General features: G+C 45.1%; 7 protein-coding genes and 1 long non-coding RNA gene across 12 annotated transcripts; 6 read left to right on the top strand and 2 right to left on the bottom strand.

The window, feature by feature from the left end:
* The first annotated feature begins 25,496 nt into the window (after positions 1–25,496).
* Positions 25,497–32,832, top strand: fam240a (family with sequence similarity 240 member A). Its single transcript, XM_019346529.1, has 3 exons — positions 25,497–25,555; positions 27,413–27,534; positions 32,607–32,832. Exons 2-3 carry the CDS (start codon positions 27,413–27,415, stop codon positions 32,716–32,718), a joined length of 234 nt encoding a protein of 77 aa, XP_019202074.1. The 5' UTR covers positions 25,497–25,555; the 3' UTR covers positions 32,719–32,832.
* Positions 32,833–37,407: 4,575 nt separating this feature from the next.
* nudt18 (nudix (nucleoside diphosphate linked moiety X)-type motif 18) lies at positions 37,408–45,441 on the bottom strand. Its single transcript, XM_005460077.3, has 7 exons — positions 45,305–45,441; positions 45,043–45,215; positions 44,847–44,957; positions 39,656–39,758; positions 39,373–39,496; positions 38,313–38,437; positions 37,408–38,016 (listed from the first exon to the last, which is right to left on the bottom strand). The coding sequence occupies exons 2-7, from the start codon at positions 45,211–45,213 to the stop codon at positions 37,634–37,636; spliced, it is 1,017 nt and encodes a 338-aa protein (XP_005460134.1). The 5' UTR covers positions 45,214–45,215; positions 45,305–45,441; the 3' UTR covers positions 37,408–37,633.
* Positions 45,442–45,529: 88 nt separating this feature from the next.
* Positions 45,530–48,987, top strand: sdhaf1 (succinate dehydrogenase complex assembly factor 1). 2 transcript variants are annotated; one of them, XM_013264283.3, is made up of 3 exons: positions 45,530–45,670; positions 45,785–45,943; positions 47,383–48,987. In XM_013264283.3, the coding sequence occupies exon 3, from the start codon at positions 47,553–47,555 to the stop codon at positions 47,799–47,801; it is 249 nt and encodes an 82-aa protein (XP_013119737.1). In that variant the 5' UTR covers positions 45,530–45,670; positions 45,785–45,943; positions 47,383–47,552; the 3' UTR covers positions 47,802–48,987. The 2 variants fall into 2 exon arrangements, with proteins under 2 accessions (XP_013119737.1, XP_019202743.1); XM_019347198.2 differs by having other exon boundaries at positions 45,592–45,713.
* Positions 48,988–49,304: 317 nt separating this feature from the next.
* On the top strand, positions 49,305–52,073 carry LOC100698890 (uncharacterized). Its single transcript, XM_003455485.5, has 3 exons — positions 49,305–49,566; positions 51,520–51,651; positions 51,738–52,073. Exons 1-3 carry the CDS (start codon positions 49,510–49,512, stop codon positions 51,876–51,878), a joined length of 330 nt encoding a protein of 109 aa, XP_003455533.1. The 5' UTR covers positions 49,305–49,509; the 3' UTR covers positions 51,879–52,073.
* A 3,478-nt stretch (positions 52,074–55,551) lies between these two features.
* ercc6l (excision repair cross-complementation group 6-like) lies at positions 55,552–83,061 on the top strand. 2 transcript variants are annotated; one of them, XM_003455498.5, is made up of 3 exons: positions 55,552–55,782; positions 56,659–56,703; positions 79,017–83,061. In XM_003455498.5, the coding sequence occupies exons 1-3, from the start codon at positions 55,727–55,729 to the stop codon at positions 82,726–82,728; spliced, it is 3,813 nt and encodes a 1,270-aa protein (XP_003455546.1). In that variant the 5' UTR covers positions 55,552–55,726; the 3' UTR covers positions 82,729–83,061. The 2 variants fall into 2 exon arrangements, with proteins under 2 accessions (XP_003455546.1, XP_005460135.1); XM_005460078.4 differs by lacking the exon at positions 55,552–55,782 and adding an exon at positions 55,815–56,069.
* Positions 83,062–85,913: 2,852 nt separating this feature from the next.
* On the top strand, positions 85,914–113,350 carry adam9a (ADAM metallopeptidase domain 9a). 3 transcript variants are annotated; one of them, XM_005460084.4, is made up of 24 exons: positions 85,914–86,355; positions 98,684–98,784; positions 100,824–100,882; positions 101,365–101,443; positions 102,668–102,744; positions 103,536–103,734; positions 103,941–104,006; positions 104,081–104,152; positions 104,512–104,681; positions 104,783–104,864; positions 105,102–105,235; positions 105,312–105,483; positions 105,973–106,065; positions 106,215–106,319; positions 106,408–106,498; positions 106,580–106,685; positions 107,023–107,206; positions 107,310–107,390; positions 107,473–107,578; positions 107,660–107,807; positions 107,959–108,061; positions 109,067–109,096; positions 109,349–109,407; positions 110,565–113,350. In XM_005460084.4, the coding sequence occupies exons 1-24, from the start codon at positions 86,271–86,273 to the stop codon at positions 110,632–110,634; spliced, it is 2,472 nt and encodes an 823-aa protein (XP_005460141.1). In that variant the 5' UTR covers positions 85,914–86,270; the 3' UTR covers positions 110,635–113,350. The 3 variants fall into 3 exon arrangements, with proteins under 3 accessions (XP_005460141.1, XP_005460142.1, XP_019202099.1); XM_005460085.4 differs by lacking the exon at positions 109,067–109,096; XM_019346554.2 differs by lacking the exons at positions 85,914–86,355; positions 98,684–98,784 and adding an exon at positions 99,831–99,884.
* Positions 113,351–113,772: 422 nt separating this feature from the next.
* ogdha (oxoglutarate dehydrogenase a) lies at positions 113,773–140,311 on the top strand. The gene is given in 25 exon segments (XM_005460079.4): positions 113,773–113,929; positions 116,880–117,257; positions 121,675–121,866; positions 122,771–122,873; positions 125,210–125,254; positions 132,211–132,326; positions 132,445–132,599; positions 133,004–133,150; positions 133,503–133,593; positions 133,676–133,855; positions 134,077–134,205; positions 134,284–134,386; positions 134,389–134,462; positions 134,890–135,042; positions 135,119–135,221; positions 135,369–135,497; positions 135,575–135,725; positions 135,950–136,077; positions 136,157–136,335; positions 136,495–136,566; positions 136,647–136,772; positions 136,950–137,022; positions 137,195–137,358; positions 137,549–137,703; positions 137,795–140,311. Coding segments are annotated over 24 exon segments (3,129 nt in total). The 5' UTR covers positions 113,773–113,929; positions 116,880–117,017; the 3' UTR covers positions 137,916–140,311.
* On the bottom strand, positions 133,014–133,593 carry LOC112841782 (uncharacterized). The gene is made up of 2 exons (XR_003213137.1): positions 133,452–133,593; positions 133,014–133,262 (listed from the first exon to the last, which is right to left on the bottom strand). It is a non-coding gene; the product is annotated as an uncharacterized LOC112841782 (long non-coding RNA).
* Positions 140,312–142,082: the final 1,771 nt, after the last annotated feature.

The following is a 142,082-nucleotide window of genomic DNA, read 5'->3' as shown; positions in this document are numbered from 1 at the left end:
CATTGTTATCAATACATTTTTCAAAAAATGCCTCTCTGTGCAAAATGCGTTTAAAAACATAAACAGCTGTGGGATACTGTTTGTCCGTGATTTGGAGAGCCCAGCGCTGCTCCCGACGCAGGGAAACTAATTTTGCAGGGGAGACCTACCTCGGCACTTGTGCAGGTGAAGCCAAAGGGAAGATATGCTTCACCATATTTTCTAGTCTTTGGCTTGGAAGGAAGTTGGTTTGGATTTTTATTTATTATTTTATTATTTATTTTAAGCACTTTGGCGACAGTGGGAAGGAAAAACTAAATTTTAACCGGAAGAAACCTCCATCAGAACCAGGCTCAGGGAGGGGCGGGGCCATCTGCCACGGCCAGTTGTTGTGGCAGATATTTAAGATTGAAGCATTAATTAATGGCAGGACTTCTTTGAGCAGTTTTGTAAGAATGGGGTCTAAAAGACACGTTGATGGTTTGGAGGAAGTAATTATTGAAGTTAACTCAGAAAGATCAATTGGAGAAAAAGAGTCTAACTTAACATCAATGGTACTAAAAGTAGCTGTAGATAATATTACATCTGTGGGATGATTATTGGTAATTTTTTCTCTAATGATAAAAATTTTATTTGTGAAGAAGTTCATGAAGTCATTACTAGTTAACGTTAAAGGGATGGTTGGCTCAATAGTGCTCTGACTTTTTGTCAGCCTGGCTACAGTGCTGAAGAGAAACCTGGGGTTGTTCTTATTTTCTTCAATCAATGACGAATAGTAAGATGTTCTGGCTTTGCGGAGGGCTTTCTTATAAAGCAGCAAACTATTTCTCCAGGCTAAATGATGATCCTCTAAATTTGTGACACGCCATTTCCTCTCCAGCTTACGAGTTATCTGCTTTAGGCTACGTGTTTGAGAATTATACCACGGAGTCAGGTACTTCTGATTTGAGGCCTTAGTTTTCACAGGAGCTACAGTATCCAGAGTCGTACGTAGAGAGGAGGTAAAATTATTAACAAGATAATCGACCTCTGTTGGAGTAGCGTTCAGGTAGCTGCTCTGCTCTATGTTGGTACAGGGCATTGAAGATGATAACAGTGGGTGGATTATATTCTTAAACTTAGTTACAGCACTTTCAGAAAGACATCTACTTTGATAAAGTCTACTCTCCACTGCTGTGTAATCAATTATTGTAAATGTAAATGTTATCAGGAAATGATCAGACAGCAGAGGGTTTTCAGGAAACACTGTTAAATGTCCAGTTTCTATGCCATATGTTAAAACAAGATCTAGAGTGTGATTAAAGTGGTGGGTGGGTTCTTTTACATTTTGAGAGAAGCCAATTGAGTCTAATAACAGATTAAATGCGATGTTGAGGCTGTCATTTTTAGCATCTACATGGATGTTAAAATCATTGCTCTGCTCTAATTCATTCTGATTCTGATATTAAACTGATGTAAAACCTGCTTGAATAGAACATCCAGCCAGTATTCATGTGCAGGCTCTATTTCATAGATTAACAATGATGAGAATATTTTACAGCAAAAATTATGAAATTAAATTATATTGTCTTACTCACTTTGAAGAGTCACCTGAGGCTGTGTTGTGTGAAGAAAAGGATCATCTGGGACTTGCTGTTCAGCAGGTCACAGGTTTATATTCAGGTGGATGAGGAGGAGGAGGAAATAACACGCTCCCTGTTTTCCTACTGACTGCTTCAGCATCAGGTGTTGCAAACTCGCAAGGGGTTGTACATGACTGAAAGTGAATCTATGATTCCATGCGTCAGTCCATCTCTAAAGTAAGAACCCCTCCGATGACCTTCATCTGTAAGCATCATCATGCCATCAGCTGACTTCAGACCCCACAGCTAGTGTGACTCCTTCCCCTTTTTGAGACTGAGTTTGTTTCTGTTCTTTCAGTCTGAGAACAGTCAGACTTGCTGATCTTGATTTTGGCTGTGTGCACAGCTCAGAGTGTTGATGATGATTCATGGGTGACAGATGATGGACGGTGTGCGTGACACTGGAGATGTAAAGAACTGATAGTTGCGCAGTAACATTACATTCACATTTGGTAGCCAGACCCACAGCTATGCGTGGAGGACTTTAATGTACTTTTTTCATGTCATTTTTCTAGCACTTTATTATTACCATATCCATAAAAATGCTTGAGTAGAGTATGTCATATCAGGAAAATGCATTTTGTGTAGACAAAGTCTAAGTTGTCATTATGGCGATCATTGTATATTTATCCAATCAACGTGTTTTTGTAAACTTGACCGAGCATACTTAACTGCTCACCTGAACCAAGTCATGTTAGTGCCTGAACCTCAGCGAGTTTCATATTTCTATTAAAAAAATCACAACCCTAATGTATTATTGTAAGGTCTACCTTAAAAATAAAGCGGAGCGGCGACTGTTGTTGTGATTTGGTGCTGTAGAAATAAAAGTGAATTGAACTGAACATCATGCAAATGATGTGTGAAAATCTGTGATGTGTATGACTTGAACTGGAGTGACCTACTGCAACATCACCCCTCCACACTCCTAGTGCAGACTTCTTCACCTTTTTAAAGTGAAAAGCAGCCTGGTTGTATGAGGGTGCACTGATGGAACGCTGTATGCAGGGACATGATGACGTTATAAAATTTGACCGGATAACGCAGGAAAAGTCACTAACACTGTAGTTGAAGTCTTGAACACACTAAACACGGACTAAGAATGCTTCAAGAAACCTGCTGGTTGATGAATAAAGTGTCTTCATAAGGTTTCATTTGTTGTTTGCAAACAACTGTTGTTAGCAGGAGTCTCTGGTCTTTGACAAAGAACAAAGACAAGCATAGAGTTATTTATAGACAATGACGTGTAGTGCATAACATGCATAGCTTGTACTGACATTATATGAAAACGTGATGCTATGGAGCCTGGCTTTGAGTCGTAAGAATAGAATAACAAAATACAGAGAAGTCCAAATCTACAGTGGTGTGAAAAAGAGTTTGTCTTCGTAGACATGATGGTGGCTGTGTTTGTTTTCATAGCTGCTGCAGCTTGTTGCAGCCGACACTGCAAGTTTTCATTGTTATCCATCGTGTTTGCAATATCATTTTTACTCTGTTTTGCTTTTACTTTGTTTCTGCTGCTTTCATTTATGATCAGGTTGTTAAACATTAAATACTTGATAAACAGCTACCATGACACAGAAAACTCTGTGTCTACCCGGCTGGCTCAGTGCGGCTACATGTGTTTTGTTTTGAGTTTTGCTCCTGCTCTCACTCTCCCAGACGCTGCAGGCGACGGTGTGGATGTTGCAGGTGGTGGCTGAACGGACTCACCAGAGCTGTGAGCTGACACAACGAGGATGTGCTGGCTGGGTCCTCCTGAACCCCCAGCAGAAACAGAAGACAGGCCCCTCGGACCCTCCAGCAGAGGCGGACGGCTGAAACAGTTCTCCTGAACTGCCAGCGGAGACAGACAGCGGCGTGGGAGTGGCGAAGTGTCATGGTACAGTGGCCCGTGGAAATGGGATGGACTCAAGTGCAGTTTCAAAACCGGAGGCTTGAGGTGCGGTGTAACAAAAGAGTCTTTATTCACAACGCTTGGAAGCTAACAGAAAACTGAGACTATTATTAAGGAATGTAAACTAGACGTCTGAGGCCAGAGAAACTATGACCATAACAAAACTATGACTAGATTGCAGTGACGACTGGGTGCAGGGACTGGGCAGGGGAAACTGTGGCTGGCCAGGGCACTGAAACAGAGGAGAGACCAGTCAGGGGAATCCAACAGAGAGCTGCGAGTTAATCCGAGAGTAATTACACTGAGCTGCCTTACGTGCTTGCAGGTGGAGGTTGCTTGGAGGGGGAAGGCAGGAGACAAAGGTCCAGGTGGGTACTGCGTGCAATGTGCTCTCTTTTAATAATTTACTATTTTAGAGGGAGAAAACCTCAGTCACTCGGACCAGTGTTTGTTATTCCATAACTGTATTTTAAATGTGACAAGTCTACCAGTCCCCTATGTAATTCATAAATATTGTTTTGGTTCTGACTATTTTCCTCTATAAAATTTAATTGACTTCTACAGTGGCCTGCTATGGTTAATGGTAACATGAGTAATATCAAACATTTTCTTAAAACAAACATCAGCAACCCAAAATTAGCAGCCAAAGGGTTCAGTCTGCAGCTCCACACTCTCATGTGAACCTACAGTCTCCCCCTCCGTTCTCTCTTCTCCTCCTGCTCCTGCCAAAAGCAAAACAAGGCAAAGCAAAGCATCCACCCTTCTCTTGCTGGCGTGGTGAATTGTTTGTCAACATTTACTCATCCTAACCTTGGTCCAGTCTTTGTCTCAGTGTCAAGTCAGTCAGCACTTTAGTCCCCATCGTCAGTCCATCGTCAGTCCAGTCACACATTCATTCACCTGCATTCACATGAGATATTGCTGATAATAGAGTCCTGCACGCAACCTATTCCAGTCTCCATCACCAGCAAGATCACGTCATCATTTTTAAAAGAAAAAACAATTGTTTATGATTTTGGACTGGATTGACTCGCTGCAATCCTTTTAGACAGGGACTCACACTCTGATCGGTCCCCACAGGTAGCCTTCTCCTCAGCCCGTTGTAATCTGGAAAAGCTCACCTTATATTTGCTCTCACCAAAGTGTTTTACAGCGCTGTTAATTCAATCTTTCAGGCCTGCTTAGAACAAAAATGAGAAAAAGAGAACTGATTATTAAATCATCAGAGCACAAAACATCATCACCATAATGGTGACACCTGACAGGTTTTCTCTAAGTGCACTGTTACCAAAATAATGGCCCCAGTCCTGGACATGTCCATGTATAAAAAAAACTCCCTCTGTTGAAAACAGAAAGCCTAAGTGGCAGAATTAACCTCTCACTAAAACAAAAAACCCCCAAATTTGCCAGATTAATCACAGAAAGTTTTGTTTACTAATCTAACAATATGTTGTGGGAATTAGAACTTCGGGGCCATAAAAGTTTTGCCCTACTCTTGGCTTAACTAATACTTACATGGTCTGAAATCAGACTTAAAATCACTCCCTCTGTTCATTTTCCCCACATCATATGTCAGTGGTTGCCCTCAGGTGCTCCAGCGTCCTGGAGAGCCTGGGGCCCACTGACATAGTTCCACCTGCTAAATACACAGAAAGTTTTGTTAGCAGCCGCACAGTTCGCACAACACTAATATTCTCCATTAAGCACTTCCTAAACACTTTATGACAATACATCATCACTAAATTATACATTTCTTCTCCAAGTCAGCACTACTGCACTTAGTCACAGACTTTAATTATCCTGTGGCTGCTATCGTATATTTTACCAAGCAGTTCTTCTCACACAGTCACAGACATGTTTCTCTCAGTGCAAACTTCACTCATACACTCAAACAGGAAACTCGAGGGGTTTTTATGTCTCCACTCTAACCGACTCTGCTACATCCGGTTCACTTGAGAGATCAACTCATCTGTTCCTAATCTAACAACACTCAACTAATTTGCATCTCAGTTAATAACTCATTAAGTTGACAGGACAAAAGAAATACATATTTAACATATTACCACAAAAAAGTATTTCCTTCACACAGTAATCACTTGTGTTGCTCAATCAGCAAAAGACCTCTTCCAATTTACTATTTTAAAACTACTTTGAGCGTTTGATCACTGGTTGGTCAGCCCAGTCTCTTTTCCTTTTCACAAAAGTCACCCTGTTGCCCTGAAACTTCCTGAGTTATTCCTCTGCAATGGATAACCTTCAGCATTTAAGTCTGTTAAATCTACACTATTTAACATTTATGTGATATATCAACATTCATGAGTGTAAGCTGGTCTTCATTGCATGTTTGGGTTTGTATTCAGATTAATGCATGCATCTTTGCGCTGAGCTGTGGATTCAAACTGTCTCACTCCTGATTCTCTCCAAAAGCAATTTCACGTTTCTACTTGTGTACGTATGTTTTCTACTCATTTATATAATTATTAGTTTATTTATTTCTTCATTTATTTTATTTACTTATTAATAAGTAAATAAAAATAAAATAACAGTTTTTCAACACACGTCACATACCTGAAGCTGCTCACCCTCTCCACTTATTTATTTTCTGTTGCGATGCTCTGGACATCAGCTTTCATCTCTCACCCCTCCTCTCTCCTCTTCTCACAGTTGCCTGTGTGCGCTCCCGAATCTCCAGCAAACACAGGCCCACATCACCTGTTTCTTCTCTGTTCATTCTCTCTTCCTCTTTTCAGTCTCTTTTTGCCGCTTAACTCCCAGCATGGCAAATATGAACCTCAGACAGTCCCATCGAACGCTTTCACACAATGACGTCACTGGTACACTTCCCAGCTTGTGATTATGAGCACGTTTCCATCAACGATGGTATTCGTACATGCTGCTGGACCCTTCAGAGTTTTAGGTCAGTCCTGCTGTCTGTTGCCTGCTGTTAATTCTTCAAGTGTCTGTCTTCAGGAAGAGACTGACCGTCCTCACAGCTTCTTCTCAGGATAAGGACAGGATGAGAGGTGAAGCTGTGAAATTTCAGCCAAAGCCTGGCCTGTTTGTCGTTCCAATTATGTTAAACTATGATTTTGTTCTGGCCGCTGTATTCATGTTGGAGGTTGAGCCAAGTCCATGGGCGCCTGTATTAACACACTAAGACATTTATTTAATATCATTTGCTTTCATTTCTCTAATTCTTCTATCCAGATTTTAAGACGTCTTTCTCTCTCTCACGTTGCACACACAGACAGCGGTTTTCACACACAGTCCTCACTTCACTCCATTTCATCAATTTCTACAACCTGATCGAACTCTTTTTTTTATGTTCACATATACTGTACCCTCTGTAACTCTACTCATTTTTTATATAAAAAGAATGCACCCTCAGCGCGCACACAAACTGAACAGCTCCACACAAATATATACTAAGCTCTTTGCATTTGCAAGCATTAACCAAACGAAATCCTTCACATCAAAGTCCTCAGCGTGATTAGCAGAATTCCTTTGGCACAAATCATCAGCACAATTAACAGTTTTTCAGCACACGTCACACTTCACTCAGCTCCTTTAGCAGATCTTCTCACACACTCCCGGGGCGTAGCATGCCGACGTTTTGTCACGTCCTGCGGCGTTCGTGAGGAACGCGGAAGGTGACCTTCTGCGTTCTGATGGTACGCCCCGGGTTATGGCTCAATTCCAGTAGTATGACGGTTCCGTGGTAATATACGTTCCAGCCATGTATTCCAGCCCTAAACCTAACCTTATCCCTAACCCTAACCATAACCCTATTCCTAACCTTAACCAGCACAGAAATGGCATGAAATAGTGTTTTCTAAAGCGATTTGAAGAAAATAAACGAACATGTGTAGATTGAGTCCCAACGGTTCTCATGTTTTCTCATTTTTCCGATGTCGTCCTGTAGGAACGTGTTGGGTACCCGAAAGCGTAAAATGTTGACGATTTGTCACATAGCGTAAAATATTACGCTCAGGGAGTGAGAACGTGTTCCACACACACACCATTCTCTGTCACACTTTCAAAACAATATGCACTTCTGACCATGCATCCAAAGGACAAATTTACACTTAAGTATATATTCACACATTTATACGTATAACAAAAGACACCAAATGCCAAGACACATTATTCAACCATTTCTCGGTTATCTCAAAAATCCTCACATGCCATTACACTCTGTTACATCATCATTCACTGGTACCAGTCGTCCCTACACAATTTCGACAAATTTAAAAGCCTATAAGCCCAGGTCCCACCTTGCTGATCAGTTAACCCGTTTCTGTCCCGGACAGGGGCCAGATTTCTAAGTCCTATATTATTATTAGTCCTTTATTTATCCAGGTAAAAAATCTCATTTTCAAGAGAGACCTGGCATCATGGCAACAAAAGTCAAAATACACATACTAATATTAATTTAAAAGCGTTCCCCGCAGCTTGACCGGAAGCTTTACTTTACTGGCGTCTCTCGCCTAAAGCTTTACCAGCCACTCTACGTTGAGGTGGTCACGCCCGAAGCCCAGCCTCTTCAACCAAACAGTGCACCAAAGTGGTCCCTGACCACTGGCCATTGACCAAGGTCCCAAGTCTTGGCAGTGACCAATTGGGATAATCCTGACGCCGCAGGGTCTCGCCACGCGTCCGTAGCAAGGAGGAGGTTCTCACCTCTGAACTTGTGTGCACACCTAGCGACCGCCCTCCCCGTCCTAAATAAATTTAAATAAATTTAAAAACACCACTGGGGACTCTAACCACCAGTTTACTGATGTCCAGGCCTAGCCTTCTGACCAAAATGGGAACTCAAATCCCTTAAACAAGTGCCTAATTACCTACTCTAATCTCTTTTCTCATGGCTGACACAACACAGTTAACATTGCACAATGTGTTGTGCAGGGCGCATCTCCTTTCTAGAAGTAATAAAGTGTTAAATGGTCTACTGAGCAGTGTTTTGTCTTCCATCGGATGCCTCTGAGGAATCAAAAGAACTCGGTGAAGTGTTGATATTTACAATACAAAAGTACATCAAATTTGACTTGTGTGGAATATTTTACCATTTAATAAACTAACATTTGAACAGGAAAATATAGAACAGGAATCTCAGTTTACCTTCAACCCCACAGATCCACAGCACACCCGATAACCAGACCACGAGCAGAGGCCCAGCTACCACGAGGATATTTTAAACAGTTTGTATGGGTCATATTTACCACCACCAAAATCGTTTTTTCACAGTGTGGATGTTCAGGTCTCCACTTATGTGAGTCAACATGTTACTTATACACAGGTGGGAGGCAGAGCCATCCAGGTGAGGGTTCTGATGAGGTAAGCATGAACAGGTAGTTCAACCTGAGTGATCCAGTGATGCAGGATGGTTGCATGAAGAGGGCTGGATTAAGGGCGTGAACCAGCAGCTCGGGGTTTCCAGAGTAGATCAGTGTCCAAGTAGGTGAGACTGCCAGGATGGAGAATGAGGAATCCGAGGAAGAACTAGAGGACAAGGAAACACAAGGTAAGTATTAACAGGAACACGAGTCACAAAGCATAGAAGTTGTTGAGTCTAGATGTTCTGAAACTTTGTCTCGAGGGCAGAAGTGTCAACAGTCCGTGTTGGGGGTGTGTGGGGTCTTTGAGGATGGAGGCAGCTCTCCTCTGGACTCTGCGATGGTAGATGCTCTGCAGAGAGGGCAGCGGAGTCCTGATGATCTTCTCTGCAGTTGTTATCACTCTCTGCAGGCGTTTGCGGTCCATCACAGTAGTGCTGCCGTACCATGCAGTGATGCAGCTGGTCAGGGTGCTCTCCACAGTGCAGCCGTAGAAGCTGCTGAGGATCTTGGCTGACATACCAAATTTCCTCAGCCTCCTCAGGAAATACAGCCGCTGCTGAGCCTTCTTGACCAGCCATGTGGTGTTCAGTGTCCAGGTGAGGTCCTCAGAGATGTAGACGCCCAGGTACCTAAAGCTGCTCACCCTCTCCACTTCAAGGCCCCGGATAAACAGCGGTCGGTGAGGCCTCCTCTTCTTCCTCGTGTCCACTATCATCTCCTTTGTCTTGTCAGTGTTGAGGGTGAGGCTGTTGTCCTCACACCATGACACCAGACCGGCCTCCTCTCTCCTGTAAGCCGCCTCGTCTCCTCCAGTGATGCGACCGATCACTGCAGTGTCGTCAGCGAACTGTAAAATGATGTTATCTTTGTTGGAGGCGACACAGTCGTGGGTGTACAGGGTGTAGAGGATGGGACTGAGGACACAACTTTGTTGCCGATCCTGACGGACTGGGGCCTGCCAGTCAAAAAGTCCTGTAGCCGGTCACAGAGGGTGGGCTGCAGGCCGAGTGTTGCCAGCTTGTGAGTGAGTTTGTGGGGATGACAGTATTGAAAGCAGACCTGTAATCGACAAAAAGTACCCTGATGTATGAGTCTTTGTTTTCCAGGTGGGAGAGGGAATAGTGAAGGGCAGCAGCGATGGTGTCTGACGTGGACCTATTGGACCAGTAGGATTACTGCAGGGGGTCCAGAGTGTCTGTGATGTAAGATAAGATAAGATAAGATAACCTTTATTAGTCCCACACATCCCACATGTTGCCCACATGTTGCTCTGGATGTAGGCCAGCACCACTCTCTCAAAGCACTTCGCAATGATTGGAGTGAGTGCAACTGGTCTATAGTTGTTCAGGCAGGTCGCTGGGCTTTTCTTGGGGAGAGGGATGATGGTTGTGGTCTTGAAGCATGTGGGGACAGTGATCTGGCTGAGGGAGAGGTTGAAGATGGAGGTAAGAACCTCCGCCAGCTCATTGGCACATGCTTTAAGAGCCCATCCCGGGATGTTGTGTGGTCCTGCTGCATATGATGATGAGGTGGAGTCTGAGGCACGGTGGAGAAACACAGCCTCTCACCAGGACCATGACAAGTTCCTCCTCTGTCGCTGGTTCTGGTTCCTGCTCCTCCAGCCTGGAGCTCATCTGGTCTGAAAAGTCCTCGTGCTCCGTGCTGTCGTGTTGGTACGAGACGGCTGCCGGGACAGGAAGGTACCAAAACTGTGTTAACACAAAAACACACGCCGGAGAAAATCAGATTTTTACAGATGAAGCGAAACCTCGATGAGACAGAATAACATGTGGGGACTGTTTGTGATCAAACTGTGAACTCTTCCATGCAAACCTTTTCAATGTATTTTTATTTATACAAATCACAACAAGTCCCCTCGAGCTGTTTTATATTGTAGCATAAGGACCCACCCTGCAATAACACAGAGAAAACCAAACAATCACATGGCCCCCTGTGGGCGACAGTGGGAAGGAAAACTCCTGTTTAACAGGACCTCCAGCAGAGCCAGGTGCTCCCCAACTACCGCGATCAGTTGTTGTGAGGGGAGGAGCCTGAGATGAATGATAACTAATGATTGAATGCAGAGAGCTGTACAAACACACCTGCTCACTGATAAAAGATTGTTTCCTGTTCATGCTCCGTACGTTTAACGAAAGCTCTTCATGTAAAATCTATGCACAGACTTTGAATGTTTGGAAAGACTTTTTCTCTGTGCTGGAGTCACGTATGCTTTCCACAGTACTTACTTAGACTTAGATCCTCCCATGCATTATGTGGCATATCGGGCGGCAAACGAACGCCACCAGGCTCGAACTTGTGCCTGGGCTTCAGCTTCTTCCGACGATATATTTGATGTCTTTAGGTCTTGATTGAATGATCTTCGCCAGGTGTTGCGGGGACGTCCTCGTGGTCTTTTAACGCCCAGGGGTTGCCAGCGCATCGCTGTTTTTGGAAACTGTGCGTCATCCATGCGGAGGATATGGCCGGTGTGGAATTACAGGGATTATTTTACATAACCATCATCTTATCATTGCATTAATTATCATTTCATCAAAGCGTTTATTGAAGCTGCTGGCATTATGTTATAATTTATATTATAGGGGTTATCATAATCAAATATTAACATGTTTATTACAGGTGCAGTTATAACTACTTTAAAATGATTGAGTTAAATATATATGTATCATAACTCATATGCTGAGTATATTGTTACAGTAAAATAGTAGCTGAGCAAAGGCCTGAATGTATTCAGCTTCTTGTGGTATTTGAGTTTGCCTAGTTACAGGTGACGGAAGGATGTCCAGTCCAGGGTGACCTCAAAGGCCTTAGATCATCACCATATTCGGAAGAGTATGCCACAAGGAGGAACCTCTATGTTGCATTTAATTCTTAAAATACATGAATGTTCTGTACATGCAAATTATGTGCTTGTAAACGCAAGAAGGGGCGTTACAATACCCTGATGTTATAAAAGCAATCTAGAGTGTATTTTGGGTAGAGATGTACAACTGTTTTGCAGTTTACACCTCTCCACGCTGCGTGCATTAAAATCAATTGTTTGAACGACCTCCTCTGGACTATCATTGTTTTACTCTCATCCTCAATTTCGAACCCATAACATTTGGTGCATTGGCCGAGGTTGAGGGAGAAAAGTTGGAGAATGAGACTGAGAGGGTCCAAGGTGCTCAAACAGGCAGACACGAGTCAGTGGTCGAAGTGAGTGGACATAAGCCGGTTTATTCAAAGGTAAGGCACTACCTGTTGAATTATTTCCAAACAGTGCTGAATTGGTTCTGACAAAATTGAAAGTCTACTCACTGAAAATTACTGGTAAAGGTCTGTTTTGATTTTGGTGAAAATCTCATGAGAATTGAAGTTGAAGTAATGATAATGTAAGGTTAAGTGACAGTACTGATTAAAGGAAATGCAGTTGGACTGCTAAGGAAAGAGAATTTAAAGTAGTTGGACTACTGAATTTAGGATTAGGTAATTTGGAAACTGTGTATGGTAATACAGTCATAATTGAATATAAAGCTGGGCTTGGACATCAATAAAGTCGGTATGGTGGTTTCATAGGATGTCTTTAAAAACATAATTAAATTTATGTAGAACGGAACTGTGGGATGTTCTAGGAAGTGCATTTCTCGGAGGTGACGCTCCCAATTTCCTGGGGACGCTCAGGATTTTCCGTTGGACGGGATAGTCCGATTGGCGATCGTGGAGAACTTGGGAACCTCCAAAATAGCTAGTGGTTGGACCACTTTACCGTTTGGAACGGTTTGTGCACTTTTTTGGGTAGTAAAGGTTGGACCTTGGGCGTTGGACGCTTTTAAATTGACTTAGGAACTTTAGCAATTAGACCAGACACAGGTTGGACCTGATACTGGGTCATTGATTATCAAAAACTTGGAGTTTGTCCCTTGGAGGGTTAATTCAAATTTTGTCTAAATTATGTAGGTTGTGCAATTTAAGGCCTTGTAAATATTATTTAATTTATCAGACGTCTCTGTGTTATAATTTCTATGTTTGTAATATAGGCTCTGTCTGCCACGAGCACTGCAGCAGGCTGGTTATTTTGAGAGTGTGTCTGTGTCTATGTAAATGAGATGCCTGTGACTTATTTAGAGTGACATTTCCTGTTTACTAATGAGTGGCTAATGACTGACTGCAGAGCCTGGGTTAAGGACGACTTGTATTGGTGTTTTAAGGGAAGAATTGCTTTTATTTCTACTTTGTTGGCATTACGGTTGTTAATTACGATGACTACTTTATGATACATGTAGAATTGGAGTATGGGTTTTGCTTTACACGTCCTTGAACGACGTAATACTGGTTGAAAGTAATAGGACTTGTGTTTTATTGACTCTTTGTAATCACACCGTGTTTTCTGACTAACATTTTATAACAGTTTGTGTAAATACACATGTTGGATTCAGGGTATTGTGTAGTTGAATATACATGGACAGGGGATGTTTATGACGTAACCTGTCGATGTCACGCTGTGGTTTCAGATACTCATTACGGCTTTTTAGTAACTTCAGTAATAAGGCGATCAGAAGAAGCAATATTAGATTTTGCATGTAGTAGTATTGTTATATTTCGGGCCCTGGAATTATACTGTAGGTAGGATAGAAATCTAAATCCCACTGACGCTGATTGAAAACACATAAGTATATGCACTTAGTACACCCACTCAAGAAATGATTGTGTGACTGATGCTACAAAACTGACCTAAAGAATGGTGATGTGTGTGGAGAAGTGTTGGTTGTCCTGATGTGTGAAAGACCGCTATTTAAATGTGTGTGAGTGAAATGAAGGCATATGGTTTTTAGATAAAGATTTAGTAGAATTACTGATTATTTGTAGGCTGTGAAATTAAAAGGAAGTCTCTGCAGAAGCTGTAGAAACAGGAAACCGTGTGTGTGTCTGGGACAGGAAATGCAGGCCCATAAAAGGGAAGCTCACGGTGACAAGTGTGCACCCAGAGTAGGGAGAGAGATTTAACTCTGGGCAGATGAAGCAAAAGGGAGGTTTTAAGATAAAAATGAATATGGTACTAATTATATGCTTAGTGTGCCAATACAGGTGGACTCTCTCAACATTGGAACCTTGAGTTCAGCAGCAGAAAAGTAGATTAAAAGAATTGGGAGAAAATAAGCCAGTCTTTGGCTCAAAATTGTGCAGCTTGAGCTCTCACTTTGTCCTTGACCCCGAGAAGAAACGCAAAGGACAGTCAATTTCCTGATGAAGACCGATAGAACATCGTGGACGTGAAGAAGTAACGGAAGCTAAAAGACAGTGCAGGCGAAAGCAGTAACACTGACAACGACTGATGAGTCCAGCAGCATGGAAGAAAGCACGTGATGCAACATGCATGCTGGTGAAGAACAGCGTGATATGTCTGCTTGAAGGCACTGACTGTCATATTTGCCAAGCTTGGAGCAATCTTGGAAGAAAAGACTGAAAAGATGAATGGAGAAGAAAACACAGCAAATGAAAATAAGACTGAAGGAAGAGGAAATACTGAAAGATCAAAACAGAGAAGAAACACACTGTGTTTGCTGGGGCTCTGAAGCCCAAACAGGACACTGTGAATGAAAAGGACCAGTGAGAGATGAAGCTGGACGAGTTTGACTGCGAGAAGATAGGAGATGATTGGATTGAAATTGAACCCTGAACTCGTGATAGTTTAGGGATGTCCACCACATCACAACAAAGAGGTAAACAATACAAAAGGTAAAGATAATCAAAATAACTGACAATTATATTAATGAATAGAAAACACACATATACAAATTGTTACATGTGAGATTATTTTTGAAACGAATCAGAAGTGAGATAGTTTGAATCTAAAGCTCAGTGAAAAATGCATGAAGTAAAACTGATTATAATTTAAGAGGAAATGAAGAAACAGCTTACACGTAGAGTACATTAACATGAATATATAGAAATGCAACAAAGAACTCAATGAATTAATTCAATGAAGAAGCAGCTTACATTCAATTAACATAAAACGCAAGGAAGAACACGCTTACATGCATGGCATAATTGGTATTTCTGACCAGAGATAGAGAAATGGGTCATTTAAGCATTTGTGATAATAATGAAAATGTCTTAGTTTTGTTATTTTTAGGGGCAAGCAGACCTGGACCAATTCTCCAGAAGCAGCAGTCGGAAGAAATTACAGGTTAACATGAATGGATATGTTAAGGCAAGTTTCTGGTTGAATTGTTCACAGCATGATGTGTCCAGGAACCTGAAAGCAAGCCCTAACTGCTGGCGGAAGACCAGGAGGGCTGTTATTTAAGGTGGGAAATTAAAGTTTGGGTTAGTAATTCGGGGAAGGAGAAAACTGACTCTTTAACTGGAGAATGGGAAAGTGTCTGTGAGACTGTGAAGCCATATATGCAAAAATAACACACACAAACATACGCAATGAAGATCAGCTTGCTACTTGTATGAGTGATAGAATGGTGTGAATGTTTAATAAAGTGATTAAAGTAGTTTAAAAGGGTGACTTAGGAGTGCTCTTGCACTGATTGATCAAAACAAGTGATTAGTATAGAAAGAAAATGAAAATAATCGAATAATGTGATAAAGTTTAAACATGTATTTATTTTGCCAAGTTAAGTTGTTGAGATGTGACTCAGTATGCAAATTAGTTCGGGAGCTCATGTGAGTGCGGACAGAGGAGCTTGCTGTGTGTGTGATTGAGGCCTTAAAGGAGAAGTTGACTGTTCAGAGGTGCAAATTTGATTAAGAGGTTTATAAATTAGTGTTGACACATTGTTATAACGTGTTTATATCTTAGGCTGAATCTGAGTATGGTAAAGTGCTTAAAGGGGGATATTGTTGTGTACGAAACGGTGCAGCTTTTGGCGAGGTTTTCAGTGTGTTGAACGGGTGAAATTTCAGATTGTTGAAGATTTTTGAGGTTGTTGTTTTATTTTTAATAGAGGGAGTTTTGATAAACATGGACATGTCTAAAAGGGCCCATAGTTTCTATAACAGTGCACTTAGAAAAAACCTGTCAGGTGATTTTGTTTTGTACTTTGATGAGCTAACAATCAGCTCTCTTTTTTCTCATTTTTGCTCTAAGCAGGCCTGGAAGAGAGTGAACTGACGGCGCGGACAAATTACCAAGTAAGGATTGCAGCGAGTCAATCCAGTAAAAAGTATAGAGAACTATTTTCCTAAAAAGGAAAACGAGATAAAACAAATGATTGAGCTCATTTTGCTGATGTGGAGCATATGATGACGTGCGCAGAAGGCTGCAGTATCAGCAAAAATATCATGTGTGAATGCATGTGAGTGAATGCGAGTGATCGGACCAAGAGGGGAAATAAATAAAAGGTTGACAAACAGGAGGAGTGGAAGACTTAATTCTGGGGAAATTGAGTATGAAATGTGAAGTTCTGGTTAACACACAGGTTTTTGTTTCTAGGACGTTCCAAGGATGCAGGCTGTGGATGGAGCCAAGAAAAGATTTGACATGATGATTAATTTGATTTCATTCCTTAAAAACAGGTTTGAAGGTCCGGAGCATGTAGACCTAATATGATATGACTAACCTTTTCTTTTAATGCCATAACCTGAGTGAAGGATTTTGAGTTTGTAACACATGAGATGTGTTACAAAAAGGGGGGAGTTACAGGATTTAAGGTTTAATTTGAAATGGGTTTTAGGATTACTTGATGATGTTTGGGTTTTTTGATAATTTAGGTATGGTAAAACTGAGGCAGAAAGTGTTATTTTCAGGTTATTTTTGATTTCTAGAATAAGAGGTTATAATTTAGGCGTGCACATACAGATATGTCAAAGGAAAATTGTATATATGTGATTAGCTACATGAAATGTGCTCTTTTAGGGTTACTAAGCAAATGTCTACGTGACTTTTACCTAATAACTTATGTGATGATAAAGTTGTTTACCGACTAGCAGCTTGCTCTCTTCTAGAACATACAGACTTAGGAAAGGGGAACCTCAGCTCTGAGTTCTGAGAATAACTCTGGTATCTTTGTAAATTGATAGGAAACGTCGAGACAGCCACATAGGGCAAATGTGGTAGAGCTTGTAATTAAATGTGGGCTTGAAAAGAGGAAGCAAATTTGGTACAGGACGTGCTTGAGATGATCAGATGAAAGAAGGGGAAGGTCAGGAATAGTTTAGATTAAGATTGAAAAATTAGATTGGGTGAAAGGGGGGTGTAGCAAGTAGATTCAGGGCAGCTCACAGCCCGGCGTAAACGCAAGGTGCTGTCACTCAGCTTAACTTATTTGTTTGATTTATTTGATGACAAAATAATAAGGAAACATTGAAAATATACAACACGTTGAGGAGACAGATAGGGTTGGCCAATCGAAAGGTTTTGTTTGTTTAGCATGATCTTTTTGTTATATTTTAGTGTTTAACATGGAAAATGCCTCTCTGGAGCTTCTCTCCTGATGCTACCCCACCAAAAGACGCTTATCCATAGAGACTATGTCAGCTCCCAAACAGACAACAACAAACCAAGACTAGCAATAAACAATCTAAACATAAATAATAACAAATAAAGAACAATACAGAATCCAAATGTGAACTGAAGAGTAAAATAGTGAAATGTGGATTATTAAATATTAGGTCTCTCTGTTAAAAAAAAAAAAAAAAAAAATCTCTGTTAGCTGACGCCAAGCGGTCGCAGCAGATGGCTGCCCGTACCTGAGCCTGGTTCTGTCGGAGGTTTATTCCTGTTAAAAGGGAGTTTTTCCTTCCCACTGTTGCCAAAGTGCTTGCTCAATAAGGGGTCACAAGATTGTTGGGTTTTTCTCTGTATTTATGAAGCGCCTTGAGGCAATTTTTGTTGTGATGTGGCGCTATCAGATACACATTAAAACATTTATTTTATTCCTGTTTTATGTACTTTAATAATGAAGGCTGGCTTGTAGAGCAAGGCCACCTTTTACTCACAAACAAGTGCTCAGCCAGACTGAAAAACAGGAAGTTTTAGTGCACAAGGCATATTAATAGATATAGACACAAAAAGGGGAACTCTCCATATAAACAACGTTCAAAACTGTGTGACGTGTAAAGTACCGAAATAACACCATATAAGTCACAGCTGATGATTCTAATGTCAGAGAGCTCTTGCAACTGGCGTCTGAGCTGTGCAGAGGTCTCTCACCCCCGGAAGATGATTCAATAAAAAGCTCCAAATCTGACATTTACACATGAAGGAATCAATATGGCAGATTTAATGGGATTAGGAGAACCTCATGATTGTACTAAGAAAGCAGAACTTGAAGGGAAAGTCAGGGAAGATTTAAAAGCAGAACCTGTTGGGATTTAGAGATTCTTTTATTGCTATCATATAATCTGCCTTATGATGACTCCATTAATAACATGTTGTACAGTATTATTTTAATAGTATTGAATATGTTTGTCATGACAGTGACATCTCTATTTACAGGTTGAGTTCATTTTATACACAATGCGTAACTGTGCTTGTTTAGAGTTGATGTTCCGTCCAAAAGGGTTTTAAGCTTCACTGGTGAGAGTGTCCAGGTGATACATGTTGAGGGAAGATGAGAACATAGCAGGTGAATTGCATGCACGCTTACAAACACACATGATTTAAATATAGGCCAGGCCAAAGGCCTGGACTTGATGCAGCTTTCAACTTTACAGCTCCTAATTTGCAGGAATGGCGTGGAGTGTAATGAATGAATGCAAAACATGCTTACAGACACAAACATGACAGGGGTTTATTTTACAGGGTAAAGGTGGACCACAGGTTGCTTTGTTTCTGCTTAGCAACTACTGAGGTAGAAGGTGTTAAAGATAAATATGCAATAAGTAAACAGGAAATGTGTGAGGGTGAACCGGGTGAAACAAAATGTTGTAGATAATGGAAACTTGTCTAATGGGCATTAACAGTAACTTTTGCATGTTATGTATATGCTTGAAGCCAAAAGAGGCGTAAATCCAGATAGAAAACTTTGAAGTGTGCTTTTTACCTGAGATTTAGGCTGACATGGGGATGGTGTGCATTTTACTTGGGTTGTGTTTAATAAGACTAAAAGCGTTGCTCACACACATAAAGAGTATTGAGATTAAATAAAGTTAATATAATGGATAGAGCCCAGAACAGGATAATACATAAGTAAAATCAAATGTAATGTTTGATTTCACTTTTATTGGGAAACAATCAGGCTAGAAATGTGAGTAACCTATGTTTAAACTGTGAAAACACTCTCCACATACATTAAAACTCTGCAACTCTGAGTGGGCCATGCAATCAAGCAACTGTTACATATCTGTACTAAACTAGCCAACATAGACTCACCACCACATGATGTTGCCCTGCAGCGGGGGCAGAAAATCATTTGCAAACCAGGGATCTTACGTTGATTATCATATCCTTACTTATGTACACACACACACACACAGAAGGGAAAAATTTCAAAACAAAACAAAAAACAACTTCGCTTAACCTGTCAAGCACAGGAGCAAAATAAAAATCTCTTTGGGCTCTGTTAAAATTTCTTTAGTAAAAGTGTAAAAGGTCAAACCTAAGAGGTTGGGCAAACAGGAAAGTCCCTCCAGTATCAGGAGTTAATAGACAGGAAACATTTTTCACTTTAACGCCTTTTTTCTGAAAAACCACTGACTCATAGATGCAGATAGACATACAAGTGCACATACATCCAGATGTGCATTTAGACATTAAAAGTGTAGAGACATGTACACACAGATTGGCAAACCGGTACAGAGTCTAACTGAAGAGCTTAATAAAGCAGACGTGGCAGTAGGGTTTATCATTTTGCCTGATATGATATTGTGAACCAACTTTGAATAATGACAGGAACCTTAGATGAACACAGTAAGTTAGTAAGGTGTAGCAGAGAGAGGGTCAGAGCGAAGGTAGTGGACCTGGGAATAGTGTAGTGACGTCTTTGGAAGACGTCAAGAGAGGGAATTGTGGAATTACAGGGATTATTTTACATAACCATCATCTTATCATTGCATTAATTATCATTTCATCAAAGCGTTTATTGAAGCTGCTGGCATTATGTTATAATTTATATTATAGGGGTTATCATAATCAAATATTAACATGTTTATTACAGGTGCAGTTATAACTACTTTAAAATGATTGAGTTAAATATATATGTATCATAACTCATATGCTGAGTATATTGTTACAGTAAAATAGTAGCTGAGCAAAGGCCTGAATGTATTCAGCTTCTTGTGGTATTTGAGTTTGCTTAGTTACAGGTGACGGAAGGATGTCCAGTCCAGGGTGACCTCAAAAGCCTTAGGTCATCACCATATTCGGAAGAGTATGCCACAAGGAGGAACCTCTATGTTGCATTTAATTCTTAAAATACATGAATGTTCTGTATATGCAAATTATGTGCTTGTAAACGCAAGAAGGGGCGTTACAATACCCTGATGTTATAAAAGCAATCTAGAGTGTATTTTGGGTAGAGATGTACAACTGTTTTGCAGTTTACACCTCTCCACGCTGCGTGCATTAAAATCAATTGTTTGAACGACCTCCTCTGGACTATCATTGTTTTACTCTCATCCTCAATTTCGAACCCATAACACCGGCCAGTCGGAGTCTTTTGCGTGCAACGATGTTGTGAAGTTTGACTGTGCCACTCCTTCGCAGTACCTCCTCGTTGGTGATGTGGTCGGTGTAGCGGATCCTCAGAATCCGGCAAAGACATCGCTGCTGAAAGACGTCGAGCTTGGTGTTGATGCAGGCCGACACCTTCCAAGTCTCGCTGGCATAGATGGCGGTTGGGATCACGATTGAATTAAGCAAGCGGAGTTTGATCTTGAGGGAGATGGTCGGGGAGGACCAGATCTTGTTCATCCTCCGAAATACTGCAGGCGCCTTTCCAATGTGGCATTTAACATCCACCTCCGCATCGCCGTCATGGGAAATCACGCTACCGAGGTAGGTGAATTTCCACAGTAACAAGAGGAAAAACAACACTCCACCTTCATCACATATCCAAAGGAACCGAGTTTTACATTTAAACCGCTGTGATTTCGAAAGACGAAAGCTGCTGAGGTTTGTTGTTAGTGCTGTTCAGGGTGTTTGTGTAGGATCTAAACATCCAGCACGGCCTGCTGCTGAGCCAAAGCCAGCTGCTTATTCTCATCTACTGTACATAATAATGCTTATTCATCCTTTATGTGTCCCATCTTCTCACTGTGCACTTGTAAATATGCTGTACGTGTTGTTGTGTCTGTTGTATGTGTTCACATACTTGACCAGTGAAGCTGATTCTGACTGTCAGGGTTTACTGTATTTACTCACAAAGAGGAAAAAACACATCGTTACTGACTACGGTGGGACGTGGAAAGAAGAGCAGGACAGCAGCTGGTAAACTCCGCCCCCCTGTGGACGGGCCAGGTGCAGTTTGCAAAGGGTTAAAAGAAAAAAAGAGTTACCTGTGCCTGGATCTGTGCTGTGACTCAGTCTGCAGGTGATCACGTGTCTGTAACATAAACCCAACGGCCTGCTGCTGTGAATCTGTCTCACCTGTGTGCCAGTCAGGAGTGATTTGTACATTCAGGTGTGTAAACACGATGAAAATGACCTGGTGAACATCAAACCGAGCGAGGGGGAGAAAGGCTGGACTGAGAGGCTCAGAAACTGCTGACCTGAGCTTTCACGCTGGTCTCTGAGTTAGCAGAGAAGCTCTGAAACAGAGAAAATACCTTGTTGAGGTCAGAGGTGAATAGACAGAGTGCTCTAAGCTGATAGGAAGGAGACCAACGCAGAAGAGCTTCTGTGAACCTTGAAGCACACAGAGAGACCACACCAGTGTCACTGCTGTCAGTAAGAAACTGAGACCATGGATCACACAGACTCTCAAACCTGGACAGCAGCAGCTGGAGACACGTCTGGTCTGACGAGTTTAAAGCGTGGATCCATCCTGCCTGTGTCGGAGCGCAGGCTGCTGCTGTGATGGTGCAGGGAGATATTCAGAGTGTGCTCCTGCTGACCACGCCCATCCTTTATGACCTCAGTGAACTCAGCAGGACACCTAAGCTCAGGACGATGAGTTCACTGCAATCAGGCAGCCTCACAGCTCTCAGTCTGGTAGTGATGATGTCATGATGATGTCATGTCAGTGTGGATCAAAATCTTTGATTCCAGCATCGTGTTGAATCTGAGCCTTGAAGAATTAAAGTAGGTCTGAGAGTCACAGGCGTACCTAACAAAGCTTAACTCTGAATACTTTTAAACGATTCAGATTTTAGAGCACACAAACATTTTGCTTGTTCAGTAAAAGTCACTCTAAACAGAACAGATCAAATCTTTATATACGTTTATTTTTTTCATTCAGTGTAGTTCCAGCTGGCGTCCACAGCAGGCTGATCACAGCTGCTCAGGTTTATGGATAGATCCTTTGAGAGACCACACTTAAGTCTGTTTTCCTCACAGGAGGGCTGGAGCCTATCCCACCTGTGAGGCGGGGTACACCTGGACAGGTCCTCACAGCGCTGATGCAGCCATCCACACCCATACTTATAGCCAGCGTACAACCAGTTAGCCTGACCCACATGTTTGGACTGATGGAGGAGGCTGGAGCACTCAGAGAGAACTCCAGATTCAAACCCGGAACCGTGCTGCTGTGAGGCAACAGAGCCACCCACTGCACCTCCGTGCCACTCTTACTAAAATCACTGAAATATAAATAGAAGCAGCTGATGAGGTTTAACGGAGCACGTCTTAGTGTTTTCATCCTCCCAGGAGAACTTCAGTGGAAACATTTCCTTCAATTATTCTGATTATTTGACTTCAGATCAGCTGCTGCAGGGACGGTCGGGCACAGCTGAGGGCGAGAGTGTCACAGTTGACGATGGCCAACCGTGGGGGAAGTGAGGAAGGAGGACCCAGGCGCGGAGCTCAGAATATCAGCAGTGCGTTTATTTACTGTGAATGGAAAAAACAACAATAAATCCCCGTGCTCTCCCCTGACTCCCGTGTCGTGTCTTCCTTCCCAATAAGTCCGTGTCTTGTGCTCTCTGCTCCCGTGTGTCTGCACTCCCTGTGCTCGCTGCTCTCTGGCTTTCCACGCTCTTCCTGCAGGAAACAATAGAAGCAGCAGTCAGGACACTCAACTGTTGCAGGCATGCACTCAAAGACTAAACCTAAACTGGAAGACTAACGTGGAGTCTCACGCAATGACCCCGCGCCGGTGGAGGCTTCACCACATCATTAAGTAGCTCCCTCCGCTGTGACACTGATCTGCTGCAGGTGTGGGGCATCCTCCTTGGGTGTGGCCAGTCATCCACAGGCCTGACGGTGCCTGTAACCCGGCCTCCTGGCCACAGCCACAACCACACACACACACACACACACACACACACACATACATAGACACATGGAACAAAACCCCAGACAGCGGAACAGAGCACCCACCAAATAATAACAATAATAATAATAATAATAATAATAATAATAACAATAATAATAATAATAATAGCGATAATAGTCCACACTTCTCATGGACCCCGAGTCCCCAGAGCTGGGTCCGTGACAGTGAGATGCCGGCATGTGGGAATGATAAACCACTGTTTATATCCCTGCAACGTCTGTCAGACGGTCAGTCGGTCGGTCAGTATGAGTGAGCATGAATGTGGGTAACTGTGCTCACCTCCACCCGGAAGTGGGTGTAGCTGCCCAGGGCTGGTGCTGGCACACCTGTTCCTCACCTGCAGATCTTTGCCCAGCTGAGGATAGCTGCAGACCACAGGGAGAAGGCTGGTCCACCGACGGCCTGCTCAGATGTTAGCTATTGGCTTACACTGAACCCAAATGAAACCTCACAGCGCTGTTTCACACTGTGAAGCATCAGCCAGGCATTCAGTGCGCATTAGGCACTGAAAGCTTCACTACAGCAAGCCTGCACGCTGTACCCCCGTGGGTGCATGTGTTGGGAAGTTCATGGCATCATTGTAAAAGCAGATCACTTTCTGCTTGTACACACACAGCATTCCTTCAGGGGATATATATGTCTGCCACACACACACACACACACACACACACACACACACACACACAGTTGTAAATTGTGCATGACATCATTATAAACACAGATCACTTCCAGGCTCAGTTTTCTTGCACTGAGTGAGTTACTGTTTCAGCACACACTCTGTCATGTTTCCATCCACCCAGAGGACGTTACATCCACTCACATCCATCCGCTGCACCCAGAAAAGTGTAACTACATCTGCTCCCTCATTAACTCCTGCCCCACCCTAAACCTGAGCTCGGCTGCAGTCAGCTCACAGTAAATGTCCTGAAATGGATGAAAACCTCAGTGTGGTTCAGTGCGGACAGGTGATGACAGGTCTGCAGGCCGTGTGCTGTCTCCAGCTTGTTTTGTGGTTTGGGTGAAGTTTAACAAGCTTTGCCTCCTTCCAGGATTTACTTTGGACTCGACTCTTTCACCTGTCACTCCAACTCAATGTCACATCACAATGTGTTATTGCTGGGCAACAGAGCAAAATGAGTCAATTTTACAATAAAGGCTCTAAAACTGGGCCATTCCCATTCTGTTGGCCAGAGTCATGTGACTCTCAGGCTTTCTGAGCAAAGTCAATCTGAGGTGATGGAGCGAGGTACATACAGGTCCTCCACACTTGAGTTCCTTCATTTTGTTTACAGCACTTTTATTCTTACTTTTTCAGTCTCTGATAGTGCTGAAACCTGCAGTTCCTCCAGCATCCAGCAGGGGCAGCAGTGAGTCAGTCCTCACAGACGTTTACAGCCTGTGTTTGTGCTGTTGGAGCCTTTGGGAGCATTTTTAATGACATCACATGACCAATAATGCGGCTGCTGTGAGGTCACTGTACTGACAGGCAGAGCTTCAGCTTCACTGAGTGAAACTGGGATTTTATTTGGGTGTTACTAACAGCGTGGGGCGTGAGAGGCTACATGGATGACCAGCTGTTCATTGTAAAAGCACCACGTTTTTACCATGGACCCATTTAGCTACGCTAACCCTGGGCTGCTGATTGGTGTTAATACCAACATAAGTGGGCTCTCATGCATGTTGACATTGCTGCAAACACACTGAAAATGTAAAGGTGTAGCTAGAGATAATTAAGCCTGCCCAGTCCAGGAATTAACTCATCAAACAGTTAGACATTACAAACGAGCAGCGTGTAATCATCATAACGAATACTTTGTTTATTCTACTGCTGAACTATATCACACAGGTTCAGTCCATCACAGTATTCCCCCATTTGCCCTTCAGCCTTCAAACAAATGATTTTGGAAAAACCCAAATGTGATGCAAGGACCCAGGAATGCATTATGTCAGTGTAAGGCCTCACAATGATACGAATACAGACACGTGTGTGCGTGTGTGTGTGTTTAACACCCCGCAGCAGCATCGCATCACGCCCCGAGAGGGCTGAAATGTCAAACATGTGTTAACACCCAACTGTCTCACACACACACACACACACACACACACAGATAAACACCAATACACACACACACACACACACACACTGATGTTTTGTCAGCATCGTAAAGGATTTACAAAAATCAAATTAGATGGTGTGTGTGTGTGTGTGTGTGTGTGTGTGTGTGTGTGTGTGTTGGGGGGGGGGGGGGTTGTTATTACATAAAGGGTGTGACGGACGGCTCGTGTGTGGGGGGGAGAGACAGTGTTTGTCTGAAGCACCGTGAGCTCCGATCGAAGGTTTGTTCCCTTTGCTTCAGTTCTTCTCAGCTTTAAACTTTCAGTAAAAATGCTTCATAAGTTTATAAAACTTTTGAATTTTTAAGGTTTGAATTTGTAACCTTCAGTCCAGGAAAGAGTTTGTCTTTAGTTTTTAGTCCTGTTTAGCTTCTGTTTGTGGTAAGGGAGGAAATACAGTTTTAAAAGTTTCAGCGTCTCGATAGATTAAAACTTGTTTGCTGCTCGATTAGAGGAAACAGGCAGCAACTTCACAGTACTGAGAATTTATAGAACCAAAACTTATTGATATTTCTGATTTTTGGTCTATAATTTAATATAATTGATGATGAAATGGTTGTTTTAGTTTAAATAAAGTGCAGCTTGCTGTTTCTACAACACAACAAATTAATAAATTTCCCACGCGTGGGACTAGTAAAGGTTACCTTATCTTATCTAACAATAATAACAAATGTGGTTGTTTGCTTTACCAGATTTTAACATAATGTGATTTTAAAAAAATAGTTTGTCTGGTTTTGACGTCGTTTTATTTATCTAAAAAATTCGAAACTACTCCATTAGAGCAGCCAGAAAAGGATGCATGATGTTAGCATACTCAAGGCTGCAGATCCTCTGCTTTATGCTGACTAATGTGCACATTTAGTGGCACCTGTTCAGGTGTACACCACCTCTTGCCCTATGACAGCTGGGACAGGATGGATGTGATACTGCTCAGCTACAGGCTTCATTAACAGATGGATGTTATGCCCACCTTACATACACACTGTGGGTGAAACCCAGATTCAATTCAATTCAATTCAATTTTATTTATATAGCGCCAAATCACAACAAAAGTCGCCTCAAGGCGCTTTATATTGTACAGTAGATCGCACAATAACACATACAGAGAAAACCCAACAATCATATGACCCCCTATGAGCAAGCACTTTGGCGACAGTGGGAAGGAAAAACTCCCTTTTAACAGGAAGAAACCTCCGGCAGAACCAGGCTCAAGGAGGGGCGGGGCCATCTGCTGTGATTGGTTGGGGTGAAAGAAGGAAGACAGGATAAAGACATGCTGTGGAAGAGAGACAGAGATTAATAACAGATATGATTCAATGCAGAGAGGTCTATTAACACATAGTGAGTGAGAAAGGTGACTGGAAAGGAAAAACTCAATGCATCATGGGAATCCCCGGCAGCCTACGTCTATTGCAGCATAACTAAGGGAGGATTCAGGGTCACCGGGTCCAGCCCTAACTATATGCTTTAGCAAAAAGGAAAGTTTGAAGCCTAATCTTGAAAGTAGAGATAGTGTCTGTCTCCTGAATCCAAACTGGAAGCTGGTTCCACAAAAGAGGGGCCTGAAAACTGAAGGCTCTGCCTCCCATTCTACTTTTAAATACTCTAGGGACAACAAGTAGGCCTGCAGTGTGAGAGCGAAGTGCTCTAATAGGGTGATATGGTACTACAAGGTCATTAAGATAAGATGGGGCCTGATTATTTAAGACCTTGTATGTGAGGAGCAGATTGAAACACGGTGAGATTAAAAGCTCCACCCTGATTGAGGAGAAGCAGGAGCTCACTCTTCAGAGACGTGCTCCACACTGTGGGTTTGAAGGACTCACACTGCAGCAGAATAATGAACCCAAACACACCAAAGAAGACTGCAGAGTGCTGACATCATGGACCGAGTGGAAGAAGGGGTTAAAGGTCAATGTGGGTCACTCGAGTGATGCTGCCATCGGACACAGACAGATTCTGATGTTCACTCATGAACATTTTACTCAGACTGATGTCATCTATGTGCAGCGATGTGTTTCTGTGGAGGTCAGAGGTCAGACTGTTGACAGCGTGTGTGCTCCTGTGGTGCTGTTACAGATGAACCTGGCTCTGGTCCATGACAGAGAGCTCATTAAGACGTTCTGGGAGAGGAGGATCGAGACTCAGACTCAACAAGCCGAGACCGAGGAGCAGAGGATGAGCCAGAGCGCCCTCAAAAAGTGAGTGACGTCCTTCGGCCCAGCGGTCACCGCATAACAAACTTCATGATGTGAGGCTCTGGTTAACTGTGTCTTACCCAAGTTTAGTCATCTTCTTGTTAGTTCAGTTTACTTTTAGTTTTGTACGTGTTGCATTTGAAGGTCACACCTGCCTCCATCTTTGCGTACAGCTTCTTTTCTGTCACGAGGCTGGCAGAAAGGTTTAACATATCCAGACTTTCTTTGTGTTAGTTGGCTAAACGCAGTCAGCGATAACGGATATCACTCAGTGATGGTTGCCAGCGTTCCCTCTAAAGTACATCTGAGCGTGCTAAACCGAGAGACCAACTGTCTCCGGGCTGTCCTGGGTCTGCCCAGGTCTCCTCCTGATCAGTCAGTTATTTAATCAAGACGACAAAGGAGGCAAAGTGAGGTGAGACAGTGAGGGGCAGTTTGTTTTTCCTCGCCAAAGACACAACTGCAGGTCAGATTTAAGCTGAGCAGCTGATGGAAATAACTCCAGACCGAAGGGAAATGAATCCATAAATAATTCATTAATTATTTATGGTGATGTTTATGCACTGAATGCACAGTCATGTCACAGTATGATGGACAGGCTTTCATCAGCTTGAGTTTGAGTTGATGGATGAAACGTTGTGAGGGACCAGCGAGCGCTCGCTGTACGTGTTTTACTGCAGAGAAAAGCTGAGACTCAGCTGCTTGTTCGCTTCCACCTGAGCACACGGTGTGGCGTCCTCACGGGTTTTCAGTTACTGTTATTTTGGTGGAAAGGTTTTTGGACTCTTCTGTTTCACAGGATGTGGCGTCCAGTCCTTCATTTGTAATGTCACTGAACTTCAGTCTAACTGGTTTCGTGTTCACAGACTTCTGGAAGCCTTTCAGGATGGTTCGTTCCACTCTCAGCTTTAAATTCTTGCATTTTATTTGTCTCTGTGTGATTCGCTGATTATTCTGTGGTCTGGTTACCTGTCAGCACTCAGTCTGTCCTTTGTTCTCTGGTGTAACTGGGTTTTATGGACAGCTGGAGCTCCCTCTGCTCTGCTGTCCTCAGACACACCCTGCTCAGTGACTCTTGGTAAACGTGCTGTTTGTAATTCACACGCTGCGTCTCTCTACAGCTTTTCACTCGTGGAGGCTTAAATTACAAACGCTTTCTTTCATCTGTCGAAGTCTTTGAGCCAGACGTCCGTTACCAAACTGAGCATGAATGCGGTTTCATTCGGTGAAGCCATGTGACCTTGTGGCAAATAGACGCATCTAAAAACAGATCCTCTCATTACAAACGGCCTCGTCTCTCAGCGAGCTGCAGGACATACCGACACAAACACACGAGCCTCTAACACCATCTGGCTGCTAAAGGTGTCAGAGACGATGAGCACTAATGAGCGGAAACATGACCTCGCCTCACCGGGCTCTGAAGGAAGCAAAGGAAACAGGACGATGGCGGGCTGGAGTCTCCAAACCAACCGAGAGAGAGAGACAAGCTGTCTCCAGGCTGTCCTGGGTCTCCTCCTGATCAGTCAGTTGTTTAATCAAGACAAAAAAGTGAGGTGAGACGGTGAGGGGCCCGAAACCAAAATCCTCCATCAAACAAGAATCAGCACACAGCTGTGACACAAACTGGGAGCAGGTTCAAAACAGGAAGCGACTAACACAACACACCTGGTGGAAGGAGGTAAGAGTGAGTACGGTGACTCAGACTCAGCGAGCAGGTAAGAACAGGTCAGTGCTGACACTGATGGAGGAGCCTCCTGCCCCGGTCCTGCTGCCCTTTTGATTTACCTTATATCCTCTTATTAAACTTGACCTCCTGATGTTACATCAGCTATTAGCCCTATCCGCCTTAACCCCTCTCACTCATCTTCCTCCCCCCTTGACCTCAGTTCATCTCACCTAATCCCTCTGCTATCCATTACCCTGTACCCTAATCCCCCACCTATCACTACCATGTATCTCCTAATCCTTCGGCTATCTATTACCATGCACCCCCCGCCTCCACAGCTATCTGGCTCCCCGCTGCCTCTAACCCCGACTCTAGTCCCCGCTAATTGTGTACGTTATGTGTGACCCGAGCAGGGGCTGGAAAAATGTGCTGCGGAGCGCCGAGGTGATAATCTGGGAGCGATGAGTGATGGAGGCCGGCCGCGAGCACAGACACAGCAGCTGAATTTAGAAGATATCCTGATATTAATAATCATCTAACGGATGCTTCGGTCTGTGCGTCTGTGTCGCTGAAGCCAAAACTAATTTTATTTCATGAAAGGACGTCGACGTGAAGCTCAGCACGCTCAGTTTCTGCTTTTCTCAATGAGCTGCAGCGAGTCCATCAGTGAGGATCTGTGGAGGCTTTTCTCTGCTTATGTGTCCACAGTGTGAGGCCAGAGTGTCCTGATATAAGTGTTAGCTCCACAGCTCTTCACTTGGACACCATGGAGCATAAAAAATACATATGAATGCATGATTACAAGAGTTAAACTTATCTATAATTAAATCAAGTTATAGTATTCCTCCACACTCGTTTAATGGATTCATTTATTTTTAAAACATCTGCATTTAAAAAAACATTCATTCATGAAAACTGAAAGAAAACACAGTGATGGAGATGAGCTGGGCCTAACACAGCGAACGGTCAACCATGAACCAGTGACATCATCACACCTCCTCCATGGCTTCAGGAGCTCAGATATAAGGCGGCTCCTCCACCCCTCGCCTGCAGCTCAAACACCAAACAAGTAAAACTAAATTCAGAGTTCAGGTAGAAGCTGAGGAGTCGAAGCGTTAGCAGCAGGAGAGGTTGTAGCGGAGTAACAGTAAAACACACAGAAGTCATCGCAGGCGTGGACGTGCTGGACTAACACAGGAGAGCAGAGCGAGACACGCCCCCGTTCATGGAAGGGTTTTTTCAGTGCCGAAGAACTTTTATCCAAACCTTCACGCTCCGATGGAGGCACCTGAGGGTGGAGTGTTTGCCCAAGGACACTTCAACATGCAGCTCGAGGATCCAGGGACTGAACCACAAACCCTGTGGTTAGTAGACCCACTGCAGTCGGAGCAGAAGCTGCAGAAATGGGAGGAGTTACAGACACTGTGGTAGTGTTTATGTCTAAGTCTAAGCAGAGGGTGTAGCGGAGTCTGAATGGCCACAGTCATAGCAGCAGATGTAGAAGAAGCAGCTCATCAACAGCACAGGAAGTGGCTGCAGTCATATTAATTATATTTAGCAGAGGAGGAGGAAAATGCTGAACGTGACTCTCCAGCTTCTCTAAATCATTTCGTTTCGTTCCTGATCAGCTGACAGGTTAGCTTCAGCCTGCAGGTCCTCGCTGCAGATCCCAGACCTTAGCCTGGCTGATTATAATTTAGCTGCACCTCTGGACCGCCTCCTGCACCGCTGCGTCACGCTGCGTCACGCTGCGTCACGCTGCGTTACGCTGGTGATTCAGGACCCACAACTTTGAGGTTCGTGGTGATCTCAGAGAGAAGCACATGCAAACAGGCGGTGCAGAATAAGAGGTGCACCAGGAGACGACCTGAAGAGGACATCTGCCAATCATAGTGAGACACTCAGTGATGTCATTGTGGTGCAGTACTGAGCCTGGAGCAATGACCCCACATGTTTTTGGTGAAAATGTGTGAAACTGGTTCTGGCACTTCTGTGGATAAGACACATCATAGCAGCAGCGCTCAGCACGCTGAAAGGAGAAATGCTGACCTAAACCAGTGAGCCGGGCTGGACTTGAATCACTCTGATGCTGCTTCAGGAAAACTTTTGTGTCAGACGAAGGTCTTAAAGTGTCGGTCCTGGTGCAGAGGAGCGAGACGCCTACCTGTCCGCCTCGACTGAGGTCAGGAAGATTATCAGGACAAATGGAATAATCCAAAAAACTTGACAGGAAGGCGACAAAGAGCCGGTGAGGACAGCTGATGTCGAGGGTTGGGTTACACTCAAACATGTGACGCCTCACAGACGAACGTCTGTTATTTCTTTGCCTTTCTATCCTGGAGTCACTTCCTGTCATGTTTGTGCTTCTGTAGTTATGAAGCCTTTCAGTGACATAACGTACACCCTGACCCCTCAAACAGCCCTCTGTCCTCAGGTCTGTCCCAAAGGAAGGACCAGAAAAAAGTCTGGACTGACAGGCTGGCAGCTCGTGATGATTTGACCTCCACCATCTTTAAGGAGAAACGCCTTCTTCCTACAGACAGCAGCCAATAACATCCCATCAGTGACATCAGCAGCCAATAACATCCGGTCAGAGAGTTGAATCGGACGCGGTGCAGCTCAGTTTCTTTGGCACAGAGCAGTGTTCTGCTAGTTTCTGTCAAGAAAAATGAAAACTGCAGCACAGAGAATGAAAACAGACGCTGAAGCAACAAAACCTGAGCAGAAATACTGTTTGAACTTATTTAGATGAAACCTTCAGAGGTGATTCAGGTGAAATCATATCTGTGAACACTGACACCTTGATTGCAGAGTAACTAGCCAACACTGCTGTGAGTGAAATCACTGTACTGAGACTGAAGGTGAAGCAGTGATTTGGCTGTGACGTGCTGCGAAACAGAAGAAGAAGAAAGCAGCACGAGGTGTTCTTTCTTCATCGTGCCTCACAGAGACAGACGAGCACGCTCGCGGGTGTTGGTGAAACAAAAGTGCTGATACGAAAGCGATAACGCCGCAGCTGTCACCAGGACACCAGATCTGCTGCAGACTCAGAGCTCATTAAGCTCTGACCCCAGCACTGCTGCACGCCACCGACCATCGAGGCTCCAGGCATCGCTTTTACAACGATCAGATCCTCTTAAAATACTGTTAATGAATGCTTTGCTGTTAAATATGATGACGCTCACCCTCACACGGCAGCTTTAAGGCCTGAACCATAAGAGCAAAAACTGAAAGTTGAAGCAGGTGGTCTATAAAAGGTCACAAACCTGCGTGACCTTTGTAGGTCTGCAGAACCACTGCTGAGCACGTGTGGTGTGTGTAACAGCAAGATGGGGGTGGAGTTTGACTACATGGTATCATGTGATGCGCTGGCATGATGTAATGTAACCGTCCTTCCTGTGTGTTTCAGGCTGAGGGGGGAGTGGCTGGTCCGTCTGGAGAACCGAACCAAACACCTGAAGAACCTCAATGACAACTACATGAGGAAGATGAAGATGGAGCCGTCAGCTGACCAGACCTGAGCCCCCCATAACTCGCCGTAGAGCTGCTGAGCCAACAACCGTGTCTCCTCCTGCTGCTGTGTGAGAGAAATAAAGTGACTGCTGGAAAATAAACACGTCTGTGATTCACTCAGAGTCAGAGTTTGAACGTTCTGTTTTATTTCCTGCATGTAAAGCATCTCAAACACATCAGTGCATCAGACTTTCTCCCACAGCCAGCAGTGTGAGAGTGTTTCAGCGTCAGGCTGTGCTGATTCTGCAGCAGGTGTTATGCTGGGCTTACACTGTGCGATTTTTGGCCCATTTTGAGCTGATTTTTCAGTCGTGCATCGTGTAGTATACGTGGGGTAACGAGAAGCGATTAACACCTCACGACAACCGTGAAAATAGTTGGATCTACACTGCTGCTCAATCCCAGCTGCCTGATCAGTGTTTTTCATTAGCAATTTAGCAAAGTTGATGGTGGTGATGTGAGTCTGTGTGAGTGAAAGACAGAGAGGGAGAGCGAGCGACAGAATTTCTGTTATAACCTTCATTTTTATGGACGCACAGTGTGAACACTCAGGTCACATCAGAGCATCGGGCCGTATAGTGTCAGACCCTGCATCGTGACCTATGAACTTCTAACCCCTGCAAGTCAATCGTACAGTTTGAGCAGGAGCTGAATCGCGCGACTGAAAAAATCGCACAGTGTCTGCCCAGCTTAAAGGTGGGAACATGAAGGAGTTTCCGACGCCGGCCACATGCAGCGTGGGAACCAATAAATAATCTATAAGTGACCATTAGTGACAAAACCATCGGTCACCTTCAACACTAGCAAACAGCAGAGCGGGGTCAGTTTTTGGAACGTAACTGAAATAAAAACAACTATTAAATATTTTAAATTCACTCTTAGGTCATTTCAAGTTTTCTCACAGCAGCTTCACAAATACAAAGTTTTCAGTTGTTTTTCTGCAGAAGCATAAAAAAGTTAATTTTACGAATTATTCTCCGCAGAATTTAAGACGTTGGCCACCAGGGGGCGATGTTTCTGTTTAACATATGTTTAGGAAGTCATAGTGACTTTTTCCCCACCACTGTTGTTTTTCTTTATTTTGGAAACTTTAAACTTATTTATAAACACATATATTTAAAATAATAACCTTTAAATTTCTGCTTTTTTCTCTTTCCAGCAGTGCAAAATGCGGGGGGGCTTTAAGGGGGCCCCAGCTGTACCACACAGCTTTAGTTACTAAATACGTTGCACATGTAGATAATGATACAAACATACTCATGAATGACATTATTATAGAATAATCCAACCCAGCTGTAAACTGACGATCAGCTTTTCCACAGGTCAGTGAGCGATGGTGGACACCAGTCGCCCCAAAGATTTCTTACTTTTTTTGACAATATTTGCTGTTCCAGCTCGCCTCTCCCCTACTCTGAGACGCAGCGGAGCGGAGGTGTAAGTGCCTGGCTTAAAACAGGACATGTTAGCTGCATTTAACCTTCAGTTACTCTTTATATAGTTAGGTAGGAGTCAGGCCATGTTTCTTTTAGCTGAAAAACATTACACCAGGTAACCTCCAGTGTTGGAAACGTGTTTCTCCACGATGTTTGCTGCCCTACAATCCGTCCTACTCTGCAGTAACATCAGCGACATTTGACCGTCCTGTTGCTCCCATTGAAATGTATACAGCCTATTTAATAGGGCTGCACGATTAATCGTTAGAAAATCGCGATCTCGATTCATACATATGTGCGATCTCATTTCCAAATGACAACGATTTTTAAAAAAAAAGAAAGAAAAAAAAGACGACGACGATTGTACCGCATTTTGATCCGGGATGTAATCTGCATGAAAACAAGCGCTCACCCTTCCTGCTCAACAAATGACAAGGGCGGAGCCTTATACCACGTGATACAGAAGCTGTGCCTTTGATGGCAGGGAAAAACAACGGAGAACACGTCAGGGATGACGAGAAAGTGACAGGAGAAAATCCGTCCCGGTCAACCACCCAAACATCAATAACGGGAACCTTATACAGCGCTTCCCCATAGCCGTCGAACTCCCGCAGGCACAAAGAAATTACGGAGGCTATCACTTATCACCTGACCAAAGATATGGCTCCCATCAACACTGTGCAAAACGAGGGATTTAGGAAAATGATCAACACCCTAGACAAACGCTACACAGTGCCGTCACGCAACTATTTTTCAAACGTTGCACTACCTGCTCTATACACACAGTGTCGAGCAACGGTGGAGACGGAATTACAAGCAGTACAACATTTTGCAGCAACGACAAAATGTGAGACATTTATTGTTTTTATGTTTATTTATTGTTTTTATGTTCAGTCTCAACTGTTACGAAGTTGATGTGCAGTTAATAAGTGCAATAAATATTTATATTGGAAAAGAAAATCGTGAGAGAATCGTGATCTCAATTCTAAGCAAAAAAATCGTGATTCTCATTTTATGCAAAATCGTGCAGCCCTACTATTTAAAATCTAAAACTTAAAATTGTCCGTAGCCTGCTGTTGTTACCACTGTCCTGTTTGAAATGGATACTAACTAGCTAACTGACTGAATGCCCATTAACCTTATAACTCCTGTTGTGTGTGTGTGTGTGTGTGTGTGTGTGTGTGTGTGTGTGTACAGAGAGACAGCCAGGTTCATAATGGATATAAGTTTGTTTGTTTTTTAATTTATATCTTTTATTAGATGTTCATGTGGTTTGGTTATTTGCCTTTTGGTTGAAAGTACACTGAGAGAGGACTTTTTGTTAGTGATCTTAATAGTATTTTTTCATATTAATGTAATTTTTCATCTAATTGAATCCAATCTATTTGTGTATGATTGTCAGTCCAAAGAGGGAGAGAGGGAAGAGGGAACATGAAGAGAAAGGTCAGGAAGAACCAGGTAAGGAAACAGACAGGGAACAGTGACAGGCACAACAGAAACTTATAAATCGTATTTCTGTTTATACTTCAATGCAACCAACACCCCTACCTCTTAAACTGTATTTATTATAACATTATTCAGTATAGTTCCAACAGCACCCCCCTCCCCCCCTCCTCAATGTGCAATATCACTGATCACACTGCACCTCTCAATGCACCTGCTAGTTAGATGGCATGTGTGTGTATGTATATAGATGTAAGCATGTATGTGGAAATATGTGTGTGTGTGTGTATGTACGGATGCATATATGTATATATACATATATGTTTGTATGTGCATGTATGTTTGCAGGTGTATGTATAACTTATACATATCTTTCTTGTGTAAATGTAAATTTGTCTGTTATTGTGTAAATACATACGCTATTGTGTACTCCACACACACGGAGAGATGCCAAACTGCCTTTCACTGTTCTTGTAACAGTGACAATAAAAAGCTATTCTGTTCTATTCTAAACTATTAAACTGACAAAGAGAAAAAACCTGATTTTACTCACACAGTCAGGAAGTTGTGTCCTCCCTATATTAAAGCTGCTATACAGAAGCTGCAAAACAAACTGGGTTGAAACATTTTTGACCCTCTTTAACAACATTCCAACATTATCATTGATTGGGGAGATTAAAATTAATGATATATTTTTATGTGGTTCAGCCACAACTCTACTAAAACCTCAGTAATAGGTAGGCCAACTTTTGGACTGTCCAGTTGTCTGTATGACTGCTGCAGTACGTGCACCACATTTGCACACTGAATCAGAAAGTGCCAAACAGCCCTGGTGGAGTGAGGAGCTGTAGAGAGAAGCAGATGCTCTGTTTATATTCTAAAAGTGTTTTAAGATTTATTTAAGAAATGTTTTCCAAAAGCACACATACACTTATCAGTGTTTCTCAAACTTTTTACAGTGTGTACCACTATGAAAGCATGAAACTCATAAATCTTACAACACAAAATTAGTTTTATTAAATTAGTAAAATTAGCATCTGCAGTAAGTATTTTTTCATACATTGTATACATTCTATCACAGGCAAAGTTGCCTCCATTTTTATAGTTTTTTATTAATATTTTGTAATAATTTATTCTTTTAAGGGAGTGTTTTTTTTTAAATGTATCTGTATTATATTATACATACACATTAAAAGTGAATCTCTGTCCAAAAAATGCACTCGGTTTATTTTTACTCACTATGAGCATCATTCATTATTCTCCTCCAGTAATTAAGGTTAGGATATGTATTTTTTATCCCAATCCATTCTTCTTTTGCAGCATTTAAATAACCTTTATCAGATTTGATGGTTTTTACAGACTTTTCAAAAAAAGTGTTTTGCTTTTCTTTCTCAAATGTGGGATTAAATTGTGTTAAAATGTACAAAACAGTGATGTCATGTTTTGTGACGAGGACCCAGGCACAGAGAGACTTGTTGAATTTAAGAATCTTATGATTTAATAAAGAAATTTGCAGACTTGCACAGAGATGGTAAAATTATGATGACTGATAACGGAGATGAAGACAACAGACGATGAGGACAGGGAGGAACAGGGGTTTAAATGCACCAAGGAGACAGTCAGAGGGAACTCTGGACAACTGGAGACATTTAAGGATGCAGGGACTGACAGAGACGGGGAAGAAGTCTCATCATGACGAGTAAAGTTTATCTTGCCTGGATGGGCAGCTCTCTGGGTGCTCAGCACCCCCAAAGCTCTGATCCTAGAATCGCCCCTGGTGGACACGTCCTTAATCAACTGAAGACAGAACTTCACAACAAATCAGTAACTCGTAATCTACATGATAGAGGACCAGTAAGGTTCTGAGGTCCCTCCCCCCAGTCTGGGGGCGGTCGGAGTGATTCCCTGACAGTCATTAGCTTTCATTTTATTGCTGCAGTTACTGGCATAGATTGCCTTTCAGAATAAAACCTAAAACTTCTCGTTCTTTTCAAAATGAAAGTACAGTTGGTGTCGTCCCCGTACGCCCGGAGCCCCTCGCCGGCGGTCAGTACAGGCTGTGGATCGGTACCAAAGCGGCGTTTCTGGTTTTCTCCAGCAGTTTCTCCCTCAGCGTTTGTTTCTGGACTTCATGCCAGACGTAGCAAGGGTGCTCCACACGCGGAGGCTGCCCCGTCGGTGTCCACTCCACCTTGCGCCCGTCCTCATCGCGCTGGACGTGGTCAGGCGTCAGCGCCACCAGCGTGTTGAAGCACACGCCGTCCGTCTTGCCGTGCTGTCGGCCGTTGTGCTGCAGGCTGAGCACGCCCAGCGTGTTGACATCGTGGTCGTAGTAAGCCGACTGCATGGCTTCCTGCACCACCATGTTGGCCGCCCAGGTCACCGCGTGGGTCCTCACCGCCGCCGCTGTTGGGAGGTGGGGCACCGGGGCTGCCAGCAAAACAATCATATAAATTTCACGTCTGTAATATTCTGGATATTTATCATTGAGGTATTTGTATATATTAGGGCTGTTTCTTATATTTGTAACTTTGTAATATATTGCATTATTTAATTTAGTTCAGTCTGTTACTGAGCCGAGTAAATGATACACGGCTCAGGGTCCTACTTAATTAAAGGTTATTTATGAAGATGTCAAACTTAAAACACTTTAACTCAGCTGTGAAAAAAGCCAAACTGTAGAGTGTGTGCAGGTTTCTCTCAGTGCTAACGAGTGAGTTTGGCACCTCTGATGAGCAGAACCCAGATGTGCTCCTCAGCACCGACGAAGACCAACACCAGTCTCTGCACCACGTGACGGCAGCTCAGGTCTAAGGGTAGCGTGACAGGATGGCCGGGACTCAGACGGTACCTGAAGGCAGCACGGCAGGAAAGTCAGGAGTCGCCACATCAGCATTGTACAGATCAAAAACAGGCTGAACAACTCGGATAAAGGAAGTTTTTAAACACACTGAGGTTAATTATGGAGTTCCACAGGGAACCAATGAGTTAAACTGCAGGAATGTCTTAAAGACATAAAGACCTGGATGGTCGCTAACTTTCTGCTTCTTAATTCAGATCAAACTGAGGTTATTGTACTCGGCCCTGAAAATCTTAGAAATATGGTATCTAAGCAGATTCTTACTGTGGATGGCATTACCTCGGCCTCCAGTAACACTGTGAGAAACCTTGGAGTCATTTTTGACCAGGACATGTCCTTCAATGCACATATTAAACAAATATGTAAGACTGCTTTCTTCCATTTGTGCAACATCTCTAAAATTAGAAATATCCTGTCTCAGAGTGACGCTGAAAAACTAGTTCATGCATTTATTACTTCCAGGCTGGACTACTGTAATTCTTTATTATCAGGATGTCCTAAAAACTCCCTGAAAAGCCTTCAGCTGATCCAAAATGCTGCAGCAAGAGTCCTGACAGGGACTAGAAAGAGAGAGCAGATTTCTCCTGTTTTGGCTTCCCTTCATTGGCTTCCTGTTAAATCCAGAATTCAAAATCCTGCTCCTCACATACAAGGTCTTAAATAATCAGGCCCCATCTTATCTTAATGACCTTGTAGTACCATATCACCCTATTAGAGCACTTCGCTCTCACACTGCAGGCCTACTTGTTGTTCCTAGAGTATTTAAAAGTAGAATGGGAGGCAGAGCCTTCAGTTTTCAGGCCCCTCTTCTGTGGAACCAGCTTCCAGTTTGGATTCAGGAGACTATGGTATTATGGTACTCCATAAATAAAACTGATGTGAATTTAACCACTGACTCTGTGGTGTGTTTCGCTGAGTTTACATACTTCAGTCCGGATTCGATGAGGCGGAGGATGTCCCGCCCTCTGAGTTGGAGCTCTGACTGTCTGTCCCACCACGAGGCCTGAAGAGACTCCTGATCTGCTGCTGACAGACTCTTTAAACTTCCCCCTGACAGAAGAGGAGAGACACGCTCCTTAAACTCTGCTGCTCTTCATGTGATACACACATTCCCCAGCTTCCTCAAACCAGACAAAGCTAACGATGCGTTCAGGGGCTCGGAGTAAAAAAGGTTACCCTTCAACACTAATAAAGTGTGTGACCTCTTACCTGTGACCTTGGCCAGGAAGATGAAACGGATCCACTGAGGTCCCTGCTCCTGGATGAGCAGCAAGGTGACTGGCTCGCTTTCAAACCCCGCCTCCTCCTTCACCTGCAGACAAAGACAACCGCAGCTGATGGAAGACAAAGCCAGGCTTTCTCTACATGAGCTGGTTCAACAAAACCTGAAACCCAGGTCAAAGACATCCCAATCGCTCAACGCTTCTTCTAAAAACCAACCGAGCAGCTCGCTCTTCAGTCAGAGCAGCAGCAATAAGCAAGACTGCTGCTGTTTGTAGCAGGGTGGTGATCACAGAGAGGATGGAGATCATTTCACAGCATTACGTCCTCCTGAGCCGAGTCTGGGACTGAAAGCACGAAGTTCTGTGCAGGCCGGCTCGGACTCCTGCTCCTGTGATCCAACACGGATAACAGGAAAAGCGTGACACTGAATTTATCCCTGAAGCAAACATCTCACAAAGCTGCTGCTCAACACAGGGCAGCTTTAAATACTGCAGCAGAAATCAGAGGCAACCTGGAAACTCATCATTGTGCAGTCCCTTCTAATGATGGCCTTAAAAAACTACAAATTTTATTTAAGTTCCATAAAGCTTCATGTCATCTCCCAAATATCATCTTTAATGAAAGAAAACACTGAAACGGACTTCCGCTTTGAACGTCACCGTGATGGCGGCGCTGTGAGCGAGCTCCTGAGGGAACCTACAAAACTGAAAATCTAACCCCACTAAGACGACGCACATTTGTCCCTCGAGGTGAATAAAGAAGGGGGTGAGCGAAATACACCAAACCAATACTCTGAGGTGGCAATAAAGTGGTAGTTTAACGGTGGGAAAATAATGCTAGCTTCCAGGCTAATACTTTTCACCTCTCACTGCAAACCTGCTGCCGCACACTGTGATCCAACCCCAGCAAGCAACGGCTGAAATATGGCTGACTTGGACACTGTGTTACAGGAAATAAAAGACTTTCGCCAAGAAAACAGTGCAAAACTGGGGAGATGAAGGAAGAAATCCTAAAGGTGAGCGCCAGACTGGACGAGGCTGAGGGGAGGATCGAGAGCACCGAGGTTGCCATGATTGAAAAAATAAAGCTACAGGTGAAGGTGGAGGACAAACTGACAGACCTACAGAGCCTTTATGCTGTACCCGCGACAGCAGAGCGGGCTCTACAACAATGAGTGAGTTTGTTGAGAAGTTGCCGCGGGAAGGCCTGGGCTGTCCCAAGATAAACTTGACGTACGCATCGAACGGGCGCACCACCCCCAGGCGACGCTCCCCTGCGATCTATTATTGTGAAATTCCTCAGCTTCAAAACAAAGGAACTGCTGCTTCGTAAGGCATGGCAGAACAGAGGATTTACCTCCAACCACGTGAGTTTGGACCATGACTAACCCCCCGATTCTAAAAAAACCAAGAGAATACGCCAACGCGTGCAAGACTCTGAAAGAGCAGCAGATCCCCTCCAGCTTAGCTAAGGTGAAATATACCGATAAACAAAGATTTACAACACAGCGGTGGAAGCCATTAAGGACATGTCCAGTAGAGGCTACGCTGTGAAGATCGTTAAATCATCAGAAACAGCTTGTTTACAGAACCATCAGTGGATCAGGCAGAGACAGTAAGAACGGCAGGAGGGGACCAGAGAGTAGCACTGTTCACCGACGACCTACTACATCCTGTCCCACACAGGCACTCCCCAAAATCATGGAAATGCTCTCAGAGTTTCTCAGGATACAAGGTTAATGTAAACAAAACGCAGGTACTAACTCTAAACTACGATCCACCAATCGAAATTAAGAATCGCTGGAAATGGAAATTAGGTACGTAGGGGTGGTAATACATCGTGATGTCACCAAAATGTTTGATGCCAACTATGGTCCTGTGAATGAATCCATAAAATCTGATATAATGGAATACCATCCCTAATTGGACCTACACTCTAGGATTGAATCCATTAGATTAAACATGCTGCATTTGTTTCAGTCGTTACAGATTCCCACACCACAAAAAGGCCATTGATATGTCTCTGTTGTTTAGATTACACTGTGGGATGGAAAGATCTGGAAGGAACAAATGTTAAAGTAATACCAGCTACAGCTTTAATATCAGACACAAAGCTACAGAACAAAACAAACCTGCCAGATGAACCCATCCTACAAGTAATGATATCTGCTTGGAGTGAAGCAATAAGAATTTGTGGTTTGAAAATGCCTCTAAAGTCTTTAGATGGAGCATATATGACTCAGACTTTACCCTGAATCAGTGCGATAAGAGCTTCAGGAACTGGATTCCAAAAGGCCTAACTAATTATTATCATCTGTCCACAAGGGGGCGTTTCAAAGCTTTGAAACCTTAAGGAGAAAATATGATTTAAGCTCAGACGATTTCTTCAGATATCTACAGGTCAGAAATTATTTTAATCAAGACCTGAAAGTGAATATAAACAATCTACGATTTGTAGTAACATTTGTATCATTAACTAATTCTGGAGCACACAATAAAATCATTTCCAGATTATACAACAGCATCCTGTGTAAAAACAAAAGCACTGTTTGTTAAAGTGAAGTGGGGGAAAAAAGCTAACCTGACCATTTCAGAGGAGTGCTGGGACCACATATGCATACAGTGGACTACCACTGTTGTTTGGCGTGAATTTTGCTGGAAAAGCATCATGAGATTCTTCATCCCCCTGCTCAGAAAAGGTATCTGGGAACTGGTGACACTTGTTGGAGATGTGGAGGAGATGGTGCTAACCATTTCCATAATTCCTGGGACTGCCGGATGTGAGTAAACAGGCCCTCACGAGGAGATGGTTCAAGCCTGACTGAAGACTGGATATATTCTGTAGAAGACATCTATACCATGGAAAAACTGTCTTTCTCTCTCAAAGTGCAGACGGATACCTTCTACAGAATATGTTTGAGCCTGTGAGGTGGGATTTTCTATCAAGCCTGCCACTTTTATGCTCGTGCACTGATTGAAATACCCATGCTAATAACGCGAAGCTAACTTGGCTACCCCACTACCCCCAACCCAAGTTCTTACGGGGGGGGTTTTCAACTATAAGTTTACAAATCTGAAAGCAAAAGCAATGTAGAGAGTCATACTACTGTTATGTTCAATGTACTTTCTTACAGTTTTTTCTGAATGCTTAAACCCTAACTGTGATTCTTATAGCACAATTTCTAAAACTATTAATACTTATGGCAAAACCACTCACTGAGTTTGCAAAACTAAAAGCACAAACACTGCTTTGCACTCAGTTTGCCATTTTGTAACACACACTTTGCAAACCTGTAGCTACAATCCACTGCACAGCACTCTTTTTGCAGAACTGTAAACACACAACTCACGGCTTTACACTCAATTTCCAAATGATCAACACACTCCTAGCAAAACTTTACACATTTATAGCCATTATTTACACTATTTTGCCAACTGTCTGGCACACTGTCACATGTGAAAACTTTTTTAGATCATTAGATCACTTTGCAATCAGCCTAAGCACTTTAAATAAGCTACAGGTAAGCTCTGTGTGTGTGGAGTACAATGGAGGGAGCAGGAAGAGTGAGAATTAGAGGAGGCCAACGGGTTCAGCCTAACTCGAGCCGCTACACTGTAGCAAGCATCATAAGGACATTTTGAAATGAGAGTCGGTTAGTACAGTCACTTTGCACTAAGATCTGTAGCACTGCCATGCTAATGAGAAACACAACAATACCATAGATGTAAAAATACTGAAATTGTTACTTTACAGAATTGCTAGACGACCAGATGCTGGGAGCAGAGGAAGCATGTTCACTGCAGACCAAGAAACCCATATAGTCAATATGGTGATTGGAAATAATCCTATACTTGGAAATAAACACTTGTGTTTGTTTTGATGTGTGTGAATAAACAGCAGTACTTGAAGTTTGGATCCCTCTATGCTTACGGATCTATGACAAAAGTATGAGCTCAATCTGACATAGCCTACCTTGTGCACAGAGAAAGCAAAAGCCAGATGTGTTTTCATTCATACCATCAGTGTGTAGTTGGTGCATTGTGTGCTTATTAATATGATGGCTTGTGTTAACTGTTGGATACGAAAATACCATTTTTACAAAGGTGTGGAGAGTTAAGCAAAGGTTATTCGCTTTTACAAGGAAACTACAATGTTTTGCTGATTGGGTGAAGAGTTTTCTTATTTGTGTGTAGAGTTTTGCAAAAATAGCCAATAGTTACAAAAAATGTGCTTAAGCCATCAGAAAAAACTGTAATAAAAGAGTTTTTTTTTAAAAAAGAAAAAACTGAAACACCAAAACCTGCAGTTCCTCTAACGTCCACCTGGGGCTCCACCAGCGAGTTATTCCCATAGACTCCAATGTTAAAAAGGTTCAAAACAAGCAAAGCCTCTGATTATGATTTTTCAGACATTTTATTGATATACAAAAAACAAACATGTTCACACAGGTGACATAACACTGATGTTAAAGCCAGATCACTCCTCCTCCTCGCCCCCTGATCTCTGTAAAGCAGTGTTGTTCTGTCAGGGCAAGCAAGGAAGGCGGTGCTTACCCAATGAAAAAACAAACTGTTATTTCAGTATTTTGACTTTTTCAACCTTAAGTGACCGTATTTGGCATATCTTGGTTAGAAAGTTGGCAAGCTGCATTCACAGAGCTTATGCAAACATCACACAAACACATATCTGCTAATCAGTGCTCAGTAATATCTGAACTGTAGCTCCGCCTCCTTGGATGCTCTGTTTTAACAGTGACCTCACAGCAGGCATATTATTGGTCACATGATGTCATTAAAAAGCTCCAAAAGGGTCCAACAGCACAAACAGGGTCCAGGGGTCCAGTTCAGGGACTCCCATTAGTTAAGGTGAAGCCTAGCAGACAGCTAGCTGCTACAGCCACCTGTACCACCATCTACCTGTCAGTCAAAGAGGCCACGCCTCTAATAATGCAAACTTTAAGCCTGAATACAATTTGAACAGGTGAGTAATAGAAACGCTCTTCCGTGTACAGCTGTTATGAAGGAGTATATGATCCACAGAGACCAAACTGTTTGTGTATCAGGCTGTAAACAGGTTTGTTTTAACATGGGAGTCTATGGGGCCTGACTCGCTGCTCCCCCTGCTGGACGCTGGAGGAGCTGCAGCTTCTTACTCTTACAGGCTCCTCCTCACTCACCTCCCTCTTCATCGCCTCCTCCAGGCTCTCCCCCACCTCCACCCTCCCAGCAGGAAGATACCACTGTTTGTAACAGTCCGGTTTGGCCTCCTGGACCATCAGCACCTCCTCCTGAAGGAGTGTTAATTAATTAAATAAGCAATCATTTAAGGGTATTGATGAGACGGAGTGGCTACCTGTGGTGACCTCTGTTCACCTTCTCATTGAAGATGACAGCACAGACGATGTAGGTGACGTTCTTCCTCAGGGTGGCGGGTTTGCTCTGCTCCAGGCCCACATCACACACAGTGACCTCTGACCCCTGCCCACTTAAAAGCCTCTCCACCTGCTCCTCCACCTGCTGCTGTTCCTCAGCTGTCATCTCCATGTCTGTAAGAGGAAGAACAGAGAGCGTCTTCATCAGCTAAAAAAAACACCGCAGAGCTCGAGGCTGTGATTGCAAGCGCGCGGAGGCTCACCTGTGATCCAGGTGTGGTGTTTCTGGTGTCTACCAGGTGTGACAGACGCTGGGAGAGCTTCCTCTCTTACTGTCGGATCTGAATCCTGAAAACTGTAGTTCACTAAAAGTACTTCGTTACTTTCTCCGCAGGTACCGGCGTCATAAATCGCCGAAGCCTTCCCCCCGGAAACAGATGCCGGTGATAAAAGCACGAGCCCCCCTCCTTCAGCTCGCCTGTCTTGACATTTGACTCCAGAAGGTGACACCGGAAGTGCTACTAATCTTCCTGTTCCGCGCCGCCGCAGTAAGAGCTTTTAACCCACTCGAACAGCCCCCCCCCCACGGGCGCTTTGGACGGTCCAGATTCAGATAAACACATCAGAAGGTAACTGAGCTCTAACCAATCAGGAGCAGCGTTCTTAAAACGGGTATGAGCTTTAATTTGTCTGTGTGCGTGCTTTATTGTGAAAATCTGACCCGGAAATCACGTGTTTTGTAGTTTGTCCTGGTCGTTGCGGCTGAGGCCGGTGTTATAACGCAGTAAGGTCACAGAGGAGCTGCTCACAGAGAGCCGGGAGACGTACCTGTGACGGTGGAATAGGACAAACAGGTGAAGCAGCGGAGCCGGTCCGAACCGGTCTGAGCGGAACTCCGTCAGGTAAACAGGAAGTTGAACTGATCGCTCTCACTGATCAATCCTCTGAGGTCCAGCAGCCGCTGGTGTTGTGCCAAAGACTGATTTCCAATGTTTCCGTGTATTTTTTATGTGTAATATCTTTACGTATGTTGGTAAATAGACTTCGGTGAACAGCGTTTACAAAGGGGTTTTATATAGAATTAAAATATTATCTGTTTTTCAAGTATCTTTACAACTCTGTGTTATTGTACTTACATTATAACCAATCCGCTCCTTTATCCCCACTTAAAATATTTTTACAGAACTATTGTAATATTTGCTGCCATCTCTGCTGTCCTGTTGGCCAACTTACTCTTACAAAAGACATTTTTAATGTTAATGAGATTCTTTTTAACTGCATAAATAAAGGTTATATAAAAGTCACTGGCAAAAACTGACTGCAGCTTCTACCTTGGTACACAAATGTTGTTTGTGGCTCCAGATGACTTTATGTCATCCATGAGGGATGCATTTGACATATGTTTCACATATTATAGCCCAACAAGTTACTTATAGCAGTTTAAATACGAGCAATCAGTTTTTGGCAAATACCGGCTGTGGGTTACTTTCATAAGCCATAGCTACTGGTAATACTGCGTGTAGTACTATAATATAAGTAATGCTAATACTACTGTATGTGTTACTGTAAAAACTGTTACTCAGGAGGGTCAAAGGATGGGCATCCAATCAGAATCCAAAGATCACTTATTCATGTTATTTTAGCTGAAATGTGTTTTAGCGAGAGACAGACACACCTAAACTCTGTTGTTGTTATAACGTGTGCCAGGTGAGTTCAATTATCACAGAAACCAATCAGGGATGAGAAAATCAGGAGAGGCAGTCAGGTAAAAAAAAAAAAGTACGGAGGAAGAGTCTTTACTGAAATAAAAACGTGCTTTTACGTGCAGGTCGACACCTGTGTGAACAGTCTGGGCTCACGTGCACGTTCATGCTTGTGCAGGAATATGAAACACACATAAGTACAGCTGTGTTTGTGTTGTTAGATCTGTGCCTTTGTTAAAGATCAGAAACAGCGAGAGCCAAAAACGTGTTCCTTCATCAGAACTCCAGTGAATGCATTCTGAATAAAAACAAGCAGGTAAAAGGAGAAGATTTGTTATATTCAGTCTGGCTCAGGGGAAACTGTGCTGCTGTTGACCGAAGTCCGAGGAGGAGAGGAGGAAGGCATGTTAGGAGGCTGAGAGAGAGAACATGAGATAAAGAAGGATTATTTTGAACTTTGATTGATGCAAAGCTGTTCTTGCAGGATTCAAATGTGGAGCTGCAGGTGAGCAGATGCCTTCTGTCGTGTCTTCAAGGTGTCAGTTTCTCCTGTGGGAGAATAAAACTAGCGACCGTGACGTGATGAATCTGCCTGAATGCTGTTTTGTTGTTCGGTTCTCTTTGTGTTCTTCCTGCAGGCAAACATCTTCTTTAAGACCCTGAATGAGAAGAAACGGGTGAAGCTGAGCCTCGTGGTGTGTTCAGAGTGGACGTGTGAGGGAGTGCAGCCGGAGACACGCCGGTGTTGGAGCGTCATGTGTGCGTAGCTGCCCTCTGATTGGACTCTTGTCTCTGCTGACTCGGTCTGATGTTGCGGCACAGTAAGCTGCAGAAGCAGGTCCTCGCTCTGTACCGGCAGTTCCTGCGAGCCGGGCGGGACAAACCGGGCTTCGTCCCCCGAATCCGCGACGAGTTCAGAGAGAACTCCCGCATCAAGAAGACGGACGTGATGCACATCGAGTATCTGTACCGACGGGGCCAGCGGCAGCTGGAGCAGCTGAGGGACGTCAACACCAAACAGCTGGGCTCCTTCTCCAAACCCAAAGAGTGCGGCTGAAACCGTGTGACCTCTGAATCGCACTGCCGTACCTCTGAAAGACGCCGGCGCCATCAAACTGCTGCCATCGTGCTCAGGAGACGGGCTATGAAGGCCGCAGCAGCGATAGAAGCTGCAGTGAAACAAATGTTGACAGTAATGAATTTTATCTGATGTCTGTAACAATAAAACGTGTCTGTGATGAAGACGAACTCATATTCTTCATATTCATGTTTAAGAAACTCAAAACCATCAGAGTTAATCTGTTAATGTGTTGATGACGGTCAGGCTTCATGTCTCCCTCTGAAATATCATTCATATTGTTCTTCATGCGTCTGCACTGCATTCTGGGTAGATGAAGAGTCATGTGACTATTTTTTTTTTTCAGGAATTAAAAAGAAAATTAAAAAGTTTGTTTCCAGGGGAACTGAAACGAGGGAAATCAGGTGTTTTAGTTTTTACACAGAAAATTGTTTAAAGGAGCTTAAATGGAGTCAGAGCAGGAGTGGGTTTAAAAAATCAGTCGATTTTAGTTTGAAGAAAGTGATTTCGATGCATTAAATCCTGAATCGATTTTTAAATGTAAATGTATTTTGCTAGAAACGCTAAAATCTCAGGTTAAATCTCACAAAACTATTTCAACAACCAGCAAACAGCCAAAACGGTAAACGAGAGCCGAAACATGTAAACAGAGAGCGTGGATCATTCACCTGACGTCACGGACGCGCCGTCAGGGCTGAAGAACGAAAGCTCAGTGATTCTGATGCTGCAGGTTTTGTCTCTCCAACCAAAATTCACTGAACCTGCAGAAAAAGAAGCTCCGAACTACGCTTCACACTTGATAAACATGCTCATTAACTCCCTCTGACTTTGGCTGTTTTACTTCCTGCACAGCTCTCTCTCTCTCAGTGCACTCAGAGTCAGTTTTACCATCAAATCTCTGTTTTCTGCATTATTCTCTGCTTATTACGCACCAGCCTGCTGCTGTGCTCAGTGCTGTCCGCCTCTGACAGTAAAGCCTCATTTCTGCTGTTCAAATTGAAGAAATGTAAACTTTTACAAAATGATTGCTCAGCTGTGTCTGTAATCAAACCTCTGTGACTTTGCATCAGGTCATGTTCACATGTTCATTCACGGTTTTCTTCTGTTTTGGATCTACTGCAGAATATTTTAAGGTTATCTGCTATAAAAAGTCAGGCCAGGAAAATCTGCTTCGTGATTTTCTGTTTTATCCTCAGTTACTGTGACACAAAGGCCTCTGCTGTGATGCTCACACCTCTGATGGAGTCTCACAGTGTCAGCTTTGGTTTATACATAGATATAAAAATATGGAGATGAACTGATAAATAATCAGAATTAGAATATTTCTGACTGTCTGAGTCAAAACTGAACTGAATAGATTATAGAAATGGAAATCGATACCCGGCGCTCAGTCGGAGCTCTGCAGCAAACACGCGGAGACAGCACGCGAACGGAAGCAGCGTTTAGTTTGACACATGTGTCGCTGTGGAGCCGCCGAGCTGCTTCTAAAGCGACGAAGAAGAAGTGATGTAAACAGGAAGTTGGGCACGTACGTCCACAAAAACTGTCGTGTCGAATATGTGGATAAATATGAAATTCAGCAAAAGCTGTTGAATACAGAGGAACTGCCGAAGTTTGCTTTAGTTTAATCTCGGGACGTTTTTCTTAGTTTGGGGATTTTTCGCTGTTTTTGGGCCGTTTTCCGGTCATGTCCGGGTCAGTGAACCCCACAGGAGAGATGAGCAACGCGCAGTTATTCCAGCAGGTAAATCAATTTATTCTGTTGTAAAATAAATGAAATGTAAACTTTTATCACAGCGTGTGTCACGGTGAATTAGGCGTGGCTGAAACGGTCCAATCAAAACGAACAAAAAGACTTTTAATAAGAACAAAGACAATTTGATTATTCAGGAATCTTTATAGGTTTCTGTGAAGGTTCTCAGTCATCCAGCTCATCGTAGTCTCAGGAGCCTGGAAAGAAAAGCGTCTGGACTTAATCAGAGAAGCTTCTTCAGTTCCAAGAACAATTGGTCCCACATTTGAAACCCCGTGGGAGGGTCCCTAACAGGGTCATGGACCTTGTAATCTTTACAGGTGCAGGCTCACAGGAACATCAAACTATCAACAGAGTCAAATTAAAATCTAACTCAGCTGAAAGGAAATACACAAATACTCCTGAAGACACAGGTACACCTGAGTACACCTGCAGCCCTGCAGGTGTATTCAGGTGTTATCCTGTCCCACTTCCTTTACCGCGGTCAAGTGAGCCGTCATTTGTGACCCGCGGTCAAGCCATCCGCTTCTTATGTATTATTGTTGTGTAAAAACACAACAATAATACAAAGAAAAGCCCAACAATTTAATTACCCCATATAAGCTAACATTTAGTGAGAGTGGGAAGGAAAAACTCCATTTGAAGAGGTAGAAACATCTGGCAGAAACAGGCTCAAGGAGAGACAGCCATCGACTGTGACTGACTGAGGTTGGTGGAAATGAGACAGGACAACATATACACTGTGCAAGAGAGCAAGAGATACATACTAACTAATGATTAAATGCAGAGAGGTGTATAAACACAGATCGAGCAAAGAAGGAAAAAATTCATACATCACGGGAAGCCCGCAAGAGCCGAGGCTTATTGCAGCACAAATAAGGGAAGATTCAGGGTCACCTGATCCACTCTGACTGTATTATTTGTCAAGACTGAAGGTTTTAATGCTAATAACAAGAGCAGAGACGGGTGTTTGTCTTCTGAATTAATATTGTGAGCTGCATCCACAGAAGAGAGGCCTGAGAGATGAAGACTCTGATTCCCGTTCAACCTTAAAATTCTATAGGAACCACAAGTACACCTGATATTCCAAAATTAAAATCTGGATTTCAAAGCAAGTCAGTGAAGACAAGCAAATATGGCTGAAATATGCTGTCATGACTCTCTCAGCAACACTTTTGATCCATTAATATTAAACAATAATTGATGCAGCGGATTGAGATGAAACCTGGCCCAGAGGTACAGTAGGTGTCCCAGAGGAAGAATGTGTTGAAAGCTTGGCATCAACTATTAAGGAAGATTTTTAATGAATTTTTGAATATGCAACCCGACTGTCCCGCTTTGGGATGTCCCAAAGCATTGTATGCATGCGTGTGCATGTCTGAGTCCGCGCGCGTGCACGTGTCACTGCTTGCGCGTGTACTTGTGCGCAGGTCTATGCTTTCGATCAGGAAATAAGGAGAAAAGGCGCTGCCGTAAATGCCGGTGTAGAAGCGCAAGAAAATTAATGCGACGGAAAAGAGGCGGCTGGCTTGACTGCGGCTCACAAATGACGGCTCACTTGACCGCGGTACTTCCTTTCACACAGGCAGCAGGTACACGCTTTAGGTCTGTCAGTCTGTCTGTCAGCAGCTCTTTTATACCCGGAGTTAAACCTGAAGTCACCTCCCGATCCACAGTCCAGGCCTCAGCCTCTGTACACCAGCGTGTTTTTCATCCAATTCATTTTTAAGTTCAGTCCCTGCTCCTGATTGGCTGCTGAGGCTCACCTGCACAGAGGGATTCTGTGTCTTTCTCCATCAGCTCTGTCTTTGGTCTAGTTTTAAGAGTTTACGGGAGAATCTGTTCATCTTTTTCACTTTTTCGTGTTCATAAAAACACCTGTGGCATGTCAGCTGGGTTTACAGGCAAAAACTCTGTGATTGGTTCTCATCGTGTTTCCTGCAGGTGGCGCTGCTGCGATGGTTGAACTCTCAGACTGAGGAGGACCGGAGGATCTTGGCGGCAGTGACGGGCGTCCAGGTCGGCAGAGAGCTGCTGAATCGGATCACCGGCCAGGACAAAGTTGATGCCTACAAGGTACAGCGGGGGGCGCCGATCACATCCGCCACTCTGCTCGCGTCTCATTTCCTCACGATGAATGTCGTCCTGTTTTGTGTCCTCAGCGAGACTGTGTCCTGAGCATTGCACAGTTCCTGCGGCAGAACCCGCGAGCCTCGCAGGCGCAGATCAACGCCGAGGTGGAGAAGAACGTCCTGCTGTTCGCCGCTCGAGTCAAAGCTCTGGAGACAGCGCCGATTCTCTGAGTTATTCTGTGAACGCTCCACATTTCCCTCGAGTGTGCTCGCTTCATACTTCAAACCTTTGTTAGTTTGTGTTCTGCTTGTGTTGTCTGCTGAGGCCATGCTGAGTTCAACGAAAGCTACAGGATTTGTTTCCACATGAAGAAAAATCTGTTTCCGCCTGTGACTCTTCACAATAAAAGCTCCAGCTAATTCCAAGCCTTCTGTGTTCCGACTTGTTTACAGAACAATAAGTTCTGCACTTATTCAGATCTTCAGATTTTTATTTCTGGCGCACAAAGTTCTGATTGAGATTTTTGTACATGAGTTTCAAATGTCTAGAAATCTGGAAATGTTACATTCTGCATTCAAAGTTTAGTCATCAACTGTCTTTTACTGCTGAGGTTCATTATTTATGAGTCCTTCTGCAGAATGGGCTGATTTTAAAATCCTGATTGGAGTCAAACGTCCTGGGCTGCTTCCAGACAACAGACTGTATATTTATTAGTCCTTTATTTATCCAGGTAAAAATCTCATTGAGATTAAAAATCTCATTTCCAAGAGAGACCTGGCATCATGGCAACAAAAGTCACATACCACATAGGTATATAACATTCAAAACAAATACAATATCCCATACCAACATGTGTAAAATATACAATAACAGATCAAATTAAGAGTACATTAAAAACAATCACACTGAGTAAAAGAGCTGTTCTCTCGTTCCTTTAAGACAGACTTAAACTCTCCTGAGGTAACCAATTCTGATCATTTCAGTTCCTTCTGCAGATTATTCCAGGAAGCAGGGGCAGCGTATTTAAAAGCCTTTTTCCCCAATTCTGTTCTGACTTTTGGGACAATCAATTGTATGATATTGTGCGAACGAAGGCTGTATTGGTTGTGATTTTTACACATATAAACACATAAATAAGATGGAACCAGCCCAAGGAGAGATTTATAGATAACGAGCAACCAATGGGAGAGTCTGCGAATATGCAAAGATGGACATTTAGCAGCAGCATACAAAGAACAATGTTGTACACGATTTCCATAGCCAGTAATAAAACGTAAAGCACAATGGTACACAGTATCCAACCTCTTTAGGTAGTGGGCAGGTGCATTCATAAAAAGCAGGTCACCATAATCCAATAAAGGTAAAAAAAAAGTTGCATGAATCAAGTGTTTTCTCACTTGGAGGGAGAAACAGGATTGGTTTCTAAAAAAGTAACCTAGTTTTAGTTTGAACTTCGACACAAGCCTTTGAATGTGAGTCTTAAATAACAAATTCTGATCTATAATGATCCCTAGATACTTGTAAGATGTGACCATTTCAATTTCAGTTCCTTGAATTGTTTTAATCTTAGGAGACGTAGCTAAAACAATTCAAGGAACTGAAATTGAAATGGTGGAAGTCACCCACTTTGAATGAACACATAGGGAACACACCTGAGACTTGTTCTTGGTGCTCAAAATATTCAGGGTGCCACATATGCACTCTTGGTGTGCAGTGCACACACTCTTCATATGATCCTCTTTTCAGACTAACATTTACAAAATAAACTCTGTATTTCATTCATTAAGACCTGAAAGTGTTGACTGAGGTCACAGAGGGAGCCGAATGCTGCTTTCCTTATGGGAGTCTTTAAGCCAGGGGTGTCCAAACTTTTTTCGCTGAGGGCCACATACATAAAAATATAGGAGGGGCTGGGCCACTTACTAGAAATTAGGTATATAACCTTAACTTTACTGTATTAAAAATCATTTAAAAGTGGTCAAATGTGTTATATTGTTGAATATAATTAAAGACAAAACTGCCTTCATCACAGTTTTCCATAAATGGATCTTTATTGATTTATTCAGAAAAAGCTTTGGTAGCTCATTCTCAGAACAGCAGCAGATTTCTTCTTGGACAGAAGATTTACAGCACAGAGAAAAAACAAAAAAGGGGAAAATGGGACGGGTACATTTCAAGTTTGTTATTTAAGTTATTAGGCTTAGCAACACACCTGTTAACGTTCGTTTGAAACGGTTATCAACATTAACAGACTGAACTGGACTTAATAACAGGAGTGCATATAATTTTAGTCAATTATTCTGGTGAGTATCAGCTGCGCTGGGTATGTAAATCGGGCCATCCAGCTGCGGTGCTGATCGTGGCAAAAATCCGGACAAATGTCACTTGACCAAGGAGCAAATCTGCATCAGATGAGATCAGCTGACTTGCGTGTGCGTGCGCTGTGCACAGCGGTGTTTACTCTGTGTGTTAACAAGAAAAACGCATATAAGAAAGCGGTGCGCAAAAGCAGGGTAGTGACAGAATTGATGCGCATTATTGATATTTGAAGCATGTGTACCTGCACATTAACACACGGGTACTGTGGAAGATATTTTTACTCACCTAAAGTGCTCGTGCTCTCGTCCACTCCTCGCAAAGAAATTAGCAGCTGTGCGGCGTCTGTGGCATCAGTGCTCTCATCACATGCGATGGAGTAAAAATCAAAAGCACAGCTTTATCACACAGTTGCAGTTTAATGTTGGCTGACGAGTCTGACGTTGTTGAAGTCCTGCACTTTTTCCGGGCGCATTATTTCGGTGACTTTAACGAGGCAGTGTTTTATGAGGTCTCCATCTGAAAAAGGCTTGCCGTGTCTTGCGATGAGTTGGGCGACCTCATAGCTGCTATTGGAGCCCTTTCCTGGACAATTTGAGCACGAAAAAAAAATACTGTTGCTGACCCTGCAGGAGAGCTAGCATTTGCTTTAATTTCTGCTCTCGCTCAGCACCAGTGTAGGATGCATAGGCCTGATGTTTGGTTTCATAATGACGTCGTAAATTATACTCTTTCATAACTGCCACAGTTTCAGCGCAGATCAAACAGATACACTTCCCCATGAATTCTTTGAAGAAATATTCACTCTCCCACCTTGTCTGAAATTTTCTGCATTCACTTTTTATCTTTCGCTTCTTTGGTTCTGCCATGTTTAGTAACTTGAGAGTAAATTTCTTCTGTGATTGTCCTTTTTGGTGGAGCAACTGCCTTGATCAACAGCAGCTCCCCCTGGTGTTAAAACTAAGAAGTGCAATACACTCAAGCAAAAGTTGGAGTGCGGGCCATATTCTATTCAATTTATAAAATTACTTGCGGGCCAATTAAAACTGGACCGCGGGCCGCAATTGGCCCGCGGGCCGGACTTTGGACATGCCTGCTTTAAGCAATAAGATGAGTCGCCCCCTGCTGGCCATTAGAAAGTATCCAGGTTTAAGCTTCACTTTCATCTTTAACAGTTATGAGAGTCTAAGACATTTTTATTTTTAGCTGTTTTACATCAAAAACTCAAAAAGCTCAAAATAAACAAAACATGCTTTTAAGTCCCGAGAACATAACATCAGAGAGGAGAGAAACAGTCGGCTTTACCCTGTCCAGCCAGGAAGCATCAACCATGTCACCTGCACATGTGTGTGTGGAAGGAATTTTTTTTTTCAGTAATTGAGGGTAGACAATGGATGAAATACGGCGTTTTCCAAAGCTCGAATTTCGGTGATATTCCCTGGAAAACCTCAAACTGAACTGCTGCGAATGTAAACGTTTTCCTTCTCGCGCGTGTTGCTCGGCCGCTCATTGGCTGAACGTTTACTGGGGTCCCGCCTTATAGCACTCACCACCGCTTCTCCGATTGGATAACGTAGTCGTGACGTCCCCAAAGCGTCATCTCTGATTCGCTGTGACAAACCGGTGGGGGATGATCCTCGAGTTTAAACATAGAAACAGGTGGCGGCTCCTCGGAGAGTTCGGAGTTTAGTTTGAGGACAAATAATCGTTAAAGTCGTAGCTTCGAGCAGTTTGTAGGCGGAGGTACAGCTGTAACGGCGGGATGGACGGGGCATACGGTACCGGAGAGGTTTCGCAGATTTCGGAGAAGCTGGAGAAGTAAGTAAAGCTCGAATCGTTAGCGAGCGGCTAACAGGCTGTGCCGTCTGAGGTCCTGTTCAGGGTCCGAAACACCAAACATGCCACCGGGATAAAACTCACGGTACTGGGACCGTGGAGCGCGTGTCGGGGGCTCTTTTGATTGGTGGTGGAGAAACGGATGGAGGACAAATTAAAGGCAAATCCGAAAGGACAGTGAGCCGCTCGGTGTTTACGTTACTGGCCTCAGATATTTGGGTGGAAACCATCTGAGACTGTTACACTTGAACCTGTAGTCCACCCGTCAGGTGAGTCTACCTGTGAGCACCTTCTCTGCTGAGCTTTCAACGTAATCAGCCATAAACCTGAGAAGGTTTTCACACAGACGCTTTAGAAAAGCTCAACCATGAGAACGAGAGCGGCTATGAGTCAGATCTGATCTGGGGTTTTTAAAGGAGACGTGGGGGGAGGCCGCTCTGTTCACAGCTGCAGGTAAAAGCCCGCAGGTGTGAACATGCAACTGAAACCAGAATCAGAACCCTTTATTAATCCCTAAGGAAATGATGTGGGTCACAGTTGCTCCAAGACAGTAACAGATTAAACTATTTAAGCAGATTTATGGATGTGTTTTTTATTCCTGGAGCGAAGGCTTCAGGTGTTCTTCAGGTGAGGGTGAATATCTGGTCCTGTGGCTCTCTGAGTGGACTCTCAGGCTAAATATGTGGGTGTGTGAACTCTGAATTGCTGCATGCTTTCGGTCTGACACTTGGTACCTGTAATGGGAGGTGGTGTTACAGTCAAGCAAAAATCTCCAGATCAGTGAAACTGAATGAGAAGCTTCATTGTTTGTGGTGCTTATTTATCGGTTTGTTTGATTTTCACTCCGACTCTCTGCAGGTCTTTGTCCATCGACACAGAAGAAAGAATGGAAACTTACCACAGGTACAACACACACACGCGCACACACACACACACACACACACACTACTAATCTAATGCAATGACTCGTCACGTCATTTGTGGCTGTAGGTGAAGGCAGGATTTTCTTTGTCCTGAATCTGGGATCAGTAACTGTTCAGATGAGTCGCTGCTCTGCAAAACCCTGAAGTAGACCAAAGCCACGTTCTTTCACTATTAATGTGTGACGATCAGATTATGGCTGCCACGATTAGTCCACTATCAAAATCATCGACTAATTTAATAGTCGATGATTCGTTTGAAGTTTTGTAAGATCCTGAAAGACGCAGGAATAAGTAGTAGGATTTAAGAGTGTAATAACGGACTGAAACAGAAGATGCCAGCTGCCGTTAAACACCAAAGAAGAAGAAGCAGTCTCCGATATCGTAGCTGTGTCCACATTCAGGGGCTGCATCCTCCTGAGGCCGCATTTGTAGGCCGATTACGTTACAGCGGTGTGACAAAGGCTGTCCCAATTCGTAGACTCTGGGGTCGTGTCCAAATTCATGGGCTGCATCCTCCTGAGGACCAGGAGCGGATCTAGAAGGGTGGCATGGGATGGCAAGTGCCACCCTAAAATGATCCCTTGCCACCCCAAGTGCCACCCCAGTTTTGCATATGACAGTGTTGTTTATTAAAATAAGATAGCATTAACAGTTTGAGCGTAGTTACAGTCAACAGTGAATATAAATGCTAAAACTGAATATATTGCAGAGTGCCCCCCCCTGCACCATTAACAAATGGTTCAGCCCATATCAGGACCGGCTTTTTTCTTGTTTTCAGTAGCAAGCGATGCTTATGATTGTGCCAGAGCACATTTTGAACAACACCATGGGAATTTCAGATTTTACACAGGTGGTTGGATGTTACACTCTGGAAATGGAAGGAAGGTGAGTGTTATTAACCCTCTGTGGTCCACGGACACGCTGCACCTCCAAATCACATGACTGATGTAAGCTGACACAGCAACAAGCTGCAGCCACACTGAGTCTCTATTTCAGCCCACGTTGAAAGTTCGGACTTCAAAGTTTTTACATTTTAATTACAGGCCAGTAAATCCAGAGTTATGATAATATATATAAGCCACGCTTTTTACTAAATACTGTCGTCACGTTTTTGTGTGTGTGTGTTTTAAGCGTTTTCTAAGGACAGCGAGAAAACAGTAAAGAAAGGGGGGGAAAAAAGCCACCTCTTTCCTATCGGTGGAAAAATGCACCATGTCAACCAATTTATTAAAAAGTCAACATGTGGGATTTTGTTGTTTAGGAAGGGGGGGGGGGGGAGAGAGAGCTTAGTGTGTTGTGTTGTCTTGTGTAGTTGTTCTGTTGTGTAGTCGTTTTGTTTTGTGTGTCAGTGAGGGCACTAATGATGTCACTAAGGCACATTTGCAACGTAAACACTGTCACTAAGTAGAAAACCAGCGGAGTGATACACCTGCTGTTGTCAGGCCTGCAGGTTTGTCCCTGTGCTGCTCTCCTCTGTCTTTTGGTGGACAAACTTTTTTTTTTTTTTACTGGCACACATCATTTGTGGGGCATCTTATTGCGACACCTGATTGTTCTCTCATTTTAGTTTTAGTAGGGCTGCACGATTAATCGTTAGAAAATCGCGATCTCGATTCATACATATGTGCGATCTCATTTCCAAATGACAACGATTTAAAAAAAAAAAAAAAAAAAAAAAGACGACGACGATTGTACCGCATTTTGATCCGGGACGTAATCTGCATGAAAACAAGCGCTCACCCTTCCTGCTCAACAAATGACAAGGGCGGAGCCTTATACCACGTGATACAGAAGCTGTGCCGTGATGCTCAAATTGGCAGGAAAAAACAACGGAGAACACGTCAGGGATGACGAGAAAGTGACAGGAGAAAATCCGTCCCGGTCAACCACCCAAACATCAATAACGGGAACCTTATACAGCGCTTCCCCATAGCCGTCGAACTCCCGCAGGCACAAAGAAATTACGGAGGCTATCACTTATCACCTGACCAAAGATATGGCTCCCATCAACACTGTGCAAAACGAGGGATTTAGGAAAATGATCAACACCCTAGACAAACGCTACACAGTGCCGTCACGCAACTATTTTTCAAACGTTGCACTACCTGCTCTATACACGCAGTGTCGAGCAACGGTGGAGACGGAATTACAAGCAGTACAACATTTTGCAGCAACGACAAAATGTGAGACAATTATTGTTTTTATGTTTATTTATTGTTTTTATGTTCAGTCTCAACTGTTACGAAGTTGATGTGCAGTTAATAAGTGCAATAAATATTTATATTGGAAAAGAAAATCGTGAGAGAATCGTGATCTCAATTCTAAGCAAAAAAATCATGATTCTCATTTTATGCAAAATCGTGCAGCCCTTAGTTTTAGTAATATTTTTAAATGGTTGTGCAAAATGAAAAAACGGCAGGTGTATTGGCTGCATTTTTAGATAAATAGTTGTATATGTTTACAAAATGTACAATTTATATTTGCATTTCAAGTTATATAAATTTACTCAACATGTCTGTGGGGTTTTTTACAGTAAAGAAATACTACTAGGATTTTAAGTTCTTTGTGTGATTTCAGATCAGTAATACTAATGCAGTATGTCAGTGAAAAAACAACTAAATTCAGTTGAGCTGAAACGATACCAAACAAGGCAAAGGGGGAAAAATAAAATGAAACAATTTGAGGGTGAAATACAAACGTAAACTCAAAAGGAGTCAAAAATGTCCGGTTGTATTTCAGACCTCAGAGGGTTAATCCAACAAATCATGAAAAATTAGGTTAAAGTTTTTGTTCATGACAGTGCAGATTTCTGACATTTTGTGTAATTTAAGCTGTAACAATGTGATTGTTTTCACAGTGTGAAACTTAAGTTAGACTTGTGTTTGTAAATGAACCGCCCCATGTTGTGTAGCTTTCTGGATTTTATACTTATTGGGCTCCATATTTATTTATTATACAGCCTATACAGTACATAAGATCAAAACTCACATGTTTTTAACTAAAGTGTGTAATTATGTGGGCTACAGACAATAATTAAGTTATAGACTATATTTATATGAAAAACGTGTATACTTACTGCATTTGAATTATTTTAACCATATGTAACCACCTGCATATGTGTTTGAAAAAAAAGCCTTGATTTTGCCACCCCATTTGATTTCTTTGCCACCCTCTTGCCACCCTAAGAAAATTTCTCTAGATCCGCCCCTGCTGAGGACCCGGCCTTCACGGTCTACGTGGGCCGGGTCCTCAGAAGGTCAGGTAGGCCGGAATTAAACAGCTGTGAAATTGGACGGTCTAGCCTTCTGATTAACGTCACCGCTGTCTCGGTGGAGTTTAATAAACTCAGCCGCCTGCTCCTTGCTATCTAAATTATAACAGGACGCTGGCGTAAATTCTCGACCGTCTCACACTTTTGTTTAATTGGTTTTCTGTTTGACGTTTATTCAGCTGTGTGAAAATCCCGGAGGAACCCACCCGGGGGATTAATAAAGTTTTATTTTATTTAATCTAATCTAATCACTTTAATCTCAGCCAAACCGATTTACTGACGAACAAATAAAACACTGAAAAAAGCCAAACAATATCATTTCTAGGTTGTCTAAGTGACTTATATATTACGTTTAACCTGAGTAGCGAAAGTCCGTGGTGATCTGAAAATGATGTGCCGGGAGTTGTGCCGTTCTCGGCGGCTTCAGTGACCCTCGAGCTCTCCGTTTGCTATCAAGCTGGTGGGTAACAGACGTCTCCGAAAACGTCGAAGCACTTTTGCAAATATGCGATGTCTTGATAAACCGAGCAGATATTTGAAGTTTACACAGCTACATTCTCGCCTGAAAATATGTTAAAAGTTTATTTTGTGACCCAGAAAGATTAATAAAAGTAATTTTAAAACTTAGTAGCAGCCGCCATTGTTGGAAACTGGAGTTTGGCTGGGCCGCGCTATGAATTCTGGGATATGGTGGGCCACGAAAGACACACATGGCCCATCCTTCAAATTCAGGGAAAAGGAGGACGCATTTGTCGGCTGCATTCGGAGGAGTCTATGAATTTGGACAGCCTTCGGCGCGTCGCTGTGACGTAATCGGTCTACAAATGCGGCCTCAGGAGGATGCAGCCCATGAATTTGGACACGGCCTGGCTGTGTCCCAATTCAGGGTATGCACGCTTGAAGTACGCACACTACGCGTGTGCGTACACTACAGCTGTGTCCCAAAACGTCGGCTGCATCCTTCGGAGGACCCGGCCTTCGGTCTACGTGGGCCGGGTCCTTCGAAGACCGAGAAGGCCGGAAGTGCGAGGCTGTGAAATGGGACGGTCTAGCCTTCAGATTTGTGTCACCGCTGTGTCGGTGGAGTTTAATAAACTCGGCCGTCTGCTCCTTGCTATCTAAAATATAACAGGACACTGGCGTAAATTCTCGACCGTCTCACACTTCTGTTTAATCAGTTTTCTTTTTGACGTTTATTCAGCTGTGTGAAAACCACCCGGGGGATTAATAAAGTTTTATTTAATCTAATAACTTTGATCTCAATTCAATTCAATTCAATTCCTTTATTGTCCCACAAGGGGAAATTAGTTCAGCAGCAGGATAAAAATAATCAGAACAATACTTTAAAATAATAATGATAGAAAGTCCAAGGTCAGTTATTTGCCATTAAGGAGACAAGATGCAGTCGAGATAAAAGAGACCTGAAGTCTTTTAGTCTTCCTCACAGGTACTCTAAAACGGCGGCCGGAGGGCAACAACTCAAACTCACTGTGAAGTGGATGGTTTAAACAGTTAATAATGGAATGAGCCTTCCTAAGCACATTTCTATTGTAGATGGCCAAAAGTCCATCTTGCCAGCGCCCTGAAATTTTGCTAGCAGTTTTTACCAGAAGTCCCATCCGATTCTTATTCTTCACCGTCAGATTACCAAACCAGGCAGCGATACAAAATGACATCACAGATTCGATAAAACTTCTATAAAACAAAGACAACATCTCAGATGAGACATTAAAAGATCTCATTTTCCTTAAAAAGAACAGTCTTTGTTGAACTTTTTTAGTAGTGGCATCAGCATGAGATTCAAAACACAGTTTATGGTCAAGTACCACACCTAGATATTTATAGCTCTCAACTATCCCAATATCAGCAGTTTTAATGATAGTAGGTGATGAGCTATAAGAGGACTTCCTAAAATCAATAATCATGTCTTTAGTTTTCGACACATTAAGTGAAAGGAAGGACTCATCACACCAATTCACAAAATCATCAACAACCTGTCCATGGCCTGACTCATCCCCCACTAGAAGACTGACGATTACTGTGTCGTCAGCAAACTTCTGGATATGTCTGTTCGTGAGATTACTGCGACACTCATTTGTGTACAGAATGAACAGAAGGGGAGAGAGGCAACAACCCTGGGGTGATCCAGTAGAGGAGGAGAGCACATCAGAAAATACATGATTCACCCTCACGCATTGTGACCTATTGGTCAGAAAGTCTGTCACCCAGCCAACCAGACTAGTGTCAAGCTTAAAATGATTGCAAAGCCTGTCAGCAAGTAAGAGGGGTTGAATTGTATTAAATGCAGATGAAAAGTCAGCAAATAATAATCTTGCATGGGTGTGGGGGGCATCAAGATGCTTATACAAGAGATGCAGGAGTGTGACAACAGCATCCTCCACACCTCTCCCTGCTCTATAGGCAAACTGGAAGGGGTCAAGATGGTGTTCGACATGCATTAAAATCTCCTTCTTAATTATCTTCTCAAATGACTTCATCACTAAAGAAGTCAGAGCCACAGGCCTAAAATCATTCAGTGCCTTAGGAGAACTGCCCTTAGCAACTGGAACAATAATAGCATGTTTCCAAATCTTAGGTACTGTCTGTAGCTCTAAAGAAAGTGAGAAGATATGGTGAAAAATCCCACTCAGCTGATCAGCACAAGTTCTCAGTACCTGTCCACAGATGTTGTCAGGTCCAGGACTCTTGCTTTTAGTGTGTCTAAAAAGATTAGCTACCCCCCTCTCATCAATACAAATTGATGGGGGAGTGATAGTCTTTTCCCTCAGTGTGCTGGTCTGCCTAGAACAGTCATAGTTCTCAAAACGAAGGTAAAAACTGTTAAGACTGTCTGCCAGATGTTTGTCAGAGGTAAACCCCTCTAAGGTAATATTGCTTTTCCCTTTCGTCTGTAGCCCTGCCATTGTTTTCATGCCAAGCTCTTTTGAGGTTGTTACTGCTGAGTTCTGCCTCAATCTTGTTTCTGTACCTCATCTTGGCAATCTTTATTGCAGCCCTCACCTCCTTCCTCAATATTTTCACAGTGGGAATGTCTCCCTCGTTAAAGGCAATTTTCCTTTTAAGAATCAGGTCCTTAATATCTTTAGAGAGCCAAGGCTTGTTATTTGGGAAAGTCTTAAATTCTCTGACTGGAATCACAGAGTCTTTGCAAAAAGAGATGTAGCTACACACTACATCGGTAAGTTCATCCAAATCAGAAGTGCTCTCTTGAAACAAGGACCAGTCAGTGCAATCAAAACACCCCTGAAGAGCAGCACAACTGTCTTTTGTCCAGACATTAGTCCGCTTCACACAGGCCTTCTCCCTCCTAATCACAGATCTGTAAGCAGGGAGGAGATGAATAACATTGTGATCCGAAGAACCTAGCGCCGGTCCAGCTACAGACTTATATGCCCCCTTAATTGGTCCATAACACAAATCCAGCGTTTTGTTATGCCTTGTAGGACAAGTGACATATTGAAAGAAATTGTTCAGTGATTTCTTAAGATTACAATTGTTAAAATCACCAAGAATAAAATTAGGAGCATCCGGAGAAAGAGTCTGCAGATTGTGTACCACTTTAAAAATGGCGTCAGCAGCAGCTTTGACATCAGCTTTAGGATGAATGTAAACAACAGTTACAAAAATTTGAGGGAACTCCCTCGGTAAGTAAAAAGGCCTGACAGATACTGACAAGAGCTCAATGTCAGGAAGACACAACCGCTCCCGCACAGTAAAGTTATTACACCAACCCTGGTTGATATACAAACATACCCCTCCTCCGTGAGATTTGCGTGTTACTCCACAATTCCGATCCAATCTCACATGGGTCCCAAAGCCGCTGATTCGCAGTGAAGTGTCACTGTCCATATCGGTCAGCCACGTCTCGGTAAGCGCCATCAGACAAGCCTCCCTGTATTCCCTTAGATGAAGCACATTTCCTTGTAATTCATCCGTTTTGTTCCTAAGAGATTGGACATTGGCCAGAATCATAGAAGGCAGAGGAACACGATTCTTCCTCCGAAGTTTTCTTACACGCTGACGCACGCCGCCTTTCTTTCCACGTTTTCTCAAGCGGCGGGGCTTTCCAAAATTAGTCTTTGACCGGGCAAATGAATCCTCACCAAGAATCACATCTGTCCGAGCATTAGAAGAGTCGTACATAGACAAACAGGACCACCGTAATCCAAGTAGTTCCTCGCGTGTATAAGTGATTGTCAGTGAGAGTGAATGACTCCAGGTGAATATCGCCAATAACAGCCAAACCGATTTACTCACGAACAAATAAAACACCGAAATAAGGCAAACAATTACATTTTTAAGTTATCCGAGTGACTTATATATCATGTTTAACCTGAATAGCGAAAGAGCGGGGGTCTGAAAACAATGAAGCCGGGAGTCCGCTGCTCTCGCCGGCTCGAGCGACCATTGAATCCCCCGGTTTGCTATCGAGCGGGTGGGTAACAGACGTCTCCGAAAACGTCAGCGCACTTTTGCAAATATGTGATGTCTTGATAAACTGAGCAGATATTTGAAGTTTACACAGCCACTTTCTCGCCTGAAAATATGTTAAAAGTTTATTTTGTGACCCAGAAAGATTAATAAGACTAATTTTAAAACTTAGTAGCGACCGCCATTGTTGGCAGCTGAAATTTGGCTGGGCTGCGCTATGAATTCTGGGATATGGTGGGCCACGAAGGACACACCCGACCCATCCTTCAAATTCGGGGAAATGAAGGACGCATTTGTCGGCCACATTTGAAGGAGTCGACGAATTGGGACAGCCTTCGTCGCCGGGCTGTGACGTAATCGGCCTTCAAATGCGGCCTCCGGAGGATGCAGCCGACGTTTTGGGACACAGCTTACGTACGGTGCGTACTACAAGTACGGGAAGTGCGGAAGTGAGAGGCTTGTGAAATGGGACGGTCTAGCCTTCGTCGCGCTGTTCAGGTTGCCTAGCAACCATGATACTAACCGCGAGAAACGTTTCATACAGCTTTGTGTGACAGAAATGAAGGAGAAAAAATGTTTTGTTGTTCATTCATTTTTGTCATGACATCACTTTGATTAGTTGAGACCACAGGACTGTAAAACATGATAGTTGGGCTTCATTTCTGTACTGAACAGTCATTTCAAGATTAGCTAGTAAATAATAATTAGCTAATGTTGTTCATGAGACTAAAGTCATCTCACTGTGGTAATGTTAATATAATATGGACAATATTATAGTATTGTCAGATTTTATATATATATATCTATATATCTCTCTCTCTCTCTCTCTCTCTCTCTATATATATATATATATATATATATATATATATATATATATATATATATATATATATATTATATATATATATATATATATATATATATATATATATATATATATACACACACACACACACACACACACACACACACACACACACACACACACACACACACACACACACACAAAAGATGGTCCAGTGGACACATGTGTGACTCCTGTGATTAAAGCATCTTTCTTTCAGCTTAACGAGTGAACCGTCAGCTCGTTCAAACACACGTTAAAGTCCGTTTGGCTCGACACCACCGAACAGAGGCAGCAATATAACATAGCTAACATTAACAGTGCAGTGAATCCTGCTTGTGCCGTCATATTCAGGACTGCAAACCGAGCAGCATCACTGACTTTTGTGGATATATGACTGACTTTAATTATCCATAAAATCATCACATTCTCTGTAAGATTAAGGTTGACTATATATATATTTAGAAGTAGAGGCTTTAAAACCAAGTTACCGCTGAAAGTACAAACATCACTAATGTCACATAACTTTGCCGACATGTGGCCAACAGTAATGTTTTAATGTTCTTAAACATTCGCACATAAATAAGTGACATAATATTCAGTACTTACTTCTGACAGTTCACTCTTCGGCCGCTCCCTTCTGCCGTATTTTGCGGCAAAATTATCCACACCCACCGCCGCGCTATGGATTGTGGGATATATGGGGCCACGAAGCGTGCACCGGACCACGCTTGATATTTGGGGAAATCGACGGCGCATTTGGAGTATGCATTTGAAGTACACTTTGAATTGGGACAGCAGTCGTCGCGTGGCGGTGACGTAATTGCACTTGAAGTGCGTACTTCAAGTGTGCAGACCCTGAATTGGGACACAGCCTCTGTCGCTACCCGATCCGTACCGGAAACCCGATCGGTACCCCGCATGCGCACATCTTACGTCACTTCCTCTCCGTGCCAGCATTGCGACATTCTTTGCACATGCGCAGTAAGGATCGGGGAGTCCTGATCCATCACTATCTTTTTATTTTTTTTGTTTTTGTCTACATTATATTAAATATTTCATTATCGGAAACATTTTAAGAGAAACTTATTTTTCTTAACATCTTAACAGATACTCTGACCCGTAACTATCGTAAAACGCTTCGACCGGAAGTAGACACCTTTCGCGCATGCGGGGTACCGAGCGGGTTTCCGGTACGGATCAGGTAGTGACAGACTCCTCCGAATCCAGCCGACAAATGCGTCCTCCTTTTCCCCAGATTTGAAGGATGGGTCGGGTGTATCCTTCGTGGCCCACCATATCCCAGAATTCATAGCGCGGCCCAGCCAATTCCAGTTTCCAACAATGGCGGCCGCTACTAAGTTTTAATATTACTCTTATTAATCTTTCTGGGTCACAAAATAAACTTTTAACATATTTTCAGGTGAGAATGTAGCTGTGTAAACTTCAAATATCTGCTTGGTTTATCAAGACATCACATATTTGCAAAAGTGCTCCGACGTTTTCTTCACGAGTCACTGACATTAAAAGCCTGTTTGTCACAAGCAGGGCTGAGAGGACGTCAGGGTTTGAGTGACAGTGGGATCGTAAATATCCTGGAATCTGTCTTCCGAACGTTTACTGAAGCATTTTAAGCTGCATTAATTCATCCGATAAATATTTGATTCTGTGCTAATATCACAATTTAGACATTAGTTAAGAAACATATTTTACTTTATTTAAATTATTATTACAGCGTGTGGCTGATCTGAGATCAGAGTTTTTTCTTTTTAAGACTGTTCTGTTTCTTCGGGCTTGTAGACGAAGCTGCTGTACTGCCACACCTATCTGAGCTCTCATTATGCAGTTACACGAGTTCATGTGTCGCATCTTTGTTTGTTGTGGCTCTGTGCTCCAACATCACTGAAATATCTTTATCTAAAAATCTGACATGAGAAACCTTTTAAAGACTGTAACTGTGCTTTGCTGTAGCTCCACTCGAGTCTTTCTGCTCAGATTTCAGAGGAGCTGCAGTTTCTGGTTTAGTGCTGTCTCTTGTAGTTGCGGCCTTTGACCAGCAGGTGTCAGGCTTCCTGTTGATCACGATGAACCCAGCACTCTCAGCACTCTAACTGTTGGGAGTCGCGGGCACTGACTGTAAGTGCAGTCAGGACTGAGCAGAGGTTCCTGGCAGTCGGTGTCTATGAGCTGCAGTGATATCAGTGTTGGCGGGCAGAGGGTGGTTAAAGGTGATTTCCACAAACTCACTTTCTAATCTCAGGACGTAGGTGACCCTGTGGCACCGTGGGCGGGTGCAAACACGATGAAATGCTTATTTTTGGGGAAAAGCCTTTTAAAGGTTTTTATGTAGCAAACACGGGAAGCTTCCAATGTCAGTGACCGTTAACCATAACCAGCCTGGGTTACTGGGACGGCTGCTCAAAGGAGCAGTTTGTCCCACTGGTGTCGTGTGATCTCAACTAGGCCCGAGCAGTTAGTCAGATTTTAATGTTAGATGATGATTTTCTTTACATTAATGTTGATTAACATGAAATTATTCTTGTACTACTTTTGCATCTTAGAACTGTTTTTGTCGTTGTACAGTTGCTTGCACAATGAAATTATGTAGCAAGACCACAAAGGTGTGAAAGTAAAGAAACCAAAATACAAGAAAGAAGAAAAACAACACGAGAACATTGTGTGCACTATAGACACGATGTTTGGGTTACAGGAAGCATTGTGGGCATCTTTACAAAGCATCGTAATAAAATATAATAAATAATAAGCGTGGAAGGACTGTGGTCGCTAATGGATGGAAATTGCACATCTGCCGAAATATTTCACAGGAAGAACAGAATATTGCAACATAATAATTGACAAGAAGCAGCAACAGAATGATTGTAAACTGTTAGTTTGCATTAATGGTTCTGACAGCCTACAGGAAGAAGCTGTTCTTCAGTCTGTTGGTTTTGCACCTGATGGATCTGAACCTTTTTCCAGAGGGCAGGATGTTGAAGAGGTGGAGGTTAGGATGGAGGCGGTCTTTTATGATTGCTCTGGCTCTGGAGAGACATCTCGAGCTGGCAATGGAGTCCAGGGAGGAGAGTGGACAGCTGATCACCTTCTCTGCAGTTCTGATGAGCCTTCTCTTCTTGTCAGCTGTTGTGCAACCAGCGTACCACACAGGGATGGCGTGCACCAGAACACTCTCGATTGTGGCTCGATAGAAGGACACTAGGAGGTCAGTCTGCAGCCTGTTCCATCTCAGAACCCTCAGGAAATGGAGGCGCTGCTGGGCTTTCTTCACCAGATGTGTTTGTGGAACCAAGATAGGTCCTCAGATATGTGGGTGCCAAGGAACTTAGAGGAGGACACCCTCTCCACATAGTCACCTTTTATAGATAGGGGAGGGGGATCAGTTCTTGTTTTGCGGAGGTCCATGACCACTTCCTTGGTTTTCCTGGTGTTTAGGGTGAGGTTATTGTAGTTACACCATTCTGACAGTCGCTGGACCTCATCTCTGTAGGTGGTGTCATCATCCTTGGTGATGAGCCCCAGCAGAGTGGTGTCGTCTGCAAATTTCTTGCTGACAGTTTAACCAAAAGGCATTTCCAGTGGAAACTGGCCGACATATCCTCAGCATAACCATGTATAATATCCACAAAACTTAAAAAGAGGTTATACACACACAATACGGTAATATTATGTTGAAGCACAGTGTGATGGACCGAGTTGAAAAACAGGAGGAGTCTCAGGAATTATTTGAAAAATAGGGTTGCCATTTATTTAACCCCAAAATATATTTACAAAAGCAATAAACGTTGAGCTCATAAAAGAGGTCAAAGAAACAAAACTGAACTCAGGCAAAGACTGCAAACTTAACAAACCAAATGACTGCTCAAACAAACATAATTGACCTAAACCCAAATATTTAATTAAATACAAATACTTTGTTTTTAAATGAAAGAAAACACATATTCTCCCCTTCAGTAGGAAGTGGTGGTGTGGTCCAATTAGCCCTCTTTGTATTTAATGGTTTCAAACCCTGGCTACCATCTTTTGTCCAGCAACTCCCAGGGATGATAGCAGGTAAGAAATAAAAAGATAAAGGTTAGTCAAAAATGAAAATAATGAAGTGGTGGGAATACATAAGTAAACTAAATGTGCGCGCTTACAAATAGAACAAATGTATCCAAACCAATCAATAAAGTTATTGGAAACTAAAGAGTGTTACTATGTTCAAATGAAAAATGAAAATACAAAAGTTACCGACTTTAGAGTGTGGCCACGGGTTTGGCCATCACACACCCCCCCACTTCTGGATCTTCCATCAGGCAGCGAGAGAGGTAATCAGCAGTGGTGTTGTCTTTACCAGGGATGTAGTGAACCTTAAACCGGTATGGCTGCATAGCCAGATACCACCTGGTGATTCTCCCATTGGTGTCTTTCATTCTTTCCAGCCACTGCAGGGCTTTGTGGTCCGTTTGAAGGATGAATTCTCTTCCCAACAAATAATATTTGAAAGAGTCAAGTGCCCATTTAATGGCCAAGGCTTCCTTCTCAACCGTTGCATAGCGGCTCTCCCTTGGTAGCAGCTTACGGCTGATGTAGGCGACAGGATGTCGATCCTCTGGTGGTCCCTGCAGAAGCACTGCTCCCAGACCCCTTTCAGAAGCATCAGTCTGCAACGTAAAGTCTTTTGTAAAATCTGGTGAGTGCAGAACGGGGTCCTTACTCAGGGACTGGCGAATGTCTTTGAAAGCTGCAATGGCTTCAGCTGTCCACCGAATCTTATTGGGACATCTTGAGCCAGTGCTGTCCGTCAGTGGGGCTGCTCTCGCTGAGAAGTTGGGAATGAATCTGTTATAGAACGCAGCCATGCCAAGGAAGGATCGCAGCTGTTTCCTGGTTTGTGGAAGAGGACATGATGCAATTGCATTAATTTTGTCAACCTGTGGTTTAATTGTCCCACCTCCAACAGTAAACCCGAGATACTGGACTTCAGTCCTAGCAAGAGCACACTTTGCTGGATTAATGGTAAGGCCTGCGGAACGCAGCCGATCCAACACGACCCTTAGGTGATCCACATGCTCTTCCCAAGTTCCACTGAAAACAACAACATCATCAAGGTACGCACAGGTGAATGCTGAGAGACCACAGAGTACCTTATCCATTAGTCTTTGAAATGTTGCTGGGGCCCCATGCAGACCAAATGGCAGGACTGTGAACTCGAACAATCCCCACGGAGTACGGAATGCTGTCAACTCTTGAGACTGTTTAGTGAGAGGTACTTGCCAGTATCCCTTGGAGAGATCAATGGTCGTCAGATATTTTGCCTTCCCCAAACGCTCAATGAGGTCGTCAATGCGTGGCATTGGGTAAGAGTCAAATTTTGATATGGAATTGAGGTACCTGAAGTCGATGCAAAATCGTATTGTGCTATCCTTTTTCGGAGCCAACACAACAGGGTTGCACCACTCACTTGCTGAAGGTTGGATGATTCCAAGAGACAGCATGAGGTCCACCTCCTCCTTTAACTCCACCAGGAAGCGTTCTGGTATCCTGTAACTCATACGCTTCACAGCTGCATCAGGTTTTAAAACAATGTCATGCTCCACCAGACTGGTGCGACCTGGGTACTTTTGAAATGTGTCTGAATTAATCAGAGGTGTTACCTGAGACTGTTGCTCACTGGTGAGATGGTTCAGGTCCAGGACAGAGGCTGTTACTGAAGGCAAGTAGTCATTAACTTCTTCCTCCTCATCCACGCTGTGAATAAGCAACCCCTCTGTTTTATTCTCAGTGCGTGGAATCCATTCCTTAAGAAGGTTAACATGGAGCACTCTACTCCCTCGCTGGAGACCTGGTGTGGAAACTTTGTAGGTAGTAGGTCCAAGTTTCTTCTGTACTTCGAAGGGTCCCTGCCACTTTGCGAGCAACTTGCTGTCAGAAGTTGGCAACATTACCAAAACCTTCTGGCCAGGGACAAAACTCCTGTGGCGAGCTTTCCTATCAAACAAAGTCTTTTGTTGCTTCTGAGCAGCTGCCATATGGCTCTGTGCCAGTTCACTCATCTGCTGAAGCTTTTCCCTCATATGAATGACATATGAAATAACACTGACTGATTCCTCTTTACCTTGCTCTCCCTCCCATGAGTCCTTCAGCAGGGTTAATGGGCCTCTCACCTCATGGCCATAAAGAAGCTCAAATGGGGAGAAGCCAGTGGAGGCTTGAGGAACTTCCCTGTAGGCAAAAAGGAGGTATGGCAGCCACTGGTCCCAATCAGACCCTGTATCATTGACAAACTTTCGGAGCATTTGTTTGAGAGTTTGGTTGAAGCGCTCCGTCAGTCCATCTGTCTGTGGGTGATAAGGGGTTGTCCGCACACTCCTGATGCCTAACAGCTTATAGACCTGTTTCAACAGTGTAGACATAAAATTAGTGCCTTGGTCAGTCAAAATCTCCTGTGGGAATCCAACCCTTGAGAACAGTTGAATCAATGAGGAAGCTACAGCTTTTGCTTTAACAGTTTTTAATGGAAAGACTTCAGGATACCTCGTAGCATAGTCTGTAATGACTAACATAAAGCGATTTCCAGCTTTACTTTTTTCCACAGGACCAACTACGTCCATGCCAAGGCGCTGAAATGGTATACCAATGATTGGGAGAGGTTGGAGTGGTGCTTTGGTGGGGACCCTAATTGAAGTCTTCTGACATTGAGGACAACTCCTGCAAAACATGGCAACATCTGAGCACAAGCCAGGCCAGAAAAAGTATCGCTTAATGCGAGCGGTGGTTTTATGCTTCCCCAGGTGGCCAGCCCAGGGAATGGAGTGCCCCAAAGTAAGCACTGTTTCGCGAGCCACTTTAGGGACCACTAACTGCTTAACCTGGCCGTGCTGGTGGTATAAAATGCCATCTTGCAGAATGAACTGCTCTTTATTTGTGTCAGATTCAACAGAGTCCTTTTCCTTGGCCCTCAGCAACATGGCAGACAAAGTTAGATCAGCCTGCTGCATTTGTCTGATGTTTGTAGGTACTGAAAAACCTAAAGGCATATCTGGAGCAGCCTGAACTGATGTCTTTCCAACAGTGTGTTGAAATTTTTCACGTCTTCTTTGACTGCGTGGCTTCCGAGGCTTCCCGGGTTCTGTCTCTAGTTCAGCCTCAAAGAAGGGTAAAGCACTGAGGGTTGCATAATGCTCATCCTGATTTTTAGTTTGAGCCCTTGTTATAGCCACATTACACTCCTGCACTTCTCTCAACAAATCATAGATGACTGGCAGATCCTCCCCAAGAACTACAGGATAGGGCAGATTATCAGCTACACCAACCTTTAACAGATAGGGCGTCCCTTGCACTTCAATAAACAGATCAGTAGTAGGGTATGGTCTTTCATCACCATGTATACAGCAAACTGATATGATTTCAGAAGGGCATGTGTAGTCATTTGACACATATTTCCTGTGTACCAGAGTCTGTGTGCTGCCAGTATCTATTAAAGCATTCATTTCTTGTCCATTAATCTTAACTGTGGTGATTTTATTTGACTGCTTTCTCTCAGATTTAATATCCAAATTCTGATGAGGCACAAAACACATTTGAGATAATTTGCTTTGATTATTAGGACACATGGGCTTAGTGTGACCTTCCTGTCCACAAAGGTAGCACACTGGTGGCCTTTTACCTGGCTTCGAGGTATTTGGAGGCTGGTTTTCCCTTGTAAAGGGCTTACCCACACCCGTCGCTGACCTCTGAGGATGCTGAGGGGGTTGCGACCGACGTGAATCTCGGGCAGCCTTCCATGCACTGTTGCTCCATGGCTGACTCTTACTTCGAGCAGCTACAAACACATCAGCCAGGGTGGCGGCCTCTGCAGCAGACTTTGGATTATGCTCCTTAATCCAAACCTGAAGCTCAGGACACAGCATTCTTAAAAACTGCTCCAAGACAATAATTTCACCAACTTCTTTTATAGTTCTGTTTTTAGGCTGAATCCATTTCTCATAAAGTTCTTTCAGTCTTGCATACAGTTCCTTGGGACTCTCATCAAAAACTTCAAGACAGCGAAACCTTTGCCTGTATGTTTCTGGGTTTATATCATATTTTTGCAAAATGGCAGCTTTTACCTTCTCATATTGCAGTGAATCGTCCACATCCATATTAACATAGGCACTTCGAGCCTTACCAGTCAGAAGAGGAATGAGGTGGAAAATCCAGTCTGACTCTGGCCAGCGACAAGCAGCTGCAATTCTCTCAAAAGTGGTCAGAAAATGTTCAACATCATCTTCAACAGCTAGTTTCTCCAGTTTAGGATGATGAATGTGCACAGACTGACCTGTTAATATGGAGGCTGAGCCAGAACCCTCATGCTGAGATGTTGCTTGTGTCTGATAATCAGCTGGAGTTTCAACAGGCTCTGGATCAGTTGATGTGGGCTCTGGAAGTGGGGTGGTTCTAGCCTGTACTTCCATTTGTAAAAGCCGAAACTGGTGTTGCAAACTCTTAAAACGCTGTTCTTGCAGTATAGCCTCCTCTCTCTGCTTTTTATCTCGAACTTCCTGTTGTCCCATGAAAGCCTGAAGAATCCCAGCAATATCAAGCAGAGTTGGCTCCCTGGTATCCTCTCCTTCAGTGTCTCCAGCCACAACTGAAATTCCTTCTTCCATCTCCTTCTCCCTCTCTGGCTGCTGCAAGGCCTCTTTGGCCTCCATTTTATTTCCTCTCTTTGGGCGCACAGCATTCTGCATGGCTCAAAAAGTTTGTCAGGGGAGAAAAAAGGGCAGAAAATGCAAAAAAAATCCTGTCTCCTCAACTGAAGGATCCCACTTCTGACACCACATGTGATGGACCGAGTTGAAAAACAGGAGGAGTCTCAGGAATTATTTGAAAAATAGGGTTGCCATTTATTTAACCCCAAAATATATTTACAAAAGCAATAAACGTTGAGCTCATAAAAGAGGTCAAAGAAACAAAACTGAACTCAGGCAAAGACTGCAAACTTAACAAACCAAATGACTGCTCAAACAAACATAATTGACCTAAACCCAAATATTTAATTAAATACAAATACTTTGTTTTTAAATGAAAGAAAACACATATTCTCCCCTTCAGTAGGAAGTGGTGGTGTGGTCCAATTAGCCCTCTTTGTATTTAATGGTTTCAAACCCTGGCTACCATCTTTTGTCCAGCAACTCCCAGGGATGATAGCAGGTAAGAAATAAAAAGATAAAGGTTAGTCAAAAATGAAAATAATGAAGTGGTGGGAATACATAAGTAAACTAAATGTGCGCGCTTACAAATAGAACAAATGTATCCAAACCAATCAATAAAGTTATTGGAAACTAAAGAGTGTTACTATGTTCAAATGAAAAATGAAAATACAAAAGTTACCGACTTTAGAGTGTGGCCACGGGTTTGGCCATCACACACAGTATGTATCACTCCGCGAGGCTCCTGCCTACGGTAGCCGTAATGCTCGACAATCCATCAAGCGGTGCGGCTTCGTAGCTTAGCAAAGTCGTACTAAAACCTTTGACAGATTTTCGAGCGCCGTGTACATAAAATCGTTTCGAGGTCAGTAAACACAACCAGAACTCACACATAAGGCACACGGGATTATAAGGGACACTGTCGATTTTCAGAAAAATCAAAGGATTGATTTTAAGTGTGCCGTATTTTCCAAACAACACGGTAACAACGACGGCCCGCTAGCATGCTCTACCAAAAATAGTGCTTTGTTGTGTATCTGACAGACGAAAGCTAAACCAGTTCCACACCACTGAAGTTGCAGCATTTTTACAAACCGATTCTGGTTCATCCGTTTCACTCAACGATCCACTTTCGCTCTTCTCATTCTGCGTCGCCGCCATGTGCGTATGTAAACAAAGGCACTGCGCATGCGCGTTTTACCCATATTCTATTGCGATATTTCATTTTCCTATCGTTGCCCAAAATTACACCGGTATTACCGTGAACGGTATGATATAGCCCAGCCCTATATGACAGTTTTCTGCTTCTCTGATGTTTTAAAGGTAAAACTTTCGGTGTCATCACCACATGCTTTCAGTCTTCTGTTCAAGCTGTAAAGTTAAATCATGGAGAATTTTCCCTCAGCTCTGCTTTCCAGGATGAGGTTCGGCCACGTTTCCCACTTTGAGCTTAACTGAATGATTGTCCTACATCCTGTTTGTTCACAGCTCGTTTCAGTGGAGAAACCAACTTATTTATGTTGTATGTATTTATGTCAGCTCCAAATAAACTACACTGTATTCTAGGGCTGCCACAAATGATTATTCTGGTAGTCGACTAGTCACAGATTATTTTTGCGATTAGTCGACTAATCAGATCATGCATCCATTGGACATAAAACGTACAGTTTAAACTTTTAATGAAATTTGCAGATTGTAGCAACAAAACGAAAGACCCCAAAATGTGTGCCAAGGAGTGCATGTTGTTGGCTTGGTGACAAAGTCGTTTATTGAAGACGAACATATTTTTTGTAGCAGTACAGTAACATAACATTTACCCCTATCAGTATGAGTAAGTAATTAGCTGTTTACGCTAATGTTAGCAGCTAACTGGCCAATTAGCCAATTAGCTTATCGAGACGACTGTACCACTTCGTCAAAGCTGCGACATGGTATACTTTTCAGATCGCCGTCATACAGCCATGGAAGGCAAGTTCCATTCTGCAGATTTTGCATTGGACGTTCTTCTCTTTTATGCTCCCAGACTTAACAGCAGCTGGCATCCTTGTACATGCAGTGCTGCCATCTGCTGTTTCAGTCCGTTATTACACTCTTAAATCCTACTGCTTATTCCTGCGGGTTTCAGGATCTTACAAAGCTTCAAACGACGCATCCACTATTAAATTAGTCATCAACAATATTGATAGTCGACTAATCGTGGCAGCCCAACTGTATTCTCATTTCTACTTTCTCTGACATTATCCGGTTGTTCAGTGATGACGCGACGAATCCTACTTCCGGGCCTAAAGTAGCCTGCGTTTAATATGGCTTTTGTGTTGTTAACATGTTTAATGCTTTGTATTTTCTTCTATTTAATCTCAAAAAGCTCATAAAACAGTCAGTGATCACCATTGACCTCCCTCGGTTTTTATTACCGCTAATCATTTATTTAAGCTCAGTTTTTAAAACCTTACGATGTAACTACAGCACAGCCCATGCAGCAGTATATGAATAACTAACCTCGTATTGTGGATGGATTATCTCAGTTGTTCTCCTGGCTGAAGTTTGGTCCGTTTACAGCATCCTGCCATGCGATTACATTTGTTCCTGACCACTGAGAACACTCACGTTAACTTTTATCGAGTGGAAAAAAAGTTAGCTTGTTTATATTATGCTAACATAGCTGTGTCGCTAGCGGTCACGTAGTACATCATTATATACCAGCTAGCCAAACTTCAGTAACCCTACAAACGTCACTGCTGTTTAGTTTTCTGTCTTCATTTATGTTGGAAGTGATAGCAGAGCTGTACGTTTGAATTTGTTTCTAAACCCCTGCAGTCAGGACATGCTATATTGTATTTAGATGGAAGCTAGCGAGCTAACTTCCTGCTAACTTCTAACTCCGTTAAATGTCATAAATTCCGTTTTCATGGATGCCTGGATGTTAAACTCAATTGTTAGACCTGGTAGAGAAGAACGCTGATCATTTTATTAAAGATGAAAGACTTTAGACAGTGTTTTAACTCTCAGTAATGCCACAGTGATCATTTGATATATTGACCTGCAGCAGAGTTTAGGCCCAGACACGGCTAGTGACGTCAGACTGAACAACCGGATAGGGTAATTTAACTTTATCATTTCTTTTTCTTTCTTTTTTTAAATAATATTTTTTCTGTCCTTTGTTTGAGCAAAATCATATTTATAATGATAAAATTACTATAAATGTAAAATACTAAAAAGCAGAGTTAAAAAGTTAAAATCAAATTCAGTGCGATTAGACTTCTTAATATTTGTTACTTTGGGTTGTCTGATGAGGTGCTCGCCATAGACGGTGAAAACAAACTCTGATACTAAAGTGGATGTATTAAGTACATATATCTCAGTTTTACATGTACAAGTTTAAATTAACGCTGTCACTTTAATCTGATGTTTCAATATCAGAGTAAATTTGATAGAAACAGAAGAGATCCCTGATGCTTTGAGTAAAGCTGTTATTTATGTAACTACAGTTCTGTGAATTGTGTTAATAACCACATGAGATCCATCAGTTCTGGTCCTCAGGCATCGCCATCCTGATGTTTCCTATTCCATCCCCCACTAATTATTTACTCACAAACATGAAAAAGTGAAATCACTGACACACACACACCCCGTCTGTGAAGGTCCTCGGTCATACAGTTAGGGCTGCTCAATTAATCGAATTTTAATCTCGATTACGATCTGGGTTTTCAACGATCATTAAAAATGACTGAGCCGATTATTAGCACCTCCCTCGTGCTTTACTCTCGCGCTGTTCCGTGTGGCAAATCGAGCGCACCTCTCTTCTATGGCAAGCCATTAGTGCCAAAATTCGCCACTTTGCCATACTCTGCGATTCGAACACGCGTCACAACAATTAAGAGGACCCGAGGGAAGCTCGGAAAGGAGAGGATAATGGCTGCTGAAGAAAAGAATGCCGTTGGTTGCGCAATTGCGCACTGCTGGCACGGTCTCTGCGCACAGAAAATCTGCGTTGCACACAAAAAAAATCTAACCTGAATTGAAATTAAAACTTCAACAATTCTGTTTTGCAGTGTTAGTCAGTAAGTGACTGGCTGCTCCTGTATGGGATTAGAACGATGCCACCTTATCCTATAGTCCAGCCAATGATGCGATTCACATTCACATATATACGCAGCCAATCAACGTCGCTGACAGGCTATGACAGCGTCCTTATGTGCCGACACCGGTGTTTTAGCTAGCAAAGCGGCGTGGCTGATGTGCAGTGAAGCCACATTAATGACAACGTGTCCAACCATTGGAGATGTGAGCAGGACAGACGGAACAATTGACGGAAAAAGTGTGGACTTTATACCAGTTTTTAAATTGTGTTGATCGGCCACGTAAAACCAGAGTTATGATAAAAATATTTGCAATGTTTGGTTTTCTTCCTGAATACTGTTGTTGTTTATATTTACTGCGGGAAGAAACGGTAAAAACGGCGTTTTATAAGGAAAGCGCTCGAAAGCCTGTGAGCAAAAACAAAACCAAACCCCAGCCTTTCCTATTGGTCGAAAAAAGTACTGTGTCGACCAATCAAAAAATGATATGGCAACGTGGCATCTAGTTGTTAAGAAACGGGAGGAAGTTTTAGGAGTGACGGCGGTGTTCTGAGATGTGAACACCGCCGTCACACTAACTACACACTAACTACAAATCTTGTGTAGTTAGTGTGTAGTTAGTGTGTAGTGTAGTCAATAGTTTTGTTGTGTGTGTCAGAACAATGAGGCGGCTGCTGAATGTTACAGGTGTTACAGCAGTGATACATCTCCTGTTGTCAGGCCTGCAGGTATCAGGCTGCTGTTCTCCTTTATCTCATAGTGGACAGAAATTATTTTTTGGAGTGGCACAAATAATTTGTGTGGCATCAGATTTGTTGCAGAACAGCTGATTGTTCTGTAAATAGTTTGAAATGTTTATTTAAAAAAACGATCATCCAGGTCATCGTAGTCTAAGGAGCTTGGAAAGAAAAGCATTAGGCATTACTTACTAATGACGTTTGCTTTGCTTTCTTTCAGGTTCATTCAAGATGGTAAAGACGCTGCCCGAGAGGGAGACCTGCACAAAGCGCTGGAGTTCTTTAGACTGGCTTACAACATTCACCAGAGTCACAAACTGGAAAGCCGGATCAAAAAAATCGAAGAGCTCATCGCTGAGAATGACTTGGAGGAAGAGGATGACGAGTTTGTTAATGTTAACAGCAGCGGCTTAATGCTTTTTAAAGAGCTGTATGACAAGCTGTACGACTACCAGAGAGATGGAGTGGCCTTCTTGTACAGTCTCTACAGAGATGGCCGGAAAGGCGGGATTTTGGCTGATGACATGGGACTAGGCAAAACCATCCAGGTGATATCATTCCTCTCTGGTATGTACGACAATGAGCTGGCTAAACACACCCTCCTGATCATGCCGACTTCCCTCATCACAAACTGGACCAAGGAGTTCTCCAAATGGACTCCAGGCATGAGGGTCAAGGAGTTTCACGGCATTAGCAAAGGAGAGAGGACCAGGAATCTGGAGAAAGTTCAGAGGAGGGGCGGCGTCATCATCACCACCTACACGATGCTCTTAAACAACTGGCAGCAGCTGTCCACCCACAATGGCAAAGAGTTCACATGGGACTACATGATCCTGGACGAGGCTCACAAGATAAAAAGCACAACCACCAAAACCGCCAAAAGTGCCTACGCCATACCGTCCAAGAACCGAGTTCTACTCACAGGTACTCCTGTCCAGAACAACTTGAGAGAAATGTGGGCTCTCTTTGACTTTGCCTGTCAGGGCACCCTCCTCGGCACGGCGAAAACATTCAAAGCGGAGTACGAGAACTCCATTACCCGGGCCCGGGAGAAGGACGCCACTCCAGGAGAAAAGGCGCTGGGATCCCGAATGTCGGAGAACCTGATGGCAATAATAAAACCGTATTTCCTCCGCAGAACCAAGTCCGAAGTACAGAAAAACAAAACAAACCGCACACATAACAAGGAACACTTGGAGGACAAGGAAGACCATGTTCCAAACCTTGAAGCAGACTCTGGAGCAGTGATGCCAAAATTGACAAGAAAAAACGACCTGATTGTTTGGACTTACCTGAGTGCCATTCAGGAGGACATCTACAGGCAGTTCATATCGCTGGACCACATCAGAGAGCTCCTGCTGACCACCCGATCGCCTCTAGCTGAGTTAAACATTCTGAAAAAGCTCTGCGACCACCCGAGGCTCCTCTCCGCTGCCGCCATAGCCAAGTTAGGCTTGGAGGAGAGTGCAGCTGAATGCCAGGAGACCACAGACACAGAGCCCAGCGATCACAGCATCACCAGCGTTCCTGATGACACCTTGATCTCAGAGTCTGGGAAGATGGTCTTTCTTTTCTCTCTCCTAGAGCGGCTCAGACAGGAAGGCCACCGCACACTCGTCTTTGCCCATTACAGGAAGGTGCTCGACATCATCGAGCGCATCCTGAGCAACAGAGGCTTCAAAGTGCTGCGGCTGGATGGAACCATCACTCAGATCACAGAGCGAGAGAGGCTCATCTCTCTGTTCCAGACTGACAAACGGTACTCCGTCTTCCTCCTCACCACCCAGGTCGGTGGAGTCGGCATCACCTTAACAGCAGCCAACAGGGTGGTCATCTACGACCCCAGCTGGAACCCTGCAACAGATGCCCAGGCCGTTGACAGGGCGTACCGCATAGGCCAGACTGAAAACGTCGTCATCTACAGGCTGATCACCTGCGGCACTGTGGAGGAGAAGATTTACCGCCGGCAGGTTTTCAAAGACTCTCTTATTAGGCAGAATACCGGGGACAAGAAGAACCCGTTTCGGTACTTCAGCAAACAGGAGTTGAAGGAGCTCTTCACCTTGGAGGACACACGGTCCTCCTCTACACAGCTCCAGCTTCAGGCGCTGCACGCCAGGCACCGGCGCACCGACCCTGAACTAGACAAACATATCGCACACCTCCACACCATGGAGATGTTTGGGATTTCTGACCATGACCTCATGTTTACACTTGACATCAACCACGATGAGGCCCTCGAGAACCAAGAGGAGCACCATTACATCGAAGGGCGTGTCCAGAAGGCTCAGGAGCTCATGAAGGCGGAGTCTGAGCTGCAGATGCAGCTGGCAGAGAGCATGGTGTCCAGCACGGAGCCGGCATGGCTCCGATACCCAGCAGACAACAACAGCCATGAGCGGTCCCACGAGAAGAAACCACGAAACCACGAAAGTCCTTCATATCCGGAGCAGGACACAAGCCTGGCCCGTTCTCCGGCTGTGGTGGATTTGGAGCAGAGTGGTTCTGGAAAGGAGGACACTATGGAGAATCTCAGCAAGGGAGTGATTGATCTGACTGCAGAGGAGAGCACAGCCGAGGAGCAGATCGCAGCAGAGGTCAGCCACCACAGCCTCGCCGAGCAGAACGTGGATTCCCCGAAGCACCCGTCAGTGAAGCTGGAGAGGAGCTTGTTGGAGGCGGCAGATCCGATCGAGGAGTCTGTGGTGCTGATGGAGGCTGGTGACGTAGCTGACACCTCTGTCGGAGAAGCACTCAATGACTCTGCAGCCGCAAGTCTGTACGTTACAGCAGCCGATGAAGATGAGCAGAAAATGATGGGACATTTGACCCTGAAGTACGATGACTCCGAGATGGAGCTCGGGTCTCCTCACGCCACTCCTCCTCCAGAGAACAGAAGACTTTCCGCCCTGCGCGCCTCCAGTTTGAGCCTCAGAGCCGACACATCATCCAGAATCGGCAGCGAGCTCGAGTCTTTGAACGGCAACTTCAACCTACAGCTGGAGGACAGCGACGCTGATCACGACGAGGCGGTGGTGCAGGAGGAGGAGGAGCTGCAGGAGGAGCTACTGTCTCAGCTGCAGCTGGAGGGAAGTTTCGACGTGGGTAAATCTCTTTGTGAGTGGCAGCAGAAAGAAGCATCAAGGCACAGCCCGAGCAACTGCCACGCCGTCAGCCTCAATGAGTCACATGACTCAGTCGTGGGTATCAGGAAGAAAAATGCTGCAGTGATTTATGACAGTGAAGAGGAGACGCAGGAGGAAGATGATGGGCAGCTTGAGAACTCCTTTCAGGTTTCCGGAGCATCAACGCCAAAGTCAGCGTCCACTGGCACCACCCCGCTCCGTACACGAAAGAGCATTGGCGGAAACACGTCCGTGGCTTCTCGCCGCTCCTTCCTCCATTCCATCATTGAAGACATGGACAACCAGGACATGGAGGAGGAGGAAAGCCATGAAGATGATGGTGATGCTTCGGATGTCCATTCAGATGAGGCCGAAGAGGACATGATTGGTTTGACTCACGATGAGGTTCAGGAGGAGGAACCCAGTGGAGAGACTCTAAACTCAGAGGAGGAAGTTGAAGAAGAGGAGATGGAGGAGGAACTTGAGGAGGAAGGAGACTTTGAGTCAGGAGACGCCGAGGAGTCTGGAGGAGAAGGGAGCCTCCTGGAGGAAACGTCCACTGAGCCTGAGTTGGCATCAAACGAGGTGATGGATCAGTGCACCGCCGAGATGGGCGTGAAGGAGGTCGAGGACGAGAGCTACGACTCGCTGGTGCGGCGAGGGCGGGAGTGCTACAGCAAAGCGGAGCTGGACGAGGCCCTAGACTTCTTCCTCAGAGCCATTGACATCAAACCCGGAGATCCAGAAATTCAGTTCATGACCATCCAGCTGTACCGGCAGCTGAGTCAGGTGGCGAGGAGATCCTAACAGAAAAGAACGATCGGGGCGGTGAGGTCAAGCTCTGCCAGCCCGCCGCTTCACGCCAAAGCTGTAAATCTTTCAAACGTATCTGGTGTGTTCGTGTTCTCCGTGAGATTGCGCTGAGTGACTAATGTTTGAACAGCGCGGCTGATTGCAAAAAGCTTCCTGTTTGAACTTCTTGTTTCAGTAATGTAACTAGAATCAGGTGCGTGTCATCATCCACCACGAAACGATCAGCTTTCATCTTTGATCTGATTTTCATCTGTAACCTGCACTTATTGTAAAATACTTTGAAATTAAGATTGTGAAATTAAAATTCATGTTTCTGTCTAGTTTGAATTCATGTCTTATTTTTAAGGTAATGAACGACTTCATCTCTGAAAACAGAAATGTCCTGCAGAGCGTTTGGCCTACTCAAAAGTTTTCCCCACCCTAAACCCTCCAAAATAAACTTCCTGTTTTATCCAAGCGGGCCTCAGATCAGCTGAGCAAGCTACATCCATCTTTTATATACAGATTATAACTAAATCATCCGATGGCCCATAAAAGACTCCACACAGCTGTGATCCAGCTGTGCAGAGACCAGAAACCACTCAGCAGGAAGTGCTGAGGATACATCAGTGGGTCAGACCTGAGTTTGGGTCCCTCTGAAGCCTCTGACTCAGCTCCTAATCCTGGTTACATTCGTCTTTAAAACCAAACGTGTTGGGATTTGTCATCTCCTGAAACGCTCTGCAGTCAGTGCTGCAAACCTACATTTACAAAGCAGAACTGACGAGACGCACACAGCGGGGAGGACACGTGTTCCCAGACTTCCTGTCCAATGAAGTCGCACAGGTCAGAGTATTTGAGCAGAAACGAATCCAGAAAACGTAAAGCGTCAGTGAGTTTATCAGTGTGAGGTCATAACGGCTCATTTCCATGTTTCTGTGATCACCAGTATGCAAATATTCAACATTATTCTTCTCAGCGGTTTTAAAGTTCACTGTTAGGCCAAGAAGCTGAAGAATAATGAAGCTCATCATCATAAGATGTAAGATTCCAGTCATTTAATGTTTAACGTCAGTTTTACGGGTTTAATGTTCTGATTTCTCGCTGCTCTCAGATTTGGGGGTTAAAACATGAACTTGGTTTATTTTCTGGATAAATAAAAATATAATTTGAAACGCGTGTTTGACAGGTTTCTAAAATATGTGACGCGTGATGTCATAAATGTAGAGGGGGACAGCATCAGGTAATGGCACGAGTACACAAGTACTATGATAAAGTATAAATACTGTCATTAAAGTACTAGGTTATTCCAGCACGGGTCCGAGCGGGTTTGTTACCCTGATTGGTTGAGAACAACTTCCACCTGCAGTCATGTGACACTTTTAAGTGGAGGTCACATGATTCATTCAGTGTGAGCTGTTGCAGGAGATTCTGCCTCCATCGCCTCTCCCCAACACCTCCACCTTCATCATCATCATCATCACTCTCCCTCTTCTGCACATGTGCAAACCATGTGGACCTCCAGCTTGCTGTCCTCCTGTCACCTCCACCCTGCCTGGACTCTCTGAGCTGGTGTTGTGCCAAAAACTGATTTCCAATGTTTCTAGTGTGAGTAATATCTTTACATAAACAGACTTCGGTGAACAGGCTTTATAAAGGGATTATAAACCTCCTGTGTTACTGTACTTTCATTATAACTTTTTTTCCCACATAAAATATGTTTACAGAACTGTTGTTATATTTGTTGCAATTTCTGACTTTTTTTAACTGGATAAATAAAGGAGATATAAAAGGCACTGCCAAAAAAATGTAAAGTTAACATTTAACATGTTTGACATTTTATAGACCAACAAGTTATTTATAGCATATGGCAGCAATCAGTTTTTGGCACAACACCGTATTCAAAGTCAGCGCCGCATTGGTCAGTTTACTCCCTGAAGAGTCGGGCTGACTGAAGCTGCGTTCTGATAAATCACGTGACTATGCTGTTTACGTCTGTGAACGACACCTGAGCTCAGGTGAGTTTCAGAGAAGCGGTTTTCTTAGTTTAATAAGAATATGACGTTTTTATTCCTGTCACGTGACGCACGTCTGCTTTTAAAGTTTAAAGCTTTTACACAAACTCTGAATACGTCACTGTGCTCGCCGTAAGAATCTGCGCGTGCCCACTTTGACGGCATATTAGTTTTGTCACGTGAACTGAAAGCGTCCATTGACCTCTGCGTGAGCTGCTTTGACTTCAAAATAAAAGCCTGGGCTGAGAGGAAAGCATCGTGCTGAACGTTGTTTTAATTTACTTATTTGTATTTTAGGTGAGATAGCGAAGTGTCACCTTTATTCAAAGTACTCTGTGGAGTGAAGCAGCTCCTGTGATCATGAATTTGTATTTGCTGTGACTAAAACAGAATTTAATTATGGTTTTATTTAGAAATTAATTCTAGTATTTTCTTGATTTGCTGATTATTTATTTTGTTTAAAGTCCTGACATGAAAATATTAATTTATTTAATAACCAATAAAAACTCCTCAGATCTTGGAGTTCACATGAGAGTAACAAACACAAAACAGTCATCTAAACACTATATAGTACTAATGAGACCATCTTCAATGCGTTTTTGTTTTTTAGTTAATGACATCGATGTGAATGGAGTGATTTCAGCTCGACTGCTCAGAGTTTAGACTGAGCACCTGCCAGGTGATCCTGGCGGGATCACAGGAAGCTGAAACGGTCCTTAAAGGGATCATCCTGCAGTGTTTCATCAAACTTCCTATTACTGCAGTCTGTCCTTCCTCTTTACGCTCAGCTCAGAGTGTGTGGTACCGGTTGTAATTTTCATTGATGTGGACCAAATGTCATACCTCTGCCTACAGGAATGAATCAAATCAAATAAAAATGCAAACGCACTCCTGTGTCAGAGACTGTGCCCTTCTGTGTTCATTATAATCCACTAAAGTCTACTGATGCGACCTTTGACCTTACAGGAACGGACTTTTGTGCACTTCTGGTAATTTGTGTGAGGTCCACATCCAGTAATCAAATCAATTTTTTAAATAATTTTTAAAATCTTTTTATATTCATTGATATTCGTGTTTACTGGAACATTATTAAGACAGACTTGTTGATTTTAATTTTATGATTTTAGTTTTGTTCCTCTCGAGATGATTGGTCTTGGGTGCTCTTATTTTGAAGAACCGCACAGGAAGCTGCGGCTGTTTCCGCCAGCTTGCTTCATCTTCAGTCGAGTTTCCAAGGAGAGAAATATCAGCCGCGCGCGGAGAGGACGCGCTTCAGCTCGGACGGGACTCCTCAGAGCAAACACCCACACACTCGGCGCTGACCTTTGACCTCTGGGACATTTTGGGGTCCGGGCGGGAAGCTCGCGGACGGTGTAGAGCCGGGACAGGCTGCCATGGCCCGGCCGAGGAAGAAAAGCTGCTCTGGGTGCTGAACATGAAGCTCCGCGGGGGGAGACAGAGAGAGCACAGACTGCAGTAACACGGAGGGAGAGGAGGGACTTTAATTCAGGAGAGAAGAAGAAGAAAAGGAGGAAGAGGAGGATGAAGATGGGAGGGATAGTGGAGCTGCTGGGCATCAGCTGGCTCCTCTTCCTCCTGCTGCTCATTGGAAACGGTCACTGCAGAGGTGAGAGGGGTGAGGAAGAGCACGCTGAGTGGGAGGTTTATCGGGCCCTGTGAGGGACACTGACCCGGGGTATCATGGGAGGTGTAGTCCACCCTCAGCTGCTCTGACGGTCACTGCCAGCAAAAATCTGTGAAATGTTCCTATAAATGTGTCCAAGTTTAATCTTCATCGGAGTGAGAGGACTCTGGCTCCTGCCTCCCTCTGTGAGCACGCAGGTGAGCGCACAGGTAGGAGTTTATGCAGCACGCTGAGGTTCCATCGCTAATAGTTAGCTCTAAGGTTTCATGTTAAATGTGGTCAGAGTTTCACAAAGTGACGGGCGCATGTGCAAAAGTAGGGTAAAGCACTGGGTCGGGCCCCTCTGCAGCTTCCTAAAGTCAGCCAATTAGACGAAAGAGTATGGGGGCGGGGCTCAGACAGGAAATGAGGATGAATGGCAGGACAAATGATGATGACTGTCGTCCGTAAACCTGTGTCTGATGCAGCGCTTCTCTATAACCCTGATGAACAGCTGTTTAAAGCCATTTAATATAACTGTTGCTCAGGTGTCCAAGTACCCGAGAGCTTTAGACTGGTGAAGCTGAGGCTCAGGACTTTTGCACAGAGCGATCCAAACCAGCACCAGATCATTTAGTGACCTGGACCTGCTCATAGATCCTCTCAGACCTTCTCGGAGCTGAACTTTGGTCTGTCTTCCTCCTGACTCCGCCCACCAGGGACTGAGAATGGCGTCCTGTGCTCTGCGGCTCCTCTGGGCCGGAGGACAGAGGCGGCCTCGAGCAGGGAGTTCAGGTGTCCTGGGATCTTATTCCTAGGTGAGGGGAAAGTGGAGCGTGAGCACTCAGACCTCTGGAGGGATCTTGGAGTACAGCCGCTGCTCCTTCGTTTGAAACGACTCAGTTCAGGTGGCGAGGACGTTTCCTCAGCGCCTCCTTTTTCCCGGTACATTGAATTGAAAGGAGACTCTGGGTCAACACGTAACTGCTGGACAGATTTTACTCCTGCCCCGGCCAGGGAACGCCTGCTGGGATTTCCCAGGAGGAAGTGGTGCTTAGTTTACAGAGCTGTGGGTTTCAGTTTTCAGGCGTGCTTCAGTCACAGCTGCCTTTTCTTTCTGGAAACTTTATTGAAACAGCTGTGAGAACAGCCACACTGAGCTAGCAGGTGACCAAACCGCGTGGTTCCTTCCTGTTCAGCGCCTGGTTCTGGTTCTGGCTGAGCGGAGCTGAATAACTAGCGTGCTGAGACCAGTGCAGCGTTTCCATCCTCAGCCTGAAAGTGCAGTTTTTGTTCATCATAGTTATATCTACCAATCTGCAGGCGGATCATTTCCATTTCTTCCCGTATTTGTGAGTCTTTCTGTGTTAGCCTGTGTGAACATGAACAATGGTCTAAGCTAACTTGTTGAAACCCCTGGGAGCTGACATCCAGGAAACAGGAAGACAGGAAACTCTTCTTTGCTCGGTTTGAGGTTTCTGCACATGAATCTGATACTAATCAGTTTTGTGATTTCCTGTTCTGTGATGTGGTTTCAGAGCAGCGAGTCAGGCAGTCAGACCACAGTGCAGAAGTTTGTGTGAGGGCGGAAAACCTCCTTAACCATGAAAGGAAAGTTTTAACAGCTCCTGTTTAGGATATCTGGTGTCACTATGACAGTTTTATGCATAGAGTACATTTGATAACATTAATATTGAATATGCTGAACACTGAGGACACAAACATAAAAACCTGCGTGGGTTTAGCTGAAAGCTGCAAATAAAACTTGACAGAGAGGAAACGGTGTGCAGCTGAGAGGCGTGACGAGGTCAGAGAGGTGAACTAACAGAAGGATTCTAACGGTGATTCTGTCTTAAACTGGGAGCCAATGGCGTGACTTCAGTCCCGGGGTCACGTGGTCACATGTCAGTGGTCACGTCCTGCAAATCGAGCGTTACAATAATCTAACTGAAAGCATGGACCGGTGTCTCTGAGTCAGTTTGGAGTAGAAACTGTGAACACAGGTTAGATCATCACAGGAAGTGACACGTACAGCTGTGTATCGTCTGCATAGAACAGTAACCCCAAGGCTGAAGCTCTCAGTTCACTTAGTTCATGTCCATGTTTGGACACACCTGTGCTGTCTTACCTGAGCTCAAGGCACTGCTGAGTACTCGCCGTGTGTGTGTGTGTGTGTGTGTGTGTGTGTGTGTGTGTGTGTGTGTGTGTGTGTGTGTACGTGTACAGGTTCTTACTATCTTGGTGGGGACCAAAATCCAGGTCCCCACGGGGTTGAAGGCATTTTTCACACTCAAAATGTGGTTTTAGTGTCAGGGTTACAGTTGTGGGTTATGGTTAGAGTAAGGGGCTAGGAAAAGCATTATGTCGATAGGATGTCCCCACCAAAATAGCAAACCAGGTGTGTGTGTGTGTGTGTGTGTGTGTGTGTGTGTGTGTGTGTGTTACAGTAAAACACGTTGACGTTTCTGCTTTTTGAAAAAAATCAGATAAAAAAAAAAAAAAAAAAATGAAACCAGTCCTTTCTGTGAGAAGTTTCCACTGAGTCGTCCAGAGTCTGAATGAATCACTCTCTCTCTCACACACACACACACACACACACACACACACACACACACAGTTTCCCTGAATCATGACTCATGGTGTTTTTCCTGGATCCACAGACCGTAATCACAATGAAAGCAGCTTCAGGGTCTGATAATGTGAACCTGCAGTTTTCTCAGTGCCCAGCAGAGGGGGAGTCGTTTGGCAGTACATCAGAGAGGGCACAGCCATCTTTTAAATACAGTCTGATCGGGGTGGCTCCTCCTCCTGAGTGGCTGATCGCAGCTTCTCCTTCTTTAAATGTGTTTAAATCCATTTCTTGGGGTTTATCGTGTTTTACTCAAGTCTTCATTTAGTTCATTTAGTTTTTACTGTATTTTATTCTCAGAGCTTTTTGCTCGTCTCGGTGTTCCTCATGGTTCCACCTGAGTTAGGTTTTTTTAAAATCTGTGGTTGAGATTATCTTTGGAGTCACTTTTCCAGGGTTTTCCTTCTGGGGTCCCTTCGGTAGGGATGAGCAGCAGCTCTTGACGTGACGAGCCGGTGACGAGAATAAAACCAGCAGGAAGCAGTGAGAGTGCTTCCTGTTTGGAGGCTTCCTGCCCGGCTTCAGGACGGCGAGGTCGTTAGCATCAGACTGCAGGTGTTGCTGTGGCTACAGATTAACACACACACTCGTGTTGGACACCATGCTGTCTGTTGTTGTGAGCAGATGGCGAGAAATGAAGAACAGAGAGTGTGTGTGTGTGTGTGTGTGTGTGTGTGTGTGTGTGTGTGTGTGTGTGTGTGTTCTCTATCAGCTGACTGTGGTCAGACTGTATTTGACAGGCTGTGCAGGATGAACCACCGCTTGTGATTTTGTCTCCTGAGGAACAAAATACAGTTCAGAGCTTCCTGTGAAATGTGTGTGATTTGAGCTGCAGTGTGACACTGATACCTGTGTGTGGATCAGCTGCTTTGTTACAAACAGGAGCTGCTGAGGACGCTTTCAGCTGCTTTACAGGAAGCAGTGGAGCTGTTGTAGCAGCGCCGTAAGGAGCTTACAGCTCTGCGGCTGGATTTATTTTCTTTCACTGAGCTCATTTCCAAACAGGCCGTCATGTTGCTATGAGCATGTTTGCTTTACTTTATCAGCTCAAAGATAAAGAAGGAAAACAGAAGAAGGGTGAGGCTGAATGTCAGCAGCAGACCTCACAGGCGGGGTGGCGGGTTCAAAAGTCCCGCCTCCCATCAAGGAGGAAATCTGGAGAGAGAATGTGGTGCGATGGTGTGCGGGGACGGCTGAAATGAGGATTCATTGATGTTCTGCTGAAGGTCTCACTGATGCTCCTCAGACTGCAGTGTGTGGAAACACACCCAGCTCACACGCAGGAAGTAGAGCCGCACAGGAGTGTCATCAGAGACATAAAGATGAGTTTCATGTGTATAAAATCCAGATTCTGGATCGTGTCTGTGGACCATGTGTGACACTCAGACTCACACAGACGTAACTGTGAAGCTGGGTTTAAAAAATGAAGAGCTTAAAGTTTTAAAAACATGATTAGCGCCATCCTCTGTCAGCACAGGACGTGATGTCATCTGGTTGGTTGGTTGTGGCTGACAGACATCGATAGCTCAGAGGAAAATAAGGACACTGAAACTAAACATCAGTGTGAGGATCACCGTCGTGCTGCAGCGATGAGTTCATGTTAAACATGGACGTCCACTGTCCGTGCCTTTAACAGGAAGTGGCTGTTGGCTGTGTGGTTATGGAGGACCACAAGAGCCACGCGCATCGAAATAAAAATCTCTGTGCTTTAATAATGAATTGTAGAATTAATTCTGCAATTGTAAATTCATTTTTGAATTCCAATTTAATAAACTGCATTTCAAAATCCTTTTTCCAATTGCATTTCAAAATCCTTTTTCCAATTGCACTTTAATAAACTGCATTTTAAAATCCTTTTTTCAATTGCACTTTAATAAACTGCAGTTCAAAATCCTTTTTCCACTTGCAATTTAATAAACTGCAGTTCAAAATCCTTTTTCCACCTGCAATTTAATAAACTGCAGTTCAAAATCCTTTTTCCACTTGCAATTTAATAAACTGCAGTTCAAAATCCTTTTTCCACTTGCAATTTAATAAACTGCTCGGTTTGAGGTCAAAATCCTTTTCCACCTGCAATTTAATAAACTGCAGTTCAAAATCCTTTTCCACCTGCAATTTAATAAACTGCAGTTCAAAATCCTTTTTCCACTTGCAATTTAATAAACTGCAGTTCAAAATCCATTTCCCTTTCCTGTTCGCTCCGGGATTAGCTGCTGGATTAGCTCCTGGATTAGCTGCTGGATTAGCTCTTCGATTAACAACTTGCTGGAGGCTATTCAAATTAGCCACACCGTGGGATGTAAGGAGCTCTCTGATTGGTTGGTCAGACACAGGCTGTCTGCCAGGCTGGATTTTTCTAGCTCATAGCTTCGCCCTGCTACGAAGCCTGTGTGCTTGTACAAAGGCCGTTCAGCGTCGGGATTTACACTCGGCTCGACACGGATATGTGAAGAATGAAGGGACCCTGCAGCGAAACGGAGAGCCAACCTCTGACTGAGTGCCTGTCTACACAGTCTGACCACCTGTTGAAGGTAAGGTGCTAACGTGGCTAACGCTAGCATCACCGCACGTAGCCCCGTTATTTTAAGATCATCTTAGCTAATGAAAGTTTTACGTCGCAGCTGTACGAGCTCGCTACGTGTTTTGTAAGCTGCTGTGCTCTTCACAAATAAAGCTGGAAGCAGCTCAGACTGTTAGAACCAGCACTGAGGCCCGTTACATTTATACAGTGTTAGAGCAATGGCTGCAACCTACAGCCTTTAAAATAGCGATTACAATGCTGACAGTAAACTCGTCAGTCCAGATGTTACCACATTACTCTATGGTACTTAGAGTTAAAAACAACTGAGACAGGCTGATTAAAATAACAGCTGTCAGTTCTCTCATTCCTTATATCAAGACTGGAGATCACACTACTGATTTCAGTTCATTTAATATGTGAGTGCACAGATTCATTCTCAACTGGACATAAATGATGATCAAAGGTTGTATATATGATGAATTCATCAAATCCCAGCCTCTAACACAGTGCGCTGAATCTTAGCTTTGAATGTCCAGTATATTCTAATCAGTGCAAATGAAGCATTCACTGAACCTATAGTATCTACACCTGTGTGGCAAATGTGTGGTAAAGATACAGATAATGAAATTTAATTATTAATACAATATACATCATGAAAAATGAAAGCTGAAATTGATTCAGTTTAGTACTTTTCTCTGTATGCTCTGTGATTATAAAGGCCTTAAATTCTGTGATATATACTGTAAATGATTTTCACAGAGGTCTTAAAGTACTTAAATCACTGCTGATAGTCTGGTTGTTTATATTTTCACATGTTTTTGTGTCTGTAGGGCTGTTTGATGACGATTTGGACTCCTCTGGGAGATGAGGACACACCCACATCTGTTCCATACTGCAGCCATTGATGGTGTTACAGCTCTGAGTCAGCTTTGGGCCATCAGATGCACACACTGGAAAACCAGCACCTGGACTTCATGCAGGAGAGACTGCCTCAGTGATGGACTCTGCATCCTCTAATCTCTTTCTTCTTTAACACACAATTAAAATCACTCCAAAAGAGTGTAAACTTACTGAGGAAGTCTCTAAGTTGTACACATTTGTACATTTACTTGTTTTATGAGTTATTTTTAAGAAGAGTAAAGTTATTCACATAAAGTTGTTATTCTTCTGTATTTATTCTTTTGTATCATGTACCACAGTCATACTGAACTTTACAGACCTGGTGAATTGGAGAAAACAAAGATCACACACACACACACACATATACAGTTAAGCCCATAATTATTCATACCCCTGCCAAATTTTGACTTAAAGTTACTTTTGTTCAACCAGCAAGTTCTTTTTTGACCAGAAATGACACAGGTGTCTCCCCAAAGATAATAAGACGATGTACAAGAGGCATCATTGTGGAAAAAAATATTTCTCAGGTTTTATTTATATTTTAGCAAAAAGTATCATGTCCAGAATTATTCATACCCTTCTCAATAATCAATGGAAAAGCCTTTATTGGCTATTACAGCAATCAAACGCTTCCTATAATTGCAGACCAGCTTTTTGCATGTCTCCACAGGCATTTTTGCCCATTCATCTTTAGCAATGAGCTCCAAATCTTTCAGGTTGGAGGGTCTTCTTGCCATCACCCTGATCTTTAGCTCCCTCCACAGATTCTCAATTGGATTCAAGTCAGGACTCTGGCTGGGCCACTGCAAAACGTTAATGTTGTTGTCTGCTAACCATTTCTTCACCACTTTTGCTGTATGTTTTGGGTCATTGTCGTGCTAAAATGTCCACTGGTTCCCAAGGCCAAGTTTTTCTGCAGACTGCCTGATGTTGTTGTTGAGAATCTTCATGTATTGCTCTTTTTTTCATGGTGCTGTTTACTGTGATTAGGTTCCCTGGTCCATTGGCTAAAAAACACCCCCAAAGCATTAGGTTCCCACCACCATGTTTGACAGTGGGGATGGTGTTCTTTGGGTTGAAGGCTTCTCCATTTTTATGCCAAATGATCACAATGATGCCAACATCATTGTGACCAAATAATTCAATTTTTGTTTCATCTGACCATAACACTGAAGACCAGAAATCTTCTTCTTTGTCCAGATGAGCATTTGCAAAGGCCAAATGAGCTTTGGCATGCCTTAGAAGTGCCTGGAGAAGTGGCGTTTTCCTTGGTTTGCATCTGTGGAACCCAACAGTATCCGTTGGACTGTCTGCCTTGAGACATTGCCACCAGCAGAGCCCAGATTCACCAGAATGGCCTTGGTGGTGATCCTTGGATTCTTTTTCACCTCTCTCACTATTCTCCTGGCCAGCACAGGTTTCATTTTTGGCTTCCGACAACGTCCTCTGAGATTTTCCACAGTGCGGAACATCTTGTATTTTTTAATAATACTTTGCACTGTAGCCACTGGAACTTGAAAACATTTGGATATGGCCTTGTAGCCCATTCCTCACTTGTGAGCAGCCACAATGCACAGCTGCAGGTCCTCACTGAGTTCCTTTGTCTTAGCCATGACTGTCCACAAACCACCTGCAAAGAGCTGCTGTTTTTCACCTGTTGAATTGATTAAAACAGCTATTTCCAATTAATCAGGGTAATTAGGATGCTTTAGAACAGCTTTGACTATTTGGAATGGTATGGAACTTTGGATTTTCCCAGAGACTGTGACAGTTTGTGAAGGGTATGAATAATTCTGGACATGATACTTTTTGCTCAAATGTAAATAAAAGCTGAGAAATATTTTTTTTCCACAATGATGCGTCTTGTACATCATCTTATTATCTTTTGTGAGACGCCTGTGTCATTTCCAGTCAAAAAATAACTTGCTAGTTGAATAAAAGTAACTTTAAGTCAAAATTTGCCAGGGGTATGAATAATTATGGGCTTAACTGTATATATCATTCAGCTTCAGCAGTATTTCTATTCATCTTATGAATTCCAGTCTAATGTCAATTCACTGAGTTCAGTTTTGGTCTTAAACTCCAGAGAATACCACCTGGTTCAACAATCTTTTTATCTGATTATTGGCAAAATGTTTTCTTCTGAAAGAAGAAAACATTTTGGGCTCAATTTCAGCCTCAGGCAAAATTGAGCCCAAAGAAACAACAACAAAGTTTAGTTCCTCTGGATTTTCCATGGAAAATTGTTTTATCACTCATCCAGGTGACTTCTCCAGTGTCACGGATGACTGATGAATGTATCTCCCACTGGAAACCATTGTGTCCAGTTAAAGTAACTCGACTTTTTTTAAGGAGAGTTGTTAGATGCTGTGCTCATGAGGACAATGAGTTTTAACTTGCAGCACAACACAAAGCTGCCATACTGGATCAACGATCAAAACACTTAATTGAGCAGAATTAAGTCAAAATGTAATATCCTCATATGATGACACATCACACATGATCCAGCATTGTTCTAAGAATGCAAACTTTCTTATTGGAAGTTTCCATAGCTGCCAGAAAGAGACAGATTTCTGTCTGGTCTTAATGAGTGGTCGTTGCTCTCTCGTTTTCTCTGGAATTGCTGCACAGAGGATGTAACACCCATGATAAGCACTGAGGTGTGTGTCCTTGTCAGGAATCAGCCATCCTCAGCTTCCAGGTAAGGAAAAGTGGAACCAGAAGATATTCAAATGCATCTCCTCACAGCTGCTGATGAATTCTACAAAAAACAAAGTTTGTTAAAAACATTTGCAGGTGAATCACCACTGATTTATCAGTGACATCCATTTACTCAAAAATTACTGACAAGTGGATAACTAGAATATATTTCAAAATGTCCTGTACAAAATGGAACTGTATATGACAAATGTGGTGTGGTGCTTGTGGAATTTTTAACAAGGACCCTACAAAACTTTACAGTACTCATGCTGCCAAACTTTTGACAGCTAGGTGTGCAGTAGGAATGGGTATCGTCACTTATTTCTAGAATCGATTCAATTCTGATTCACAAGGTCCCGAATCGATTCGATTAAATTCGATTTGAATCTGGGAAATTTTGACAGTCAGAAATATAATTCAGATCAATACATTGACATATTTTTGTATCTATAAAAAGGAAGCTGACACACGCAAGACTTTATCAAAGGTGTGAGCGTCACAGCAGATGCCTTTGTGTCAAAGTAGCTGAAGATAAAACAGAAAAACATGAAGGTGGTTTTCCTGGCCTGGGATTTTATAAAAATATTCTGCAGTACATCAAAAACAAAAGAAAACCATTAATCAACATATGAACGTTACCTCTGACGTTACAGTGGTTTTATTAGAGACACGGCTAAGCGTTTTGCATTTTGCATAATTTTAAAAAGTTTAAATTTGTTCAGTATTGAACGGCAGAAATTCGGTTTTCTTTTTGGAAGAATGTAAAACGAAAAAAAAACCCAAAAAAAAAACCAGCGGCCGACAGCGCTGTAAACAACAGTAGAGTTGTGCGTAACAACCAAGCGAATAATGCAGAAAACAGTACACAGAGAGAGAGAGAGCTGTGCATGAAGTGTGATTTTATCGTGGGTGAAGCAAAACAGTAAAAGTCAGAGGGAATTCATGACGATGTTTACGTGAAGCGTAGTTTGGATCTTCTTTTGCTGCTGGTTCGGTCAATATTGTTTGGAGAGAGATAAAACTAACAGCTTTAGAATCAGCGCAAAAAGGGCGTGAACACAAAGTGCTACCCACCGAAATATCAGAATCAGGGAGCTGTCGGCTTTCAGCACCGACCGTGTCCGTGCAGTTGTTGTGCCAGAAAGTGATTGCCGTCAGTGGGAACGCGCGCAGACACTTAAAGCTGCAGCGCCCGTCGGGTGAGAAAGGCGACATCTCACTGATTCTGATCCGCGGGTCCGCGCTGTGTGTTTACGTCCTTGTGCAGGATCCGTGTACGTTGTGAGGTTTCACTCGAGATTCTGGCGTTTCGGGCAAAATAAATTTATATTAAAAAAATCGATTCAGGATTTTAATGAATCGATTTCACGTTATCCAAGCCAGAATCGATTTTAATCGATGAATCGATTATTAAAACCCACCCCTAGTGTGCAGTTCCTGCTTTAAATGCATTCAAAATCTAAGTGATAAGAGGCCAGAAATGTTTGAACTCGCTTATGAACCTACATCACTGAGGCAGTCTCTCCTGCATGAAGTCCAGGTGCTGGTTTTCCAGTGTGTGCATCTGATGGCCCAAAGCTGACTCAGAGCTGTAACACCATCAATGGCTGCAGTATGGAACAGATGTGGGTGTGTCCTCATCTCCCAGAGGAGTCCAAATCGTCATCAAACAGCCCTACAGACACAAAAACATGTGAAAATATAAACAACCAGACTATCAGCAGTGATTTAAGTACTTTAAGACCTCTGTGAAAATCATTTACAGTATATATCACAGAATTTAAGGCCTTTATAATCACAGAGCATACAGAGAAAAGTACTAAACTGAATCAATTTCAGCTTTCATTTTTCATGATGTATATTGTATTAATAATTAAATTTCATTATCTGTATCTTTACCACACATTTGCCACACAGGTGTAGATACTATAGGTTCAGTGAATGCTTCATTTGCACTGATTAGAATATACTGGACATTCAAAGCTAAGATTCAGCGCACTGTGTTAGAGGCTGGGATTTGATGAATTCATCATATATACAACCTTTGATCATCATTTATGTCCAGTTGAGAATGAATCTGTGCACTCACATATTAAATGAACTGAAATCAGTAGTGTGATCTCCAGTCTTGATATAAGGAATGAGAGAACTGACAGCTGTTATTTTAATCAGCCTGTCTCAGTTGTTTTTAACTCTAAGTACCATAGAGTAATGTGGTAACATCTGGACTGACGAGTTTACTGTCAGCATTGTAATCGCTATTTTAAAGGCTGTAGGTTGCAGCCATTGCTCTAACACTGTATAAATGTAACGGGCCTCAGTGCTGGTTCTAACAGTCTGAGCTGCTTCCAGCTTTATTTGTGAAGAGCACAGCAGCTTACAAAACACGTAGCGAGCTCGTACAGCTGCGACGTAAAACTTTCATTAGCTAAGATGATCTTAAAATAACGGGGCTACGTGCGGTGATGCTAGCGTTAGCCACGTTAGCACCTTACCTTCAACAGGTGGTCAGACTGTGTAGACAGGCACTCAGTCAGAGGTTGGCTCTCCGTTTCGCTGCAGGGTCCCTTCATTCTTCACATATCCGTGTCGAGCCGAGTGTAAATCCCGACGCTGAACGGCCTTTGTACAAGCACACAGGCTTCGTAGCAGGGCGAAGCTATGAGCTAGAAAAATCCAGCCTGGCAGACAGCCTGTGTCTGACCAACCAATCAGAGAGCTCCTTACATCCCACGGTGTGGCTAATTTGAATAGCCTCCAGCAAGTTGTTAATCGAAGAGCTAATCCAGCAGCTAATCCAGGAGCTAATCCAGCAGCTAATCCCGGAGCGAACAGGAAAGGGAAATGGATTTTGAACTGCAGTTTATTAAATTGCAAGTGGAAAAAGGATTTTGAACTGCAGTTTATTAAATTGCAGGTGGAAAAAGGATTTTGAACTGCAGTTTATTAAATTGCAGGTGGAAAAAGGATTTTGACCTGCAGTTTATTAAATTGCAAGTGGAAAAAGGATTTTGAACTGCAGTTTATTAAATTGCAAGTGGAAAAAGGATTTTGAACTGCAGTTTATTAAATTGCAGGTGGAAAAAGGATTTTGAACTGCAGTTTATTAAATTGCAAGTGGAAAAAGGATTTTGAACTGCAGTTTATTAAAGTGCAATTGAAAAAAGGATTTTGAAATGCAATTGGAAAAAGGATTTTGAAATGCAGTTTATTAAATTGGAATTCAAAAATGAATTTACAATTGCAGAATTAATTCTACAATTCATTATTAAAGCACAGAGATTTTTATTTCGATGCGCGTGGCTCTTGTGGTCCTCCATATGTGGTTAGCTGCACTCACACAGGAAAATCCAGCTGTTAGCCGTGATGCTCGGGTTTGTAAAGCACTTCGTGAACGAGTCCTGAGTCAGGTGACAGGCGGTCCACCTCCTCTCAGCTGATGCGATGTTTTATGCAGTAAAATCTTTGCGTTCCCGACACGTGCACACAAAATGATGTGTTCAGTTCTGAGGCTGTGGCGAAGGATTTGAACTTGTTTACAGAGGAAACTGAACTGATTCGTTTCCCGTCTCCTCCTGCAGACTCTCACCAGACCGAGCACCTGTCCTCCTATCAGCTGGCTGTCCCTCAACCAATCGGAGGCAGGCTGAGGAGGGACGTGAATGGAAGACTGCCCAGTCAGGTTTGGAGGTTTTTATTTCTTGTTCATTTTCACTTACCTGTTTCCAGGTCACACAGAGAGGTTCACGTAAGACGATGACGAGGGCACCTCACAGGAAACAGCACCGCTAGCCACGGAATCGTAGGCGGGCAGACTCCATGTTTGCTGGTCCATCAGACCGAACAACCTCAGATTATTGTGACCCCAGTCTGCGTTAGGCGAGCTGCTGATTCCAAACTGATGGATTGTGTTGTTTTACTGATGTGACTGTGGCTGCACACAGATTTTAAACATTAGCTTAAAACCGTGTTTGGCTCGCCGCGAACACAAATCTGATGTCACGACGTCCATGTAGCAGCACGCCTGCAGGCTTCGTTTAAAGACGCTCGCTCCGCCTGTGCTGCTGTCCCTCCCTGCATGCTGCAACATGCTCACACACACACACACGCGATGATACACTCTGCTGGCATGTGCACTCTGCTCAGAGATAACACCCCTGTGAAAGTGTTGTTGAGACGTGTGTGTGTGTGTGTGTGTGTGTGTGTGTTCAGCGCTGGCTCAGCTCCAGTCTAACACTTACACCTGGAGTAAATCTGATCGGGTGTGTCGCTGCTCGCAGAGACTCGTGGCTAACACGTCACTGTGCTCGGAGCCGATTATCATCCAGCTGTGTCACAAACAGCTGGTCATTCCCGGGATCGTGAGATGTGAGCGCGCTCGGATCACCACGTTTTTCCACGTTTTACCCTGTGAAACTGTTGAACATGTACTTTCTCTGAAACTCGTCAGCATCGCTCACTTCCTGTGGAAACAGCTGACGGGGGAGAGCTCCTGACCTGTGGAGGCCCGTCGGACAAAAACGGGGCGCCACAGTGATGACCTCACTGCTCTCAGCGCCGATGGCTGCCTCGGGGTTCGTGACCCACAGAGGAGCTGAGAACGGATACCCGCTGCCTGCATAGGCGCACACACCTGGTGATGTCATCACCTGACTTCACAAACGTAACAGAAACGAGGTCAGCTGACTCTGCGAGGCGCCACGGGGACGCCGACCGAGCCAGAACCAGCAGCAGCTCTGCTTAATGAGTTTGAGCTTGAACTGTTTCCATGACAATACCATGGTATGTTTACAGATTTACCCGACCTCTGACCCCTGCTGTGTTAGAGGACGGATGAGCTGCTGCTGGCAGCTGGACGATGGAGGCCACCGCTGACTTCCTGTCCACACCAGCTGTCTGTGTGCGCTAATTATAGTCCCACTGACACACACACACACACACACACACACACACACACACACACACACACAGAGCCAGGTGAGTCAGAGGCTCAGGTGACCTGCTCGGCGAGCAGCGGGATGCGTGATGAAGGCGATGGCGTGCTGTCAGTGCAGATGTTTGGCTGCCCGTGCTTGAGCTGGCCCTTTTTTCCACCATGGCGTGACCTCAGAGCATCCGATGACATCAGCTGAAGTTCGGTTGTGTCAGCAGGGTGACTCGAGTTGACGAAGTCTTTGCTCACAGCGGATGGAGTGTGTCTTTAACGCACGCCGTTTTAGCTGTTTGAGCTAAAACGAGGTAAAAATGAAACCCTGAGAAGCTCCGTTTTTATCCCTCGATCAGCTTCATGCTCTGAAATAACCCAAAACACGGAGCAGGAAGTGGAGCCCACAAACATCACGGGTACAAAGGTAACCACTGCTGGGAGCGACCGTACGTCTGTCACATATCGGAGCTAACGCTAGTGTCAGTGTGTTTGTGCTGTTAGCTAGCGCCGTCCCTGTTAGCTAACGTGCTCCTCGTGAGGATTGAAGCTGTAATCCCAACGCTCATGTACCAAACCAAGCTTTGAAGGACGCCGGCGCTCTCTTAGCTCTGTGGCTGTGAATCCAACATGGCAGACAGGATGGCAGGGAATGAGACCTCTTGGTGTTCTGCTTTCTGATTGGCTGATCTCCACCTGCAGTCACTCACACATGCTCAATGTTTTATTCTACAAGCTGTCACATTTGGCATCAAATTTACCTTTGTGTGTGTGTGTGTGTGTGTGTGTGTGCGCAGGTGTCCTACATCATCAGTGTGGATGGAAGCGACCGCGTCGTCCATCTGGAGAGAAACGAGTAAGTTCTGATGACGGGCGGTTGTATTCTGGCAATCGTTCGATCGCTGAGATCGAAGCTCTAAATTACTTAAACAAAAAGATTGAAGTTTTTTTTTTTTTTCCATTACCAAAGAAGAGTATCTGTGTTTGATTTGTCCAATTTTGACACACACACGCACGCACGCGCACGCACGCACGCCGACAGACGGCTGACATGTTTTTTACTTCATGGCCACAAAATCACATTTCAGAGTCTGACAGGTGATCTCGAATGTCCTGGTGTGTGATTCTAAGTTTTTATGGAAACGCCACCAAGAATAACAGTGAGACATTTAAATAAACCTGTTTTTAATAACTGACTGAGCTCCAGTGGGAGTGAGGCAGGTGAAGGTGTGTTTCCTGTGCAGGTGTGAAGTGGCAGACTCACACCTGCACAGTGTTCACCTGCAGTCGAGGGTTCGGGGTTAAAGTGAAGTTGGTCACATGACTGTCCTGTTTCAGGCTGCTGCTGCCTGCAGACTTCACCGTGTTCTCCTACAGTCCCGACGGATCCTTGGTCACATCCACGCCACCTGTCCAGGTAACGCCCCGCCTACCTGTCTGTCTGTCTGTCTGTTGTATATGAGCCTCACCGGTCCTGTCAGCCAGTCGCATCGCTCAGACTCACCTGCTTTACAAACGTCCCGCCCTTTTCTTTCCTTTGTGGTCATTGCGGCGTCCATGCCACTGAGAACAAAGCGCATGCGCTCTGTTTCTCTGCAGACTTCATTAAAGCAAGGCTTTCCCAGAGAGAGGTGCATGCTGGGAGTTGATACTTCCTGTCAGCTGACCTGGGTTGTGTGATCTTTGAATGATAAATGGACTGTAGGTGTGTTTGTTTGGAGATGGTTACCATGGCGAGGGTCTGGGTTCGATCCTGTGACTAGATGTCACTTCCTGTCACTGTACAGAAACACGCTGACTCCTGCTTCCTGTATTTAAACTTGAGTCAGCTGGTTCGGGCAGAGCGTGATGGGCGGGTGGAGAGCTCGCTGCTCACTGCACCCACAGAGGGGAGGAGACAGAGCGAGAGCAGCAGACCGCTGAGATACAAAACTAAGACGCCGCTGACCATCCGTGTCTGATCATTCTCTGCAGGGAACTTCACAAAGTGCATTCTGGGTAAAGTTTGAGCCTCATGTGACACGGGCATCTTCGTTGGTCAGGAAGGTGACGGGATCACCTTCCTGACCAGCAGGAAAAGCCCTCCAGGGGTCTCCATGGAGACTGATGTGTCATCAGGTCGATCAGGTCAGGTGACGTGCTGATAGGTGGAGCCTGAGATCCCCGTCCTGTGAGTCAGCGCAGACAGGATGGGTTCAGACCCGTGGGCCACGTCTTGACCACCACAACTCCATGAGGACAAACAAGAGGAAAAGGAAGTGATAAAATGATGAGCTGGTGTTCCTCAAAGTCTCTCTCGCACACACACACACACTCTCACACACACACACACTCACACACACACACAGACACACACACACAGACACGACCCACGCACACACACACACACTCACACACACACAGACACACACACGACACACACACACACACACACACAGACACACTCACACACACACAGACACGACACACACACACACACAGACACACACAGAGGAAGTGTGTGAGCTCCGGTGGAACTGATACAGCAGTAATCGCTGCAGTGATGTCACTGAAACAGTCACAGCAGTGTGTGTGGAGAGGAGGTGTGGTGGCGCCCCCCGCTGGTGTGTGTGGGTGCTGCAGTCACCTCTATGTGTTTCAGGACCACTGTCACTATCGCGGCTTTGTCCAGGGCGTGGAGGGCTCGTCCGTCGCCATGAGCATCTGCAACGGCCTCAGGTAATACACACGCACACATAGACGCACGCACACACTGACAGACGCACAGACGCACACACAGACACACACTGATAGGTTTGTAGCTTAAACCTATTCGCTGGAACGTTAAAGGCAATGTGATTACACAGCAAGCAAGACACGAAGTAGGCCAAGTTCTTTGTGGTACTCATGCATGAGGGAGGCCTGCCTGGAGCCAAGTGTCGTTCCACCTACTTGACCTCCATCAGAGACTCTCAGCCAGGTTCCCCATAGCACTCCTTTTATTGAGGTTACTTGAATATGCATAGGGTCATTAACATATGATGTATACATACACACAAAGGGTACCTTGCCTGTGGTTTTGCAAGTGTGTGTGTGTGTGTGTGTGTGTGTGTGTGTGTGTGTGTGTGTGTGTCCTCCTGCTGACCAAAGGGTCGTAAACGCAGGAAGCTTACATCAAAGGAAGTAGATCTTCCAGATAGGATGTATCTACTATAAAACCTCCCCCAACACAAAGTGGTTAGAGGTGCTCAGGATCAAAGGAATGGCTTTGATAATACTGCTTGAACTAAGACTGTACAAATTTAAGAAACACAATGGCAACATTCAACAATTAGACCAACACACACACTGTGTCAGACTGCTGCTGTAAATGACGTGTTCGTTAAATCTTCAACACTCTCATTCCTCCATAACGACCTCGCTCGCTAAAAGAACTTTCTGATGCTGAACAAACGGGGCGACTGTTTCAGACTCGCCTTAATCCTCGCCATGTTTGATGGACCCGTGTGTGTGTGTGTGTGTGTTTTCAGAGGAGTGATGCACCTCAGTGGTGGCAGCTATGGGATCGAGCCGCTAGACTCCGCCCCTGACCAGCACCTGGTGTACCGCTTGCAGGATGTGACATCACAGCCCCGAGGGTGCCAAACGCCGCACTACGAGCATGGCCACGACTCTACAGAGCGTGCTCAGTCCAGCTGGGAGGAGATCCCTCACGGGCAGCACAGACGGGTGCGTTTTGCCTCACGCACACGGTGCACGCCGACTTCCTGTCCCCTGAACTTTGACCTGTACCAGCTCTCCAGCTCTGGAGTCATGCCATCATTCCTTTACAGTCTATGCTGACTTTACATTCGTGTGTCGAGCGGCGATGATGGAGCGTCAGCAGCGTGAACGCCGCCGTGCGCTCTCAGAGAGTAACCGTGTTTCTGTTCCAGGTGAGGAGAGCCGTCCTCCACAAGACGCACTACGTGGAGCTGCTGCTGGTGGTCGACAACGACAGGGTGAGGGCACGACACCGGGTGGAGGTGGACTGCTGCGGCGGGCGGCGTGTAACCGTGTGTTTCTCTCTCCTCAGTTTAACTTCATGAGCAGGAACGCGACGGCAGTGAGGGAGGAGATGGTTCTGCTCGCCAACCTCGTGGACAGCGTGAGTGTCACATGTTTCCTCCACGGCTGAGTTAGCTTTGTGTCAGGGGAATCGTGCACACGGCAACAGGAAGTGACTTTCCTTTCAGCTCGTTTGCTCTCGTGTGGTTAAAAGTAAATAAATAAATGTTCTTAAAATGAATAAAGCATAAATAAGAGGAGGAGTGTGTGTGTGTGTGTGTGTGTGTGTGTGTGCGTGCGCGTGTGCGTGTGTGTGTGTGTGTGTGCGTGCGCGTGTGCGTGTGTGTGTGTGTGTGTGTGTGTGTGTGCGCGCGTGTGCGTGTGTGTGTGTGTGTGCGCGTGCGCGTGTGCGTGTGTGTGTGTGTGTGTGCGTGCGCGTGCGTGTGCGTGTGTGTGCAGATCTACATGCAGCTGAATATCCGGGTGGTTCTGGTTGGTTTGGAGATCTGGAATCAGCAGAACCAGATCAGCACTGACGGAGCGGCCGGTGAAGTCCTGAATCGCTTCACCCAGTGGAGGGAGAAGGAGCTGGTTCCTCGCCGCCGCCATGACTCAGCACAGCTCATCCTGTCAGTACACACACACTGTTTCTGTTTTGTTTATTACTGCATGTGATTGGACCGTGTATCAGGTGATGATGATGATGATGATGATGGTGGTGTCTTTGCAGGAGGAAGAATTTCGGGCAGACGGCCGGGATGGCTTTCGTCTCCACCGTCTGCTCAAGGAGTCACGGAGGCGGGATCAACGCGGTACGCCACCATGCGTGCACACTAAATACATTCAGTTTTATTAAAAACACCAAAAACATTATTAAAATGAATGTTTCTCCACCTGTGACATCGATTTCACTCTGAATCAGACGTCTGGGAGAAAGATCACGAGAAATAAATAGATCTGGATTCTGCTAATGACAGCTTTAGAAGGAACTCCATCTCCCAGGGTGCATTTCAGTGAGACGTGACTGAATTGTGCTCTGTGTCCTTCAGTTCAACAACAACCTCGTGGTCTCGTTCGCCTCCATCGTGGCTCACGAGCTCGGCCACAACCTCGGCATGAACCATGACGACGGCCGACAGTGCACGTGCCCCACCGGTGCCTGCATCATGAACTCCGGAGCCACGTAAGACGCACACGGCGGGCTACGCCGCACGCTCACACACACTCACGCCTAACGCATCTCCTCACGCTCTCTGCAGAGGGTCAAAGAACTTCAGCAGCTGCAGCGCCGATGACTTTGAGAAGATGATCCTGCTGACGGGGGGGGCGTGTCTGCTGAACGTCCCGCGGCCTGACGAGGCCTACAGCGCCCCCTACTGCGGAAACAGGCTGGTGGACTTTGGGGAGGAGTGCGACTGTGGCTCAGAGAAGGTGTGATGTGTAGAGAGCGAGTTAGACATGTTTGCCTTACATTAGATTTGACCCTCTTTGATACGACGTGTGCCGAAACAGCGACGACGCTCCTGTCAGTCGGTTTGGGCCCAAACAGACAGTCACTCAGTGATTTATTACACAACTCGAGCTCCTCATCAGCAGGAAGTCCAACGTTTACGCCGTCCACGTGTTCCACAGCTGTGCAGTGGACCAGCTGGAGTTTTTGCCAGTCCAAATCTGGCTCCCGGGCCTTATGTTTGACATCCCTGTTTTATATTAACGTCTCACTGTTTTTGAGTTTTCCTGCACACAGAAAATGAAGATAAAAGAGCCAAAAGTTTAGATTTGTGGGTTATTTTTACATCTTTGTGCGATTTTCTAACGTTTAAAATGATTTTACACCAGAGACAGAAACTTCCTGTCTAAACCCGGTCACGTGATCAGCCGTGTGTGTGTGTGTGTGTGTGTGTGTGTCCGCGCGCGCAGGAGTGTGAGGAGGACCCCTGCTGTGAGTATCGGACCTGTAAGCTGAAGTCTGGAGCTCAGTGTGCGTACGGCGAGTGCTGCTCCAACTGTCAGGTAAACACAGCGAGTCTCGTGACCTCGTGACACACACACCTGTGTGTGTGTTGGGCTCTGTAACTGTGTGTGTGTGTGTGTGTGTCTGTGTCTGTGTGTGTGTGTGTGTGTGTGTTCGTGTTCGTTCTCGTGTTCGTGTTCGTGTTCAGTTCCTCCCGGGGGGAACCGTGTGTCGCGCGAGCACAGATGAGTGTGACCTGCCCGAGTTCTGTAACGGCTCCTCGTCCTTGTGTCAGAGCGACGTCTTCATCCAGGTGAGGTCCGCTGCTTTTACCTGAGCAGGTGAGCTGCTGGCTGAGCTGTCCTTCATCACATCTGTGTGTGTGTGTGTGTGTGTTTCAGAACGGGCAGCCCTGCAGGAACCAGGAGGCCTACTGTTACAACGGGAAGTGTCAGCACTACGACAGCCAGTGTCAAGCCATCTTTGGAGACAGTACGTACCTCTGCACGCCTTCATCTTCACTCCTCTACCTCATTACTCATTACTCAGCAGCTGACCCCCTCCCCCCCTCAGAGGCGAAGGCAGCTCCTGAGCTCTGCTTCAAAGAAGTCAACAGCAAAGGAGATCGCTTTGGCAACTGTGGCTACCTCAACAACGGCTTCAAGAAGTGCGAGAGCAGGTAACACACACACACACACACACACACACACACACACTTCATCAGGGTCCAGTGTGATTTAACGAGCCTGATGATGTCACACAGTTCAAGTCCTATGGAAGTTAAATACACCTCCAGCTTTGACCTGATGGTGGCGCTGTGTGATGTCTGCATTCCAAACGTCACTACACCTGTGTCGCTAAGAAACGGGGAAAACCTGAGCAAACTCCATCTCCCAGGGTGCATTTCAAAGCCCCGCTGTGTCTTTCCCACAGTCCGTATTCGAGCCTTCTCCTGAATCCTCCGATTCTTGTCAAACTCGCCGCTTCCGTTTTCCTCATCATGTTTGTCACCATAGAAACGCCATGTGTGGGAAACTGCAGTGCTCCAATGTTCAGGCGAAGACGGTGTTTGGCATCGAGCCGTCGATCATCAGCACGCCAATCGCTGGAGGGAAATGCTACGGCGTGGACTTCATGCTGGGGTCGGACGTCCCTGACCCCGGGATGGTGAACGAAGGGACCAAGTGTGGAGAGAACAAGGTGAGGAGGAGGGAGGAGGGAAGGTGAGGAGGAGGGAAGAGAAAGGGGATGAGGAGTGAGCAGATGAGGTGTTAAAGCTCGATTCTTCTTCTGCGGCGCTCAGGTGTGTGTGAACTTTGAGTGCCGCAGCGCCGACGTCCTGAGCTACGATTGCAACGTGCAGACCAAATGTCACGGACACGGGGTGAGTCACCTGCCTGTCCTCCTGCCTACCTGTCTGTCAGGTGCGTCACATGACTCAGGTGTCACCTGTCTGTGTGTCGCAGGTGTGCAACAGCAACAGGAACTGCCACTGCGACTATGGCTGGGCTCCGCCCTTCTGCGAGTTGTCAGGTTATGGTGGCAGCGTTGACAGCGGACCCACGTGGAACGGTATGTCACCTGGAGAACTCGGACTCACCTGAGGGCAGGTGTCCCGTGTTAACGCGCCTCCTCTGTGTGCCCCTCCCCCAGATAAGGACACGTCTCTCAGGGACGGCCTGCTCGTCTTCTTCTTCTTCGTCCTCCCGCTGCTCGCTCTCAGCGTCTTCGTTTTCCTGCGCAGGAACGAGCTGCTGCGGCGACTCGGGCTGAGCCGCAGGAAGAGGTCACAGGGATATGAGTGAGTGCACGCACACACACACACACACACACACGCTGCCACGACCGCGGGAGCCACATGTTCTCTGTGCTGCGTTCAGGGACACTCTGAGTATAATTGTAAACCATTAGCTGCACGTGTGGCGCTGCTCACACAGTCATGTCTTCCTCAGGGCTGACGGCATGGCTTCAGCCAATCACAGCAGGAGACCGCCTCCCAGAGCGCAGCCTCCATCTGTTGCCCGGGGAAACGCCAATAACATCGTCAGAGACGGGGTGAGTTTAGGGTTCGCGTGAGACTCAGAGTTTAAGTAAACATGCAGATGTGATTTAGGAGGGGGTGTTTCCCTTGTTTTACATACTCCTGCTTCACCTGTCCGTCCAGGTGTGTGATGATGTTTGTAGCATCATCAGTTGTTCCTGCAGCTTTACCCGGTTTGTTCTGTGTGAGCAGTGAGCGTCACAGAGACCCACAGCAGCAGCAGTACTCTGAGTGGGCGTGTCTACAGAAGATTAAAACTAAACATCTTTGAGGCGTTAGCGGTCGGAGAGCAGCGTCCTCCAATCTTCTTCTGGGCTCCTGTACGGGTGTGATGAAGGTGGACGGTACCCACAGAGACCAGTAAAGCTTTAACGTGCTGGACTCACTGCTGGAGCACCCGGTGGACGGTAGAGGAACTGCAGCTTTTAGCATGAGCTGCTGATGGCCAAAACATTAGAACCAGTCAGCCATGTAGCTGCTGATAGTGAACACAGCTGGTTTACACTTCACCTTTCTGCTCATATGTGGACCTGAGCAGCAGGTGGACACGCCCACACGGCCTCCTGCTGCTGCTGCTGCTGCTGCTGCTGATTTTACTAATGACACAAACCTGCTGTGTGACCCTGCTGATCAGGAGGCTGAGGATGGAGACGCTGATGATGCTCTCCTGGTAAGCCTCAGTGTAGAAGCTGAAGTCAGATGTAGTGATGAGCACACCTCAGCACGACAACACCAAACACAGTTATTGATCACTGTGTCGTTAGATGACCTCACAGGCTGGACGATCAGCTGATCACTTACAATCAGTGACAGACTGTACTAACCAACAGAGCAGCTAATCTGCATCAATCAGCATCTAACTGGAACTGAAGCGGCTGTCTGCACAGTTTATTGATGAGCTGATTAAGCTGTGTGATTAATCACTTTAGTCTGTGTGTGTGTGTGTGTGTGTGTGTGTGTGTGTGTGTGTTGATGGACTGCATGAGCTCTAACATGCTCTGCTCTCTCTCCATGTGAAGCACCACGCTGAGCTGCTGCCACCACAAGAGGTAAACCCTGCTTACTTCTCATTACCACTCTAACTACTGCTGCTGATGTAGTGTTAGCAGAGCTTAGTGCTGCGCTGTCTGCAGGTTAATCATCACAGCAGGAAACTAGAAAGCACCTTTCACTCACCCAATGACATCAGGTAAACTGGGAGAGTCAAACAGGGCAGGTAGATTGGGTGTGAGGGTTTGAATGGGACAATGACTCGCAGACTAGCAGATTTACCCAGGTGTACTTCCTCTGTGTGTGTTCAGGTAGTGGAAACCAGCCGGACGGCTCCTTCCCATGCTCTGAGGCCGCCGCCGCCTCCTCTGTAAGACGTCGCGCACCACCACATCCACCGAAACACAAACCGAAAACAATCTATACAAAACATCCACTCAGCTGCTGTGACATCACCTGCTGGTTTCTCACGTTTCTATTGTCACCGTCTTTGTTGCAAGAAAACTGACGTGGCGGTGAGGACTGGGTCCGACTGTGTAACCGCTTGCTCATTGGCTGATGACTTGCGATTGATAACTCATTAGCCAATGGAGAAAATACCAGGGTTATTAGCATGACACCAAGTGAGCAACTGAGCTCCCAAACTCAGACGTCAGTAAGCTGTGTTCCTGTTGTCTTATACTGGTTTCTCACAGGATGTCACATTAGCTGCGGTAACTCAAAAACTGTCATTCAAACCTGAAATGGGGAAACTTCACTTTCAAACTAAAAGTTGTATCTTTCCAAACATTTGACGCTGTAGCAGTATGTTTCATATGCTAGCCTTAAGCTAATGATTCTTAAAAGCTAAATTTAAGCTACTGAGTCTTAGATGCTAACTTGAAGCTAATTGGACTGGACAGTTAGCGGAATTCAAAGCTATACCTGTGGCTAATGCCAAATCGACTGTATTTAAAAATAATTTTAAGCTAACTGGACTGAAGCTAACTGTGAGCTTGCTGGTCATTAAAATGCAATTTAATTTTAAGCTAAATTGTCTTCTACTCTTCTAGATTTAATAAACCTAAAAGCTGCATTTAACCTAAGTGGATCTAAATATAAGCTAACTATAAGCCAGCGGAAGAAATTTTATTTACCCAGTAGCTAACCCCAAACTGGCTTAATTCATATATTAACATTAAGGTAACTGGACTCAAGAGTGATTTTAAAACTAACTAAACACAGACAGTAGCATTAATTTAACTTGACAAAGAAAGAAACTAGCTAATGTTAAGCTGATCCTAAACTGGATATAGCATCTTATTCCCAATAGGGCAACACTAGATGGCCAGCTAATGTTAGCTAACATTTATAAGCTAGTCTTTAGAGAGGCTAGATGCTAAGTGAACCCAGAAGCTAACTGCTGGTGTAGCTGTATCACTCCAGCAGTTTGAACTGTGGCGGAGTGATACGTCATCTCAAACAGAGAGTGCACGCTGTGGTTTTAGTGGCTAGTCACAATGAGTCTTTTTCTTCTTTCTTGCACAGAAAACCGAAACCTTCTGCTGCGTCACAACCTCTGGTGCCTCAAAGAGCTGCGCCTGCGCCTCCTGTTTAACCAGTCAGGGGTCTTCTAACAACACCTGGATGACCAACCCCCCCCTCCCCCATGCTTATCTTCAAACCCTTCCCAGCGAACTCAGAGCTAGTTCCTTAGCAACAGCCAGAAACAATTCTGTAGCCACGATAACCGCCAGCCGGCCAGACTGCACCGCCATTGCAGTAAAATGGATCCAGGTGGACCGGACGAGGAACTTTAAAGAACCTACAGTAACCCAGCAGGTCCAAACTGGAGCCGCTGCTGTTCTCTAACCTAACCAGGCAATCAGATTCTCCTAAAAGCACGAGTTCTTCTGATTGGATGATTTTAGGAGGCACGTTCTTCTGATTGGTTGGTTTTACGAAGCCTGCTTAAGTATTTTTCAAATTTCTGATTTAATCATGTGACCTTTCAAACAAAGTATAACAAGTATAGCAGGCCATGTGGGCCTCTCTCTCTGATTGGCTGGTTTGTAGTTGTGGGTGGAGCATGCATCTGAGCAATGGTTTGTTTCTTTTCTGTCTCTGAATGAAAACACTGATAGCACCGCCCGTCTGCTCAGCACTATTTTAGGAATGTAACGCGCCCTTGTGCGGTTTCGTGCCGGTGCGTTTGGTTTCTGCCGTCTGGCTCGCCCTGCGTTCGCCTCCCTCGCTCTTCACAGAACTGTAAATCTACGATATGCAAACAGCATCTGAGCACGTAGCTCCTCTGGTCTTAGTTCATCATGCGTCATGGCGCCGTCTCTGCAGGGAACGTACGCTCACCAGGCGAGGCTGCTCGGTATGCCTCTACTGTCCAGGTATTTCCACCAGTGGAAATATGATTCTGAGCTTGCAAAGCATTCTGGGAAACGTAGGCAGTCACATTTAGTACAAGCAAAGTGGATTAATCAAATATGGAGGATAAAGGATTCCTAATCATCTGTTAGAATTGAAACTAAATGAGATGATGTGAGTTCAGACCTGCACTGAGAACATGTTCACTGCAAGTCTGGGCTCAAACTGAACAGCAGTACCTACCAGCTCCACCCAACATCGTTTCTTTCTTTCTTTCAAAGACTTTATAAAACACTCTTATTCCTGATGATTATTATCAGTATGCCTGACTCAATGGGGCTTTTTTTTAAATCTGTCGCTCTTCTGTTAAGCTTGAAGCTTTTTGCAGATCCACATGTTCCTTCTGGGGGGACACAGACCCCCGTTTCACCAGTGTTTAAAAAATGAATTGTGTCCAGTGGAAGCAGAACTTTAGCAGAAACATGAAATTGGGTGTAGCCTGCTGAGCACTCACACTGAGAGTGCGTGACGGCGTCTGAAGGTGGATCAAAGTCCTTTAAATTCTCGGCAATAATGTCCCGAGAGCGTCCACGCTTCCTGTCTGGGTGAGCAGTGATCACGCTGAACTCTTCCCGCGTTCAGGGCGTCTGATTCAAACCAGGGATTTTTACACCACCGGTGAACCAAATGCTTGTGTTCTGCAGCTGACGAGCCTGGATGCACTGTGCTGTGTAACCACGTTGGTATTTTTAAATGTCTTTTTTCACTTACTTTGCTCTTTTGAGGGTTTTTTGCACAGAAACCGAGGACTCCACTGAGGATGTTGACGCGTCACTCACAGGGCTATTTTAGTGCCATTCGACTGTTCATGCAAAAAAAAAATAAACCGTAGTCTGTGCTGAGCTCCTGAGTGAAGACAGTCGGACGCAGTTATTTAAAGAGCTGAGAGCAGCTGAAGCTTCAGGTTACAGGCAGCTGCTGACGGCACCGTTTAAAGGGGACCCGTTTTTATTATTTCCACCTCTGCACTTTGTCAGAGTAGCTTTGTATGATTCACAACTTAAAATAATCCAATTTTTTCTAATGCAATCAAAGCTTCACCTCACAAAGCTTAAAGTTAGCTTAGAGTAATCTCCACGGTCCAGTTAGCTTCAGGGTGCAGAGTCAGTTTGGAGTTTGTGGGATTACTTCGCTCAGAATTTAGCAAAGTCTCTCCTCCTGCTTAAACGTGCTGATGTGAAAGGTTTGTGGTGTATATACGTTTGAAAGTTTGGCCATGTTAAATATGAATTTTACAATATTGTAAAATCAAAAGTCTTGGTGCTCGGCAGCCATCTTGGTAATTTAAAGTGTTTATTTCTCCAGGTTACGCTAACTTTAATATTCTAATGAAATTGGGTGAATACAAGTACTTTTCCCAAAAACCCCAAACAGGTACAAGGTCTCTGTCAGCACAGCTGGTGGTCCAGGTGGGAAAAGCTTTAAGTGTTATTTTGGGTCAGCACAGGCCAAAGTGAAGCGGTCCCCTTTAAAGCCGATCAGCCAATCAGACGTCCTCAGTGGGGTTACATTCATACTGAACCTGTGTAAAAGATTTCATTTTCTCTTATTATGAATGATTTTATAGCATTTATTTTTGCTTTTCACCTGTAATCTGTGGTCATTTGAACATTTCATTATTAACGTTGCTGTGTGGCGTGGAAGCCTCCGCGCTGACTGACTGATGATTTTTATGATTCGATGGATGATCTCTCACCTGTTGGACAACTTCCTGTTTCCTGTTGGACAGGTTCAGGTAGTTACAGCCAATGGAGCTCAAACTTGTGCTGCCTGCTGTGAAAACCAAACCTGGAAGAATAAAGGTCCTTCAGCTGAACATGATAATTTAATAAACTCTGTTCATACAGACTGTGATTTGTGGGCTTTCAGACTTAATAAAGGTGCACAGAAAATGGTTTGTCAGCATTCAGGTTCCCGTTAGTGGCGACATCCGTTTAATATACAGAAAAGCACTCCCAGCCTGACTGCAGTCATTGTCACACTTTCAATGTGAAAAACTCTTTTTGAAATTCAAAGTTATTTTAGAATTGTACATAGTGTTTTAAAAATATATTTAGGACCAAAAGGGTTTTTTAATGTCCTGATACAATAACTATATTTTTAAATAGTTTTGTGGAGTTGGGCAATTAAAATCGAGCCCTACTTTGTTTCTATTTTTTTAACTGTTATTTTAGACTTAAGTTGTTGTTTTTACTGAACTGTGGAAATATTTTTAACAATAATTTAAAATACTGTTGAACGACTTTTTCACAACAAACATTTAAATGAGTATAAAAAAGATTCCTTGTTAGTGTATTTGTTTAGTTCCGTTTGTAGTTTTTCTACAGCGGGACCACGCCCCTTTCACTGTACGTGGTGACGTCAGCGCGGGCTACGCTCCTGTGCTCAACACATCGAGCTGTCATCATTTTACCGGGAGAAGCGAAGGGCATCCGGGATACCGGCCGAGAGGGAGCCCAGCACTGTTCTTGGAGGTCAGTACCGGGCATTTAGGAGGGACGTTGGGCCGTGAGCGAGGACACGGTCCGACCTGCGGGCTCACTCGGGGGCTGGTTCCGGTTTAGATTCGGGGAAAATGAGAACCGTCTGGACGAATGCAAAGTGGCGTTGTTAGCCTGCTAGCCGCGTGCTAGCTGCTACAGCCGTTTAAATTAACCTTTGGAGCAAGGCCGTCCGTTAAAAGGCTCCATAAGCGGAGCAAACGCCTCCGCTGAATGCAAACACAGAAACTTATTCAGAATCTAGCTGTTGATTTAAAGCAGGGGCGTTTTGTGAAGCTAATCAGCTAATTATATAACGCGCCGCGTTAGCGCTGAAGCTAAGCGTGCAGCTAAGAGTTTGCGCAGTGAGAGCTGCTCCGTGTGGCTTCACATACAGCAGGTTTTAGCCATTAGGCTCTCAAAACAGATGATTTTACGATATCTGGGGAACACGGGCAGGCATTTTCGGGAACTCATGACTCGTGAAAGGACAAAGTGATCGAATGTCCTGGTGGCCAATAGAGAAGTCTGGATTTCTCACAGGCAGCCAGTCAGGAGGCGCGGTAGGCAGGTAGTGGGCGGGTCCAGGCAGGGTTAAGGGGAAGGAGAGCAGGCTGGGAGTGGAGCCCCAACAAGGTCAAAACAAAGCAGAAAGTCCCGATGGGGGGCGAGAGCAGGCCCGTGGGGGGTTTGGAAGGTGTCCCCGCCTCCCAGAAGGACAAGGTTCCGGTTCTGTGACTGGGCTCTGAGAAGGGCTTGGAAAATTTTTGACTCCCTGAGTTCTGTGAAGATCTGCAGAAGACTTCAGACTTGACCCCGTTTGCAGAGTCAGCACCTCAGAAGGCTCAGAAGTATAAAGACACCCAGTGTGACACTGATCTCTGATCAGCAGGCTGTGGGATACACGCGGGTTTCCACCATCTGTGCAGCTGTTTTAGGAAACGGCAGGACCAATATGACCTGCGTGAGTTACAGCTTACTGTTTTGCAAGTTGAAACATCAGGTAACATGGCAACACCAGTTTAAAGGATTCCCATCAATCCAGAAAATGCTGGTAGTCACATGGCCAAAGAATTGAGATGTTCAACTTGCTAAGAAGAATAACTCCCAGGATTGTAATAAACATACTTTTATTAGTTTGGTTTAATTATCTCAGGCAGAAAACGTATTTTGTTTTTCACAAGGTCATAGAAACAGGAAGTGCAGACTCTCTGCTCACTGTGTTGAGCTCACATTCACACTCTGCTCCATTTTGAGCAGGACAAACCCTGCTGACCTTGCAGGACCTCTCTCAGGCCTGTTTTGTGGTGGAGTACCTATACGAGGCGAGGTACTTTGCTCTGGGGCGGGTATTGTTTGAGATATGAGCTCAGGAGTCACCAACACAGCCTACTGACCAATCAGATTTCTGGAAAACGGCGTCACCCTTACTGGAAGATCCTCTGTGTAGACAGTCAGAGGGTCTGAAGGTGTTCTCTTTATCTGATGAGTCTCAGGAGGAGCTCTGCTGCTGCTTCCTGACCTCATCAACATGTAAACAGACTGACTGTCCTCTCAAATCATTTAATGCCAAAACTAAAGATTTTTAATCACCACGAGAGTAACGAGAAGGTTTTAATCACAGGCGGCTGTTCAGTCACCGTTTTACTGGCTTCCTTCCTGCTTTGAATAAACGTTATTAATCCAGCAGCTGTTTTCCAGCCTGACTGATCAGCTCACACGTTCATGCAGAGTTTTTAGGCCTTTACTCTCTGTCTCGTTGGTCAGAGGCTCCAAACTGTGCCTCTTTCATGTGAACACTGATAAACCCGTCATGTGACCCCCCCCCACCCCAGTGTGATTGATAGTTAGCGTGTGAAGCCAGATATGGAACGATATCCTGGATACGTTGACCCTCATACAGGCTCTGTGTTTGTTGGTGAAAGTTAAAACACTAGCTAAAAGTCAGACATGGAGTGAGGAGGCTGTGCCGTTTTTATTAATAATCAAACTGTAGTCTTTATGTATGTATGTATGTATGTATTATTTATTGCAGTGTGTTGTTGTGCTGTGCTTCACAGAATTCCTCCAAACACCAACTTTACAACTTTAAAAGAAATTTTAAAAAATCTGAGGCGGAAACCTCGGTGTTCTCGTAGTTTCACAGTGTTTACCTGGACACAGGTGAGATGGCACGTCCTGCGTGTGAAAACAGCAGGTCTGTTTTTGAATAAACTTTATCGCAGGGGAACAAGGTGCTTTGTTTTCCTTCTGCAAGTGTGGTCATGTGACCGGGCGGGCTGGCTCGGACAGCGACCTGCACAGAAAGTAAAAGCGTGCGATGCACTGATCTTACAGGTTGTTCCCGGAGTGCGGCGTCGGCCTCTGATGTCAGGAAATGTTGCTCAGATCTTTTGGACTGAAGTTCATGTCAGTCATCTGTGACCTGCCCCTGAGCTGGCCTCTCAGGGCCGATTCAGCCGGGCGCCACTGATTACTAAAACCACCATCAGGTCATGTGACCGTTCCGCCTGATGTAAAGAGATCTTTAAGCACGCGCTTTAAACGTGTGTGTTATGATGTCAGATTTCCAGGAGTAAATTTGGACTCAGGGTCAGACTTGAAGCGTCTGTTCATAAGGAGGTGAAGTAAGTGCGAGTCTGACGACTGCTGTCTGTAAATCTGAACGTTAGCATCTTTAAATCCGCTGTGACGTATTTCTGAGGACGCCGTTTGTCAGGTGCGGCAGATCAGCCTTGACTCTGACATCGTGTTCCTCAGTTTTATTCTGAGTGATCCTCTGCAAACAGTAGCTTGAGTCAGCGCTCTCAATGTTATTAGAAGCTCGTCAGACAGAAACCGCCATCGTTAAATCCTAAAGCACAGCTTTCTCTCACATCTCATTTGAATAAAGGTGACTGTGGTCTGGAGAATGGGGGGCTAATTCTCTCTCTTCTTCTCTCAGTGGACTGACGTGGACCTCTGACTGCTTCCTGTCGTGGGACCGACCTGCTTTTTTCTCCTGCATCATTGTGAGGTGGGGGACGTCCGGACCGTCGGCCCAAAAGTCACCGCCGTGCGTGTGATACTTTAAGGACTGCTCATGCATCGTTTAAGGACTTGTGCGGCGCGGTTGCGTCCGCTCACCGCCTCGCAGGCGGCTCAGACTGTCGGCCAACAGCGGCCAATCACAGTCACCTCCACGGGTGGCAAAAGGACGTTTCAGCCAATCAGGTGCTACACGGCACCGGTGGCCTCGGAGCCGTTCCTGAATGGGACGAGCTCCAACTATGTGGAGGAGATGTACTACGCCTGGTTGGAAAATCCCAAGAGTGTTCATAAGGTAAGGCGCAGCGGAGCCCCTGCAGGTGTGGAGTGGTTAGTGCAGAGGTTGGTTTGATTTTACTGCTGGCAGCATCGATGCAGGACAAACCCTCCAAAGGCCTTCAGCAGCATTTCACAGTGTAATGGGACATAAACCCAGAACGCAGACAATCAAAAGTTAAAGGTTTGGTGATTTTGAACACATAAAAACAGCTGCACACCCAAAGCACCCGCGCCATTTACACAGTATAGATGGATAGATTCCACAGATAGAAAGTGACCCGACTTCTTTAAGTTGGTGAAGAGTTGCACGAATTTAAACCCTAGTGGGAGTGTCCTTTAAGAGGGTAATTGACCCACTGTTGAGCATGTGCCTCATCCCATGAGCCAAGGTGTGGGAAAGGGTGTGGGTCACTATCAGCAGAGGTTTCGGGTGAAACCATTGTGAGGCCCACGTCTTTCAAAATGATGAAGATAAAAGTTTAGTGTCCTCTCTAGCAGCCCCGGGTCAGACAGTTTTAGGTGCTCGTGTACAGTTTTATATTTTTAAATATTAATATGATGTTTTATTTCACTTGAAATGTGAAAAATAATGTTCTGAAAGCCTTGAAATAAAGAGGGTCTAGTACACCCTGCGCCCCCCTTTAGACTCACTCCTGCTTGTTGCAGGTAGATACAAAGTGTCCGTCTGCTGTCGTCCTGATTGAAACAGACTGAGCTGATACATTCACTGCACATTTGTCTCTGTGTAAAACAAGCAGCTCTGTTTTTAGTGACTAATGTGGAGGAAATGCTCGTGTTTACTGAGCCGTGCATTAAACAAAGCATTTAAAGAATTTGCATGAAGGATTTTTAGAAATGTTTCATTATCTAAAGCTATCATCACAGCTGAATCTTCTCTACAAGCATGGTTTCTTCTGATTGGCTGGTTTCTGGAAGTATGGAGAAGGGCACCAACCACTCTTAGCGGGTTGTACATTTTCTGTCAAAGATCACCATATGAGGAGATCTGTGACGAGCTGCTGTCAGCATGACATCATGAGTAGAAACAAGTGAATGTGTAAGGCAGGCATGACAGGAAAAACTGCATCGTTAGCTCACCGCTATTCGCATTATGTTGCTAAACGACTGAACGCTCGGGAAATGTGGGCCAAACCAGCAGTGGCAGATTTCTTTAAACTGTGTACATATTTTTCTCCCCGTAATTCATTTCCTGAGGGTTCGATGATAAACACAATAAAACGTGAGAAATGAGCAGAAGATTGTGATTGGCTGAAAACTAAAGAGAAAGGCGGGATTAGTGAGTGTGACCTCCAGCTGGAGGGACCCTCTAATGAAGACACCGTGCTTCTTTGTTAGTGACAAACATGGCTCCCTGTGTCGTGACGCACGGCGGCGGCGTTCACTGCTGGGAGATCTCCATGAATGTGCTCCAAGAAACGTGAACCACAGCGTCGGTGATTCACGTGCTCACGTCGTGTGCCACTGCTGTGTTAAATTACATACGTGCGCATGCTTCTGATTGGCTGGTTAAGCATGCAGTGAAACATCTCCTCAATGTTGTTGTGCAGCTGGTCCTGGTTCTGCTCAGGGACCCGTCCACCTCTGACGAAAAGCTGCTGCAAGATATCAAGGACACAGAGAACATGATACAGGAAGTGTGGGGCCCGCTGGTTAACAGTAACAGGACTCTTTCAAAATAAGAGTGAAGCAAGTGTTTAGTGGGGAAACTCTTGTGGCTTCGATGAGTCAGATTAAACAAAAGAAAAGCTCAAATGAGTGTCGTGTGCACAAAAAGCTGCTGTGGGAAACAGTGGTGTGCATCTGTTTGTAATGATATGATGCGTGTGTGCAAAAGTCTTGAGCCACTCCTCATTTCTTTGTATTTTGTTTCCAAGGAGGCAGACGTCCTTTGAATTTTTAAAGTGCTCTTGAGCAACAACTCTCCAGTTTTCTGAAGCTCTTTGTTGTTGGACACTGTAATGTACTGTAGCGTAGTGTGTTTGTGAAATGAGTCAAACTCAGAATAATAACATGTGGAGAATCATAGGGAAGGTTTTACTGCACAACAGGAACATCCGGAACACGTTGTTGTTGATTACTGGGATGAAGGACGAGCATTAAAATGTGTCTGCAGGCGTTTCCTCGTGTCCTCATTCTGAAACACATTACAGCCACGCTGACATGCTCAGTGTGCTCTGAGCACATGTGACCAGTCATGTGACAACATCCTGTTCAAGAGTAGCAGCTGTGTCAGGATGGCGGTTTAAAGGGTCCTGTTAGTGCTTAAAAGTCTGAAATAAGCTCTGTGCAGACACATGGAGACGGTGCGTTTCATTCATTTTAGCAGCAAAAACACATAAGTGCGGTATCCCATCACCGTTATGTAACAGCAGCGGTTCATCGGCATAATCAGTGACGTCGACTGCAGACTACAGGAGCCTGTGGGGACAGTATCACCTGTGTCACCTGCCAAGACTCGATACTAAGAGGAGCGTAGCGCGAATGGCAAAGCAGCAGGATGGAAGAAAATGGAGTCAGAGATTTAAAAGTGAAAGAATTTCACAGGAAACTGAAGTTAAATCTGCATTTAAAACTCCTGTGACGTCACCTCTGAGTGGGTCTGTTTAAGAGAGTCACGTTTGTTAGTTAACCTGTCAGAAACTTCTCAGGATGACGCTCGCTAAGCTAACATCACAGTTTTGTTTGCTAACGAATGAAATGTGATGTAAACAGGAGCAGATACACGGTCTGCTGCTTTGTTTGGTCTGCTCACATTAATATTAGTTTCCCTAATGTTAGGAGGTAACCTGTGGGCTGAACATCATGTCAAAGATGAGAGTCGCATCCAGAGCGTTTCCACGGAATCATCTTAAACTTTGGAAACTTGTTATTTAGGACTGGAAAATCATTTTGACCACAGGAAGCAGAGACGACAGTTATGGATCAATCAACAGAAAGAAAAGTTGGCACATTAGTCGACGATTAGTTACAGCTCTAATCGGCTTCATAAAATATTAAATTAGGTTCCTGTTTATGTTTCAGATGTCTAACGTGAGACCTAAAATCTAAAACCACACATGTGATGTAGACAGAGCAGCATCATGGCGTCTGTCGGGGACCAGTGCTGCGTGTGGAGCTCACAGCTCTCAATTCTTTCTTCTTTAAAAAGCTGTAAATGAGTCTTTTTTTCCATCATTTTTCCGTTATTTGTCTTCAAACGGGCTCTGGGGTCGTGAAGGTGACACGGCTGTGACAGCGTGTGTTTCGGTGAGCTCTCTGACCGGGCGCTAAAGGACAGCCAGCTAATAATAGCTCCCAGAAGCTCGAGTCACATGACAGACCTACTTCAATGAGAATGAGAGGCCCTCTGGCTTCGATCGATTCTTTAATGACTTTAAACGAGTCCAATTAACGAAGGCCGATTTAAAAACAGGAAGTACTTTGAGGGCGTTAACCTAAACAAAGAGAGAATCATCCGTCAGAGGTGCAGCATGTTTGATCAGAGCTCCACCCACACCGTTTTTACTGTCAAGAAGAATCATTGTGGGCACAACCCTCCCAAACACACACACACATATTCTTGTTTTGATAGTGAGGACATCTAATTGACATCATCTCTTCCCAGTTGCTAAACCTAACCCTCAGCCTAACTGCAACCCTGACACTGAAACCACATTTTGGGCCTCAAACTCGTGGGGATGGACGCTTTGTCCCCACGAGTGACTGTTGGTCCCCACAAAGATATCTAAACAGGTACACACACACTCCTCTTGGTACAGAATTTTCTGTGTGTGTGTGTGTGTGTGTGTGTGTGTGTCACATGTCACATCTGTTATGTAACGACTTCACACCGTGACCTTGCTGTTATTAGCTTAGCCTGCTAGCTGGACGCAGGAAGTAAAGTGTACTGTGGGGCGGGTGCTCGCTCACGCAGAACAGCTGAAATGTGTAAAAGTAAGCCGGGATCTTTGTTCCAAGCCCGTGGACGCGCTCCACCCTGTGACTCAGCAGGAGTAACCCGCTGTGATGGCTTTAAAGCTTCCTGTGTGACTTCGTCAGTCTGACGCTGAGGAGGAGTTTGGTGTGTGTGTTTGGTCACCACGGAAACAGCGTGATGTAGAGGAGAGCTCATTGAGGCCCTCTGACGTCCTGATGGTGAAACTCCGCGCCCTCAGATTTCCTCTTCCTTCATCGAAGCTTTGAGCGTCTCTGAGGTCAACCGTCAAACGCCATAAATAACACTGCGTCCATGTTTGACTCAGCACTGGTTAGCTGACGGTTAGCTGTTCTAACTCCACCCACCACAGGAACTTCTCTTACTTATAGAGCACACACAGCAACAGCAGGTGCTGAGGTGCCTTCAGTCCAGTAAGATCAGGATTGAGCCTTCTTCATGGCATCAGCAACATCTTTCTCTTCTTCCTCTCCTGCAGTCGTGGGATGTGTTTTTCCGGAATGCCAACGCCGGCGCTCCTCCCGGTGCCGCCTACCAGTCTCCTCTGCGTCTGTCTGCGGCGTCCGGCCTCGTCGCCCCTCAGCTCTCCTCTCTGGTCGGAGCTCAGCCCAACGTGGAGAAGCTGGTGGAGGATCACCTGGCTGTGCAGTCGCTCATCAGGGCCTACCAGGTACACACACAAACATGATCAATACATCGATAAGATTATTGAAAAGCCTGTGTTTGTCAGTGACCTCTGACCTTTGGCTGCTGATAGAGTGAAGCCTGTACTGTAAAATATTTTCCTGTTTGCTCACCTGCTTATTGATGGCTGCTGTTTGTTGATGGAGACGTTGGTGAGGTGAGTTCAGGTCTTCACAGCTCACACGAAACCAGCCCAATCAATAATCGATGATCAGAATCATCAGTGGGCGGGATGTCTGTGGGTCGGCGCCGCCGCAGGGTCAGCGAGGGGTTTCCACAGTAATCCAGACTGGCGTGCTGGAGCACTTCAGGGTCATCACACTTTAACCCAGAGTTCAAAGTTCAAAGTGACTGCAGCAACAGGAAGTGCAGCCGGCTGGATTAAAGCCTGAATCCCGACCCTGACGTGACGCTGTCGTGAGGACCTGTGAGGGCCTGAGCTTCCTGTTGTGATGTGTGTGTGTGTGTGTGTGTGTGTGTGTGTGTGTGTGTGTGTGTTCAGGTGATGGGTCATCACAATGCCCACCTGGATCCACTGGGAATCAGCTGTGTGAATTTTGATGATGCTCCGGTGAATGCCGGCTTCCAGGATGTCGGTGAGAGCGCCGCAACTAAACCACCAAACAGACCATGATGTTAACTTTGCTTTTCCCTCCACCCGCCCTCCTCCACCCCCACCCCCCTTCTCTCTAACGCTTCCTGTTTCTTCTAACTTTTCAACGTTTCTCCCGTTTCTGATTTCTTCCCTCCATCCTGCTTCTCATCTGCTTCGCTCTTCATCCTCTGTCTGTTATTTGGTTGCATCTCCTCCTCCTTCTTCATCTCACCCTGTCCTCACCCTCCTCTCCCCCTGCCCTGGGTGGGCTCTGTGTTGTTGTCACTTCCTGTAGATCCGAGGGCACCACGTGGCCCAGTTGGACCCCCTCGGCATCATGGACGCCGATCTGGACTCATGTGTCCCCACTGACATTATCACGTCCTCCGACAAGCTGGGTGAGGAGCCGACCCTCAGAAATCGACCTCCTCTTCGTCTGTTCAGCGCTCCTCCTCGTTGGCTGGAGGAGTCTCTGAAACTTTATTGTACAGCAAAAGAAACTCTTCTGCTGTACAATAAAGTTCTTTTTTTAAATTGAGGTCTGTTTCAGGATTTTATTCTTTGTCTAAACCGAATCGTTCTTCCTCATCTAACATCTGAAGACCTTCGTTCTGTGATGAAGGTCCGAGAATTAACCTGAAATCATTTCAGTGTTTCCCACACGGAGACGTGAGCAGAGACCGCGCGGCTGTGCTGACGTGAACATTAGTGTCAGTTTATTAATTACAGTCTGGATCATCAGATGTTTGCATGCAGACACTTGTGATCAGCGGATTTAATTTCATTTAACAAACAAACTTATATTTTTGTTATTTTAGTTTAAAAATGAATTTTAAATATTAATTAAAACAAAGAGCTTACTGCTGTAAACCCTCAAACTGTGACACGGGTCCTGATCACGTGGTTCACAGTGAGGCTGTTACTCTGTAATAAACAGCATTTATCAGATCAAAGGTTCAGTCCTGCGTCCGTGTAAACTCTCGGTGGTGGCGTGTAGCTGCAGTCGCAGTCTCTCCTCCACGCTCCGTTAAAGTGTGTGAGGACTGTTTTCTTCAGTCTGTGGGAAACACTGAAAACAGTGACCTAATCCTAATCCCGAGTTTAAAATCTGGATGATTCTCTGAGACCTAAAAAGCCTGACTACTACACTGATGATGTTTTTAGTGAAAGGGGAACGTCCTTGTTCCTGCCGCTGACGGTGATTACGTCCCCGCCGAGGACCGAAAGCTTTCTCAGAGCCTCCGTAGAAAACGTCCTGATTCGGTGTGGCTCCAGGAGACCCGGCGGTAACCGGCTTCACTGCCTCAGACTCGGAGATCCTCTCCGCTGGAAAACACGCTCGGCGTTAGTGATGCAGCGGGACGAAGCCTTTAATGGTTCAAAATTTGAGCCAATCAGCAGCCGCCGCCTGAGTCCTTTTCTGTCGGACGTGAGTCGCCCATTGTTGACTCAACGTGGGGTCGTAGGATATCTGGAACTGTGGCACAGCTTTTACTTTGAAGGGCAGCATTCTCGGTTTCCTGTTTGGGCCGCAGCGATCTGCTGGGGACCAGAACAATCAGCGGTCTGCTCACGCTCGCTTCGTTTAGATTCACCACAGCGTGCCGGCCGTGTAGAAACGGCGTGGGTGATGACACTCGTTTATTAAAGCTCATGATTCAAACTGAGCGACCCGCGAGCTGTCTGAGCGCTTCATCCACGCACGCGTTCACGGAGCCCAGTCTGAACACGAGACCTGACAAAGATCACGGAATCTTTCTGAAGATGGAAAATGCGGTGTGAGCGATGGCTGCGCGGAGCGGCGTCGGAGTCTCGGGGCTGAGCTGCTGGCTCGGCGGGCTGCTGCTGTAGTTTAGCTTCTGCTGCGTGACGCTGGGCTGTGCACCACGTTAGCCACAGTGCTCCTCCACTGCTAGTCCCCCTCAGATCTGTTCCTCCAAGTTTGGACCTGAAACCCCGCCAAGATGATGTCATTTAATCAGCTGACATTTTACATCATCTGTACAAACCGTGAGTCTAAGGCGCTCCGTCTCAGAGCTCTTCCTCGTCTTCTTCTCAGGACATTTATTAAATAACAGCAGTCCTGGTTCCAGGTGCCTTTAAACCACCACAGAGGAAGAAGAGGATAAAGCTGTACTTGCTGTTTGTTCGCAGTCTGAATGCTGCTAACGGCTCGTTAACGTTCAGCTTTGGCTTCAATCTGTGTCGGTCAGAAACGGGAAACAGGAAGTCAAAGATCAAAGGTTTGTGGCTTCGCCTCGCTGTCGCGGCTAAATAAACCCCTGAAGCTGTGACTCCGCCCACTGTTACACCTCAGGACACGCCCCCCTCGCTGTGCAGCTCTGGTGTGTCTTTGAGGCTCGAGCTGCTCTGTGTGCCGTGTTCAGTTTGTGGTATTAGTGCTCCGAGGAAGTAGTCCATCCGAAGGTGACCTGAATGGCTTGAACCCTCAGTGTGGGACGGCTGTGGCGACGCTGTCTAACCTCAGCATGGCGTTACATGCGTCTCTCCTTCTCCACTGCTCCTTCTTCTTTGAACGCGGGGTCAGACGGTGGTGGAGACGCGAGATGCCGGGCGGCTGCTATGCTGATGAGGCTGTAGGCCGGTGTGGTGGTGTTGGTGCTGGGGCTGGTGCTGGTGGTGTGTAATGGCTGTGGGGTAAAGGGGGTTGCAGGTCATTAATGGTGTCCGGGTGTCTCTTCCCTTTGCTGCCCCCTGCTGGTGACCCGTCCAGACGTGGCTGTGTTCAAGGAGAGGCTGCACATTCTCACGGTCGGAGGTACGAGAACCAGCACTGCTGTGAAGTCAGTAGTTGATCTTTAGTGGAGTTTGTCAGTGCAGTAGTTTGAAGGAAAGGTCTGCAGGAGCTGAAAGCATCAACGCAGCAGATGGCGGGCTCCTGAGCTCCTGCAGAGGGCGCCGCGGCTCCGCAGAGAGATTTCATCTGGTTCAGCATCTGATTCTGTCTTTGTGCAGGAGTTGAAGCATGTTTGTGACCTCACAGCGGTTTAACCAAACTGAAAGCATGTTCACATATGTGCAGCTGCAGTCCTCAGATCCTCTCACCAGCCCCACGCTCACCTGGACAGAGTGTACCTGCCGGTCTGTTGGGCAGTAATGTGCACCCAGACACACCCAGACAAATGTATAAATAATCACATGATTTTAGAGAGGGATATGTCTTCAGTGAAGCAGAGTATAAACTGTAATTTTATGTCTCAGTTTATCACTTTCACCTGCTGCTGCTGTTTCAGTAAATGTGACATCAGTTAGTTTTGTTTTTTAGAAAGAGAGCGAGAAGCAGGTGAGACGGGAAAATAAAAATCGTGTAGACGGTCACGCCGGCAGCATCGTCTGCCTTAAATGTCTCAGAGACTCTGCTGCTTCTTTACTCCTGTGGATTCTGTCTCTGTGGGCTGAACCACGGTGAAATCTCCCTGTAGCCTGAGCAGCACACAGGAAACACTGAGAGGAAGTTCATCCCGCCTGACGGGACAGGCGCCGCCTCCTCTCAGGGTCCCCTGTGCTCCCTGTGCTCAGCTTTGTTAGCTGCTGCTAGCGTGCTGACCCCCGCTCTGTCCCACAGTTCACCGTTATGTTCATTAGTGTCTCAGCTCAAGTGTCTGAGCCTGACTCTGAATGTGCTCTGAACTATGGCTTGATGCATGCTCCATCATCCAGGTAAGGAAATCCCAAAAAGTTGATTCTGTTCATGTGGAGGTGACGTGGACTCGACCAGGTGATGTCACGCCCACATGAACAGAGTCAGATATCTTTGGCAGGAAAGCGTGCTCAGATGCAGATGTGTCCACGTGGATTAAACATATTTATATACTGGTTATTAATAAAATCGGGCTGTTGTTACTGGGCAGCTCCTTCCTGCTGGCAGAGGTCACTGTTCACAGTTTAACAGGTAACTGAAGCTCACCTCCTCCACAGACTACAGTAATGCTCAGCAAGGCTGAAATTTAAAGCAAACGCTGAAAAAACCAACGCGGTAGTTCCTCCAGCATCCAGCCGGGGCAGCACTGAGTCAGTCCCAATGTTAAACATGTCCAGCAGCCTGAGACACAAACTCTCTGTGGATAATTATCTGTACGGGTCGGAACAGCTGCTAGCTGTCTGCTAGGCTAATCCATAGCTTTCATGTGATGTCAGAGCTACTGGGATACGCCCACCTGGCCGCTCAGAGTATGGCACAAACGTGCGAGCACACCTCTCCTAACCCCGCCTGACAGATCACATCACACCAATCCCCGCTTCTCCACGCCGACCCCGACTCTCATCTCACGGCCGCTCGTTTAAAGTGTAGGAATGATTTACCTGATACTGGAAAAATGCTCGGGCAGCTTTACTGTTACGACATTGTGACAAATTAATACTTTTTGGCCGTGCAAATGTCCCAGTCAGCAAACTGTCACATTTACAGCGCTCAGCATAAATGAGTACACCCCCTTCAAAAAGTACGAGGCTGAGTTTGATTGAACACCTGTTTAACTCCATATCATGAAATTAAGGTTAATAATATAACTTAGATCACAAAATCTTCAGTTTTACTAAAATTGGTTGAAGCAAAAATGAATACACCCCGCAACAAAAACTACTACGTCTAGTATTTTGTTTGACCACCGTGATTTTCAAGGACAGCACCAAGGCTTCCAGGCATGGAATGAACAAGTTGTGACATATTGCAACATCTATCTTTTTCCATTCTTCAAGAATAACCTCTTTTAGAGCCTGGATGCTGGGCGGAGAGTGATGCTCAGCTTGTCACTTCAGAATTCCCCACAGGTGTTCGACTGGGTTCAGATCAGGAGACATACTTGGCCATTCAATCACCTTCACCCTGTTCTTCCTCAGAAATGCAACAGGAGCTTTAGACGTGTGTTTTTGATCATTGTCGTGTTGGAAAAGTGCACAATGACCAAGTGCACGGAGTGATGGCAGCATCTTCTCCTTCAGTATAGAGCAGTACATTGTTGAGTTCATGATAGCATCAATGAAATGCAGCTCCCCCACACCAGCAGCACTCATGCAGCCCCACATAAGGACACTGCCACCACCATGTTTCACTGTAGGCACCATGCATTTCTATTTGAAATCCTCACCTTTATGATGCCATGCAGTTTTGAAACCATTAGTTCCAAAAACAGTGATCTTTGTCTCATCACTCCAGAGTATAGAGTCCCAGTAGTCTTCATCTTTTTCAGCATGGGCCCTAACAAATTCTAGGCGTGCTTTTTTGTGCATGGGCTTTAGGAGAGGCTTCCTTCATGGACGATACCCATGCATGCCATTCCTGTGCAGTGTGCGCCGTATGGTGTCACGGGAAACGGTCACTCCAGTTTGGCTTTCTATTGCTTTAGCTAACTGCAGTGAACTTCCATGGTGATTTTCTTCAACCCTTCCCATCAGGAGACGCTCCTGTTGAGATGTTAACTTCCGTGGACGGCATGGATGTCTCTGTAAGATGGTTGCACTTCCATCTTTCCTACAGTTTTGGATCACTTTTGCTACAGTATTCTGACTGATACGTAAAGCTTTGCTGATCTTCTTGTAGCTCTCACCTTTTTTGTGTAAAGAAATGATTTCCTTTCTCAGATTTTGTGACATTTCTCTTCCATGTGGAGCCATTGCTGGCAGCATGAAATGGGAGGGGCTTTTCTTTTTTAAGTAATGCCCCTTTATCGTCACCTGTCTGCTGGACATCTCTTAAATGTGGCTTTTCTCCTAAGACTAGAATTGGGGTGTACTCATTTTTGCAACATGGGCTTGAATGAGTTTGTTAGGAAAATCATTTTTTTGTGTGCAAATAAACAAATCTTGTTTGCAATCAATGGCCCACGTTTGTGGGAGTATTTTGTATTATAGTATCTCATAGAAAATGTTGATTCGGAAAGGAAACTAAAGGTTTTCTGACAAATGTAGAGGGGTGTACTCATTTATGCTGAGCACTGTATGTATGGTAGTTCGTTTAAGCTAGCTATGTAGCGCGTTGCATCATTTACCCGTCCAGATGAAAAATACATGTAGCTGTCTGCACGTCGAAAGCATTCATCCATCCAGCAGTGTGAGTGACTCTACAACAGACACGTGGATGTCACCGACCTGGAGCTCAGGGGGAGGGGCTTAGATAAAGCTGCCCTGTTTAGTGACATCACGTGACCAATAACATGGCTGCTGTGAGGTCACTGTACTAACAGACCGTCTAAGACAGGGGTGGGCAATCTCAGTCCACCAGGGCCGGTGTCCCTGCAGGTTTTAGATCTCACCTTGGGCCAACACACCTGAATCACATGATGAGTTCGTTACCAGGCCTCTGGAGAACTTCAGGACATGTTGAGGAGCTAATTTAGCCATTTAAATCAGCTGTGTTGGTTCGAGGACACATCTAAAACCTGCAGGGACACCGGCCCTCGTGACTGAGATTGCCCACCCCTGGTCTTAGAAGACTGAGCTGCAGTTTCAGTGAGTGAAGTTCTGGGATATTTGGGTGTTATTGATTAGCAGGTGTGTGTGATGTCACAGATCCCTGGCATACTGTGTGTAGACGCAGCAGGTTATTAATCTGTAAATGTACTGCAGGGAAGTCTGGATCTGTCTTTGGGGCGTCTGAAATCTGACCACTGACGCTACGTCAGGTCGTGACGTAGTCGTGTAATGTCAGTGACCTCACCCGTGTTTCAGCTCAGTGCGTCGATCCTGCTCCCGTTTCCTTAAGTTTAGCTTCGTGTTTTTGGACAGAAGCATGAGAAAAATGTTACTGATCCCAAAATCGAGGCTGGGAGGAGAAAATGTTCCGCCTGTGTGCTTCAGCACTGTCAGCAGGTTTAAAAGGAGCTGAAACAGAATATTTCAGTCAGTCTCAGCAGGACTAACTCGACAGAGCAGCAAGAAGCTGTGCGTAAACTGCCCGCTGGTGCTCCACAGGTCACGCTGGTCTGAGTCCAGCTGTTACTGTCACAGAGGGCAGAGCACTGACCTCAGGACAGAGCCTCTGCTTTTACTCGAGAACAACGATGACACGTCAGAGGTGCTTTGTAAAAAACATCCTCAGCATGTTTCAGCTGAGCTGCAGCTCCAGATGTTTCACTGAGGTCGGCTTAGCAGCTGTCTGAGGTTTGTTCCTCAAAATATGAAAGATCCTGAAACAGACTTCAGGATGGCAGCACACACTCAGACCTGCACACATGGGGCAGCATTACATCTACTCTATCTGCACCTGGTCCCCGCCTCAAAGTAATAAACTGCTTTTAGTACAAAAGCAATGACAGGCTGTGATTAGCGCCCCCATGAGGCTCAAATGTTTAGAAAGAGAAGTCAAAGGAGTTTGCAAAGAAAAGCGTCTGGACTTCTTTAGGTTGCTTGAAGACGTTTCACCTCTCATCCGAGAAGCTTCTTCAGTTCTAAGGTCAAATGGCCGAGAGTCCCAGATTTAAACCCAGTGGGAGTATCCCCCCAAGGAGGGACAAAGGACCCCCTGGTGATCCTCTAATCACATGCGCAAAGGTGTGAAAGCGGGTGTGGGACCTAATCAGCCAGGGTTTCGGGTGAGCTCATTGTGAAATTAGGTCCCACACCCGCTTTCACACCTTTGCGCATGTGATTAGAGGATCACCAGGGGGTCCTTTGTCCCTCCTTGGGGGGATACTCCCACTGGGTTTAAATCTGGGACTCCCGGCCATTTGACCTTAGAACTGAAGAAGCTTCTCGGATGAGAGGTGAAACGTCTTCAAGCAACCTAAAGAAGTCCAGACGCTTTTCTTTGCAAACTCCTTTGACTACGATGACCTGGATGACTGAGAACCTTCACAGACATTTAGAAAGAGAAAACTGGTGGATGAAAAGGGAGATCAGTCCAGGAGGGCACGGCACACAGTTACTACAGACACTCGCCACAGACGGACAGAAACGCTTACAGACGCAGGAGAAGGCTCGTCTGAGGCTGCTGGAGCCAGGGAACGATGTTGTGTCAGTAGCTGAGCTGTCTGTAGGGGGCACTGGTGGTCTGTAGGAGCTCTCAGTCGAGTGTCCATGGGGTAGATTCAGCTTTCTGATTGGCTCCTTTGTGTGTTTCCGGGCTCTCTGATTGGCTGAGCCTGAAGTGAGTCTGCAGGCAGGACGAGTGCTCAAAGAGACGCTCCTCCTTCATTACACCTCCTCCCCTAACGTCCCAATATCAGTTTAAAGTCAAACGATCCCGCTCTGTCATCACTGCTTCTTCATCTCATCGCTGTGCTGACGTGGAGCTTCGTATCAGAGACCAGCGCTGACACGCAGGTCATTATAAACACTGTGTGTGCACAGAGCACAGAAGCTCGGAGATCCTCACAAACCCCACGGAGTACGAGTTTGAAACGGTCTCACTGTGTTCACCAGATTATATCTGATCACGTTAATCAATGATGACATCCTGAAGGTTTCAGCCCCGAGTCTTCGTTATGTGAAACGTGGCGACTGAAGTACATCAGTAACTTAATCTGAGACAGATGACTTTGTTTTACACGGGAGCTTCCTGAGAGCTTACTGCGTTACTCCATCTTTGCAAAGTGTTTCTCCTGACAAAGGTCAAACATCGTCTTTAATATGCAGAGAATCGTCTTCTCTGCTGCCGACGACGCTCCGCTCTGGTCTCACACGGTTTTCCTCACAGAGGCTTTCAATTCAACTTTACAACAATACAACACCAAATCACAACAACAGTCGCCTCAAGGCGCTTCATATTGCAAGGTAGACCCTACAATATTATAATCATATGACCCCGAATGAGCAAGCGCTTTGGCGACCGTAGGAAGGAAAAACTCCCTTTTAACTTCCATGTTTTCCCCGCTTCAGTAATGGCGTTTGACCCCGAGTCTGTGAGAGAAACCTGAAGCCTGGTTGCTGCAGGACGTCACCCGTGTTACAGCATGATGAAGCGACGCCCACAGACGTGAGGGTCAGTAACAGTTCATCAACCTGACGAGCGGCGTGCGGCGCGACCAGCCGGCTGTGACCACAGGATCAGCTCTGAATCGATCTCGCTGCACTCATGAATCAAACGCACCCTTTCCTGTACAGCGCCATGTTTTTACTCACGCCTCAGTCAGCTCGCGCTCTAATAGATCTATTTCCTATGCTCATGTCTGCACGCCGCAGCAGGTCTGACCGCCACACGTCGAGCGTTTGTTAGGAAGCAGCGTGAAACGGTATTCACGACTTTATGATTCAAACAGACGTCCTGCAGGTTCAGGTGGAGAAATCGGAGGCGCCTCAGTGGACTGATGCTGCTGAGTGTTCCTATGATGGTCCTGGAGCAGCGATGATGATGATGAAGGCGGTCTGTCGAGCTTTCAGGCTGCTGATTGGTTTAAACTGTCGATGCTAACAACTTTTATTTTATTTGTTTTGGACCCACAACACCACCTCCTCCACCTCTGCTGTCCTAAAACCATTAAAACCTCCACTACTCTAATGCCAACCTCCTCCCCCTGCTCCTCCTCCCCCCTCTTACCCCTGTTCTTCCTCCCCCGGAGGTGTTTCTGTGCTCCTCCTCCTTCCCCTCCCCGGCTCCTACTCCTCTCTCTATCCCCCCCCCCCCCCCCCGCATGTGTAAATCTCCCCCTTTTTGTTGATTAAAACTTGTCTTCATCATGCACGTTTTCCTGTCTCACCTCTTTTCCTCCTTTCTTTCTCCTCGTTCTCCTGCTCCTCCCCCCTCCCCTCTTGCTCCGTGGTGCTTCATGGGACTTGTAGGCTTCTACGGTCTGGAGGAGTCGGACCTAGAAAAAGTGTTCCGGCTTCCCACCACCACCTTCATCGGAGGCTCGGAGAGCGTGCTGCCACTGAAGGAGATCATCCGCCGGCTGGAGGTGAACACACACACACACACACACACACACACACACAGGAAATGAGCAATGAGAAGTTTAAATGTTTTACAGGCAAATTATTATTCAGGAAAATGAATGTGTGCGTGTGTTGGTGCAGATGGCGTACTGTCAGCACATCGGGGTGGAGTTCATGTTCATCAACGACCTGGATCAGTGTCAGTGGATCAGGCAGAAGTTTGAGACTCCGGGCGTGATGCAGTTCACTCTGGAGGAGAAGCGGACGCTGCTGGCCCGCATGGTCCGCTCCACCAGGTCAGAACCCTCACACACTCAGGTCCCTCACGCAGATTTATCCACACACTGATTTTATAAGCTGGAGCAGGAGGGCGGAGCAACAGAGGACCCAAGGATGAACCCTGAGGTACGTCAGCATCATAAACCACCACGAGCCGTTTCTGACAGCTCGTGGTGGTTTTACCCGCAGCGAAACTCAAGCCCACCTCCTTCAGTCACCTCAGCTCTCTCAGAGAAACAGAAGCTCAGTGCTCTGGTGTTTCAGTCATAACCAGTTTGATCCTCACACTGGTCCCATCGATGGGATGTCTGCTGTAAAATCTCCCACTCCAACACGGAGACGTTGGGAAACATGGGAGCGGCTGCAATAAGCGAATCTGCAGTCTGTGTTGGGAATAACCTGCGTGTTTACCTGTGTTCAGGTTTGAGGAGTTCCTGCAGAAGAAGTGGTCTGCAGAGAAGCGCTTCGGCCTGGAGGGCTGCGAGTCTCTGATCCCCGCCCTGAAGACCATCATCGACAAGTCGTCTGAGAACGGCGTGGAGAACGTCATCATGGGAATGCCCCACAGGTAAAACCAAACGCTGCTGTTCTCTGTTACCCGACCGCCCACACGCCACTCCACAGTCGATGACACCTGTGTGATGTCATCAGGAAGGAGGCAGCAGCTTCCAGGAGAAAATCTGCATCAAAACAGCGAGTTTAACGGCGTCAGCGCTCCTCACGGCGAGGTTATAAAAGCAGCAGCCCGACAGTGACGCACTGAAAACAAGAGTTAGAGCACAAACATGTTGAAATGTTTGCTTTTTTATTTTAATGTATTTCTGCTTCAGTCAAAGATGACAGAGTAAATAAATACAGGGTCAGCTCACGCCTGTGTGAAGACGGACGCCGCTCCATGATGGCCTCTGTGTGTCTTTCAGGGGTCGTCTCAACGTCCTGGCCAACGTGATCCGGAAAGAGCTGGAGCAGATCTTCTGTCAGTTCGACTCCAAACTGGAAGCAGCTGACGAGGTCGCTGTTTTTACTGCTGTTTGTTCGTTTACTCTCGGTTTTTCTTTCCCCGTCTGATCCAACCTGCTGTGTTTGTCCTCAGGGCTCCGGCGACGTGAAGTACCACCTGGGGATGTACCATCGCCGCATCAACCGCGTGACAGACAGGAACATCACGCTGTCTCTGGTGGCGAACCCGTCTCACCTGGAGGCCGTGGACCCCGTGGTTCAGGGAAAGACCAAAGCTGAGCAGTTCTACTGCGGAGACACAGACGGGAAAAGAGTAAGTCTGACGGAAGTACTCGGATACTTTAAAGTACTGATACTGCACTGTGAAGATACTCGGTTACAGGTCGAGGTAGTTTTTCTAGCTCAGAGCAGACTCGACTCATTTTTTTCTTCCTGGAAACTGTCGGAGGTGTTTCTGTGCAGGAAGAGCTTTCGACCAATCACAGACTGACTTGGTGAGCGCAACAGTATGAAGTGCATGTGTGCTCTGTGCAGGTGATGTCCATCCTGCTGCATGGAGACGCCGCGTTCGCCGGTCAGGGCATCGTCTACGAGACCTTCCACCTGTCCGACCTGCCGTCCTACACCACGCACGGCACCGTGCACGTCGTGGTCAACAACCAGGTAACCTCACAAAGAAACAGACCGTGAGCCGCTAACATGGCCCGCCGAGCCATCACCTCTCTGTCGTCGTGTCTACAGATCGGCTTCACCACCGACCCTCGCATGGCCCGCTCCTCGCCGTACCCCACGGACGTGGCTCGAGTCGTCAACGCTCCCATCTTCCACGTGAACGCCGACGACCCGAAGCCGTCATCTACGTCTGCAAGGTGGCGGCCGAGTGGAGAGCCACCTTCCACAAAGACGTCGTGGTCGACCTGGTCAGTAAAAACACACACACACACACACACACACACACACACACACACACACAGACAGACGTTTATAGACGTTTGTTTCTGATGTTAAATTAATTTTTGTTTCCTTTTTTCATTTTTGTTTTCAATGATGTCATCATGTTTCCTCCCTCTTCCTGTCTTGGCTCTTTGTTGGTTATTTAATTTTTTTTTTAGCACATTTGCTCCTCCCTACATGTTGCTATGCTCAGCAGGTAAAGCTATGAGCAGACACGTTATTATTTATGACATTATATATTTTATTTCACTGTGTGAAGTCACAGCAGACCTCAGAGGCGACTGTTTCCCTGCGTCTCTCCTCTCTGACACACATCCATCATCTGGAGTCTGCTCCTACCTGTTCACACACCTGGAAACAGTCCTTACTGTGTGTGTGTGTGTGTGTGTGCAGGTGTGTTACCGTCGGATGGGTCATAACGAGATGGACGAGCCGATGTTCACTCAGCCGCTGATGTACAAACAGATCAAGAAGCAGAAGCCGGTCCTGCAGAAATATGCAGAGAAGCTGATCGCAGAGGGAGCCGTGAGCCGGCAGGAGTACGAGGTAGGACTCGCCCACCAGGCGAATCCTGCTTACAGGTCACCATGATGTCACTTCCTGAACGTTTGTCTGTTTGCAGGAGGAGATCGCCAAGTACGATAAGATCTGCGAGGAGGCGTACGCTCGCTCCAAAGACGAGAAGATCCTGCACATCAAGCACTGGCTGGACTCCCCGTGGCCCGGTGAGAGGGCGAGGAGGCGGGGTCGAGTCACCGTCAGCTTCCTGACACAGACAGAAAACTGACAAACACGATTCAGACTCTCAGGATGTTGTTTTCACTCTGATGTTCAGCTCCAGACTGTTAACCCTTTAAACTCGCTGTTTTCAGGTTTTTTCACCCTGGACGGTCAACCAAAGTCGATGAGCTGCCCCTCCACCGGCCTGACCGAAGACAACCTGAACCACATCGGACAGGCGGCCTCGTCCGTCCCCGTGGAGGACTTCACCATCCACGGAGGTCGAGAAAGGCGCCGCTTTCTGACCCAGCAAACGGGAACGAAGACGTTCAGCTGACGCTGTTGTTTCTCGCCGCAGGTCTGAGCCGAATCCTGAAGGGCCGCGCCGAGATGGTGAAGAACCGGATGGTGGACTGGGCCCTGGGCGAGTACATGGCCTTCGGATCGCTGCTGAAAGAGGGGATCCACATCAGGCTGTCGGGGCAGGACGTGGAGCGCGGGACCTTCAGGTAAACCTGGAGGCGTGTCAGGCAGCGGCATGTGACACACAAAGCAGAGAGAGCTAAAGAAGCGAAAAACCACGACACAAAATAAACTGATGACGTGACGTCAGGAGGAGACGAGCGGCTGGGAAAACGCCCCCGATCGTCTCAATCTGCTCGTCTTGACGCCGTTAGCATGTTAGCTCAGAGCGCAGGTGGTTGACAGGTGTTCTCTGTGTGTCCCCTCACAGCCACCGTCACCACGTCCTTCACGACCAGAACGTGGACAAGAGGACCTGCATCCCCATGAACCACCTGTCCCCGGACCAGGCGCCATACACCGTCTGCAACAGCTCGCTGTCCGAGTACGGCGTGCTCGGTCAGTCGTCGCTCTCCGCAGATGACGCATCATCGATGGCGTTTGTGTTTTTGCCTGATGGCTGTTTCTCCGTCTGCAGGCTTCGAGCTGGGATTCGCCATGGCGAGCCCGAACGCTCTGATCCTGTGGGAGGCTCAGTTTGGAGACTTCCAGAACACGGCGCAGTGCATCATCGACCAGTTCATCTGCGCCGGGCAGGCCAAGTGGGTGAGGCAGAACGGCATCGTGCTGCTGCTGCCGCACGGCCTGGAGGGCATGGTGAGGACGCCACCGCACCCTCCTCCTCCTCACTGACTGAAAACTAAAGACAACAGAGTGTCGATAAGTCTGAGCTGATCAGTGTTCCTGATCTGTGATCGTTTATTTCTGATTGATAATCAACACGTCCTCGCTGCTCTGTCTGAATGTTCTCCTCAGGGTCCCGAACACTCGTCAGCTCGTCCCGAGAGATTCCTCCAGATGTGCAACGATGACCCCGACGTCCTGCCGGTGAGACGCACACACAGAGCAGTGATGTCAGAGCAGTGTGTGTGTGTGTGTGTGTTATGACTCTGGTTTCTGTCCCTCAGAACATCACAGAGGACCTCGCCGTGCGTCAGCTCTATGACTGTAACTGGATCGTGGTGAACTGCTCAACCCCAGCAAACTATTTCCATGTTCTCCGACGGCAGATCCTGCTGCCCTTCAGGAAGCCTGTGAGCCCCCCCCCCCAAACACACACACACACACACACACACACACACTAAAACCAGCATTAGCCTTAAAGCGGAGTCTGGAGGCGTACATGTGTTGACGACTCGTCACGAGTCTCTCTGTGAAAACATGCTGTTCAGCGTAAAGTCATGTGATCAACTTCATGTTTGTGTCCCCAGCTGATCATCTTCACTCCCAAGTCTCTGCTGCGTCACCCCGAGGCCCGATCGAGCTTTGACGAGATGCTGCCCGGTAACGCCTCCACCCACACCTGCAGCTCTAACGGCTCTGACGAACCGAGCCTGACCCTCCCGCTCTCCTTTCTTCTCATTCCATCCTCCTCTTCTTTGTGTTTTCCTTTTGTTCTTCTTTATCGTTCTTCCATGCTTTCCCTTTTTCTTCCACCTCCTCTTCCTCGCTGCAGGAACTCACTTCCAGCGGCTGATCCCGGAGGCGGGCGTGGCGGCCGAGCGTCCAGAGGCAGTGAAGAGGTTGATCTTCTGCACAGGAAAGGTTTACTACGAGCTGACCAAAGAGCGGAAGAGCAGAGGCCTGGAGGACACGGTGGCCATCAGCCGCATTGAGCAGGTACACGCATGCTACACGGAGACTTCTGATTGGCTGCAGCTGGTGGCTTACGGTGTCAAAGGAGTCAGCTGACTCGTACTCTAAAGTAGCTTTAGTTACAGTCTGGAGGGGATTACAGGATTACAGGATAAGGAACGCGGCGGCGGTGGGTGGTCAGCAGGCAGTAACCGCACACCGTCTCTCCCCACAGCTCTCTCCGTTCCCCTTCGACCAGGTGAAGGCGGAGACGGAGCGCTTCCCCAACGCCGACCTGGTCTGGTGTCAGGAGGAGCACAAGAACCAGGGTTACTACGACTACGTGAAGCCTCGCATCAGGACCACCACGCAGAAAGCCAAGCCCGTCTGGTAACCACCGTCATCATCATCATCAGACATCTGTCCACCACCGTGCGGCCTCTGACCTCTGACCACAGACCACTGACTCTCTGTATTTCAGGTATGCTGGCAGAGACCCGGCAGCCGCTCCCGCCACAGGAAACAAAAACACTCACCTGATCGAGCTGCGGCGCTTCCTGGACACGGCCTTCCACCTGGACGCGTTCAGAGACCAGCAGTGATCACGTGACCTGCAGCACCTGGAATCAACCCTCACCTGTCTCGCCTCCATTCACACTCACATCACACAGTCAGCCCTCTGTATGGCTGAGCACACCGCACAGCAGGAAGTCCATTCAGAAAATCACCGACCAGAACATCACAGTGGGAGGCGGAGCCTCAGATTCAAATTTAAACTTTATTCTTCTGGTTTGTGACGGACAGAAACTTTCACGTAATCATCAAAGACGAAACGAGCTGCAGTTTTTCTCTCTGAGCTGTCTTTGTCCATCAGCTCCTCACATTAACGTCACCGTGACGTCGAAGGAAGCTAAAATCAGACAGATTCTCAATGGACTTCTGAACTGACGTCCAACTATTAGCACTTTAACGCATACACACACGCATACAAACATTTGAGCCTAAACCAATCAAAGTCTAAAAATAGCAACATTTTGAAGGAACTCAACAGGTTTACACCAAATAATCTGAATGTTTGTTCTGAGTCATAAATCTTGTTATGATTTTAAAAAACTTTATCAGTTTGTTGGACAAACACGGGCAACAAAAAGCAGCAACGTTGGTCTTAAATTAGATACATTTTGAATGAAGTCTGGTGCTGTTCACGTCTTCGTATAGTAGCTGTTAGCATCGTTAGCACTTCCCATTTAAAACCAGTGGGAGTCCAGCTAGCTGCAGAGAGCAAGTTTTTTTCACCTTTCAGCAGGTGAGTTCGCTCATTACGGAAAGGGTGATGCATTAAATGAAAGTGAAAGTCACAGCAAACAAATCTGCTCTCAAACAGCCAGTTCAGAAGTCCATTAAGAATATGTGTGATTTTAGGTTTTCCTCAGAGTCACAGTGATGCATCCTGCTCAGCTGCTTCGGTAGCACCAAATCGAGCTAAAAACAACCTCGGAGAGGAAAACTGGAGCTCGTTATTTAACATGTTGGTATTAAATTAGCCCACCTCGCTTTGCTGGCAGTATCAGGGCTGAGGTTGCCTTCAGGCTCAGCTTCACCCAACCAGCGAGGCCGCTCAGCTTCAGCGTGCTCTTCTCACCTGGGATAAAGTTTCAGACTTTTTTACACCTTTTTAAACGTATTTAAAGCAGGACGTTCTGAAACAGGAAGACAAAGGAAGAACCGTAACACTGATGAGAGCTCAGAGCGTTTCAGAGGTTTAACTCTGACATATTTGTTTGTGAACGTCTAAAAAAGTAAAATCTGCTCTTAAACTAAAGTTTGAAGTGTGGAAGGCGTCAGATTCATACGCAGAGTTTGGACCTGAGAGAAAAGTAAACTGAACTACAGCTGAATAATAAAATGCAGTCTTAAATTAGATGAATTCTCAATAGAGTCTGGTGCTGTGGTTCTGTTTTAGTATGTGAACAGTTTGGCCAAAAACACTGGTAGTTTACAGCTGTGTGATTTATTTAATCTAATAAAATCCAACAGCAGGTAACACTGGGAATTCAAACAACACAAGAGACTACGTCTAAAATCGGCAGAATTTTGAATGAAGTCTGGTGCAGTCTGATGAGTGACTCAGACTGCTCCTCAGCATCTTAAATTGGGTAAATTCTGAATGAAGTCTGGTGGGGTTGTTCAGGGTATTTTGTTGCAGAGATGTTTGGCGTGACCAGGCAATGTCACGACTTGATGGCTACCCTTCATCAACAGTTGCTGCAGAAGTTGCTAATTCTGCAACTTTCCAGGCAACAGCAACCTGCTTATGGCAACATGAAGGAATGATGCAGATTTGCTTTAGAAAAAGTTCATGTGGAGTTGAGACTGAATGACCTTTGACCCCACTGTCCACACGGTCACTCTCCAGCTGTGATGACAGAACTCTTCATCCTCGTTCTCATCATCATCAGGATCCAGTCTTCTTCTTGTTCTTCGCACAGAAATCCTGATGAGTTACAGAAACGTTTTTTGTTTAATTTTTTTAGCTTTTTAAAATGCTTGTTAGCATCATTTGCGCCCCCTGCTGGTTCACAGCGGGGGCGGACTAGCTGGGAGAATCACTACAGACAGCAGGTGGCGGATTTTACCTGTCGGCAGGTGTGTCCGTGTGTAATTAGAGGCAGCGCTTAACACTGAGATTTTATTGTCTTTTACTTTGAAGGGATCTTTGGGGAATGAGTCTGCGACACGAACTCAACCAAATGCACTGCTGACGATTCATTTAACCCCTCGCTTCTGGCCCCCCCCCCCCCGCGGTGAGCGTTCATCCCGTGCCAAAATGGATCGCAAGCCTCTCGTGTTTTTAGTGTTTGGCATCCGGCGAGCGGCAAAACGTTCGGCCGCCAGTGGCGTTCTGTGAGACAAAGAAAATGATTTATTTATTTTCATAAAGGGGAAGTTCTCTCATTATTTTGCTTCATTCAATAAAGAAATCTGTATGTACCGCGGAGCCCCGCCTCCTGTGCTTCCTCACTGCTGACATCAGCTGTCTGCGCATGCTCATTTCACACCAGGTAACCTGCAGGATCAAACCAACCTGTGACATTATAAATCATATTTATTCATATATTCAGTGAAATCAAGTGAATGGACTTCACAGACAGAAGAAGGAATTTAAATTGAGTCAGTTTTGAATGAAGTTTGACACAGTTTGAAATTCTGGAATACTGAGTGAAATATTCTGTATTGGTAGTTCTTGATGTAAAATATTTGTTCAGTCTAAAAAGGGCAGATTTATAAATGAAGTCTGGCACTGCTCAGTCAGTGAGTCTAAACCACATTTAAAATGAGCCATGGTGGCCTAAACCTAAGGCACATGATAAAGTTACAGAACTCCCCCTGAGTACAGTATGGTGTTAAATTAGATCATTTTAAATGGACTGAGGTTCTGTTCGATCACATTTGATCTTCTGCTGAGGTGTGACAGTTGGCAAACACTCCAGGACTTTAAAGTTGTTTTTAGATTTATTGATTAATCAAAGTTTAGATTAATCAGTCTAAACTCCCAATTATAATATTTCAAGCACTGGAGCCACTGACATTTTTTTATTGGTACATCATGAAAAACATCTGAAAATGTTGAAATTCTGAATGGACTCTTAATGACACGTTGCATTTAAGGCAGGAGTGTGTTTTTATTCCCAGAAGTAAAATGCAGATGTTTTACCTGATTTTACTGAAATTTAACAAAAGGGGAAAAAAAAGTTAAATTTTATACTATTGTAAGGACCAGAGGATGAGTCTAAAAATGGTCAAAAATTCGATGAAGTCTGGTACTGTTTAGTGAAAGAGTGTTGGCTTTAAATTATTCAGTCTTATGCCAGAAATATAATTTTATTGCCTGAAGACGTCTATGGACACGAAAGATTCTGGAAGAAAAGTTTGGTAAGTGGACTTTTACTCGTATTTGATCTGATTCACATGCAGGAAGTTTGTCTGAAGGGCCAAAAACAGCCAACAAACTGGAACTAAACTGCTAATTTGGGTAAATTCTGAATGAAGTCTGGTGCTGTTTGCTTGCTAAGCCTTGGTCAGGAGTTTTGATTAAATATTTAAGAGTCTTATTTATACTCAAAGACAAACCTCAACAGGGTGAAAGTGCCACCTGCTGGTCAAAATGGTGCACTGCAGCATGTCAGAAACATCAGTGGTTTCAGTTTTGGTCTCCTATGGTAGCTTTGTATAAGTTTAAGTTCAAAACAAGCTGTTTTGGCTCCTCCCTCTTCAAGGCCAGCCTCATTCTCAGATGACCATTCAGATCAAAATCCAAATTTATTTTAAAATCACATTTCAAAACAAAGTTGATCAAAGAAACAAAAGGTTACACACGAATTGCAAAAACACAAGTGATGATATAACCGCCTGAATTCATAAGCTCTCACTCAGAGTTCAAAGGCAAAGAATAAAAATGTGAACATGGAGTGGCGACTCGTTCTTAACTCGTTCTGCTCCTCTGGTCAGCAGATCTCTGTGACCTTGAAGGACATTTAAAAACAAACAATAAAATCTTAAAATCAATCCTAAAAAGCACAGGAAGCCAGAACAGGGGAGGCATGCTCCAGCTTACGGGTTCAGGTAAGAGGGCACCATGTTGGACTGACTGAGTGAAAGGGGAGGCCTGATATTTACCAACGTAAAGGCCATATAACAACAGTCGACTGGAACTGTAATGAAACAATGGATAACTCTTAAAATGATTTAAAGATGAGGGCTTGACCTTG

Source organism: Oreochromis niloticus, linkage group LG12 (assembly GCF_001858045.2).
Source record: "Oreochromis niloticus isolate F11D_XX linkage group LG12, O_niloticus_UMD_NMBU, whole genome shotgun sequence".
In the NCBI taxonomy this organism is placed as follows: Eukaryota; Metazoa; Chordata; class Actinopteri; order Cichliformes; family Cichlidae; genus Oreochromis; species Oreochromis niloticus.
This window is presented reverse-complemented; position numbering and strand designations above follow the sequence as displayed.

Excerpts from the sequence above, each read along its gene's own strand:
- fam240a (XM_019346529.1), top strand. The coding sequence starts at position 27,413 with ATGAACCTGGCTCTGGTCCATGACAGAGAGCTCATTAAGACGTTCTGG. Across the intron at positions 27,535-32,606 it reads AGCCAGAGCGCCCTCAAAAA|GCTGAGGGGGGAGTGGCTGG; the intron begins GTGAGTGACGTC and ends TGTGTGTTTCAG.
- nudt18 (XM_005460077.3), bottom strand. The coding sequence starts at position 45,213 with ATGGAGATGACAGCTGAGGAACAGCAGCAGGTGGAGGAGCAGGTGGAG. Across the intron at positions 44,958-45,042 it reads CTGTCATCTTCAATGAGAAG|GAGGAGGTGCTGATGGTCCA; the intron begins GTGAACAGAGGT and ends ACACTCCTTCAG. Across the intron at positions 38,017-38,312 it reads CTGGGTTCTGCTCATCAGAG|CCCCGGTGCCCCACCTCCCA; the intron begins GTGCCAAACTCA and ends TTTTGCTGGCAG.
- sdhaf1 (XM_013264283.3), top strand. The coding sequence starts at position 47,553 with ATGTTGCGGCACAGTAAGCTGCAGAAGCAGGTCCTCGCTCTGTACCGG.
- LOC100698890 (XM_003455485.5), top strand. The coding sequence starts at position 49,510 with ATGTCCGGGTCAGTGAACCCCACAGGAGAGATGAGCAACGCGCAGTTA. Across the intron at positions 49,567-51,519 it reads ACGCGCAGTTATTCCAGCAG|GTGGCGCTGCTGCGATGGTT; the intron begins GTAAATCAATTT and ends TGTTTCCTGCAG. Across the intron at positions 51,652-51,737 it reads ACAAAGTTGATGCCTACAAG|CGAGACTGTGTCCTGAGCAT; the intron begins GTACAGCGGGGG and ends TTGTGTCCTCAG.
- ercc6l (XM_003455498.5), top strand. The coding sequence starts at position 55,727 with ATGGACGGGGCATACGGTACCGGAGAGGTTTCGCAGATTTCGGAGAAG. Across the intron at positions 55,783-56,658 it reads ATTTCGGAGAAGCTGGAGAA|GTCTTTGTCCATCGACACAG; the intron begins GTAAGTAAAGCT and ends GACTCTCTGCAG. Across the intron at positions 56,704-79,016 it reads AGAATGGAAACTTACCACAG|GTTCATTCAAGATGGTAAAG; the intron begins GTACAACACACA and ends GCTTTCTTTCAG.
- adam9a (XM_005460084.4), top strand. The coding sequence starts at position 86,271 with ATGAAGATGGGAGGGATAGTGGAGCTGCTGGGCATCAGCTGGCTCCTC. Across the intron at positions 103,735-103,940 it reads CTCACGGGCAGCACAGACGG|GTGAGGAGAGCCGTCCTCCA; the intron begins GTGCGTTTTGCC and ends TTTCTGTTCCAG. Across the intron at positions 109,097-109,348 it reads AGCTGCTGCCACCACAAGAG|GTAGTGGAAACCAGCCGGAC; the intron begins GTAAACCCTGCT and ends GTGTGTGTTCAG.